This window comes from Tripterygium wilfordii, chromosome 6 (genome assembly GCF_013401445.1).
Source record: "Tripterygium wilfordii isolate XIE 37 chromosome 6, ASM1340144v1, whole genome shotgun sequence".
Classification (NCBI taxonomy): Eukaryota; Viridiplantae; Streptophyta; class Magnoliopsida; order Celastrales; family Celastraceae; genus Tripterygium; species Tripterygium wilfordii.
The window spans coordinates 6,595,186-6,736,438 of NC_052237.1; the positions used below are offsets into that span (position 1 = coordinate 6,595,186).

Below are 141,253 nucleotides of genomic sequence, written 5' to 3' on the forward strand. Positions count from 1 at the left end.
TTACCTGATGAGGCCCCTGAGTATCAAGCTCAACCCTAGCAAAGGAAACCACAGTGGTGAGATTATTTCTGAAAGTTCGATCCCCACTCCATATAGCACCTAGCAGAGGCAAAGGACCATCTGATCCAAGTACAACACGCCTAACAATCTCTGGACGACATAGATGTAGCCGCTCCCACTACCATGACTACAAAATGTATATAAAGTGTCACGCATTATTAAAAAAATAGCGTAAGACAAAATTCCGAACATAACATCGATCACAAAATAATTTATTCTAGCCTGTAGTAGCATTGCACATCCACCCATCCCTCTTGCTCCACTAAGACAAGCTCAACAAAGATTTCGATATAAAACAGCGAGAACAGCTCCTCCCCAGCTATACGTACTAGTCTCCTACAAATCCTCCAACAGCGGCAGATAGTGAAGTGAAACACTATCCCCATTGGTGTTTGTGAACAACAAACTCCCAAACATGGCCAAAATATAGGCTCGAGCATATTGCTGTAATACATCATCTCCAGCACCATCGAACGGTGGGCTGTGATGACCAAAATTGTTAGACAACCAAGACAATCGAACAGAGGCACCCTGCCACTCTCAACCCTAACAACATACCTGTATCCTGGAGAGTGATCGTCATCTCACCACAACGAAGATGAAATGTGTGCGTCTCGTGCCTCCATCTCTCAACTAAAGCGGTGAGTAGTCCATGGTCAAGCCTTACATGACCAATCTGGGTGATCCCATAAAAACCTGCGTCGATCACAAATGGCCTAACACGTGCGTCTAAATCCCAGAGCATATGGTGTCTAAACACGATAGCTCGTCGAGCACCATCCTAAATTTATATATATAATTTAAATAAATACCTTCATAAGTATATTAAAATAAAATTAACATTAAGCATGAAAACTCTGACTTGACAACTCCAAAAATCCTTTGATCTATGCTCAGCCTACTGGACCAGGATTCTGGACTCTCAAGACCCCAGATACGGATCGAGACGTAGAATGACCACCTCGTGTTCGTGCCATCACCAATCTGACAAACATTTCAGATATAAACTAATATAAGTCAAAACATTTAATTATAATTACCCAATGTGTCGGGCCCAACCCCATAAATGAAGCCCAGACCAACCAAAGGCGTCGGATTCTATTAATAGGAATGATGGAATACTTTTGCCAGGCCACAAATACCACAAGTGAACATGCATGTCCCCCACTATCAAAACCAACAAAAGGAAAACGAAGCAACCACCTTCGGATGCAAGAGGTTAGTGCCAACAATCATATTCGGATGCAACAATCAACACCATTCTTCCATCTAAACTAACCACCTTCACAAAACCCTCCCCATTTGAACCAACCCCAAATAGTTGCAAGTAAAGTTGTTAATGCAAGCAACTTCAACAACAACAACTATGGTGTATATCAAATATTATGTGGTGTTGGTGTGGAGTGCAATCAAAGAAAAAAATTAACATTAAACTAATCAATCAAATTTTCAATAACCAAATAAAAATTTGTGCAAAATCAAGGATGTCAACACATACCAGTCGAACTCCGGCGTAGGCGGCGATTGTGGCGCAGTGGATCTGTGTTGTCTGATCTCCTTATACCCTAACCTGTTTTCTTCCTCGCGTTGTGCGGATGCCGCTGCACTGGGCTGGATTATATTTAAGCTAATGCCGCTATTCCTAACAGCGACATTTGTTCTAGTGAATTGTAGTCGCTGTTCACAACCGAGGCTATGATTTGTTTGTAGTAAAATCGTTACTATAAACAATGGATTTACTTAAATTTTATTGAACCGTTATTTTCAACAACAACATCACTAAAGACAAAAGAGTGTCGCCGTTGAGAACAGCAACAAGGTGCTATATCGCTAAAAAATTTTAACTGGGCATTATATGCCTAATAAAAAAAACGTACGAAAGCTATTTTGAAAAAAAAACTCATATATATCTCAACTACCTTTAATAACTACTAATATTGTCTTATGTTTCTCTTCCCTCTCGTACTCCCACCACCCCAACGAATTTATCGTGATTTTTTTTTCTTCCTCGAGTGACTCAACGAATTTGCAAGAAACAAAATTATCGATTCCTGTTGATACATTGAGTCCGCACGGCTTTGTTCTTTCTTGGGCTATCTCACTTAATGGTACTTTGGCCCAAGGAAAAGGTCTTCTTGGTAGTGAGGGGTGGACTTGTCCTTATAAACCAAATGAAATCCTCACATCTCGTCAATGTGGGATTTCCAACACTCCCCCGCATTTGTGAGTGGGGGTTATGCCAGACTCAATAAGTGGAGTAAATGCTCTGTCCAACTAGACCGAATTGCTCTTATACCATGTTATAAATTTCCAATCCACTCACACCACCAGTATTGTTTGCTTTGAATTTATCAGTTTTTGTGGATACATTGGACCCGTATGGCTTTGTTCTTCCTTGAATATCTTAATTAATGATACTTAAGCCCTAGGAAAAGGCATTGTTGGTAATGAAGGGTGGGCTTATCCTTAGAAACCAAATGAGATCCTCACATCTTTTCAATGTGAAATTTCTAACAATACTAAAGAGCATCTACAATGGGATGATTTTGGAGTACTTGAGATGATACTTTTTCTATAAATAGGGTGCTAGATGCTCACAATGGGTACAATAGGAGGTATTTCAAGTTCTTGAAAAACGTTACTTTTTTTGATAAGTTAAGCACTACATGCACACAATGGGTGAAAAATGACACTTTTTTTGATAAAAATGAAGAGAGAGAAAATGGGGAAAATGAGTATGAAGTGTTGGAATGTATGGAGTGTTGATGAATAGTGCATGTTGTGGGATCCACTCATCCAATTAACTTGTGCCACCTAAGAGAGGAGAAGAGAAAAAAATTTATTTGGAGTGCTAGATTACATTTTCCCATTGTGGATGCTGAGAAGGACCCTCATCAAAGCAAGAAGAAATGAGAGACAGACAGTCCCACATCAAAATTATTTCATATTTATGTTACTTTATGCCTTTAATGGGCTAGCAATTTTTCCACTATATTTGGGTCATGATCAAAGTATGTTCCTTGCAGCTTTTCATTGTCTATGAATTACTTTTTCATGCAATATTTACAATCTATGTATGTCAGTTTTTCATTGAGAATCACGATGATTCACAGCTTCTATTCGAACCTGCACCAAAAAAGAATCATCTTTAAATAACTTTTTCTTGTCATCTTATTGTACTAGTTACAACCTTTTGATGAAAACATGCATTCATCGTCAAATACTGGAGATTTAATCAACATGCATAAAAAATTATTATGTCGACAAAATCAATTAATCATTGTCGCTATAATGTCAATTGATTCTCTTGTCGCCACATCGGAACCTTTAAGAATCATACAATATTTGATACGTGTAGTATATGCTTCTTCCCATCCATGTACACATGAATATCGAAATTTATACCATTTGTTTGTAATAGGTGATATTGGATGAGCTCGTTCCAAAAACACCTATGAAGAAAATATGAGTTGGAATTCTAATAAATAATTATTTAAATTTAAAACTAAGAGTCATTTTCTATTTAAATTTGAACAAACTAGTACAAAATGATTGTCATTTACGAAACCAATTGCTATCTCTATATAATTTGCTTTTGGCACTGAAGCTGATCTAGGAGGTAAAAAGGTAAGAATCTGGTGGAATAAAAAATGAAACAACACCAACGTTATAACAGGAAGCTATGATGTGTCTCATGTTAGGCATCGTCATCCAACGATCATACGGGGGACAATCATCAAATTAGTTTAAAGCAAAATGTGATTATGTGCACCGTACAACCCATCATCATAATGGTCACTATGTCATAATAGCTCAGCTAAGCATCCACAATGATGCCCATTTAGAATGCTCGAGATGACATTTTTGATAAATTCAGTGTTAGATGTTCACAGTGGATACATTTTCACGCTCCAAAACATATGAAAATTTGTTCCTACTCCATATTTAGAGTATTCCTTACTTCATGAATCATGAAGAGAGAGATGATGGAAAGAAAGAGAGAGAAGATGTAGAAAAAGAGTATAGAATGTTGGCTCAAGTGTGCCCACCGTGTGTGTATTGGAATGTAACACTTGTTAAATAGATAGTTGCACAAGAATTAAGATGTTTAGAATGTGAACACAAGTGTGCGCACTGTGGATGCTTTAATAAATCTTGTCTTATTCTACGCCAATCATCTTCAGAAAAAACCAAGAGTGGCTACAATCGTCCTGTACCCATAATTGCCATATGTAGTTACATCTCTAACCCTTATAAATTGATGCATTTCTTGACAAAATGTGTCCGTGAAAGAAACTGACTATAGTTTGCAAGTAATGTGAGCCTAAAAATAAAATCATGATGTTAATATTTATACAATATAGAAAAATGGATATGTGATTAATTTAATATTTTTTTGGACATCGTAACCTTCTTATGTTTCTTTCTTTTTGAGAGTTTTGTCACCCTATGTTTTGTTTTTGAAAACAATGTAATTATTTGTATAGTATGAGAAATCCCCTTGTTTATTTTAAAGTTATTGAAATTTGATAGTTTAACATATTGAAAATTTAAAATTATTGAAATTTCTTTATTATATTTACGTTGTTGAACATTACATGTTGGGGATAATTCACACTTGTTAAGAAATTTTATTGTGGAAAATTTTATGAGATTTATGCTTATTATTTTGTAGCCTCTCGACTTTGACCCACTCATTATCTCGAAGTTGATACCTCTGTATCCTCGATGTTGATCTTATCGAAACCCCAACCTTGACTCTCAATCCTTCATCGCTTCGGTCCTGAGACCTATTGTCAATCATTTTGGACTGATCCAACACTCAAACTACTTTGTATATCCCTGAAAGCAACTTCAATAATTGAGTCAATCCCGCTCCTGACAGCATAAACATTTATCTAGATATCTCTATGACAAACCCGATGTGGCAGACCTTACTTCTGACGCACGAAATCTGTTCTCATCCTATCTCTTCCATCAGACCAAGTGTTTAATCCTAGAATTGATATGGCCCCTGCTGCGAATGGCACCCTCTCTACAACGGTAACAAAAATGACTTATATCCCTAACATTTTCATCCATAAGTGGCCATAACAGTATTACGTTAGCTAATTACGTTGAATTTTGTTACTACGTTGTCTAATTACATTGACGTTCGTTATTACATTGACTTTCGTTATTACGTTGTCTAATTATATGTTATGGCTGAATTTGTTAAGGATACGTAACGCTTCCGTAACGATAATTTAGACCAAAGCTTTCTATAGTTCAAAGATATGCGTCCCCTCAAAGGGAACTATTCAAGCCAAAGCCCTTCACGGTGAAAGGGGATCTCTTCTTTTTGCCCCTTTCTCCTTCTCAATGCAATTTGTAGTAACTGGATTTCGTCCGATCCGAAAAAAGAAAAATAGAAAAAAAGAACACAAAAAAATGCAAAAGCTCATTTCTTTGACCTATAAGCCCATAGATATTCATAATCCCTTTCTTGGATCCTTAAATACTCAAATCTTGACCCAATAAGATCAAATCTTAGAAAATATCTAAAAATAAGAGAATTGTTTTAAAAAAATGTCACATCTTTTTATGATTTTTGCTAGAAGAATGGAAAAGTAAAAAATAAGAAAGAAAAAGCCAAGAATAAAAGAAGGAGACAAAGAGAGAAATGTGGCACAAATTGGGGAAAGAAAAAGAATAAAAAGAAGGAGACAAAGAGAGAAATGTGGCACAAATTGGGGAAAGAAAAAGAATGAAAAGAAGGAGACAAAGAGAGAAATGTGGCACAAATTGGGGAAAGAAAAAGAATAAGAAGAGGGGAGAAGAGACTTTGGTTTTGGGGGGAGGAGAGGAAACAAAACAAAAAAAAAAAGAAGAGAGGAAGAGAGGAGGCGTGAGAGAGAGGAAGAAAGGGAGAGGCTTTGGCTTTTGGTGAAGAAAAACAAAAAAGGGGAGGAAGAAAAAGAAAGGAGAAAAAGAAGAGAGGAAGAAGAGGTGTTCAACAATAAGAAGGAGAGGTCATGATTCTGTTTCCTGTTTATTCATTTATCTTCGTATTGGTACCTGGAATTTGTCTGTTCACTGTGTTAAAATCTGGATTTGTTTGTGCTATGTTGAACTCTGAATTTGTGCTATGTTGATGCCTCTGTTCATGCTCAGTTTATATCTAATTCATACCCGATTATTCTCCGTTTATATCCGATTTAGATCTCCCTGCTTATTCTTTGTTTACTTGGCCATTGTTGTCCCGGTTATTCTTTGGATCTGATATCAGCTTGTGTTGATTCATATCAGACTCTAAATCTGACTCTGTTCGTATAGCTTTTGTTAATTATTTGATATCATTGTGTATGTATATATATATATGTGGTGTGCGTATATATATCAGCGTGTGAGTATATATATATGTCTGTATGTGCGTGTCTGTATGTGTATATATATATATATATATGTAGTGTACGTGTATATATATCAGCGTGTGTATATATATATGTTTGTATGTGCTGTCTATATATATATGGTGTGTATATGCTGCATATATAGGTGATGTGCGTGTATATATATATACTCTGTGTGTGTTTATATATATTGTATATGTGTTTGCATATGAATATATACCAGTTTGTATATTTGTATGTGTGTGTTTATATGTTTATGATGTATATGTACTTAATTTGATATTGAATTTTTATGGCATTTGAGTACACTTTACCCCCTTATCTTGTTTGTTTTGGATGTTGGACCGGGTTGGATGTTATTCGGGCCGGAACATATATTTGGAGATTGGATTGGGCTTAAGCAATGGACCGGGCTTAGTGGCCATATTTGTATTTGTATTATTTATCATTTGTTATTTGTATATATTTTTATCTTATTTTTGTTTGACATATATATCCTTGTAAATGTAAGTTATGTAATAGGATAGTGGAAAAATAATGAAAATAGTGTAGAGTAGTGTAATTTATATTTATGCATATTTAAATTGATTAGTACGCATGATAGGGGTTGTTAGTTTAGAATGCATGTTTAGGATGTATATTAGAATTTTATGCATAGATCGTTTTCCACAAATCCGCCAATTCAACAACCACGTCTTTACCAAATTTCCACATAAACAATTAATAGATACTACATTAAAGTCAAATAGGAGGAGGACTTGATGACATTCAGCTCCTGCCTAGACTTTAATTGTGTTATCTTTATTTAAACGAAAAATAAATGATAAATAAATTTATTAGATACCTAAATTAAAGTTAATTAGGAGGAGGACTTGATGACATTCAGCTCCTGCCTAGACTTTAATTATGTTATCTCTTTAAATTAAAGTATCACTTGTACTCATAAAAATCATGGTAATTCAATACATAAATTAAAGTTAATTAGGAGGAGGACTTGATGACATTCAGCTCCTGCCTAGACTTTAATTATGTTATCTCTTTAAATTAAAGTATCACTTATATTCATTGAAATCATGGAAATTTAATACATAAATTAAAGTTAATTAGGAGGAGGACTTGATGACATTCAGCTCCTGCCTAGACTTTAATTATGTTATCTCTTTAAATTAAAGTATCACTTATATTCATTGAAATCATGGAAATTTAATACATAAATTAAAGTTAATTAGGAGGAGGACTTGATGACATTCAGCTCCTGCCTATGCTTTAATTATGTTCAAATTTAAGTATCATTTGTACTCGTAAAAATAATGGTAACTGAATTGAAGTTAATTAGGAGGAGGACTTGATGACATTCAGCTCCTGCCTAGGCTTTAATTGTGTTATCTCTACAAATTAAGATATCATTTGTACTCGAAAAATAATGGTAACTAAATTAAAGTTCATTAGGAGGAGGACTTGATGACATTCAGCTCCTGCCTATGCTTTAATTATGTTATCTTTTCAAATCAAAATATCATTTATATTGGCAAATAACTTTTCAAGAAAAAGCACATAGATCAATCTAGGTAACCTTTTAGGGAGTTGTGGGGTGCCTAACACCTTCCCCACACTCAATAGACCCCCTTACCTATTCTCTGGTTTGTAGACCATTTTTAGTGTCCAATTGCACTTAAATCAATTGGTGGCGACTCTAAACATTTTTTCATCCTTCCATCGCCGGTCCGCGTCGTGACCCTGGTTGCGACAACTGGCGACTCTGCTGGGGATATTGGTTTTTATACCAAAGGGGTTGAGCCTGTATGATTATTTTTGTGCTTTTCCTGTATAGTTGTTATGTTAGTTCCTATTTGTATTTGTATATTAAATTTGAAGAATTTGATGGATTTGTTCAATGTTGTAGATATCTTCATCAGAAATGGGCTTTATGGAATTTAAATGTTAGGGATATTGGTTTGTATGCCCCCACACACACATTCACTTATCACTTCACACACATAACCCTATACCCGGGTTACTTAGTGATTAGTGAAGGTTGACCTACCACTTTCATGGGATTCACTTCCCTGTATGGGTGGGGGAAGACACCTTCCTGGATTGACGTCCTCTTATGACATTAAGGGATGGGCTTTTGTGATCCAATGGAGCAAAAGCCACATGATCCAGAGACCTCGTGATTAGTTAGTTAAACCACCCATATGCACCATAGATAAACTGTAGCCATGGTTCTAGACCTTCAGAAATTTTTAGGCGGTATTACCCATTTTAGGAACAAAGGGGGCATTCCTATCCCTAACTATTTATTTCACATGCTTATATTATGTTATATTCTTGTACATTTATATGCCATGTATCTTTATCCCTTATTTACATATTCATATGTACTTAATGCATTAGTTAGCTTACACTTGTATATACACATTTATTGAACCACACATGTTTATACATTTGTCATGTATATGTTAGCCTAGGTTGTACCCATGTGCATGCCTGTTAATTATCCATACTTATCCATATATGCTTGCACACGCATTAATCATCCATACATATACATAACTATTGCACATATAATAGATCAATTTTTTAAATCATCTTGTTAATTGTAAGGAGTACTTAGGATTTGCACAAATAATACATACATGCATGCATGTTCTTAAAATAAAATAAATGAGGACTAATGTCATTGTTTTCAAAATGCACAGAAAAATCATAAATAATCATAGCGTCCAAAAAGCACTATCGACACCCCTATCAGACTCGCCTACAATCAAGAATTATTGAGAATATGGAGCAGGAAATGGGTGGGCATAGTCAGAATCAGGATATAGCTGAATTGAAAGAGCAAATGGCCCTATTAATGAAGAATATGGCGTTGCTGATGAAAGGAAAGGGAGCAGCTGAAAATTCTGAAACACTGGAGATTCCTGAAAATCATCTGCACCAGGAAATACCAACTTACCCACCCGGGATTACTCCTATTCGTAATTAGCCTTCGCCTGGTTTGCATCAGCATCAGTATGTTTCCCAACAGGCAACCACTCAGAATCCGACATATATTCATCCAGTTGAGACCCATGCGCATGATAATCCCTTCCCAGTCGATGCTAATGTTGCAGAAGCTGTAACCGCCAGAGTAGTGAATGAGGGAGTTCAGAATGAAGAAAATAACTCAATAGATGCCATTAAAAAGTTGGAAAAGAGATTAAGAGCCATGGAGGGTTTTAATGTTTCAGGGATGCTGAATCCGGCCAATTTGTGCCTTGTAAAGAATCTGAATATTCCGCATGATTTTGTACTACCAAAATTCAGTTTGTTTGATGGCACTGGAGCCCCTTTGGATCATTTAACGATGTATTGTCGGCGTATGCAGCCATATGCAAGTGATGAGAAGGTGTTGGTGCATTATTTTCAAGATAGTCTGACTGGGGCAGCTCAAAGGTGGTTCAATACCCTTAGTCCTTCATCAGTAGCTTCATGGGAGGATTTGGCTGAAATGTTTATGAAGCAGTATAAGCATAATGAAGAGAATATCCCTACTATTTACGATCTGCAAGACATAACAATGAAGAATGGGGAAAGCTTTAGGGAATTTGCCCATCGATGGAGGGATTTGGCAGCCCAGATAACTCCACCCCTTTCAGAAAAGGATCTGTTGAATGCTTTTATTGATGCCCTCCAAGAGCCTTATACTTCCAACTTGGCGGGCGGTGGCCATAATAATCTAGCGGAAATGATACAGGCAGGAGAACGGGTTGAACGATGTATGAAGAGAGGGACCCTGCATTATCCTACCTTTGATAAGCCAGACCCAATTAGAAGTAAAGGCAAGAAAACTGAAGTGCATTCAGTGAATTTTGATTCAAATCCAGCTGTTTATGTGCCTACTTCAGATTATCGCCCTAGAAGCAATGCCCCAAGGATGTCAAGCCCAGGAGCCTACTATAATCATACCCACACCCAAAATCCTTATCCACCCCGATTCAATACACCATCACCCAATCAATACTCGCAAAACCTAAACACTTACCAAAACTTCCAAAACCCAAACACTTACCAAAACTTCCAAAACCCAAACACTTACCAAAATTTTCAAAATCCAAACACTTACCAAAACCCTCGTCCAAATTTCCAAAACCAAAGACCCAGAAGGCCCGTTGAGCATTTCGATCCTTTGCCCATAACCTATGCTGAATGTTTCACAAAACTTCAAACGCAAGGAGCAGTAGCTCCTGTTCCGGGACGGGTCCACCAACCTCCATATCCTCATTGGTATGATCCTAATGCCACATGCTTATATCATGGAGGAACACCCGGGCACTCAACTGAAGGTTGTTTACAATTCAAAAGGATAGTCCAGGGGATGATTGAAGCGAAATGGCTGGATCTTAGTGCAATCAATAAACCAAATGTCAACAACAATCCATTGCCTAATCATGAGAAGGAGGGGGTGAATGCCATTGAAGAATTTTGTGCAACAAAAAGATGGGTATCAGAGATTGCAATGCCGTTGGGCCAGTTGTTTCTGGTGTTGAGGAAAGAAGGATTAGTTGAGGAGGTAGCAGTGGATATGCCCGTTCAACGTGGACTTTTTGATGCCATGAAGACTTGTGAGTTCCATAAAGGACAAAAGGGGCATGCTATTGAGAATTGTTGTGGCTTTCAGGAGAAGGTACAAGAGTTGATGGATTTGAAGATAATAAAGTTTGAGATGAAAGGCCAATTAAATGAAGTCAGTGTTATAGGAGGATATTATCAAGGGCCTAGGCCGAACCGTGCTCCGCGATTTGTCTTGCAGTATTATGTGGAAGATGCGCCACCAGTTGGGCCACTCAAACCAAGGATAGATCCTTTGTACAAGAATGACAAAGCTGTGCCATGGAATTATGAGGCTGAAGTTAGAAAAAAGCAAGGAGAAATGGTAGATAATATTTCTGGTGTTAGTGGAGTTACCCGGAGTGGGAGATGTTACACGAGAAATGAGCCAGAAAGGAATATGGTAGTGGATCTTGAAGCTGAACGCAAAAGAAAAGGGAAAGCAATACCTGAAGTTGAAGGATTTGGTTCTATTCCGGAAGAAGGTCTTTTTGTACGCCCAGAGGAGAAAAATAAAGTTGTAACTGATGTGGAAGTCCAGGAGTTCCTGAAAATTATTCGGCAGAGTGAGTACATGGTGGTGGATCAATTGAAGAAAACCCCTGCAAAGATTTCGATCTTGGAGTTGATAATGAGTTCTGAACCACATCGACAAGTCTTGATGAGAATGTTAAACCAGGCATATGTATCAGACAAAATTCCTACAGACTCTTTCAATGGCATTGTGGGAAATGTGTTGGCCACCCATTTGTTGTCCTTTACTGAAGATGATATTCCGCCTGAAGGGATGGGGCACAACAAAGCTTTGCATATTTCCGCCATGTGCCGTGGAAAGGAATTAGCAAGTATCCTGGTGGACAATGGGTCATCCCTCAATATTTTACCAAAGGAGACTTTTGAGAAGCTGCCAATTGACAGATCTTATTTAAGACAAGTACCAATGGTAGTGAGGGCATTCGACGGAACACGCAGAGAGATTATGGGAGAAATTGAAATACCTTTACAGGTTGCAAGCGTAACGTTCAACGTGCCGTTTGTGGTAATGGATATCTCACCAACCTATAGTTGCCTGTTGGGACGACCTTGGATTCACACTGCGGGAGCTGTTCCATCATCGTTACACCAGATGCTTAAATTTGTCTATGATGGAAGGGTTTACATAGTAAAGGGTCAGTCAGAATGGATGGTTGCCAGCTTGTCTAATAGTTCTCCTATTGATGCTCCGATGGAGGGGATTGAGAGCTCATTCCAATCTTTTGAAATTGCTAGTGCTAGCTATGTGAAGGAAGGACTTTCTCCCGTAATGCCACAAGTATCCAAGGTTACGAAGAATGTAGCAAAATTTATGTTGAAAAAGGGGTTTCGCCCGGGAGAAGGACTTGGCAGGAATCGACAAGGAATTAAGAAGCCAGTAGAAATGGTGAAACATCCAGAACGTTGGGGTTTGGGTTATAAGCCAACTAGGTTTGACAGGAATCGGGTGCAAGCAGAAAAACAGGCAAAGAGGTTTTGCCCTTCTGGAAGGAAAGGAATTGGGAGTTGAAAAGAAACCGATTCCCTGGCTTTATGACAGTTTTGTGTATGGAGGGATGCAAAACAAGATGAGTTTGACTGACACTGGGGCAGTTTTTGGAAAACTGTCATTTCAAAACTCGACTGATGTAACTGGGGCAATTTTGGCAAATATATGTGAGCAGTTTGAAGAGTTCCAAGTTGCAGTGGTGGAAGAGGAACATATTTCGGATGCTAGACGTTGCCTTGTCATCTCTCGTCCCTCAAATTTCAAACTTGGCAACTGGACTAGTCTGGAGCTCCCAGTATCTCTCAAGAACCTGCAAGAGTAATCCCGAGTGCACTACCATCGTGGGCCCAGCTCACGGCCTTCGTTTGGGTCTTTTGTAATGAGCACGCTTTACTTTGCTTTCAATAAATCGTATAGTATGGCGATTGCATGTTCAATCTTTGTACATATTCCCTTTTCCATGAAATGAAAGTCTTTTGACAGTCATCCATATTCATGTTTCTTCATTCCCATTTGAGTTTTTGTTCTCCATTCTCAAAACCATTTTTATTCATTTCTTTCACAGGATTGAAAATGATGATAACGAAGATGACGAACTTAATGAACCAGATTTTGATGCACCCATTAGCAATGTTGAATCTGACTATGAAATAGAGGAAGAAATTGAGATTTTACCCGAAATGTTAAGACAAGTCAATCAAGAAGAGAAACTAATAAAGTCGCACCAAGAGATAACTGAAGTTGTTAATTTGGGAAATGAAACGGAGAAAAAAGAGGTTAAGGTAGGAGCTGCCTTCGAAGGAGAAAGCAAGAAGAAGTTGATAGATTTATTGCATAATTACCAGGATGTCTTTGCATGGTCTTATCAGGACATGCCCGGTCTTGATACAAATATTGTTGTTCACAAGTTGCCATTGATTCCAGAATGTACCCCAGTGAAACAAAAGCTAAGGAGATTAAAAACAGATATGCTTTTGAAGATAAGAGATGAAGTGAAGAAGCAGTTCGATGCTGGTTTTGTAGCAGTGGCTAGATACCCTGAATGGGTGGCAAATATTGTACCTGTTCCCAAGAAGGATGGAAAAGTGCGGATGTGTGTCGATTATAGAGATCTCAATCGTGCAAGCCCGAAGGATAATTTTCCACTTCCCCATATTGATGTTTTAGTGGATAATACAGCTAGACATTCAACTTTCTCTTTTATGGATGGTTTTTCGGGTTACAATCAGATCAAGATGGCACCAGAGGATCGTGAGAAAACGACCTTTATTACCTTATGGGGAACTTTTTGTTATAAAGTCATGCCGTTTGGTCTAAAGAATGCTGGTGCTACTTATCAACGAGCCATGGTCACTTTGTTTCATGACATGATGCATAAAGAAGTTGAAGTATATGTCGATGATATGATAGTAAAATCCAAAGAAGGTGAAGATCATATTGTGAATCTCCAGAAGTTGTTTGATCGATTAAGGAAGCATCAATTGAAGTTGAATCCAGCTAAGTGCACATTTGGGGCAACCTCGGGGAAGTTGTTAGGTTTCATAGTAAGCAGGAAAGGGATTGAGGTAGATCCTGATAAAGTGAAGGCGATCTTGGAGATGCCACCCCCTCGGACAGAAAAAGAAGTTAGGGGTTTCTTGGGAAGGCTGAATTACATTGCCAGATTCATTTCACAGTTGACGGCTACTTGTGAACCTATCTTTAAATTATTGCGTAAGAGTAACTCTACTGAGTGGAACGAAGATTGTCAGATAGCATTCGAAAAGATCAAACAATACTTGAAAAGTCCTTCAGTGTTGATGCCTCCTGTGGCTGGCAGACCGCTTATCCTCTATTTGACTGTCTCAGATAGTTCGATGGGATGTGTGCTTGGACAACATGATTCATCGGGAAGAATAGAGCACGCCATTTATTACTTAAGCAAGAAGTTTACTAGTTGTGAAGCAAATTATTCGATGTTGGAGAAGACTTGTTGCTCTTTGGTTTGGGCTGCACATCGACTTAGACAGTACATGCTTTATCATACGACGTGGTTGATTTCCAGGATGGATCCTATCAAATACATTTTTGAGAAACCTTCTCTTTCAGGGAGGATAGCTAAATGGCAGATGTTATTATCAGAATATGATATTTTGTATGTCACACAGAAGGCAATCAAAGGGAGCGCAATAGCAGATTATTTGGCAGATGGAGCAATTGATGATACTCAGTCTATGGATTTGAAGTTTCCAGATATTGATGTCATGACTGTGTCGATAGAAGAGGGGAATCAGAAGGATTTGGCAAAATGGACTATGTTGTTCGATGGGGCTTCTAATATCATGGGATGTGGAATTGGTGCAGTGTTAATATCACCTGATGAGAATATTATCCCGTTTACAGCTAAGTTGTATTTCGAATGTACTAACAATGTGGCTGAGTATGAAGCATGTACGATGGGAATTCAAGCTGCTATTGATATGGGGATTAGGAGGCTACAGGTCTATGGTGACTCACAGTTGGTGATTAGGCAATTGAATGATGAGTGGGAAACTAAAAATGACAAGCTCATTCCATATTACCAACATATCAAAAAGTTAGTCAAGTTTTTTGATCGGGTTGAGTTTGATCATATCCCCAGGGAAGAAAATCAAATAGCAGATGCTTTGGCAACTTTGGCGGCAATGTTTAATGTAGACCCAAAAGGGGAAGTGCAGCTAATTAAAATTGAAAAACAAGAAGTTCGAGGTTACTGTTCAAATTTGGAGGGAGAGCCTGATGGTAAACCGTGGTATCATGATATCCAACAGTACATTGAAAAGAAAGAATATCCATCAGGGGCATCAGAGAATGATAAGCGTACCATCAGGAGATTGGCGGGATCTTTCTTCTTGAGTGGAAATGTTCTTTATAAAAGGAATGATGAGATAGTTTTCCTGCGTTGTGTTGATATGGCGGAGGCTGAACTAATTATGAAAGAAATTCATGAAGGAATATGTGGGACTCATTCCAGTGGATATGCAATGGCACGGAAGATTATACGTGCAGGGTATTATTGGTTAACCATGGAGAGGGATTGTATAAGGTATGCAAACAGATGCCACAAATGCCAGATTTATGCAGACATGACACATGTTCCGTTAATCCATTACATGTGTTGACATCACCATGGCCTTTCTCGATGTGGGGATTAGATGTCATCGGTCCGATTGAGCCGAAGGCTTCTAATGGGCATCATTTCATTTTGGTTGCTATTGATTATTTTACTAAATGGGTGGAGGCTGCTTCGTATTCTAATGTGACGAGTAGTGTGCTCGTTCGGTTCTTGAGAAAAGAGATTGTTTGTCGATATGGAGTCCCAGAAAGAATTATCACTGATAATGGCACGAATTTCAATAGCAAAATGGTGAAGGATTTTTGTGACCAATTCAAAATTTATCACCATAATTCGACTCCTTACCGTCCGAAGATGAATGGGGCTGTCGAAGCGGCGAATAAGAATATCAAGAAGATCATTGGGAAGATGACAGAGAATTACAAAGATTGGCATGAAAAGCTCCCTTTTGCTCTATATGGTTATCGGACATCAATACGTACATCTACCGGGGAAACTCCTTTCTCTTTGGTGTATGGCATGGAAGCGGTTTTGCCTATCGAAGTGGAGATTCCATCCCTTCGAGTAGTTCTGGAGGGAGGATTGGAAGAATCAGAATGGACTCGAATGCGATATGAACAGTTGAATTTGATTGAGGAACGAAGATTACGAGCAATTTGTAAAGGGCAATTGTATCAAAGAAGATTGATGAAAGCACATAATAAGAAAGTTCGAGCCCGCAGTTTTAGGGAAGGAGATTTAGTGTTGAAGATGATCTTGCCGCCTCAAAAGGATCACCGAGGGAAGTGGACACCGAATTATGAGGGACCATATGTGGTGAAGAAAGCCTTTGAAGGAGGGGCATTAATTTTGACAAGAATGGATGGAGAAGAATTGCCTAATCCGGTGAATGCAGACACTATCAAAAAGTATTACCCATAGCAAAAAAAAAAAAAAAAAAAAAAAAAAAAAAAACTCGCTAGATTGAAAACCCGAAAGGGCGATCTAGGCAAAAATTAGAGTTAAAAACTCGCTAGATTGAAAACCCGAAAGGGCAGTCTAGGCAAAAATTAGAGTTAAAAAAAAAAAAAAAAAAAAAACTCGCTAGATTGAAAACCCGAAAGGGCGATCTAGGCAAAAATTAGAGTTAAAAGCTCGCTAGATTGAAAACCCGACAGGGCGGTCTAGGCAAAAATTAGAGCAATAAAAATCCTGCTGAAGTGAAAACCCCTCGTGGGCGCTTCAGGCAAAGATTAGGGAAAATAGGAAAATCTCTACTAAAGTGAAAACCCTTCCTGGGAGCTTCAAAGAATATTGAGATCAGAAAGGTGTGGTGAAAACAACTAAGGGGAAGGAGGCAGAGGCCTTTCGAGGATTTGAGATGAATATAAGGAAATACAATGAATGACAGATAGCGAGGCTGTACAAAGGTGAATTGGTTATGCATGATGAGTCTATGAAGGAGAAGCTTCATATGGAAGTAGTCAGATTCAATAATTGCAAAATGGGGGCACACAAAACTGGGGCAGTTTTGTGCGGTATTAAAGTTATCTCATTTTATATCCTGTAAAAATTTCTGCTATTTCCTTTATTTCTAACTCTCTTGAATCATATATATACTCGATCAGTCTCTCCTGTTATCTATTTATTCTAAATAAAACTCTCTGAGGTTATTCAGTTCATTTCCAAATTCCTTATTCATTGCTCGTGTTCTTCACGATTTTATCGCTTATATATCTTGCCTTTAGAAATCTCGTGTAGTACAAGCATTGCCATACTATTGAATTTATTTGGAAGTTAAGTGAAGTAATAAAAGAATCATGACAAGTGTATTAGGACATTGTTCTTAGCAAGAACTTGAGAGATTTGGTGTTCTTGACTGTAAAGGAGCTAAAAGAAATTAAATGACGCTAAAAGGCATGGTGGAGCCGAAGAGATTTTGGTGTTCTTGACTGTAAAGGAGTTAAAAGAAATTAAATGGCGCTAACAAGCATGGTGGAGCCAAAGAGATTGTGATGTTCTTAATTCTAAGAGAGCTAAAAGAAATTAAATGACGTTAAAAGACATAGTGGGGCCCAAGAGATTTTGGAGCCGAAAAGCTTTTGTTTGGCGTTAAAGGTATGTCGGATTTGATGGAAATAAGATGGAAGCAGTAAATCGATGGGAAGATCAGACAAAAAGAGAATGAAAGATACAAGAATAAGGGTAACATGGCAGATTGAAGATAGGATGGAATCAAAAGATGCAGTCTTCTCATGAGGGATAATGGCAGGATGATAGGGGTGATGGTGCTGACGACAATTAACCGAAGTCGAATTTTCAAAATGAAAAAAATAAAATACAATTTTCTTCATGCATTCATACACTCATGGATACTTTCTTGCATAAATTCAAACAAACAGTTTTGGCCAAGCCGGGAATGGCCTTGTGATCCCGTGCCCTTTATTTTTCTTGCACAGACATTGGCCAAGCCGGGAATGGCCTTGTGATCCCGTGCCCTTTATTTTCCTGCACAAACATTGGCCAAGCCGGGAATGGCCTTGTGATCCCGTGCCCTTTATTTTCCTGCACAAACATTGGCCAAGCCGGGAATGGCCTTGTGATCCCGTGCCCTTTATTTTTCTTGCACAAACATTTGGCCAAGCCGGGAATGGCCTTGTGATCCCGTGCCCCTTTATTTTCTTGCACAAACAGTTGGCCAAGCCGGGAATGGCCTTGTGATCCCGTGCCCCTTATTTTTTTGCACAAACAGTTGGCCAAGCCGGGAATGGCCTTGTGATCCCGTGCCCTTTATTTTCTTGCACAAACAGTTGGCCAAGCCGGGAATGGCCTTGTGATCCCGTGCCCCTTTATTTTCTTGAACAAACAGTTGGCCAAGCCGGGAATGGCCCTGTGATCCCGTGCCCCTTTATTTTCTTGAACAAACATTTGGCCAAGCCGGGAATGACCACAATGATCCCGTGCATTTCAATTCTCGTACGAAACTCGGTTGACTACGCCTTTGTTCGCCTTTTATTTCATAAAGGACATACAAAGGGGGGCAGCTGTAGTAACCGGATTTCGTCCGATCCGAAAAAAGAAAAATAGAAAAAAGAACACAAAAAAATGCAAAAGCTCATTTCTTTGACCTATAAGCCCATAGATATTCATAATCCCTTTCTTGGATCCTTAAATACTCAAATCTTGACCCAATAAGATCAAATCTTAGAAAATATCTAAAAATAAGAGAATTGTTTTAAAAAAATGTCACATCTTTTTATGATTTTTGCTAGAAGAATGGAAAAGTAAAAAATAAGAAAGAAAAAGCCAAGAATAAAAGAAGGAGACAAAGAGAGAAATGTGGCACAAATTGGGGAAAGAAAAAGAATAAAAAGAAGGAGACAAAGAGAGAAATGTGGCACAAATTGGGGAAAGAAAAAGAATGAAAAGAAGGAGACAAAGAGAGAAATGTGGCACAAATTGGGGAAAGAAAAAGAATAAGAAGAGGGGAGAAGAGACTTTGGTTTTGGGGGGAGGAGAGGAAACAAAACAAAAAAAAAAAGAAGAGAGGAAGAGAGGAGGCTTGAGAGAGAGGAAGAAAGGGAGAGGCTTTGGCTTTTGGTGAAGAAAAACAAAAAAGGGGAGGAAGAAAAAGAAAGGAGAAAAAGAAGAGAGGAAGAAGAGGTGTTCAACAATAAGAAGGAGAGGTCATGATTCTGTTTCCTGTTTATTCATTTATCTTCGTATTGGTACCTGGAATTTGTCTGTTCACTGTGTTAAAATCTGGATTTGTTTGTGCTATGTTGAACTCTGAATTTGTGCTATGTTGATGCCTCTGTTCATGCTCAGTTTATATCTAATTCATACCCGATTATTCTCCGTTTATATCCGATTTAGATCTCCCTGCTTATTCTTTGTTTACTTGGCCATTGTTGTCCCGGTTATTCTTTGGATCTGATATCAGCTTGTGTTGATTCATATCAGACTCTAAATCTGACTCTGTTCGTATAGCTTTTGTTAATTATTTGATATCATTGTGTATGTATATATATATATGTGGTGTGCGTATATATATCAGCGTGTGAGTATATATATATGTCTGTATGTGCGTGTCTGTATGTGTATATATATATATATATGTAGTGTACGTGTATATATATCAGCGTGTGTATATATATATGTTTGTATGTGCTGTCTATATATATATGGTGTGTATATGCTGCATATATAGGTGGTGTGCGTGTATATATATATACTCTGTGTGTGTTTATATATATTGTATATGTGTTTGCATATGAATATATACCAGTTTGTATATTTGTATGTGTGTGTTTATATGTTTATGATGTATATGTACTTAATTTGATATTGAATTTTTATGGCATTTGAGTACACTTTACCCCCTTATCTTGTTTGTTTTGGATGTTGGACCGGGTTGGATGTTATTCGGGCCAGAACATATATTTGGAGATTGGATTGGGCTTAAGCAATGGACCGGGCTTAGTGGCCATATTTGTATTTGTATTATTTATCATTTGTTATTTGTATATATTTTTATCTTATTTTTGTTTGACATATATATCCTTGTAAATGTAAGTTATGTAATAGGATAGTGGAAAAATAATGAAAATAGTGTAGAGTAGTGTAATTTATATTTATGCATATTTAAATTGATTAGTACGCATGATAGGGGTTGTTAGTTTAGAATGCATGTTTAGGATGTATATTAGAATTTTATGCATAGATCGTTTTCCACAAATCCGCCAATTCAACAACCACGTCTTTACCAAATTTCCACATAAACAATTAATAGATACTACATTAAAGTCAAATAGGAGGAGGACTTGATGACATTCAGCTCCTGCCTAGACTTTAATTGTGTTATCTTTATTTAAACGAAAAATAAATGATAAATAAATTTATTAGATACCTAAATTAAAGTTAATTAGGAGGAGGACTTGATGACATTCAGCTCCTGCCTAGACTTTAATTATGTTATCTCTTTAAATTAAAGTATCACTTGTACTCATAAAAATCATGGTAATTCAATACATAAATTAAAGTTAATTAGGAGGAGGACTTGATGACATTCAGCTCCTGCCTAGACTTTAATTATGTTATCTCTTTAAATTAAAGTATCACTTATATTCATTGAAATCATGGAAATTTAATACATAAATTAAAGTTAATTAGGAGGAGGACTTGATGACATTCAGCTCCTGCCTAGACTTTAATTATGTTATCTCTTTAAATTAAAGTATCACTTATATTCATTGAAATCATGGAAATTTAATACATAAATTAAAGTTAATTAGGAGGAGGACTTGATGACATTCAGCTCCTGCCTATGCTTTAATTATGTTCAAATTTAAGTATCATTTGTACTCGTAAAAATAATGGTAACTGAATTGAAGTTAATTAGGAGGAGGACTTGATGACATTCAGCTCCTGCCTAGGCTTTAATTGTGTTATCTCTACAAATTAAGATATCATTTGTACTCGAAAAATAATGGTAACTAAATTAAAGTTCATTAGGAGGAGGACTTGATGACATTCAGCTCCTGCCTATGCTTTAATTATGTTATCTTTTCAAATCAAAATATCATTTATATTGGCAAATAACTTTTCAAGAAAAAGCACATAGATCAATCTAGGTAACCTTTTAGGGAGTTGTGGGGTGCCTAACACCTTCCCCACACTCAATAGACCCCCTTACCTATTCTCTGGTTTGTAGACCATTTTTAGTGTCCAATTGCACTTAAATCAATTGGTGGCGACTCTAAACATTTTTTCATCCTTCCATCGCCGGTCCGCGTCGTGACCCTGGTTGCGACACAATTGATCTCAAAAGCTTATAAGCGACGTTGATTAAATATAGACCTTTCGACATGGAATATTCATATATTAAACATACAATATATTCTTTAATTGTAGATTGAAACAACTATAATCTTGAAACAATTAACGTAGTGTGTGAAGAAACTAATTCTTAACTTAACGGTTAGCAGAGAGTATTCTCTCTTTGAAGGTTGTGCGGGCCTATGAATTTACTCAATACACATGGGAACAGGGGTGGAAGCACGCCCCCCCATTAAAATTTTTAATAGTAAATTTTTTTGATAATAAATTTGTATATATATACATAATCTAAATCTAGGACAATATATTAATAAACTGCGAGCTTAATTGAATAAATAATCTAAGCCCAAAAGATGAATGATCCAACTAATGACGATGAAGTGGGTTAATACAACTTTTGGTCACTGAAATATGTTGGATTTTCTAATTTGGTCACCCAAAGTTCAAATGTTTCAAGTCGGTAATCGAAATTCAAATTTGTTTCATTTTAGTAACTCGGGCAGAGTTTCCTAATTTCGGGTAGTCAATCCGCTTATGTGACATAAAAATTCAAATATTTGCTTATGTGTACTAACATTTGTTGACATGTAAAGTAAAATTTTTTAAAAGAATTGACAAATGGACAATTGTCTTTCTTTTAGGGCAATTGCAATGGTAAAGTGCTATTGGGCCAACAAGATGCTGTCTTTTGTTGATGTGGTTGTATTGTGAAACGTGTTTTGCTTATGTGACTGTATTGGAAGAAGTGTTTTGCTGATGTGGATGTATTGATATTTTGTGTTTTCGTGTAGTTTTGTTGTGGATAATATGGAGGAATGGAATGTTGTTGGCCTCCATATTGGATGAAAAGAGAGAGTGTCTAAAAATTTGTGTCTTGTTGATGTGGCTGTATTAGAAGATGTGTTTTGCTAATGTGACTGTATTAGAATACGTGTTTGATTGACTTTCTATGTAATAGAGGTGGGACGCAAGATTAATTTTTTAGGGACATTAGCACTTGTACCATTACAAGTGCCCTCAAATCTAGGTTCACAGTAGACCAAAAAATTGAAGCAAAAACCTGCAAATAATCCATCTACCAATGTCTCTGCGCCGCTTTATCCTTACTTGATCGCTGTTCAGATTCCTTTTTAGACCCCCATTCAGATGACTTCTGTCGATTCCTCCACTGATGGTTTCGATTTGTCTTGGATCTTACTCTTCCCATACAAGAAACGTTGGGCGAAGATGACTCGACTAGCGAAGAGTCCGATTCAACGACGGGATCTGGATCGCTTAGGGAACAATCAAGTGTTTCCTTGTTTGCAGTTCTTCGTATCGACAAGGACTTGAGATGGGAGGTGGTGGTGCTAGAATGGCAGAAAAGAGTGATATAGAACTGATTTGAGATGGGCGGTGGTGGTACTTGGAAGGTATCAAGATCTTGGTGCATTCTAGTCAGATCAGGAAGATATTGAGATTCACGATCCTAGTACCTTCTAGTCAGATCGAAAGGTGATTGGCAAAGAGGGAATTCCTATACGGCGTTGCTATTTACCCTCCCCTATATTACTTCTTACACCCCCTATAAAATCATCTCATGTGACATATTTTAAAGACAAGACGTTCTCGTGATGGCCTAAGTACTCGATCCCACGCGCCTGCGTCTCCATAATTGCCCCACTCTCCCTCTTGTCTCTATCTTTCTCTCTCAACTTTCTATCCCCTCCTTTTCTTCCTTATATCCGGCTTTCTCTCACCACAGGACTTTAGAACTAAATGTAAAAGATGGCTTTAGTAACAAAATGGTTTTTATCTTATGACTTATGATGGAAAGGAAAGAAGAAAAAGTGGTACTATTCTTCCCATTTGTGTGGACGGTGAAAATTATTTTGCGTTGTGAATTATTATGGGGAAAATTAATTGAAGAATAATTGACTATGAGGTGATAATTTTAACTTGGGTCATTCAAAAAATCGTTATTCACGAATTTTATATATATATATATATATATATATATATTAAGGATTATAGGTTGCAAACAGCATATCATTTCACATTTGTTATGGAGTGGTTTATAACCAAAAAGACGATTTTATGGACTGAATATTCTCTCTAATTAATTATTAGTTGTGTGCATGCTTAATATATATACACTGTATTATTTATGTAACCTTTATGAATTTTGGGCTCAGAATGCATGCAGCTCTCAATTGTCATTTCCATGTTATTTTTCAACATTGCCAATCGTACAACTCATCCATAACAGAGGGAGGGGCGTTTTTGTATTGATTTCTAGAAAATAGATGATACATGTGATGACTTAGATATTCAATGTAATCTCTCACCATTCTTACAATTATATAAATTATAATAAAATGGTTTCAGAAGGAAATATAGAATGTCTACACTTAATAAATTCTTCTAGTTGTTATGTGTACGACGTGACCCATGCAGCTGCGTAATCGTGTTCAAATTCTAACCAAATCAAATTCAACGCATCCATTGAGACAAAACCCTGTAATTCTCGGAGTAGACATGTTTTGAATCAATGTTGGATAATATTTTTGCTTTTCTCCAAACTAGCTTTTATTGTTGTGAATTGACCTTGGATACTATTGACTCCAAGTCTGATTAAGGGTGCCTTTCATATAGTGGTTAAATTAATTTTCAATGCTAATAAAAAGTTGTGGAGAAAAAAATTGAGCTCAAATTTGTGTAATATGTTGGGTCCATTTTGGTAGAGTGAAAAGATTTATTTTCAATGCTAGCAGAAAATATGTGAAAAAATTGAGCTTAATTTAATATTAAATTTAATCCAATAAATATAATTTTGATTTAAATTAATTTTTGGTATAAATTATTAAATATTTTTATTTAAAATTAAAACAATTATCTTAAAGTATTAATAATATGATTTATTAATAAAATATAAATTATTTTTTAAGTCAAATTATTAAAAAAATGTTAAAGTAAAATAATAATATATATTAAATTAATAAAATTGTTAAGTAAATAAATGCTAAAACCTATAATAAATAAAATAATAAAAAAGGTGAAAAATAATAATATAAACGTGGGTCCCATCGTTTTTATTAAAAAAATAATGAATTCATAATGTTGTAAACAGAGTCAAATCAGATTGATTTTAAAAAGAAACCATGAAGGCTTCAATCCCAAGAAAAGGGCCCGAGAGAAATAAAAAATGGGGGTCTATAAAGCATCACCCGGTGCTGTAAATATTTGATATAAAAAATTAATTTTATTTTCTAGGTTGGCTATTGTCAGACCATGTCAGTCCACATAAGCCAAAGATTGACTTTTATATAACATATAAGCACTTTGACTGCCTAAAAGTTAGAAAATATGACCGAATGATTATATTGAAACAAATTTTAATTTTTAGTGATAAGTTGAAACGTTTGAATAATCAAATTGGAATTTGGTCAATATTTCAATGACCAAAAGATATATTAACCCAATGACGATGATACATGTGTACCTTAACCCAATAGAAGATTGATCACAAAGAGATAATTATTTGATAAAGTATAACTTTGTGTATGGTGTTGCTGTTTATGTATAGACTAATAACACTAATATTAACTTTGCATGTGACAATTGAAAAAACTTGGACGCTTTCTACTATAAAGATTGTGAAGCAGCGATTTAAAAATCGAATGTTAACAAATGATATATAAAGAACAAAAAAAAATACAGGTGCGCTACCTCTGGATCCCCACATTAAACTTTGGCCCCCAATATGTAAAGCCGGTTTCGTCCCTACATGCGAAAAATCAAAAATACCCAATAATTTAGTTACTTAACTGCAAGTAATTATGTGGTTTGTGCCGCATATATGTCGAAAATTTAGTTTGAACTAAGGAAGTCACTATTGGCATCGACTCACTGCATAAAATTTTTTAAGTTTATAAAAATATTCTTATATGAAATTACCTCATAACATGTTTACTCTTTACATTCACATTTTATGCTCAATACAATTACAATGAAAATGGGAGGTAGCCTGGTTGGTTAGGTTGTCTGTCTAAGAACCTTGAGGTCCAGGGTTCCATTCTCACCAGGGGTTTGGGATTTGGATAGTTTTTCATCCGTTGTGATGGCCTTCATCCCCCTCGAGCATGGCTTAACATGTGTGTGGCCCGTGGGTCTTTCAAAAAAAATAAAAAAAATACAATTATAATAAATCAAACTCTCTTTTATAATAAATCAAACTCTCTAACCCTAACATAATCATCATGAGGAGGGATTTGGGAGGAAGATTTCATTAAATTTTTGATAAAATTCTTCCTCCCCAAAATAGAGTCATTTGGAGGGAAGTGATTACTAATTAAGTTATTTATAAGTTAGAAACCTATTTTACCCTTTATACATAATAGTTAAACATAAAAAGTAAGGATAAATTAATAAATTAAACCACTTCTCTTTCATTTATTTTTTTTATCTATCCAAACATGAGAGGGGGAAATTTATTCTCCCTTCCATTCTTTTCCTTCCATTTCCCTTCTCTTCCCTTCCCCCCAAATCCCTCAATCCAAACACACTTTTAGTCTCCCAATTTCTTCTAGTATAAGATATTTAATGGATAACAAGAATAAGACTAATATCGAGAAAATTCTGAAAGAAATATACTACAGAGAATCATTTAAAAAATAATGTAAAGGGCGATACTGCAGAAAATTTCCCCAATAAAATAAATATATAAATTTTCTTTATTTTAATTATGTGTTGAAAAAAGAAATTTAATATGAGCTGGTAGAGCGAGATGGAGGAAGTCAAATAAAATAGAATATTTTTGTCAGCACAGCATTAATGCGTTTGTATGTGAAGACGGAATACATTGATGTTGGACCACCTCAACCTTGAGGAAGCCCGGTACCTGCTGTAATTTTTATTACAGTAGGTCCCATTGTAATACTTGTTTTGAACATTAAAAATTTTTATTTTTATTTTTAAAAATTATAAATATGTAGTGTTCATCGCAACGAACACAACTATATATTTTTTGTTAGAAATAAAAATCAAATTCAACATGAAAAAGACACGACAATTTTAGACCATCTGATATAAACTCAAAATATTTGATGTTTTTGATCACAATGAATTTGATTTTTGTTTCAAACAAAAAATATACCGTTGGATTCGTTATGAAAAATACTATATATTTATGATTTTTAAAAATAAAAATAAAATTTTTTACTACCCATAAAGGGTATTACAGCGAGACCTGCTGTAATAAAATTACAGCAGGTCCCGGGCACCCCAACCTTGATTGGGGGGTTTCCAATTTCTCCCAAAAACTATGTTAAATTATGAATTAAAATGTATGATTAAGTATTTTTGTATTTATAATGTTAGAATATAATAGATTTTAGTGAAAAAGAATTCTAAATACTAAATTCTAAACTCTAAACTCTAAACATTAAAAAAAAAAACCCTAAATCTTAAATCCCAAACCATAAACACTAATTTTTAAGTTCTAAACTTCAATTTTTTATTTCCAAAAAAAATAATTCATGATTTAATATGATTTTTGAGGCCGGGAGAATTGGAGTCAAGAATTGAAGCCCCCATTCCATCTCAACCATGCAATTACATAATCATAGACAATGTAGTTAGTTGACAAACAAAATATTTTTGAGATTTTCTTATGGATTCTTTTTTTTTTTTTCTGTATAAATTATCATAAGCCAACTGGATGAAAACAATATATTGCGAGTGTTGGACACATATACCCCTTTGCAATAATTTTCTGGGTGTCATTGTTTGTTCAAGGACCACTATCAGTGTTTATCCACAAGAATTTGATGATATGATGTATCATAAATTTCTGGGCAAGGTCCTTGTTTCTTCATGAAGGACCACGCTTCGATACATTATTAGAAGTTGCTTTCAGGGATGCATGAAGTACTATTGAGTGTTGGATCAGTACGAAAGGGTTGACAATAGGTCCTAAGGCCGAAGCAATGAGGGACTGAGTCTAAGCGTCAAGTCGGGGTTACGATAAGATCGACGTCGAGATGATGAGTGGGTCGATGTCGAGGTGAGTCGAGAGGTTGCAACTGAGAAATATAATTAAGTCGTGGGCCTCAAAAATGGGGCAAATGATTTATGGCTACTACAAAGATAATCAGTTTTAATTTCAAGTTATTTGTGTTCAAGATAATTTGTTTTAAATTGAAGTTGTATAAAGTCTCTCAATTTTGATTTTATTGTATAAAAATGTACTCTCCATTGTTCATCCAGGATATAGACAGGGGAAAAGTCAGGATATAATATGAAGGGTTTGTCAGGAGCGAGCACAAGATTTTATCTCAGGATGACTAAAGCTAAGCGAAGGTGCAAGGGCAACGTCTCCCGAATTTTTTTTGGATTATATATTAATCATAACTTCGAAAGTATGAAAGATAATACTAAAAATAAAAAATTTATAAAATAGGATAAATAATACTCCCTCCGTCTCATTTTAATTGTCCACTATTCTTTTTTGGGATGTCCCAAAATGCATTGCCCATTTCAATTAATTAAAACTAATTTCATCCATTTTTCCCATCTTACCCTTATTTACCCTTAAATTGAAAAGCTGGAGGAGCTCAACAGCCAACTCAATAAATGAGGGTATAAATATCAAATTGTAGGGGAGTAATGCAATTTCTTAAATTGTGTGTAAAATTGAAGGGGATAATTAAAATTGAATGGAGGGAGTAATTGTCATATGTGTTTTATTTCAACTATTTAAACATGATTTTTTTGCAACATAAGGTTTAAATTGAAAATTCAGCATCTTTCTCTAATTTACTGTATACTTAAATCTATTTAAAATATTTTGAGGGATCAAGTCAACAAATAGAATATTTGGGTCAGCAGCAGCATTAATTTCTTGGTTGGTTCATTGTTTCTTCAAGGACCACTCTGAACAGTTTATCCACAACAAGAAGATGAGATGATATCTAATAAATTTCTGGGTCCTGGTCCTTGTTTCTTCAAGGACGACTCGGTTGATTCGTCTTTATGTCGTGAGATCGATCTGTTCATGTGAGCCACAGAAGCTAACGTTGATGTGTATTTAACGTGAAAAGGGGAAGGAAGAAGATATTTAACGTGAAATTAATACATGCAACAAGTAACCAGATATCAGGAAAGGAATCAATGTTGTTATTGATTAAAAAAAACCTACTGCAGGCGATCTACTTTCACAGACATGGATGCTGCTCTTCGCAAATCTGGGATACCCACATCGGAACAACTAACCACCACTCTCTCTATCAATCCAATTTTATCCACCGCCGCGTTCTCTACGCTCACCCAATTAACAGTCACAGCATCTGGGGTGCCATTAATTTCGAAGAAGAACAACTCTTCAGGCTTCGAATTATTATAAACGAACACCAGATCACCCATAATCGTTACACCCACCGATGAATTCGAAGCAGAAGAGAAATCGTCATCTGCAATCATCTTCTCAACCATCTCCTTTGGCATCTCTGTAATTTCTCTCTGTTTCTCCCAAGAATCACCGTACACCTCCCATAATTTCAATCTTTTGGAATTCTCATTTTCCTCTTCAATAATACCCACCAAGATCAATCGACCACTCGCGAATCCAATACAACAGCAGTACACGCTCTCACCATCATTCTGTCGTAGATTGCAAGGTCCGTGCCAAATCTTGGTACAAGGATCGAACCAGTACATTATGCCTTTAATTTTCTCTAACACATACATTCTCGACGAATCCACCGCTACAGATACCCAAATCGACGAAGCAGAGTACATGAATGTCTCCGGCATGGACTCACATGTCTCCCACGTGCGGCTCCTGGTGTCGTACATTTCGACCGCAAGCCGGTCGTCCTCGAACTCGTACGCACCGCCAGCGACGATGGCGTAGTAACCTACTACGGCAACGATCGGGTCGACCCGCCAGACAGTTGGGGGGTCCGCTTGATGCCAGGATAGGTGGAGGGGGTCTAGGGAGAAGGAGAAGTTGGAGGGAGAGAGCATGTAGAGGAGAGTGGAGTGCGAGGATCGGAGGGCTGAGAAGGAGTTGGATTTGATCGACGGCTGGTGTTCAATGTGGACCCACAACTTAGATCGTGGATCATAAGCGTAGGCAGAATTTACAGAGAGAGGTTCCCTCGTGCTCTGCGCGTGGAGGATGAGCCACGGCTTGAGTTTGTTATTGGGGCGGCGGAGAGATAAGGAAACGGCGCGTTTCCAGGAGTGTGACACTTGAGAGGCGGGAAGAAGATCGATGAGAGGCACGTGCGAGATAATGGAATCCAGTAGATCTCCAAATATTGGAGCTTCCTGCATTTCTTCTTCTACTCTCTTCTCCTCTTCGGACATCATTGAAGTATTTTTAATTAGTTAGTTGGAGTGTGTTTGTCTATCTATATAGGGGTAGGGGTGGGGGTGGGTAGTGAAAAGACGTCCTTTTTAGTCTATATAGGGGTGGGGGTGGGTAGTGAAAAGACATGTCCTTTTTAAAATGTGTATATTGACATGAAACAATGCAACTCTTCCCAAAAAAGAAAACAACTGAAGCCTTTTCAATTCTATTCTCTCTTCAAGATTTTGTTTGTTATTAGTCATTACAGTAAAACAAAATTTGAAATTTCCTGTGTACGAATTAGGAAGAAATGTTATAATAATAATAATAATAAGAGTAGAGTATATATCAAACAAAATAGAACACAGGGCATCAATGTGAATGGCTTAGGACAAGGGACATACATCGAAAAAACAAAGGAACAAGGACAATAACTAGAACCGTAGAAACATCTCAGTAATTGACAATAAAACCATACAACATAATCCGATGACTTCCTTTCTCCTCCTTTGCAAGGACATCTGCTATGTCGTTCCTTTCCCTCAAAATGTGATGCACCTTCAACCTTCGTATTTTAAGTTTTGATAGGCAAATGACATTATGTTGTTTTAATATAGATTTCATTATTTTTTAAAGCATAATTTAGAACTCATTGGTTTAGTTCTGAATCTATTTTTTTAAAATTCCAATGAAAAAAACAATTGAATTAAGATCCACACAATAAAACTCATCGACAATGAATCTTGTTAGAAAAAGTTTTTATGCGCTAATTCAAAATATGTAATTTTAAAAAAAATCTAACATGCATTTTGAGAGTTAAAACATTTTAAAAATTTGTTTAAGAGGCTTAAACTCTAATAGACTACCACTATATTAACTACCTAGCACTATTGATGAGATTATGTATTTGATTGAATGAATTGGAAAACTGAGAAGCCTGATTCGCCTTTTAGTTTGTATCTTGAAAACGTATTTTAGCCATGGACAACCAATCAAGTTTCCACGGTTTCCTGGAATTTGTTTCTCATGGAGTGCGAAAACTTGAGATAAAAGAAAGAAAACGGCGACTTCTGAATCCTACAAGGGGAAAAAATCTCTTAGCTTACTTGATTGATTTTTGCGTTAGACCATAAAATTCGTCTTCTCAATATGATGAATCCTGTTATTCTTGTTGCCGGAGAACCATGCAACAATGGGTTTCACTTGTGTGTGCATTGGAGACAAACTCACACCATCTGCAGTCCAGGACTCTAGTAGTCTAGTTTATAATTTATTGCATTCTACAAGCCGCTTTAAAGATGGTAGCATAATGGCAACATCGTTGCAAGAAACCCAGGAAAGAGACTAGATTGAATCAAATTTATTGCGCGGATAACGCCGCCACCAACAGCCAATTTGTAAAGCTAGGACGATTCCTCAGTTTGAAGAAAGAAAAAGGAAAAGGAAAAGGAAAAGGAAAAGGAAAAGATCAAATGCACACTTCCTAAATAGCAGAGAAGAAAGGAAAAGGAAGAGATTTGTCTCATTGAGTTGGTACTCTATGCAGCTGCAGTGATGCATTCTATTGCCTGTTTGCATATGCCAGTCATTGTAGCTTCTGGTCCATAAACCTACAAGATAAAAGAGAAAAAGATTTTCAGTATGAAGTTTTCCGGTGGCAGAACGGGGAAGTACTAGGAATGGCAAAACATTTTGCAAGTAAGGATTGACAAGTCAAGTTCTAGAGGTAATTCAGTACAATGAAGCACTACAAATTCAATATTCATAAATAAAATAAAAAACACTACATTTGAAGGTTGTTAAGTACCTCGATTGGGATGCCAATTTCATCTCCGAGTGCTCGCATCTTTGCAAGACCCTTTTGGTAGTTGGGTCCTCCTCTCCTCACATAAATGCTCATCCTTGCTGCTTTGAGCTTTGATTCCTGAGATATTGACTTCCATATTAGTTATTACAGTTGATAGTCTAAGCGCTAAAGATATTGAAAATAAGAAAAGTAAAGATATTAAGTTCACCTTCTCTTTTAAAGCTCGAATTATGCCATTGAATGTAGCAGCAACATCAGTGAAGTTGGCGATGCCGCCTCCAATTACAAGGGCTCTCTTATGGCCATCAGGATCAGAAGTTGCACACTGTAGATAAACAAAATATATTATTTGTTGGGCCAAGAGAAATATGGAAATACTATTCGAGGGTGCATAATTGAGAAGCTGAAGAAAAATAAGGCTGTGACATGTTTAGTGTAGCACGCACAGGTTCCGCAAGAAAATTTTTCAAGACAGATCGACCGATTGATTACTACGGTATATACCTCCGATTAAATGGAAAAAAAAATATAGCTAATGAAAAGAAAGAATACTTACATCAATTACAACTCTCGCATACTGCAATACCTCCTCTTCATTGGGTGCTCCACTATATTCGGCATAGTTACCGAGCTCAGAAGCATAACCAAGATCTCCAACCTGGTTCATATGGTAGGTGAAAGCCAGTGATTATAAGTACTTGAGAGGCAGTAAATAAGTAAAGAGGAATAAAATAAGTTATGGAATTTATACACAAGGAAACTCTAGTTACAAAGGAAAGCCTACCGTATCTGCATAGATGACACTTGCACCTCCTCCAGCAACCATAGTCCAAATCCTTCCCTTAGGGTTTAGCACTGTGAATTTCAAAGATGCACTTGTCTGCAAGCACATGAATATAAGACAAATATTAGCTAAAATAGATAAGCTTCAAACATTAGTCATAGATGAAGTCAACAGAAATGTAATTTGTGTTACAGTCTCCATGGGACAGGAGGTAAAAATGACGTGGTCAGTGACTAAAAGGTCAAATATCTAAGTTTTTGCATGAACAGGAAGGGGATGATATAACAGAAGGCTTCTGAAATTGACGAAGATAAACTTCAAACATTGCTCATTTAAAGAATATGTGAAAACTGAAAAATGTTATCACTCAAATAATTTGCAATTGTACTACCAACAAACCTAGCTTTTAGCATAAGATAAGACAATAGAAGAGATCAGGGATTGGGATGTATGAGATTAACATATAAAAAAGGTTCTCATATCAGGGAGCAAAATAATAGTTTCCCCTCTTCAAGTTCTCCAACGACTACCAGGTTAAAACCTAGAGGTCGGGGGGACTTGTTTTTTTCCCAGGTTATAATTATTAATGCATACCTTTTCATCTAGCCCATGGATAAAGCTTTCAGTAGAGCTCATAACTCTTCCAAATGGCATTGGGAATTCAATGTTGCCCCACCTGAAAAATGCAGAGTTGCAGAAATGGAATGTCATGCACGAAGTGCGTTGAATGAGTCATATCAGAGAGAATAGGATGAAATAATGGTAATAATCACTTAAGGAAATGGAATGTACTTCTTGAAGTTCTTGAAAGCAGCAGTGTCATCCAGCTCGCCTCTCATATCCAGAGGATAAGGTTTTCCGTCAACCAAAGTGAAAGGATTCATCTCAAGGAAAGTGAAGTCAATGTCTGGCGATTAAAAGGTATACGTTAAAGACAAATTCCGTCTTCTGTAAATGAAAACACTGCCCAAAGCACAACTGCAATACAGTATTTTTTGGGTGCTAAGTGCTAACATACCTTGAAACAGAGTAAAAACCACTTTGATGAACTCCTCAATTTCACTTTTGATCTGGAATGATGGAAATTTTTTATTTAAATCATTTAAGAATACACCACCAGCTTAAAACAAATCACCAAGGGTTAAAAAAAAAAAGCATTACAAGAGAAGTGGTACCTCTAAGGGAAGGGTTGCAACAAGGGGAGCAATTACTTCTGGTGTTAGCGACACCCCTGTTGGGACAAATATTGTTTTCACCTGAACAAAAAACAAAATTATACATAAATACTATTTTAGGGGAAGAAAAATTGGTGATAACAAAATTTACTATGACAAAGAACACCAGAATGACTAATCACAAAATTTCATCCAAGTACCTTATCCCAGTTTTCCTCAATTTCAATTCCTCCACACTCTGAGAAGCTGATGCTGCACCCAAGTCGATCTGAGACAATGTTGAGGTAGAACTCTTCATTGTGTGGGATGAAGGGTTCAACGATGAATGTCGTTATAGGTCCTTTGCATCCACCCATCTCCACCTGTAAACCAAGAGGTGTAAATACATGCTAAAACTCAAACTGTTTTCCAGGCAATGGTAATGGCGACTTATTGAACAAGATTGAATACCTCTTTGCCAAGGCGCTCTTTCACAAAAATAGCAACTTGGGCCAGATCCAAATTTAAGGCCACCAGACCACTCTTCCCACGCTTTCCAAACAACATGTCAGGCTTCACCACAAGTTTCCCGGTAGAAAGCCAGGGTTCTTTCACTGTTAGCTCGTTGAAATCCGTTGATTCCGTAACCTAAAGCATGAGGATGTTAGATAACTGAAATTCAAAAAATCCCATAATGAGCTTTCCTCAAAAACAAATCCCATAACGAGTTTACCTAAAAAAAATCCCATAATGTCAACACATTGAACATTTCATAATAAGAACAATGATCCTTATACCGAATTTATTATTCCATATGCATGTTGCAAGATCAAATAGATGTCTTTAACTAGAAAGATTCTATTTTCAGTTTAGTCATACTGGAATACTACTAACAGCTCTATACTTGTCCACTTCATGGCAAATCTTGATAAACAACTACATCGTTTCAGCAAACATCAAAATCCCAAATAGATCCACAGTAAACTTCAAATTGACATTAATAACAATAAAGGTGCTGATTCAAAATAGAAACTTTCAAAAGCCCAATGTTTCAGAAATTGCACTCACCTGTGCAGATTTGATAGGCAATTCGTAACCAGCGAGCCTCTTGAAGTGCTCCTTCAACAATCTCTTGGAGTCGTACTCTCTGATCTTCTTGCGTGCCATTTCGCTGATCACCTGATCTTCCCCAAAAAACACATAAAAATGAATAATTCAGATCCACATTAGGAGATAACGAAATCAAACATAAGCAGCCGAACAGGTGAATAGATTATTTTCTAATTCAAAAGAATCAACTTTCCATTACAGATCTGAAGACATTGATCGGATTAGGAAAGAACGAGAAGCGGAAATTACCGTTGAAAGAAATGCAGAGGCAGGTGTGCGGGTGGGTGGTAGTTAGGTACCTTAAGAAGACCACAACTAACACCAAACCTGAAATGGACCTCCTTCGCTCTTCTGGTTCTGCGATTTTATAGTCGCAAATTGGGATTTTTATATTTTTATTTCAAAAAAATTGAGACTGAAAAAAAGTGAAAATATAAAAATTGAGTAATGCTAGGATGCTCCAAAATATGACCACATTATAGTGTTTGCCGTCGGTTTCAATGTTTTTTGATTTTTTAATATAAATCGAACTGCTCAAATGATCGATCTTGTCGGTTCATTTTGATTTTTAGTAGAGAAATTTGTAAATTTATTTTCAAAACCAACCAATCAATTCGATTATGATCAGTCTCAAATCTATATTTTATGTGAAATAGTCATCGATTACAAATATATATATGTATGATCCATTAAATATCGAACACTTCATATGACATTAATGGAGGATAAAATGATAGTTATATTTAGAGATAAATAAAAAAAAAAAAGAACTTTTTGATTCGGATTTTTATCTACTGGTTTAGCGGGAACGTATGAATGTATGAGATATGTCCACGTGGGTACCTAATCTCATTTGTTTGTTTGGTAGAGAGGTAATTATAAGGTGAGGGTGTTACCAGAACGTTTCAAATAAGCTCATTTCTTTTCCCAAAACACCACATATTTTGTATATTAAAAAAGAGAGCAGAACGTGAGCAGTCATTACTTTCCTCGGTAGTATCTATTACGATCTTATTTTATATGGTACTGTACCTACTTATTTTTCCTATTAATAAAGAACAACAAATAAAATAAAATAAAAATTAAAGAATCACGAGTAGTTTAAATGATATTTATGTATATGATATTTCATAAAGATATCGAGTTCAAGTATCTCCATCCCCTTCTCCTGTAATTAAAAAGAGAATAAGAAACTTAAATCTCCAATCCATAAACATGCATGGCGGAAGCATTATATATCTATAATTTTGATGTTCATAAATGGTCCCTCACACTTCTCCTCATGTCACCTAGATTATGAACATAAAAATTATATACACATATCATTTTGATAGACACAGACCTATTTGGCCAATGTAACGTGAGTCATGATTTCAATACTGATGAAACCCATAAACTTTATTCAATTTCATGAATGTTAAAAATCCATTTTCAGTCAAAAGGTGTACTGTAATTTGGCCAATTTTTAGGCAAACTTTCCCATGCATGACTCCTAAACTGAAAGATTCTTCACCAAACCCCGACAAAATAAGCAAAGTTAGAAGACGGAAATGCCCTTAGAATTTTATATTTTTGGAGGAGAGATGCCCTTTTGGTCAAACACTGCACTGCACGCCTAGGCTGGCTCTCCTTGACTTATTCGAAGTCGTGCTCCTCGTGTAAGAAATAAACGACAACTTGGAAGGGACTCGTTTTCCACGATGTCTATTCCAATCTCCAAATGTTTTTTTTTTTAATACAAGTACAAATACAATATGACAACTCATCAGATCAAATCTATAAAAGTATAGGTGTCAACAGGTCCCACACAAGAGACACAAATCAAGCCCACGCAGGGGCAGACTAAGCCCACACACCTCGTTATAAATATTCGGAGGAGGTGAGACTAGAACCCATGACCTCAATCATGGGACATGCAAAGTCATTGTCACTATATATATATATATATATATATATATATATATATATATATATATATATAAAATAAATCCACATTTCAAATGTTAATAGTCTGTCAAGTTGACAGACTATATATATATATATATATATATCCACATTTCGAAGGAGTTGAAGTACTTATGAAGTAAATGACTGAATTAGTAATTAAATAATGCATTGCTTAGGCGTACAATTTTGAAGAATTGATTCTATGAGATTCAAAATTTGACTTGAAAACCGCCAGTTATTTTTTTTTCTTTCTAATAATTATATTATAATATATATCAGTAGATCCGGTGAAATGAGTGGACCACCTGAATATTTGAACAGAGAGTGTTGCTCTCAAAGTCTCAAGTCATCAGTATGGACTTGCTATTTTATTTTATTTCATCTAATAACAAGTCTTAGTCTGACAGTGTGTTGTTAGCAATAAGATGAGTTTTATTTTTGAGGCGGCTTTCGTGTATATATATATACACAGTAGTTAGCATACTTTTTAGTATAAAAACTAGTTTATAATTCATTCATCCAATCCTTTGCTTGTGAAATATTTGGCGTAATTCGAAGGTCGTGACTTTAACCATGTTAGGTCAAATTTCAAAATTTCTTAGTTTTAATTCCACTATGTAAGGCCAAATTTGACTTGTATTTTTTTTTGTTTGCAATTGTAATATTGAAAACAGTGGAATTTCCCTAAACTTTGAAACTAGTGAAATTCCACTCTTTTAGGCCAAATCTCACTGTTGAAATTTCACTGTTGTTCTTGTTCAATTTTTTTGCCAAAATCTCCGATTTCTGCCAATGACATCAATTTCATTGGATTTTTTATTCTCTACATGACTCTCACCCTTGTTGAGAGTCTCACTATATCCAAAAAACAACTCATTCCCCTTCAAATCACTTAAAAACTGCGATTTCGATTTTTTTTTTCTTCTTTGAAAACAGTGGAATTCAAATGTTTAGAGCAAATCTCAGTTTTGAAAAAAATTGAAATTTCTCTAAATTTTGAAAACATAGAATTTCAATGTCATTTCCCTACAATTTTTTTGTCACGATCTCTGATTAGCCTCATTGTTTTTTAACTCGAAAAACGACTCATTCCCCTTCAAATCACATAAAAACCGCGAATTTCATTTTTAGCCTGAAAAACGACTCTCACTATATAGATTCTCTTCTGACACCGATTGCAGCAAAGCATTTTGTACAAATATGATCTATATTTTACCTACTTTTACAGATATTGATGTGATCCATGCGGATGCTTTTATGATCTATCGTTAATGTGAAAAGCATGGACTATCAAAAAAATAATGTGAAAAGCATGGGAATCCGTCACCTACTGTTGAATGCCATGTGTGAACAAATTTTATTTTATTTTTTTTACTGGGACCATCGCCCTCACCATCTCAATGGTCGTGCCCACCATGTAGACGTCAAACCATTGGTTTTCCACTGTAAGGAGGATCAAGAATCAGACTCTATTTTAGTATTTTCCACATCAAGAAGAAACCATTAAAGAAGAAAACAATAAATGGAATTACAACCATAAACTACTTCCACCAATTCCTTTCTACATGACATACATACTGCATTCTGTATAAATCTATACCAAGTTAGTGGCACTTCAACAGAAAAGAAGCAATAACTGAACTTGCATGAGACCACCACCATCTCATGGAGACGAAGGGAAAAAAAATTGCTACATGTGATGATTTGTTTGTGCAAATTGATTTACAGAGAAGGTGATGATGCCCCTCTTTGAAGAACAGTAGCATTTATTATGTATCTTTCACAAGTAACTGCCTCACTAATTAGGCAGTGCTATGTCATGTGATATGCAGCTTCAAATTCAAATAAATTGTTCTCACTTTCAACTCTGATAGGACTCTCGAAATTTCCCCGACAACCAATAGTGCTTCCCCTTAACAATAAGAGCAAAAATGCCATAGCATGGAATATGAGTCAACCCTACTGCCAAATACCTGCAAAGCCAATCATGGTAACATATCAGTTAACTGTATAAACAGAGTAAGATAAATTTGTTTTTCATTTTCTTCCCATTAAAACACCGATGTCAATAACGACAATCTCACAATTGATGTACCATAAGGGAGCATACGGGGATGACAAGTCAAGAAACGGATATGGCCACCTGAAAAAAAGAGGTATCATCATTAATGAAGGCTATATATATGGATCGAATGTAAATGAACCAACATGATAGAGTGAGATGCAACTTTACCATAGGGAAACGCAAGCATGGATTATCCATTGAAAAATAACGAATATACCCGTCCATAACACAAAATATGCAATCCGAAACATAGGGAACCGCTGGAAGGAGAGAATTAATCCAAGTTTGTAATTAATCACAAAGGAATGAAAAATGAAGTATCCTCAACCATCAAGGAACCAAGATTACCATGCTATTCAGGATCGTGTCACCAATGACAAAGACAGCATTAACCGAGTGCATGCTAACCATCATCTGCAGAAGAAAGGATGACACAATTGGTCAGATAAAGCAGGTTTTTAGGTTATAACAGAACCAACTCAACCTGCTCTACAATATTGAAGGACAGAGAACCACGACTATATTTTATGCATAACCCTACTAGGTCTTTACCATGTGTTTGATTATGGGCTGACTTGCAAAATCGTGAAATCAACAACTTATAATAAAGGTGTGTTTATATTGCACAACAAAGATAGAGCTTGTACAGTGCACTAACAGCGTTCTTTCAAAAAGAATGAACAAGAAGAAAAAAAAAATGAAACAAAGATTCTGAGCAAAAGAAATGTTGACGTAAAAAGATTTGTTGGATCTTGTATCATCAACAGCAGCAAAATCTTGTTCAGAGATTTTATCCCTTTGTTTGACATTTGATTTGCTGTAAAGTGAGGAAATTTAGTTTCCACAAACTTCAACATTCACTGAAATTGCCAAAATCCTACTATGACTGATATCTGTATTAGGTAAAATCTTTCCCTCATTTCGCATTTGAGTACGGCTAGAGTCAAGAGGCAATAAGGGAGACGTATAATAGTCTATAATGATAAACATAAAGCTCCAAGGAAGGAAGCAAACAAAATAGAGAGAGAATATACATTATACTTACAAAACTGAGTGTGTAATCTTTAGATGAAAGTAAAGGATAAAGGAAGAGCCAAAACACGCCATCTGTGAGCAACACAGCACCTGCACATATCTATCAGAAAGAGGAAAAAAATGCAGTTTATTGATCTGACATGTCAATAAACATCACTGAAAAATGCACTCCATACATGTGGCCAATAAAAGCATGTAAGCTGGGAAGTACCATTCAATAAGTCAATATTATCAGCACACAGTAAATAACCAAGTAGCACTAAAAGTGTAATAGAAAGCAAACACAATAAGTAGACCAGTCTAGTAAACATTTCACATGAAGGATCCAATTATACTGTCCCTTGGTTCAAGAATGAAGAACAAGTCCCCTTCAATTACTTCAGACAAAATTAGTTCTCTGGAAATATTATAAATCACCATTTGGTTTTTCAAAATTTCTAGTGCAACTCCAACACAAATAGAGGAAGGGTAATCATCATCTCCTGCTATATACTGTGAATAGCATGTTGCTTTATGCCACAAACCTATCTTATAAGCTTAAGAAGATCTTCATTTCTATTTAGTGCAGTAACTTAGTAGGCTATAAATAGCCCAGGCATAAAAAGAAATGGTTCAAGACTGTGATCCTTTGGTTATATAGAGGTACTTTCAAGCGGCACCCCACCAACTGAATAGAAGGCATTCCAGACTTGAAACATGGTCAGTCTCCAAAACTCTCTCCCAAATGTTTTTCATATGAACAATATTTTAATTATTATCAAAACTCCATATGGACTTTTTAGCATCATTTATCTTTTCCCACTTCTGCTAATATATATGTTGTTTTAAATAATGGCATCTACGGTTCTTGATAAAAAAGTTACGAATGTGCCCAGTAAGAAATACCATAGAAAGTGTATTTCCACTCTCCCTCTTTAAGATTTTTGTAGTTCGCTAAGAAACGGAGTAAAATAAAAAAGAGAAGGAGAAAATAAAACGTTAATAAACAAGAGTACTTAAGCAATACATAAAAAGCGTATTTTGACTCTCCCTTTCAAGATTTTGTATTAAGGATTTAACTAAGAAACTGAGTGAAATAAATAAGAGAAGGATAAAATAAAAAAGTAAAGAAAACCAGAGTACCTAATACAGGTGGATCATGATTATAAGAATCTCTGGATTAAAAAAATTCAAGATAAGAATTTCAAGCCGCCACAAAAAGGCCAAAGATAGCAATAGTGGTTAGTCAACATACCTGAAATGTGATTTGAAATACATAACTCCACACACCAGCAGTTGGGCGAAAACGAGATTCTTCACGGGAATTTGAACTTTTAAACAAGTGGGATCTGTGTGTAGTTTCCTCGACTGCAGAAGCTACATAGGTACCTTGCTCTGTCTCCAGATTAGTGTGTTCAGCCTGATCATCCCTAGCTGCATCACGAGTCTTGCAACATCTATAAATGGAGATTGAAGATCCAAGCTACAAGTCGCAGGTGACAGCATGAGCAGTACATGCAAGATGAAACAATGAAATTCAATAAGACATACAAATTCATTTACAAGATAGAGGGATTCTAGGACGACAAACATATATTTCGCTGCCGAAGAACCAAATGGGAATTTGTTCCCAATAAAATATAGGGACAAAAAAAAATTGAACATGATGGTAGACTTTCTTATATTGAAAATATTATGATGCATATATAGAGCATGGAAGACATACCCCAAAATAGAATGTAACCAAAGTAAATGTCCACCTGCAGAGCAAGACAAAAGAAACAAGAAATCAGTTATTATGGAAAATTATTTTCAATCCTTTATTACGTGAAATTAGGATGAGCATTGGCCACACAGATGACACATTGTCATCATAGCCAATGACACGAACCATTCCAAACCACCCATCCTTTTGCATAATATAAATATGACTATATGAGATAGAATTAAAAGATTCCAACTTGCAATAGAAGTTAGATGTTGTTTCAACAAAGAAGTAATCAGAATAACATGCTGAAGTTTGCCTGCAGCGGGGGGGTATAAGATAAATAGAACACACGAAAACAACAAAGAAAAGTAGAAATTGAAGCTAGAGAATTTATGAACAGTGTTCTGTGTGCTCCTGCATCATTGCCTCTATGTGAAGACTGCAGCGTGAAATTGCACCTATATCTGTTTCTGAGAATGTCCATGGAGACTTTCAAACAATATTGGATACCGAATAAACACCCCCTGCAGGTATTAAATTTCACGCAGCGGAGTTCGATCCCTGCTTCCAGAGTGCTCAGGCGAAAAAGACAATATTGGTGCAGAATGTAGTATCTAATGAGGAAAACATTTGAGCATGAATGAAGAAAATATAGAGCTGAATAGAAAATTTTCTTGAGCTAGGCATCATCTTCAAGTACATCACCTTAAGCCTCACTTCGTCTACTTAATATCATCTATTAACAAGGAAGAACTTGGCACCAATAGAAAACACAACTTACTGAGTATAAAAGTAAAATATGCCCCCTCCATCAATGACAACATTGGCTGTTATTAATGACAGTAGAACAGTGAAAGCAACTATCCGAAAACAAAGCAGCCACACAGGATGGATATCTTTGAGGCAGGTCTTCCATGCTTCATCCTCGTACAAAGACCCTGATGCTGCACGTTGGTTCTCTCTCCTCACATGTTCTGATGTTCGATTCCCTTCAAATTTCCAAATCAGAAATGATGCACCAACCATGGAGGTGAAAACCCATAATGCACAGAGGAAGAATCTCCAGTTCAACCAATAACTCAAAGTATTTGTCTCGGCAGTCATGACAGGCTGCCAAGTATGCTTAGAGGATCCTGTTAAGAAACTCAATATATTACTTTTACTTGCTCCACCAAATATCATGTTTGTCAATTTCCTTCCCAGTCCTAGATTTGAATCAAAACAAGGAAGCCTATGCTGGAATATGTTCAAGAGTTACGGAGAAATAGCTGATAGAGGGTCTTAAAATGGATTACACAACTATAAGCAGCAAAAGTAAATGTTAGATAGGTATAAAATCAATGTTTCAGTATCCATAAGAAGGTAGGGCAGTCAAATTAGAAGCATATCTGAGTATTGAACATGAAGAAAACCCAAGAGAAGTTTTAATGGGCTAATTCTCACTCGTAAAAGTTCTCACCAAATCGGAAAGCGTTCTACAGTGGGTGGAATCTAAATGCTAAAGGATGTAACCCAGAAGAACGATTGTTTTGGAATTGAAAGGATTTCTCCCTAAGCAATCAAAAGAGTAGAAGGGTTTCGACAACAAAATAATCAAGTTAACCAAGAATATCTGAGCAATAACAGAATCTGACAGTAAAGCAAATGAAGAAACAATGACCCAGAGAAAATTACTATAAGAACAAGAGTACGAAAAATTTTATGCAGGCAAGAGTGCATCAGCTAAACAATACCACAACCCATATTCACTACCCCCATGACACATGCAATTAAGGTCCGCTGATGAACGATACTCACATTGCTCTTATTTGTGTAGTGAATATAATCAAAGATATAAAAGACAGATTCCTTACTTGATGGGTTTCACCCATAAAGCAGCCATCACATTTAAATTGAAAACAAAAATAACAAATGGGTTTTCCTTGAATGAAAAAGCATGGCGTGGTGCTTACAGTTAACGGGATGAACCGGGCCTCCACATAGAAGAGGAAGATGCTTTGCTTCCTCTATGAAATTCAAGAGAAAAAGATAAGAGGTTAAAGGGTCGCACTACGGTCGATCTTTTTCAAGGAAAAGTAGTTTACAGGGACGGATTTGATCGTCGCGATAGGACGAAATCAGCGAAGCTTCCATCGGAGAAATAAGAGACAAAAAGTTTTTCTCTTTTTCCGATTAAAGGTCCAGATTTGGATGCTTGGGTAGCTCCGATTGGGGGAGAGAAATATCGGCCATACAAAGAAAGCAGATTATACACGTTCCTTCGCCCCATATGAAGACATGGAAAATGGCTGGGAATTGACTCGATTATTGATTTTTAAGATGATAAAATATTTTCCAAATATTGATTCCTTTAAATTCAATATTATATAACGACAAATATTTTTTTTAAAAATAATTATATGTTACTTTAAAAGCGTGGAATCAGATGATTCAGATCAGTGGTGACACCTTATAAAATTCTTACAAGTTTCTGGTGTTGAGATCACTGCTTCCATCTCACACTTAGAATAATCATGCACAAAAATGTATGAAAACTGAGTCTGAGACAGAGTTGCAAGGGATAGGGGGCTGGAATCATTTTGATTCCATAAATATAAACCGATGAATGCATTTTCAGCCCCCAATGCATTGGATGTGACAACTATGCAAGGTTGTCACATCCAATGCATCCGACGGTTTGTGTCTATGAAATTAGTTGGAATGATTCCAGCAACTCTCATTCCTTTACAGAAATTTACATCGCCTTTCAATCATCCTAATCGTTCCCTTTAATATTACCAAACACCAATCCTTGTTTATATCCATCAACATCATTGATATCACATGATCCTGTCATCATTCCTTGTTAAGCTCCTTTGCCATCCGATCAATTAGTAATGACCCTAAAGGGAAAGGGACTGTTGAATCAAATATTCAAATGAGTTGTTGTCGTAACATTCATAATCATCGTCTTCTTCATTGTAGATGTAATCGTCACAGTAATCATTGGTAGGAGAATTACTGAAGAATGCTGCCATAGGATTACAGGTACCATCTTCATTTCTTGAAGAGATTAATGCTGGGTAAGAGTGCTCTGTGGTCTGTGAAACAGTGTCAAATTCCTCCACCACCTTCAAAAGTGCATGAGATCCAAGACCAATTTCATCCAGCAACAATGCATTGCTTGATTCAATTGCCTTCTTCCATAGGGACATCATTTTTGGTCTTCAGCTTTACTGCTTTCATCTCACACTTGGAATAATCACACCATCAGGCTTGCCTGAAAAAGAGCCACAATATTAAAACGCGGCACAGAATAAAGATGTACAAGTTAAGAACTGACAGTGGACAATAGTGGTTCCTAATGATTACAAAATGTTGTGAAGATGAAGTTTATCCAATTCCCAAATAGCCAATATGATTCAGTTCATAGAATACCGTTTTCTAGGAAACTGCATGTCCTATGACAACACATGCAGATACCTCCAACCTTTTTGCACTCATGCAAATGGACTACATTACTTTTTCAAAAACTCACTTGAATTTGGTACAAATAACTTTCTTCCCAAAAGGAAAACCCAAAGGCCACCAAAAGCTTTGTCGAACTGTCTGATAAGCACCATTAATTATTCTATCATTACAATCTGTAGGGGTCTACATATTTGGAATGAAGCAATCAGTATCATTGGTTGTGACTTCAGGACCTTCTAATATCAATTATATTGACCTAGTACACAGAGAAGGTACAAACCATTTTGATACATACCTGAAATATCTGAATCAGTTTCGGTGTCACCTTCAGCAGTAACTGAAATCGCAGGAGTCCCAGGGTACATCGATTTGACGATTTCCAATCTTTTCCGGTTTTCCCCTCCACATCAATATTTGCTCTTCGTCAAAAGACAATAGCACACAAGGCACTAGTTACTGCCAACAATATATCCGAAAAATGGCTATTCAGAAGAAAGAGAGTAGCACAGTCCCCAGAAGGATGGGTAGCCCTGTGCATCACATGCACAATAAAAGACTCAGAAAAATGGAGGATAGAATCATAATAAGCTAAAAAATACATACCAATTACATTTTGAATTCCTTTCAACATTTTGTTAGAGGTCCCTTTTCCAATGTAAGTTTCACCACCTTGCACAATCACTCATAGTACCATCCATGGGAATAGCCTTCAATTTCAATCATTCAAAGGATAAACCTAACATCTCTTGTTTTAGAGACTCAGGGTAAATATTTCCTTCTGATCTTATCTTTTCATCTACACTCTTTTAGGAATATATCCTAATCATAAACAACACTCTAACTGTGTCAAGGGATTTGCTGAGGACTTGGAAGAATAAAAATGAACAGATGTAACTGACCTTTAGCTTAGCTCCTATTTTCTTATAGTCACAGACATGCATCCCTTTGCAGTCAATCTTCACCAAGGAACTTTCTTCAAAAGCTTGTCTGACATTTCTCACCAGGGTAATGTATACCCCATTTTTAGGCTGCAATGTCAATAAAGAAGAAAATAATTCAATTATTACAGGAAAAAAGATAATTCTTGAGTAAAAATATCCATACTTATGATTTGTCCCATGTAGGAAGTGTGAAATATCTATAAAATTCCATGTTGCTAGGAAATTGAAAAACAATGCGAACATGTAAAACCATGTGGAAAAAGAAACAGTGATTAATGAGTTAAAGAGGATGACTTTACGAGAGATCAAAGATTGAATTAAGGACATAAGCCGCAAGTGGAACTAAGGTCACTTACATCAAGCAGAGTGACCATGAACTTTTGAAACATATAGAATGATTTCGACTTCTTTTACCTAATTTACAAAATGGTAAAAGATTTCCCCTTGTTCCGGAATTCAGTTGCTTGCTCCTTTGTCAATCCTTCAGGAGTCTCTTGGATAAGTTTAGGGTAGACTGGAGTAGCTGGTTTCCAGGTCATAAGTCCTTCTGCTGAAATGACCTGCCCCTCATTGACGGGCTTGTGGTACTTGGTTTGACGGTTGGGGAGTTTGAGTGAGTGAAATTTTGGGGTTTCTTGGATCTCCTGATAGGAGGGGGGGTACTTGGGGATCGGAATGGGAGGAGACGGAGTGTGAAGTGGACGGAGCACTATTATCATTCGGTGGTGGCGTTGGTGGGAGAGGAGAAGAGGTCGCGACTCGAGACCTGGCAGTGACGCCGGAATTGCCATTGAAAATCTCAGAACTCGAAGTGCACGGCACCGTTTGAAAAGAATGGTTGTGGAACATACTGCGGCGTCGTTTTGTGCATTTCGTGTTCGTGATAAGCGGTGCCGTTTTGTTTATTTAGAACATAGAAGTTATATCCTATCTATCTACAACTTGCCACACCAGATAACAATTCCAAAACCCTAAAAAAGTCACTACCATCATCGTATATAAACGCTTCTACAAACTCAATTTGTCGAAGGACAGTCAGGCGGAGCCCTATTTCTCTCAGAGACTGCAAACATGCAGATCTTTGTGAAAACCCTAACGGGTAAGACTATTACCCTAGAGGTCGAGTCGAGCGACACCATTGACAATGTGAAATCGAAGATCCAGGATAAGGAGGGGATCCCACCGGACCAGCAGCGCCTGATTTTCGCCGGGAAGCAGCTGGAGGACGGTCGTACACTCGCTGACTATAACATCCAGAAGGAGTCCACCCTCCACCTGGTGCTCCGTCTTCGCGGTGGTGCCAAGAAGCGTAAGAAGAAGACCTACACCAAGCCCAAGAAGATCAAGCATAAGCATAAGAAGGTCAAGCTCGCCGTCCTTCAGTTCTACAAGGTCGATGACTCCGGTAAGGTCCAGAGGCTCAGGAAGGAGTGCCCTAATGCAGAATGCGGTGCTGGTACCTTTATGGCCAACCACTTCGACAGGCACTACTGTGGCAAGTGCGGTTTGACCTACGTCTACCAGACTGCTGGCGGCGATTAGGTTTTTAATATTTTTATCGAGTTATGATTATGGATATTAGTACTTTCCTGTTGAGTTGTGGTACCTTTGTTCTGTTTTTGCTAGCACAGTATCAAATTGTTGTCTGGATAAGGATTATCTGTGAAATGGATTTTGTGGTTTATTTTGGATATTTGAGATGATTACTGATAGTTCATGTGGTTTCGTATTCTTTTGATTGTCTAATTTGTGTATTTGCGTCTTCCTGTTGTTATTGTTGTTTATTGCTTGTTTTTGTTATTAAATTATGTCATTTGAGGATGCTAGCGATACTAGATTGGTGTTTCGATGCAACAAAGAGGAGCTAGACATTTGAGGATGCTAGTGGGAGTTGATATTTCAAAGGTCTCTTTATATGCGTAGCATGCTCCCATCCCGCCATCTCTTCCGCTTAGATTCATCATACCTTACAACCAAAGTTGCTTTCCCTCTCTATTATTTTAATTTGTTGGTTATCCAATGTTTTTTTTTGCAATTTTAAAGCACCTGGATCTTATGCATTCCTTCTAAATGTAGGTGGCTAGTTATGTTGGTGCACTGAATATTACTTTCTAGACTACCGTGTGCTTCTTGTTGGCTGGGGCATGCTAATTATTTAGAGGGTCTGGCCTTCATATAAATTTCTGTTTTGAATATTTGATGTGCTTGTATAACAACATATTGGCTGTCTTGGTATGGTCGTTTTATTTCATTATAGCAGCAAAATCTTGGGGATAAAATAATCTTATGTTACATATGTCAGGCTTTTTGAACTGTTGCACCTAGTTGTTGGGCATGGCAAATATAGGTTCCTTTTCTTTGTGTGCCCATTGCCGAGTGTAGGCTCTCAAGTTGTGTTGTTGATAATGTCTTTAATTTAAACCTTGTTGCCTGTTTATTTTTTGTCAAATTATGGAATCGACAAAAATTGATCTACTTGTCGTAAAAATTATGGAAAAATGGGAGAAACAGACTTTTCTTTTACAAAAGTACACGGGTCATTTTGGTTGGGATGTGGTGTATTGAGATGTGTTTTCAATATCTTGTATCTGAGTGTGTTATTCAATGTCATCCGGAGGTTGGTGCTTGTTATTCATATCTGGATGGTGAGTCATACAACTCTGTTTCTAACAAAACTGTTCTCCCCAAAAAAATTTATCTTTAAGCGTAACCTTTTGAAGTAATTGTTGTTCAAATTCATCATAGCTTTGTAAGTTTAGTTTTATTGATAGATATGTTGTCTAAATATATAAATCTTTTGATCTTGAGTAAATGATTATGTGGTCCATTGTCTCATAGTGTACTTACGTACTACAAATCTTTTCAAGTGAGGCAACTTTGTTAATGTGTACCAGAATAAGGCAATAGTTAGATTGAGTTCAACCTGGCACAACTAACAACTTAGGCATTGATTTGTGCTGCTGGGTGTATCCTGTATAATCTATAGTTCTGAGTTACATTAGGGTTGGTTCTATGTTCTGTTTTTTTTTTTTTTTTTTTTTTTAGCTGGCATAGGATTTGATATTGATAGCCTGCTAAATTTTTCTATCTGTTATGATTTTCTTTTTATTTAGTCATCTTTTGTCATTAGCATTAATAAGCCTTTTGAACTTATTGGTCTTGAAGTGAGCATTTCTTTGTGGTTTCTAGGTGCATAGCTTGCAAACTATTTCATTCTATACCTTGCCAGTTCATGGTGGTGCAAGACTTAATTGGTTTGGAAAGGTTGGTTGTTTTATGATGTGATGGTGACTGTAAGAATCTGTGTGCATAATATATATTGTCTTTGGATATGACTTATGAGGAAATTCTTGCTGTGACCTAAAGGCATGATCCTGCCTGGTTTTGCTTAGCATTGAAAATATGAGGAGTGTGTGGAGGGACAATGATGGTAAAAATCTACTAGGTTCGATATAAAATGTGAGCCAGGTTGCCTTTGCTATTCGAGTCGAAGATGGGTAGTCTTTTTCTTCTTTTTTTTTTTCATGTTTTGAGTGATGTCGACCATTACCATACTTTCCCAGCTTGTGCTATGATACTCTATTCTATAGTTTTCCGGTGGTTATGGCATCAGCCATATTACTTCAACATTCCTTGAAATTCTCATGTATGCCCTGTTGTTATACACTCAGCTTATTGAAAAATCTTGCTCGTAGATGTAGAGAATCAAGCAGCCTATTGTAGGGATCATAATCTTGTCTTAACCTTATTTTAGCTTATCTAAGATCCGAAGGGGTTAATGGAACTAGTTAAAAGATTGAATCACGTAGTGTGACTGTGTAAGAGTGCATTCCCCTTCTCCTGGAATGTAGTATCAACATATTTCACGTTCTATTATCGATATACCCTTTGTACGTTGCATTTAATATATTTTGTAGATAAGCAACGTTGTTAAAAGCTAAAGGCAGAAAATAACAAAGAACATAAGCATACAGTACAGGCATTTATCTTTGTTTTGCTTTGTCTCTCTCTTTTATTCTTGGTATGTATGGAACCTGCAGCTACACCCTTTGGTTGTGCACCAGTCCACAAACTTGGCAGACGGGGCAAGTACAGGAAAAATTCATGTGTAAGCTCAGGCATATGATGATTTATCTGTATAGTTGCAGGAGCACATTGGATCTTAGAGGAGGTTGGCATACAATCAGTACAAACTTTAATTAGCATTCAACCCAAAAGAGTTTATGCCTTCAATTAGTATTCAACCCAAAATAGTCTATGAACCCAAAGAGGTAGGTTGGCATACAATCAATACAGACTTCAATTAGCATTTAACCCAAAATGGTTTAACAGTAAATAGTAATATACTTTGATTGTACCAGGAACTTAATATTGATTTTTATTAACGAAGTCATATCTATATCTATACTTTATATATAAAGCAGAGGCCCTAACAACTGCTCCTATTTTTTCGACACCTGGCCTGTTAAAACTCTTTGTTTCTTCATACGTGGACACTCTACAATTCTTTTGTTTCTTTTTCAGACGCTCTCAGCTCTCTCCCTATTTCTCCAATACACTCTCTCCAAACGTCTCCTGCGGCAATAAAAGAAACGAAAAAAAACGGATGATCTCAAAGCCCTTTTTTGTTCTACGTTTGCTGCTCCCCTTCTCTATTTCCATCTCCCAATTAAACATGCCCGTTTCCATATCCCACAAAATCGACAATCGATTCTGCGGAGCTGTTGTTCCTCTGGTGTTTACGTGCTTGATTGTCATAGCCCACAAAAGTTGCAACCAATTGATGCTCCCTTTGTTGCTTCCTTGCTTGGTTTCCATACCCTACAAAATCTACAATCGATTCTGCGGAGTGGAGCTGTTGTCCGTTTGGTGTTTCCGTGCTCGATTTCCATAGCCCACCGATTGAGTCGGCAAAAATCCTTGAATCTCTATTTCAGTTTCGTAAAGGGGAAAATATTCGAATTCATAGCCCATCGAATACCGTCTTCTCCATCAAATTAAAGGCAACCAAAGGAGACGACTAAAGCAGGTAATCCTTATTAGCAAGCTTTTTCTCCCGAATGGGAATTGGATCCGTCCAAAGGCAAACTTATTCTCAATTTCTTTGATAGACTGTAGAATTATTGGCAACTATGGTAAACATATGAGAAAACATAATTTAGATTAGTTCATTTTTTTTAAAAAAAATTAGTGTTTGTCATATGAGATGGTTTCTTGATTTTATTGCAGTAATAATATTTGACAACTCACCTATATTTCAATGAGAAGAACGTTTGGTAGCCATGCTTAGCTGCACTAATCATAATATTTATGATTAGGTCTTCAGGTAGTGAGTGGATACCATGTTTTCTTCGTTTTGTTGTTTTGTGCTCATACTTTTGTTCAAGTTTTTCTTAATATTCACATCTACTTTATCTCTTATATAGGATGTTATATATTTATTAATAATAATTTAATTATTACTAGGTGTGTGCATGTTTGGATATTATAATGTTTCCACTGTGTACCCAATCTGTTTGTTGCCCTGTGTTTTGATATTATAAACATTTCGTATCAAAGATTGTATGCATTCCTGATGTAATAATTCACCAGGTGGTGGTGGTTCTGGCCTTCTAGGTTTGTGATCTGGATCAAAATCAGAATAAAGGAGTGATTCCTTATAAAGGTATGTTTGTTATTGAATGTTAGAGCTTGCAAGGCCCTTTCTAAGTCATGTTTGTTTGATGAATTGCTACTGTAATGCATCAGTTATGTTTGTTTAGTTCATGTTAATATGTTAGTCTTGGTCAATGCTACTGTTGGGCTTTCACCTATCTTAATATATTTTGTTTTATCTATAATTCTTCTTCATTTTTCTGTAAGATCACCAAGTTTTTAGGTTCTTTCCATTGCTTTTATAAAAGGCAAAAGCAACTAAGGAAGCCTATATTTTGACAACCATAAATGATTAGATATAAAATAAAAACCTTAAACCAAAATTGTGGATAAAGGAAAAAAAAGAAAGATCTTGACAAGATATCCTCATGGTGAGCTTTTGATTTGTTTCAATCACAACTTGGTGGGGTGTTCTTTAATGGACAGAATTTATCTGAATTTGTTTGTATTTTGTCCCATACTTGGATTATGTTTTCTCACAATTTTGACTGTATTTGACGTTCTTGATAGTTGGTCCCGAAGTTAGCTTTTTGGAGGGAATCATTTGCATTATTTGTGAACTTCTCCCTTATTTTCTTGAGCACCCAGGTAACTCTAGATTTTGATTGCCAAGTTATAGTGAACTTGATAACTATGTGAATTTTATTTGTAAAATGGAACTGTGTTTTTGAACGTCTGACTGTTTTTGAGCTTTTGTTTGCATTTGTAATTTACATTTTTATCATGTAAAGAGCTTTTGTCCCTTTCATTTCCATTAGTGATCTTTTGCCTCTCCATTGGTTTTGCTATGCTTTTTCCCTCTGTTTCATTTAGGTGAAGATTGATCTTTTTTATTTGGTAGATGGTCGCACTAAATAATATATCTCAAGAGAAACTTATTGAATAGGAATATTTTTCTTTTTGAAAATGTATTACCAAATGTCTTATAAAGGTTTATTGCTCTTCTTATGTCACACAAACTAACAGTGCCATAATTCTGTACAATCAGCCCCCTAATTTTTTCCGTCCTGCTTCGCTTGAAGAAAAAAGAATAAGGTAAACCAATATTATTGTCTCCTATTTCTTAGTTCTGATACTTGAACGTGGAAAAGAATAATAAAATGAGGCTCAATTTGTCGCTGTTTTGCAGATTAGAGAAACATCTTACTTAGCCTACCTCATGTTCATGATTGTGTTAGCAATGGTAATCCTATTAATTAAATAGATTTGTAGTTTCTTTTTGGTTACAATTCATTTAGATCTTTCTGATAGTTTGTTGTGCATTCCATGCCCTTCTCCCGACATCTTTCACCCCGCAGGAACCATCGGATTGGACAACCATCTTTTTCATGGAACTTTATTTACCACCCAAGTTGGTGTTGATGTTCTATTAAAGTCAAATAGACCATCGCTTATTGTTAGCAGTGCAAGCTGGTGAGTTTCATCTGTTCATTGATTTGCTTTTCTTCAAAAATAAATGCTTTTCTTTGCTCCCACCATTTCCCTTTTTTAACATGATTTTCATTGCAGGTCCGGGATTGGTCTCTTCTCTAAGATCCCCATTTGGCACCTTTGATTTGATTTTTGTTTCTGCAATCGTTTCAATTAATATGGAGTTTCCTAATTTGGCCGTTGCTACAATGTATGTTTGGACTTGCTCCAACTCTCAAATGCGCAGGATTGAATTATTAATCTCCTCTGACCTTCTTTTGGCTTCTCCATCTCTGATATTTAGTCCAGGCATTCAATATTTGTGGGTGGCCGATTTCCCATGTTTGAATGGAATGATCCACAACAAAGATGTGAGGTTTATCTCATCTCATATCTTCTGCAACGTTGATAAAATAACTTTCTGGCTTTCTGCTTATTGAACACTTTATAAGGATTCTTTTTGGAAGAGAAGGTACATCAGTCAAGCATAAAGATTTACAATGATTTTCTTTTACCTATTTACGGTGTGGTAAACATTGGTACTTAGAAGGGTCTGTCATTGCACTGCTTCTTTTAGAAATTGATATTTTTCCTGACGTTGGAACCTATAGGCCATTGCAATTACTTGACACGAGAATCTCCATAAAGAGAATGCATGGTCCTTATAATATTTGAAGGTTTTGATGGTAGCCAGTGATTAGTGGGATATGTGTCAGAGAAGCACCAAAGGTTAGTGAACTGATATGTTGATTACTAATGCATGTAGTAACAAAAGACATTGGATGGCTCCATTTCTATGTTGGGCCCCCTTCTTTAGTAATCAGGAAAAGAGAAGGTCAAAACCTCATGTTTGTAGTATGCTATGATGTGTTCCTGGATTTTGCTCATTTCAGCCATTCAACTCAACATGCCTTGGATGCACTACTGCTTGATTTTTTGCTCTGTATGTAGCTAACAATATCTAAACAGCTATTTCATTGTTCATTTGTTTAATTCTTTATATTTTACAATGGTCAATTTGTTTTAAAGATGTAGTGGTGCTGTCAGCCTATCAATTCTTCTGCGCAAGTGAGGGCAGGAAAAAGACCTTCAAGGTATTCCATGGGAGAGATTGAACATAACGACACAAGTGTATGGGTTGACGAGGCTTGATCAGTAAAAGAATTGCAAGAACATTCCTTCATCAAAGTAAGTTGTGGACAAGACTCATATTTACTTTTCTTAATATCTGTTTTGGTCCTTATCTGATTTGCAGGCATGAAATAATGGTAAATATATGTAGTTAGCTAATTTGATTCAGGTGTATTACACTAACCATAGATATAACGGGTTGCAAATATGGCAGCACCAAATGTTTCTGGTCTTCATGAACTTGGTTGGCTCTCTAATTTTATCTCTAATTTTATGGTGTGCCACTACATATTAGGAGAAATTTTTGGACTTTTGTTAATGTGATTCTAGATAGATTCTTTCTAAATGGTAAACGTATGAATTTTGCTATTTCATAATCTGTTCATGTAAGAATGCATATTATTTGAAAAAAAAAATTCGATGAGCTACGAGTGTAGCATATCAGAAACCAGGGATGTAGATTGGACAAACATTCAGGGAGATAACGATTTGAATTAGTATGGTACTATTTTCAATAAATAATTATTAAAAATCAATTCGACAATCACAATAATTAATTTTTTTTTCCATATCACAACGTGTGAAACTTTAACAAAAAAATTAATTATAAAATATAACATCAAAAAGCTAACAAACAAAACTCAAAAAAAAAAAAAATCATACCCGCGCATCGCGCGGGATTTCGACTAGTTGATTATATAATACTGAGACTTAGTAGCTAATTTGATCCATAACTGATATTGTAAAAGCAACCTCAAAGGATTCATAGAATGGAGAGAGAGAAACTTGTGTACATGAACATGATTAGTTCAAACTCTTTTTCAAGAATAAAGTAGTCTGGCAAGAAGGTGTAGAAGTAAATACAAGGATGGGAAGTAACATAAAGAGAGAGCACAGAAAGTGAAGAAAGATGTCAATTATACTTACTCTCTTGCAAGAAAAACAAATTCCTAAAGATTCCTATTTTCCTTCTGCATATACCTTTCTAGAAACTTCCACTACTCCCAAACAGGTTAAAACTTACCCAACTTTCACTTTCATATCAGCTCAAAAGATGCAAGTAGAGTTAATAAAACAGAAAACAACACATGAAACAAAGAGGTACAAGTCATTGTTCAACCTTAATTTCCTTAGAACTTTGAACCCCCCCCCCGAAAAGCCTAAGACTTCATGAATGTTTTAAAACTATTTGGTTGGTTGGTTGGTTTGGTTCAGATAGCATTAATCATAAAACATTAAACTATGTGTTGAACATCTATTCAGAATACTTTCAAAAGTACTGAAATTAAGTACAAGGAAGTAATTAAGAATCTGGTCTTGGTTTCAGCTTAAAACATTCTGAATGCTTAATAATGACAAGTTTACATGTTTTAATGTTATGGTAATGATTGATGTACTCCAAACGTCTATAAAAACCCCTCCTCATTCCTTAGGAGTATACCTTCACATGGTCATTTGCTCTCTCTCTCTCTCTCTCTCTCATGTCAACATTTAACCATCTCTTTGATCTCCCAGAGCAGATATGTTATGTACATTGTGGCTTCTGCACAACCATTCTACTGGTAATGTAATGGATGCATTAGAGTTCTTCTTCCCTTTTTTTTTCCTTTCTATTTTCTACTCTTCTTATGTGTGTATGTTGAAGTGTATACACTAATATTATATGCAGGTAAGTGTCCCATGCAGCAACTTGTCAATGGTGGTGACAGTGAGATGTGGACACTGCACAAGCCTTCTAACTGTCAACATGATGAAAGCCTCTTTCGTCCCTCTACATGTTTTAGCTTCTCTTACACATGATGATCATGATGAGGTGCTAATTAGCTCCATTTCTATGTCTACTTGCATTTTTTTTTTTGTTAAATAACCAAAACAAGGAAGCCAAAAATGCTTAACTAGATACTTGTTACTTCCTTCTCTGTTTCTCTTTAAGCAGCCAAAAGAAGAAGAATCTGTGAAAGAAGTCGACACCCCAAAAGCGACGGACAGGCATAGCCCATTCATGGCAACCTCTTCTTCTGATAATGAAGTAGAAAACAAAATCCCTTTCAAGAATCCTGTGGTTAATAAACGTATGTTCACTATTAATTTACTTATTTTACTCTCTTTCTTGTAGTATAAGTTATTTCCATCTGTTTTTTTGTACAGCACCAGAAAAAAGACAGAGAGCACCATCAGCTTACAACCGTTTCATCAAGTAATTAAACGATTAAGTTCAGACTACATTATATACACAGCTAGAATAAATATGAATCCTTTATGAGTGTGTTTGTGTGCAAAATATATTGATGTTTTTGCAGGGAGGAGATAAGAAGGCTTAAGGCAGAAAACCCACAAATGGCTCACAAGGAAGCCTTCAGTACTGCTGCAAAAAATGTGAGTTATCTTAATCTGATTGCAGACTAGTCTAAATACTAATAGTGCTTACAAGGAACTAAAACAAGTGGTACATCTTCAGTGGGCGCATTTTCTGCCAACCCAGTACACTGATGAAGAGGAAGACCAGAGCTGTGGCCAGGGAGAAGGAAAGACAGCATGGAACTTCTGATATTGCTACTACCGGCACCAGCTATATTAACAACAATAATCAAATTATAGCAGCAGATATATTAATTTCAGTATTAATCCCTCTTTAAATGCTTGTCTTCTAGTTAGATATATCATATATATTATGACTTATGTTAAAGTTTGTTAATTATGGAGACAGTTCAGTTTTCTTCTCTGCTCACATTGAACTGCTTAATATATGCATGTTATTTGTCATCACTGTGAAGGGGAAACAACAGTCAAAATATTTTGTCTGTTATAGAATCATTTGGGTGTTAGCTAAAAACATTAATCAACTCTTTCATTTGACAGTAAATGAACATGACTTTTCAAAAAAAAAAAGAAAAAGAAACCCGGCCCCTTGAATGGACAGCTCCAGCACAAGAGATAAGAGCTACTAGTTATGATGATCTGTGAAGTAATTAATTTCTTGAGTATGACAAATCACTTTCTATTTTCTGGGTTCAACTACTACATGTTGAATTTATGAGTCAACCTTTTCAAGACATATGCAGACATATACAGGACCTCTTCAAACTCTACTGTGATTTTAGTAATTTATCACACTGAAGTGGGTGCATGACTATCTGCGGTAAACTTTCAGGTCATTGTACAAGGCAAAGGTTTCCATGAGCTGGTATATATACACAAACTAGTATATGCATATATAGGAAGCAAAAATAAGCTGTTTCTATTTTAGTGTCATGTACGGTGAGGTTGACATCCAAAGCCCTTTTTGGGGTATAGATGCTCTTGGAAATGAGATTTTCACTGCAAGTTGTCAAAGAACTCTCTCACTCTTTGACAGTCTGGCAGACATTTGTGTTTTCAAGGGGTGCTTGATGAACAATATTGATAACTAGATTGTCTGCAAGACAACTTATATATGATCATCTAAGTTATGGTTAATGTTGTTGGATCATGTACTTATTCACTTGATTAATAATGTAGCAAATGCAACTTTCATGCTAATGAATGGTTTCTCAACACAATATATTTGTATAATCAACGAGAATTCCTGATTTATTGTGTCATTTAACTTCAGAAAGCATGTTGGAAACCCTAATATATTATATATACATATATATATATATATATATATATATATGGGTTCCAACAGCTAGTCTTTTACTTCTCTTCATTCACCTCCATGTGTTCCTTCTTGTCAACCTGGGTTCCCTGACCACATATCTACCATTAAGAAGGAGATGAAATTAATTAGTTGGAACCTGCAAGTGTTATGAGTGGCCTAATGTTGGCATGTTTTGCCAGAGCCTCAAAGGTCTCTGCTTATGTGAAGAAGCAAGCACCTCTCTATAAGATGTTGAACCTGTGTGTGTGTGTATAACTCTATATATATAAATAATCATGAACTACCCACTACTAGTTGATAAGCTTCGATCAATTAATTTGCAGAAGGTATGTTCGAAGATGGTGGTCAACCTTCATCTTATTTGGTCCAAGTTAACGATAGTTGCGGTCAACATTTATCTTCAAGAAACGCACCGTTTCATTCAGGTATTTCAAAATTCAAATTACTTCATGCATTTTTTTTTAATTTCTCCAGTCATATCATTATTACCGTTGGATTCAAAACTCTGCAAACAGAGTCATGTGTATAGAAAGCAAAACAGACACAAATTAGTGCAAAACTTGGAAGATATTTGGAGAGTATATATAGCAAATAATCTTTTTTGAAAAAAAATTAGGTTAATTATGGTTTGTTTGTTTATCCATGGATATCTAATTGGATTGGATTCATCTCATCTTCTTGGAGATAATAAGAGAATAGATGTGGCTGTTTTCTTTGATGTGGCCAAGCTTATTGCCATTAAACCACACCTCTCATCCTGTACATGATCCATTAATGGGAGCTGCCCCTTTTGGGACTTGGTTCCTACTCTCTTCAAGTGACTTCAATGTGGTGCAAATTAAGTATAGCACTGTAAAGATACGGTTCATGAATCATATATGTGGTATTTTTTTTTTTATTAAAATGAATAATGCCTTTCATTCATGGAAAATCCCCTAGTGTACTAATATCCTCCACATTGAGGCTATAATTTGGTGGACATTGCAATTTAGGCCCCCACCCTTTAACCAACGGTGAGTTTAGGTTGGGTTTGGGCCTTGGTGTGAGTTTGGGTGTGGGCGGTGTGGATACTAAATTTGTAATATTTTTGTCCATATTATTAATAGTTGGTTGATCGGATAATTATCGGACAATCAAATTTTGAGTATTTTGACAGCCACCAATCAATCAATCTCTATATGGATCGGGTGAAATTATCGGCCTAACTTGGTGGATCGATTGCTTGTTGTTTATCGATCAAAAAAGATGAATTGGTAATGGGTCGGTTGGCAGGTAAAACCGACCCATGTCTAGCCCTACTAAAAAACAAATGTAGTCTTCTCCCCAACTCCAACACCTCTGAATTCTTTTGAACCGAACTTCCAAACAACATACCTCAATGGGACATTAATTATAAATAAACAACTATTTAATCATATATATAATAAAATTACAACCAATAAATTGAAAATTGAACATTAATAAAAAAAAAATATTGACATTCATGTAAACTCAAATCTTGAGCCAGGAAAAAAAAACTCAAATCTTGAGAGATTAGGTTAGCACCATGTAATTTTTCTTATGCTTGACCAATACCATATATCAACGAGAAACTTGTAATATTTTTGTCCATATTATTAATAGTTAGTTGGTCGGATAATTATCGGTCAATTGACTTTTGAATATTTTGACAACCACTAACTGACCCATTTCTACATAGGTCATGTGAAATTATTGGCTTAACTTTGTAAGTCGGTTGATTGTCATTTATTGGTCAGGAAAAGATGGATTGATAATGGATCGGTTAACAAGTAAAACTGACCCATTTCTAACCCTAATAAAAAACAAATGTACTCGTCAACCCAACTCCCCAAACACCCTCTGAATTCTTCTGAACCGAACTTGCAAACAACCTACATCAATGGGGCATTAATAAAATAAACAACCATTTAATCATATATATATATATATAAAATAAAATTACACCCAATAAATAGAAAATTGAACATTAATGAAAAAAAATATTGACATTCATGTAAACTCAAATCTTAAGAGATTAGACCAATACCAGATATTAACGAGAAATTAATCACAACTTAATTCCTATTGGGCCGCCTGTTTGACAGACTGGGCCAAGGCTTGCAGTAAGATCCAACTATTTTCTTTGACCCAAAAGTCCAAAACACTCAAAGCCCACTACACTATTATTTATTTTTTAACATTTTGTTTAGATTGCATCAACTTGGAATGAAATTATTACAGCAGGGCACGAGGTAATAGTGTTCTTGTCTGGCACCAGAATCGTGTTTTGCTTTGTCCAAGACAAATTTTCAATGAAAACAACTTAAACATGTCTGTATCTAATCAAGACCAAGTCTTATATCCCAACAAAAATCAATCAATTTATGCCTTCTTTGTTTTTTTGTCTCCTAATGGGATTTTTATTATCAAACTTCGTTCAGCACAACACGTTGGGGGGGAGAGTATTCAAAAATCTTCCATGTCCATAGATTTTTTCTATGTTCAATTTATGCCACATTTTATCTACGTTTACATTGAAACAATACTCATGTACAATGTTCGTGTCCCTCCGCATTAATAATATTTTGTCCATTTTGAACAAATCAATAATGACTTACATAACTTTGTCTTCCTAGACTTAGCACCAGCTCATACTAACCCAGAAAAAACGTTTGTTACTAGTTAGAAAGTTTTACCTATTATATTATGTATTTCACATTTTCCTCAAAGCGATGTAGGACAAGAGACTTAGCCTCATCGCTGCTCGGTGATTCGCCCAATACCACCAAGCTCGACACTATAGAGGCTCGTGGCATCGTCCACGCGAGTCGGGTGTTACAACTCCTGTAGAGGGCTAGATCGAGGACAAAAATGATATACACAAATATTACCTTGCATAATATGTGTAGAGACTGTTTTCAAGAATTGAACTTGTGACTTTAGGTCACCTTGCGATTGTGCGATTTTGCGAGTGAGGCACATATGCCCATATTTGGCAATAGCTAATATATGTAAAAAAGACATAATATAATTGATGGTCCAGAATTACGGGTAATTGGGTTGACTTGGAATGAATTATATGAATTGAATGATTCGTTTCATAGCAAATCTTTGAATTATTATTAGTTGGTTAGCACTTGGCAGGTTAGTGGGTGGTATATATGAACTAGCTTGGGATGGGTGATTGAGGAGGACCATGTCTTTGCCTTTCTTGTCGTTGGTGGTGTTTTGGTAAATTATTATGATGGTGATTTAGCGAACGGTAGTGCTAAATATCAACACAAAATTGTCCTAACCCATTCCAATCCAATGTGGCATGTCACATAAAATTCCACATCATCAATTGTCTCTATATAAACATCCACTCTCTCTCTTTACTCTCTTTTCCTCTTTCTCTCTCCTCTCTCCTTTTCTCCCTCCCACTCTCATGAGAACTACCGGAGCTCCTCCATCCGGCCATTCATTGAAGCAATCGACCCACCGAATGGAAGCGCTCGACCACCATGATCATTTTCCAACCCTCTACACCACCCATAGCCGCTCATATGGTCGGAAAAAAGCATCCAAAGGAGGAGGAAACCGTGACACAAATAGAGTTGATCCGGTAACCACAAGCGACGTATCCGGCAACCGACCACATATTTGGACTCTAGGCATCGATACATACCTTATCCATCCATTTTCTAGCCAGATAGCTACTAGATTTCGAATAACCAAGCAAATTGCATTGTTTTTAAAACAATGTAATTTGTCGACCCGGGCATTCAGTCACCTCCAACAACGTTCATAGTCACCTCCAACAACAATATAATTTTGTTCTCGTTTTTTGCATATATAAAAGCTACAATGTATTTGAAAACAGTGTAATATTGTGTTTACAACAATTTGAATGAATATGTTTTTAGAACAATGTATCTACTTTGTTATTATTGTTTGATTTGTGTACTATTTTTTTCCGCAGCTTATATTTGTCTATTATGAAAATTACATTTTTTGAAAACAATGTAATCGTAGGTATGTTTGACAAAAATAATGTACTATCATTTTTTTCAATGTAATTCGCGAATATAAATGATTTATTTTCTATTTGTGGTTAAATGAGATATGATGAAATAATGGAAGTGTGAGAGAAAATGAAAGTGAGAAATAAAAGAGAGAGTGTTTGATTTTCAAATTTTAAACAAAGGAGAATGGAGAGAGGAGAGAAATTTGATTTTCAAAGACATTGACCATGTCACTAAATATTCTATGTCAACATGACTATGTGGCAATGCCAACTAGACTTGGGACAATCTAAGTTGGGACATTTAACATTTTCCTTTAGCGAATAATAATCACAAAATTTACTTTTGAAATTCAATTATAATTAATTTAATATAATCCCAATTATGCTAAAGTAGACAACGTGGAAGTCCGGGAATCAAGGGGGGCTTCATTGCTCGTCACCCGCCAAAGTTTACCCGCCAAGCTGTTTCTGGACCCACTTCACATGACCAACCACTCTATTAAATTCTTCGTTCCGCTCGGGCGACGTACCGACCACCAGCCCAATCCACCGCTCGACATCTCCCGTGACCGATATTATTATTACACATTTCTTCCAAAACAAATAATTAAAATATACTTTATTAACTAATAATAATAAAAAAAAAGACGATCGTAACGTGTTGGAGAAGCGCGTAGCGATTTATTGATTCTGGTATATTTATTTATTTTAGTACAATTTATTGTCTGCCAAACAAAATTATCTGCCAAAGGTAGTAGGTGAGGGAGTGGGGGAGTGGTGAAGAGTGTCTGTCTGTCCGTCCGTTCGTGCAGTTGGTGGTGGATGATCAGTTTGCTTATTGCGGGATTCCGGAAGGAAAAAGGAAAAACAAAACCGTTCCCCTCGCTTGCAGATTTCTATGTGCCAGTGGGTTGTGGTGGGCTCCAGTTCCGGCTGCTATTTTTTTTTCATTATTTAAGAGGTTATATTTATTTATTTTTAAATATACTGATTTTTGTTTGGAAGAAAAAAGAAAAGCGAGTAGAAGGAAATGAAGGAAAATCAGTTAGCGTAAGCGGAATGGAATGGCAGTAGCGGATTCATTCAATTATTTTTGCCCCCACTCGCACCGCACTACACACCATCCTGTCTTCTTCTTCTCCTCCTCTTTCTACACCAATCTTCCGTTACCTTTCTCTCTCTCTTCCTCTATTTGTTTCTCTCTACCTTCTTCTTTTGCATTCCGGAGGCTGAGGTCTGTTAGATCCTGGACGATCGGTTCCACTCTTTGATTCCGGCTCCGTAAGAAAGGAGAAAAAAAAAAGGCATCATTTGAGGTTTGTTTCTCTTTGATCGGCATAGGTTTCTGTCTTTATTTTTGTGTTTTCTTAAATTCTTAATTTTCGTGTTTCTCGTGCTTTGATTGCATTGAAGCTGACTCGAAAATCGTTTAGATTGCAGTACAGGTGCAGAAGAGGAAGAAAACAAGGCGATCAGTTTACATATAGCGGTAACTGAAAATTCCTTCTTCTTTTTTCTTTTCTTTTTTTTAAATATGCTTTTGGTTGATTGATTATCTGCCTTGGGAGTTATATGAATTTATGAGGATCTAAGATGTTTGCTTTTCCATTTGCACTCTTACATCGTGATCATTACTAATTGTGAAAGGTCATATAGGAAAAAACTTCTCTTGTGATCTTTTAAGATTTCAATTCTTTTAACCTTTTGGGTATGAGGATCTCTTATGTTACATTTTGGGCTACTTAGCATACTTCATATTACTTCTCTCCCCTGAAAAATACTTCCATTGGTTTTGTCTTGAAACTTATAATTCATGTATTTGCTATTGCAAGTTGACTACGAGGCTAGGGAATGTACTATTTATGTTTGTTTAGTTTCCAATGTTGATGGTTAAATAGGGAGACAACTTATTGGTATTGCCTTTACACCCTCATGTCTTCCAAGTGCGGAGAGCACAGTTACTCAGTTAGGGTTGTACTTTTGAACGTTTGGCATGTAAATGAATGTGTTTGGATTTGTGTATGATTGTGGCATTGCAAATATATTGCATGCCCATATGCATGGGATAGTATTAACAAAAAAATCAGTGTGCACTGGTTCACATTATATTATAGAAGTCAAACTCTTATATTCATGGAATGAGCCATGAGGGTTAATGAATAAATGGTTGTTTCCCTGGTTAGACCATTAGATAAGCAGCCCCTTCCCATTATTATCTGTCTTTCTTTGGTGTGTTTTCTGACATTTTACATGCTATATTAGCTATGAAATTCACTACCGCTTTCTTAGTCTCCATACTAAGAATAGTTATTCCGCACGGAATTAAAATTTTGGTTAAGAAAATCGGCCAACAAGGCTCATACAGTAGTCTTGAGCAACTTGACTTCGCATAGACAAAAGTTTTCCTTCGTGCATTGCATTGAAGTGTATATGCATGTATTGGGTGGTGGTCAGTGTGGATGCGGGTGTTGATTATTATGTTCACGTGGTGTCATGGATGGCTTCATTGAGCTTTTTTCCATGTCGTTTTGTTTGGAGAGATGACTCGTGCCACTCTCAGCTTGGCGAAAAATCAGCAATTAAATTGAGCTTCAATACACTCCTAATCCTCTGAAGATTCTGTATGATCTTGTATTTAGACTTTAGAGTATAGGCTGAAACCTACTTCGTAATCGTCAGTCAAATAAATGAATGGTTATTCAGCTATTCAGTTAAATTTTCAAATCAAGAACTCTGCCAACCTGGCTCATACAATGTCCTGAGCAACAAGACTTTCCATGCTCAGAAGTTTTTCCTCGCATCAGAGTCAGAAGTTTTTCCTCGCACGTCTGATGGCTGCATGTTCATATGTGTATATGGGTATCCGGGGTAACTTACCTAATGTCAACATTATTATTTTAGAAATTGAATTTTCATTAACTATTCTTCTATGCTCGTCATTCTCAACTTCAAGAAACCTCAACCATTAAACTACCTACCTGAAACTCTTAATACTTTGTAAATTCTTCATTGGCTTTACTTTTTGGATGAACGTACGGAGCTTTGGCATAATATAAGACCGTTAGCTTGAAGAAGAATCTATAAGGTATTGGATGATGGGGATAGTGCTGGGGGTAGGAATGTATCTTTTTGCATGACTAAGATGCGAAAAAACAAAGAGACAAGGCCGTGTTGCGCTGGGCAGTTTGTCTCTGTGAAAGGGGTAAGGCCTCCCATCATGACATACGCATGAGTGGTGTCGGATTTTTTTTGTCACGGTGCATAATGTATTGTTATAAACTTCATTTTGGAAGTTTTTAAAATATAATGGCGTTTTAGATTGTGGAAGTTCCCTAGGGACGTGGTTCTTGTGTAGAAAATGTCGGCCCTATATATTTTGAGTCATTGTACTTTCCAATGTGCTTGGTTAAAATACTAGTAGCTCAGCTTGGCTTGGATAAATTCCCCATTCTATTACATAGTACTAGTTTGTTGTGCTGTCCAGACCTCATTGTTTGTAAGGTGTATTAATGCTACTAAACTAATGCACGACAAAAGTGAATCCATAATGTATCGAAATATAGGTTTCGGATCACTGTCATTATTGTCATTCTGCTGTTGAAAATGTAGTATTTTTTCCCTATTATTATTTTCTGCGGCTACCAACAATGTACGGAAATACAGCTTGATTTTAGCAAGAAATAAGTTTTTTCAACTTTTCAAACGTTTTAACATGATGTAGCCTATTCATAAGTTCCCTACGCTCCCACATCCTAATAACATAATAAGGACCATTTTTTAAGGTAGTTGTTATAATTCATCCAATTAGGGAACATTCTAACCCAATTCTATTTTCAATGTAATATTCTAATAAATTGACGCAGAATGTAAGTCGAAGGATGTCCAAAGCCAATCTGAATTTCCTTGTGTTTTCAACATTATTGTAATTAGGTAATCATATTCTTATACAAGTCTTTTAATTTTTCCATATAGAATTAGGATATGGTTCATTGTATTAAGGACCCTGTCATACTAAGTAACAGAGTGAATAATGAAATTTCCGATTTCAGATTTTGAATCAATTCTCTGGTGAGAGTTTCTTTTTGGTGGTGAGCCTCCATCAAGTTTTCGTCTAGGAGAGATTTCTAGGAGGCCCAAGTGAGACTCTGAGGATATCGTTCTTTGTATTTTAATTAATTCTTTAACAAAGTATCCAAAATCCCTAAAATTTCGGCCTTGTCACTGTTCCAGTCATTGTTCACTGTGGCAGAACGACAACTATTCTGATTGCACACCATTACCAATGTCAAAAGTTCTTGTACATCATAAATACTTTTGATTTTGGACTGAATGTTTTTCAGGTTGTTTTATTATTACCAGCCTCAAGGAGAATCCTATTTGATTTTAGCAAGACAAACTTTCTTAATTTTTACATTTTTATGGGGAATTATTCCCTTTGAGCCCATTACCTGCATAAGGACCTCTTTTTTCGCGTTGGTTTTAATCTTGAATTTAGGTTGTGTGTTGCAACCTTTCTATAAATTCTTTTTGAACCATGACTATAATGCTTCTTGCAAGAACATAGTTTTCTGTTAAATTGATTCCTTGTTTAATGCTCTTGTTTATAGACTAATCTCAAACTTGCAATTGTTATAGCAGTAGCTGCTGGATGTATCATCAATCCTGTAAATTATTTTGGAAGTGAGCATGCAACTCCAATGCTTCGGTCCAATAAACGCATAGGGGACACAGAAGATGTCTACAGGCAGCACAATCTACAGATTTCATTAAATTATAACATTCATCCAGATGAAGCTGATCGATTGGCAAGCATTCCAATTACCAATCCTGTATCAACTGGATTAAGGCTGTCCTATGATGATGATGAACGTAACTCATCTGTAACTTCTGCAAGTGGAAGTATGACAGCAACACCTTCAATGATCTCGTCCCTTGATGACAACATCCGGACTGAACTTGGCCGACAGAGAGAAGAATTTGATCAGTATATCAAAATTCAGGTACCATGTCTCTCCAATATTATATAAAACATAGCTATTGTAGATATAGAAAAAACATATCTATGTGAGCCTTGTGGTTGCATTTGGTCATGTGAATTTGTGGAAGGGAATTGGATTAACCAATGAAAACTGCTTGAATGAAATTTGATTTGGTTCTTGTTAAGTTTGGTGCAGGAAATGTTTCGTCATTTTAGATTTTGTCTAGAGTTGTAGCTACCATCTAGTCTTTTTGTCTATCATACTTTACTGCACTCCAGTTCTGGGATTTTGTCTATCATCATACGTAATTAATTGGATTGGAACCAAAGTCAACTTAAATTTAAGAGTCGCTTGCTAAAATTTTTTGGCTCCAAGCCTAAGCTTGATTGGATTTTCAATCTTGGCTTTATTTTTCCCCCTCTCCAGTACTTAACTATTATTTAATTATTTTAGCCATGGACAAAGGGTCGTGATTGGCCTGGAGTCTTGGAGACCTTTATAGTGATTATAGTTGGACATGAACATCATATTTTTGGACCTTATTATAATAGTTGAAATTCAGAGATGAAGCTATCTCCACCTTATAGGTTATGTGATGGTCTTGATTGCTCTTCAAACAGGAAGAACATTTGTCTAAGGGGGTGAGGGATTTGAAGCAAAGACATATGGCTTCTTTCCTTTGTGCTGTAGAGAAAGGTGTGACCAAGAAGCTTCAGGAGAAGGATATAGAGATTGAGAACATGAATCGCAAGAACAGGGAATTAATCGAGAAAATAAAACAGGTGGCTGCTGAAGCTCAGAGCTGGCACTATAGGGCGAAGTACAATGAATCAGTGGTTAATGTCCTGAAGAGCAACCTCCAGCAGGCAATATCACAGGGTGCTGACCAAGGGAAGGAAGGATTTGGGGACAGTGAAATTGATGATGCTGCGTCGTACATTGACCCAAACAACTACCTGAACATCCCAGGACCTTCGAAACCTGGCTCATGCAAGGAGCGTATGACTTGTAGATGGTGCAAGGTGAGGGAGGTTTCCATGTTGTTGATGCCATGCAGGCACCTTTGTTTGTGTAAGGACTGCGACCTTTCGATCAGTGTTTGTCCTGTATGCCAATTGATGAAAACCGCCAGCGTCGGGGTATACTTGTCCTAGATTATGAAGCAAAATACTCAAAATGAGTTGAAAAGTTATTTACCCTCTGTGAAATATGTCATACTTCTACCCTGGATATTATGAAATGTATGTGGAGTAATCACCAACTTAATTTCCCAGAAAGCATCTTGGCCATTGTCGTATGGATATTTCCCCTTGTTGTCATGTTGTTGCATACGTTAAGTTATTCAAGGAACATGCTCTAATCAGACCGAAATGCAATGGTATGAAACTATTGTGATGACGAGTAGAAACGGACTTGCTTTGTGATTGCTCGGTAAGCTGTTGCACGGTTCTACAATTGTCTCAGTTGATCAGATTGGGAACTGTCTGATTGTTGTTCTTCTCTGTATAGGTATAGATAATGAATATATTTAACTGAAGCTATACTTCCATGGGAAACAATCATTAGATCATTCGCAAAATTCAAATGGGTAAGACAGCTTATCACATCTCCAGTGGAATCTAAAGAGGTTGTGGGTTCGAGTGGGGATGCAGAATATTTTCATGAAATAAATTTGTGAGGGGAGGATATGAATGTCTATAGTGGGGTAAATCTCATTCATATAAAAGGCGCTATTTTTTGTATTTAAGGGATTGTCTGCTCTCGGGTATCATTCTTACCCTCTTCTCAGGGATTTATTTCAGGAAAATATTCCACCTCCTTACTCGAACCCACAACCTCTTTAGTTTGGAAAAGTGATTATCCAAATTACCAACTAATATCAGCCACAAAATGAACCAAAGGTAAATTAAAATTCAAAAAATTTTAAATGCAGGCAACTGGATTTTATCCTGAAACACCACAAATTGATGATTTTATCTTAATGAAGATATTCAAAAAGTAAAGTTGCAGAGAATAGAAGAAGAAGAAGGTGGAGCAAATGAACACAAAGATTCACATTCCTTAACAAACGGCTAGAAGTCTTGTATGTCTGATATGACAAAAGAATAAAATAAATATTACAATATGTTGAGATGTTAATACTTTATAGTTAAAGAATGATAGGTCTTTAACTTGGAATACATGCAGATCAAGCCCAAAGGGATAACAGGCCCAAGAGACTGAAATGATCCAATTGACTAAAATAGCCCAAGCCCAACTCTTCTAGGACGAGACATCTCAAGCTAGGTATCACCATCTTCATCATCTTCGTCCTTGTATTCATCAACGTCAGGACCATCCCAATTCCCATACCACCTACAAAAAATAAAAATAAAAAACATCAAAATATATTAGGAGTCAGGACCACACCCACATAACCTTTTTTTTTTTTTAACAAACGCCATATATCCATACAATAAATATCTTGAAAAAACTTTAGAAAAAAAATCTTGATAAAAGAAAATTATTATTTGTTTAAATTAATAAAAAGTTAAACAAATCCCGTCAATATGTGACCTCTAGATTGTATCCCTGCAACTCTAATACTGGATCAGATCTTCGCTTGTATTTGCTTAAATTAATGCATGAATAAAATGAGTGGATATGCATACTAGCAGCAACCTTTCCAGGTTTATTGGTTCTGACATCAATTCCCCAAATTCCATTGGTTACCTGACTCACTTTTTGGGATTCAAGACCCCCCCAATCTTCCATGGATCTGCATTAAAAGAAATAGTATACTTCATTAGCCCTAATGTTTCTTACAGAAATTATATAAATCTAATCAGATTGAGCAAAAAGTTAATTATTGCAACAACATGAATGAGAGAGGGATAGAGATTTACGACAGAGAAAATAATTGTTTGGTAAATCACTGATCCAATATGAGACTTTTTGCTAAAAACTTGCTCCAAGGACGCACATGATTCAAGAGAAGTTTTACGCGGTGACCGAAAAACAACATATGATGGAGTATACTCATCCAAAAACATCACTCCATACAAAATATAGGGCAAGTGGTGTGAGAAACTAAACTCTCTTATTTATAGCTGTCTAAATACAAAACGCATTAGTAGAAATTACGGAATAAGGAAAATTATCGAATTCTTTTGTGTTATTATTTTCAAGATAAGAAAGAAGGATTAGGTGGTGTCAATATGCTTCCTATATATTACAAGATTCCTTCAGAAGAATTGTCATCTATAGTTATTTTCGTATTTTACGGATTTGGAGATGAAAATGAAAAGAGGATGTCATACTATTTTCTTTACATCATTTTTCCTTGGGGGATTCTTGGTTAGATAAAAAAAAAATTACAATCATTTCACATGGTATGTCATATTTAAATTAAAAAACACTTTAAGTTGAATATCAAAATTAAATTCCGAAAAAATAAAAAATATATATTTTCTTATTTTTAGTTGATCATATTTGATCAATGAGCAATAAAATAATACAAAGTGATGTATATACAATAAGTAATTGTGAGATATTGTCGAAATTATGAATTTTCAAAAGGACATTATAAATATTTAATTAAAAATAAGTGAGGATTTAAAATCGTTAAGGAGTATTCTCTCTTTTTTAAGAGGAGAGGAGAATTACTCCTTTGGGAGGAACCTAATTTTCCTTGTAATTGTAGATTCCAAGGATTATACTAACCAAACATAGGAATCATTAGTAAAAGGAAAACTCTTATTCCTGGAAAGTTGGATTCCGCGAACCAAAAGACACCTAAATTGAAACCGAATGTTGAAATTTGAAACAATAAATCGATATCCTCCCTCCTGTTAAATCTTTCCATTTTTTTGATATCATTTCCTATTGAAGCACAATCACAAAAACTGATTAAATATTACCTTGAATTTTGCAAATAAGAAAAATCGAACCAAGTTTGAGATGATGGTTGATTCACGAACTAGGTCACTCTCTTTAAGACGATTTCGTGGCTCTACCTCTGAATTTGTACTAGCAATATACAACAACGTCGCTCTCCCAGGATAAAACAACATAGTATCTCTATAAGTGATCTCTACATACAAAAACACCAAAAAATTACAAGTAATTTTTTTATGTCTTTCTCAATTCGTGTTTCTCATAGAGACTCGTCCTTCCTTTTATAACACTCAAGAACGAACGTGTTTTTTTCTAAAATTCAGAATGTCGTGATTCCTCATATCAATGCGACGTACACTTTTAATAAGTATAAAAAATATATTTTACAATTTTAACAAAATAAAAACTGTTATTTAAAAGGAGAGAAAAAAAATAATAAGTAGTTTAGAAATCAAAGCCCCAAAGGTCCATATTTTGATATATATACAAACATAAACAATCCCCCACTTATATTTACAATAACATATAGGACATCTATGAGAAAGACAGTCAAGAATCAAACATAAGCAAATGTGTTTTCAACTTGAACCTTTACATAGTAATAGTGCTATCAAGGTAAAGGAATTGATAGTGAATAAATCTTGATCGAACTATCATTCTAGGATATACAAAGAAGTCACATCACACACAATCCTTAAAGTACATAATTCAAAAGGCAACATTTTTCGACCATGCGTTTTTATCCCAGTTTAGTGTATGCTCTAAAGAATTTGTCAAATTCTTATAAAATGCAGCCCCGCATTTACACACATAGGTGAGGCTATCAAGAGTGTTCCTATAATAAAACACCCCACAACTTGTGTTTGCTGGCCGGCCTACCCAATGGGGATTGGACTAACCGGTGCACAGGTGGCCGGAGCAGACAATTCTCGAATGAATCACACACCACCATGAGCTCTTATTTAAGTTATAAATATAAGTTAATAAATTAGTATATTCTGAAAATTTGAACAATATGCATTTTATTTATTAGTAACTTTTTTCATCTTATGCGTCCTGAAGACTTGTTGCCCGGTCAACGCAATCGTGAAATTCTTGAAGAAGGGTCATGGCGTATCAATATCCAATGACGTAGGGTGTTTTATATGCAATTATGTCTACCATCATTCACTGAGGTTTGCAGAAGAAAAGGGTCATAAATCTCTGTTTGTACATGTTCCTCTCTTCTCAAGAATTGATGAAGAAACCCAGATGCAATTTTATAGCTTTACTTTTGGAGGCTATTACTAATATGCCTAATCCTTGTGGTTAAGTCGATTTCGTGTTGTGCTGTTGCTTGTTTACTTCATCAATACCCGTATGGCAGTATAGGTATCTGTTGTGAAATTATTCGCAAGCGGACAAATCGCACAAGTAATATAAAGATGAATAAATTATCGTTCCCACGAGGATATTTTGGCAAATTCAAATTCAAAGTCAATTCAAACAACTATTACACTAATTGGCAATGCGAATTGTTGATTATAGTTTATGTAATGCTAACAAGTACTTAAAAGATGACTAAGTAAGTAACAATTTTAACAATTAACCAACCACAAATAACAGATTAATTTCCAAGAAGGTTAAGCACTAGGGTTCCTAATTTCACCACCTCTCATCCAATTGAACTCCATTGATTCATTAACTCTCAATTCTCAAATTAGTTGTTGACAATCAATTTCCCACTCTATTCAATGTTCTATTCCTAGATACATCGAATGTGTTTTCAACATAAATCCGGGTTATTCCTAACACTCGGATTAGTACATTGTAAACCCATTAAGATCAATGGAAATCACTTAACAATTGCATAAGTCATAAACCTATATTTCTATGGTTCATTCAACTTATGTTTTCTATGGATTCTTGCAACCTTAGGCCTATCCTTCCGGTCTCAACCCAAGCTAAAAATCATTCAAATGGTGATCAAGCATTTGAAAGCAATAAGTGTATCCATAGAAAATCAACAACAATAAGAGAGATTAAAGACTAACAATCAAGTTCATTCAACATTCAAGAAGGGGTTCCATTAGGACCCCTAGTTAGAGGATTAGTTCCTCATAATCACGAAATACAACTTGAAATCCATACTAGCAGTCATTTAATACAAGAAATGAGAAGAATTTAGATGAAACCCCTGAATTTCGAGCTTGAGCTTCCAAGGGCTGCCGTCTAAGCTTGAGAGAATTCTCCAAAGTTCCAACCCCCCAAAACCTACAAATTTTATGCTTTTATACTCCCAATTAACCCCAGAGTCGTTTATCTCACACTTCTCTGTCGTTTTGAGTTGGTCTTTTTTGACTTTAGGTTAATTTCGGACAATTAAAGGCCCCAAAATTTGCGAGGTTACTCTGGCCGATCGATCGGAAGAATTCCCGATCGATAGGATTTTTTCTCTGACTCATTTCTGATTCAGCAGGGTCCGATCGATCGGGCCTTCTTCCGATCGATCGGATTTCTTCAGTGTCCCTTCTTCCTGGTTCTTTCTCCCCAATTTGCTCATTTTCTTCCATGATTGCCCTTACACCTGAATTACAAAATTAAACACTCTTTAGGCAGAATTAATCCAAGACAACTCTAAAACAATGCAAGATTTCATGTAAAATGATGCACAATTATATGAATATAATTGGCATATCAAACACTCCCACACTTAATCTTTGCTCGTCCTCGAGTAACTCTAGAGTCAAGTAGCTCAAAGACACAGGAGAATTATCAACAAAATTGTAGCTCAATAATCTTTATAAAATGTCAAGCAGCCTTAGGATCACAGATCAAACTCCAGCAGAAAACACAGCACATTACAAAGTTCTTAGCTTCAACTTCAAGCCTCACAGATATTCACTCGCAAGCAAAATCGCACTGAAGTGGCTAAGTGTTTCTCTCAAGTGCATGTGGGCAGAATATTGTAAACAAGAAATCAGAATTCCCACATGCGATGATGCAATGAAAGCTTAAGAAACAATTGAAATGATCTCATGAATAGATGTCACTTAACCAAGCAATTGACCAACATCCTTATTCACCAACTTGTGTTCAAACCCAAAGCATTCTCAAAATCAAGTGGGACTTTTAAAGCTTGTAATGTAGGGTAAAGGCTAGATGAGAAGGGCAAAGGGTATAGAATTTTGAATTAGTGGAGGATCACTATACAAAGAAATGTCATTCAAATTTTTCTCCATACTTCACTATCTTTCCATTCTTCCATCATTCCCTTTCCTTCACAATCAATTCACATTCACAATCAATTCACAAATATAGAGTCACATGCAATTGCAATTGGTTTTTTTTTTTTTTTTTTAACAATAAAATTGGGTGCTCCTGTTTCTTCTTTTCTATCAGTCAATACCCCCCACACTTCTTCCAAAAGAAACTACAACATCCATCCACACTCCCTTGATGACCAAAATAAATTCAGCATATATCATCCCAATTTTTCATTTAACATAAATAATTCTTTCTCCACAATAAGAAGCAGGGAAATTGGTTATGAATAAAAGGTCGGTGTTTGGCTTCAAAAAGGGTGCAATGGATAACATGTATAAAATATGATGAAAGGAAAAAAAAGTATTTATAGATCCAAAAATGGCCTTACTCTCATCTTTCAAGAACACTATTGAATTTCCCACATGAAAGTGATTTGGATGTAATGTCATGTAATGAGTACTTAGCAAGCAACCGAGATGAAGAATAATGAGATCAAGCAAATATTATAGTGAGCGGAATAAAAACAATAGAGTTGATTTATATCACTCATTGAGAAACGAATGGCTCAAAAACTCACATTGGTTCAAGTCTCCACAATTTGCTAAATAATGGATGTGCACTACCAAAAAGTTTTCAATTTGATCCTTTGGCCACAAGTTTTTGAAAAGCAACAATATCAACTTTCTAAGCCACAATTCATCAATTCATCTCCAATGCAATGAACACATCAATAGTAAGCATCATAGAGGGGAAAAGCAACACTAAAAGTTTCCAAAGAAAAAGTTACACTACCATAAAATTCAAAGGTTCTAAAAGAGAAGAAAAACACAATAAAAGGACTAACATAATCTAATAAAAGTTTTCCCTTCCCACCCCTACACTGGATGTGAACACTGTCCTCAGTGTTTCAAACTATGACTACACAGTAGAGAAGAGAGGAACAAAACAACCTGGGCGATCTCAGAAGGAACGACGCCTGGATGGAAAAGAAACAGTGGATGGCCCAGCAGAAGCAGGTGCAGGATCAGCTGGCGCGGAAGAAGACTGCATGGACAGCTGGCGTAAAAGAGCAACCATCTCCGACTGCTGAGCACGAATAGCAGCCAGCTGGTCACGTGTCTCTATCTGAAACATCTCAATGGCCTCTAACCGCTCCTCAGTAGAGCGAACATGTGATGGATCAGCCGGACTGGACGGGGGACTGGAATCAGCCGGCTCAGCAGCCGGATCAACAGCTGGAGGGAGATGACCAGTACGCAGATTCCAGTCGGCTGGGGAGAGCTCAGAAAGAAAAGGAGCAGCATCGCCGGTGGCTGGTAGCTGGTGGCCCAAATGGCCGAGCAAACGAGTGATCAACCGGGGAAAGAACAACTGCATCTTCTTCCCCTCACGCACCTCCATGGTGCATTGCAGCATGGCGCGCGCAAAATAATAGCCAATATCAAACCAGCACTCCTGATGGAAGAAATAAAGTAACTCCAAGGCTGGGCCGCGTCTCTCAGATTTATGGCCATGGGGCCATAAATTTTTCTTCATCATACTGTCAATAACCCGTAGGCGGGAGGGGATGGAGCCTCTCGTGGAAGCATGCCTATTTCGCTGACGTACCGCCGGATCGGGAACTAAAGTGTGGAACATGGTAGTGTGATCCACCTCTACCGGAGGGCCGACTGGAAGATCCTCTGAATAAGAAGCAGGATAGCCAAGAGCAGCACAAATATCAGCAGTAGTGAACGTATAAGAAACCGTTCCTCTGTCTATCTTGGGTATTCTCACAGTGTAATGCTCGGGGCCGTCGTCGCCCTCGCGGGAATCAACCGTGCGCAAAGTACGGTAAAATGCCCGGATCAAGGTGGGATAAACAACAATCGCGGTCGGAGCATAGTCCCATAAGAAATCTAACCGGGCGCGATGTAAATAATTCCTGGCCCATAATTTCAGCTGCTACATCATGATAGCAATATCAATCCTCCAATCTGGCTCAATACGGGCAGAAGCAAAGTTATCCTCCGATGGCCGCGGACGCGGAGGTGCCAAAGTTTTCTTCTTAGTGCCCCGCGCCCTCTTGGGGGAGGGTGGTGGTGTGGTGGAACCGGACGCCTCAACTGCCTTGCGTCGTCCCATTCTGCAAAAGACGAAAACAAATGAGAGCACAATGCAAAAATATGGAAAACACAAGGACAACAAGGTCGGATACATCTAACAAGCTCAAGTTCCCACAGGCATCCATTTCAAAATAGTAATATCATTCAAACAAACCCCACACTTCAAATGTGGAAGACCTAATCTCACCCAATACCACACGCATTAGAAACTTTGCGCAAAAATCAATAATGGGCAAATAAACACCAGAATTCCTCAATGCACGACCCAACATGATATATATGTATATAATGGAACACTGGACGTGAGCAGACAAAGAAACGTGTGTGAATTTGCAATTTCAAACAAAGAAAAGTTGGTGAGACATTTTACTAAACACGTCATGCATGAAAATGAGAACTTGAGCGCGGGCATATTGCAATAGTGAAGAACAGTTCAAATTGGCAAGAAAACACTCATACAGGTCGCTAGAGCATATCAAAAGTGGAACGTGATAATTGCAAGCACTCAAACATGGTTGAGACATTTCATCGAACACGTTGTGTGCATAATGAATACAAGTCAAGAACAAAGTGCAAAATAGTCATGGCTTCCCTTGTATTCTAGAAAGAATGATGGAATAAGAGCAAACAAAACATTCATACACTTCGAATCCATGCTCAATTAATCCACACAGCCAACCTCCAACAAATCTCCAATTATCAAGAAATATCAACATATGGCAGCACACAATCTCAAAATCTAAAATGCTAGGGGGTGAAAAGGAGTCATACCTGAGATGTAGATTAACCCAAGTCAGAGAAAGGAATGAATGCAAGAGGATGTGAAAGAAAAGTGATGAAGAAGGGGGAAGGACCGGGCTCGAGTGAGAGAACAAGAGAGAAAAGAGAGAAGAGGTGAAAGGGGAAGGGGCGCGGCGCGGCGCGGGCTGGGGTCTTTAAAAACCCTGGCCCGCGCGTCCGATCGATCGGATTTTCCAACGGGTCCTTTTCTCACTTACCCGCTCCGATCGATCGGATATCTATTCCGATCGATCGGATTTTGCCTCTGTCCATCTTTTCACAATTCTGCATATCCTGCACCAAAACACTTCCAATCCAACCCAGGCAGTTTTCAAAACAAGCAAAACAAATATGTACATGAAAATAAAGCAATGCAAAAGAAATTAGGGAACGAAAGTACCCCGGTTGGGTTGCCTCCCAACAAGCGCCTAGTTTATAGTCGATGGCCCGACTATGGCTTGCTCATTGGTGTGGAGTTTGGAGAGGAAGAGTGACCTTCCCTCCAGAAAATTCAGCTTCATAATAAGGCTTCAATCTCTGCCCATTCACCTTGAATGAAGTTCCCATTGTTTCATGCTTTATCTCAACGGCGCCATGAGGAAACACCGCGGTAACTAGAAAAGGTCCGGACCATCTCGATTTGAGCTTGCCCGGAAATAGACGAAGTCTTGAATTGAATAACAGCACTTGTTGCCCCACCTTGAACTCCTTCCGAACAATATGATTATCATGCCATTTCTTGGTCCGCTTCTTATAGATTTTTGCATTCTCATAAGCATCAAGGCGAATTTCATCAAGCTCATTCAATTGCAATAACCGTTGTTCTCCCGCACTAGCCATGTCAAAATTCAGAAATTTAATAGCCCAAAAGGCTTTGTGCTCCAATTCAACCGGGAGATGACAAGCTTTCCCAAATACCAAGCGGAAGGGAGACATGCCAATAGGAGTTTTGAAAGCCGTACGGTAAGCCCACAAGGCATCATCTAGCTTTAAAGACCAATCCTTCCTTGAGGCATTGACCGTTTTTTCAAGAATTTTCTTCAACTCTCTATTAGAAATCTCCACTTGGCCACTTGTTTGAGGATGGTAAGGAGTAGCTACCTTGTGAGTAATGCTATATTTGGCAAGCAGGGAATTGAATTGCCGGTTGCAAAAGTGGGTACCCCCATCACTAATAATCGCCCTCGGGGTACCAAATCTTGTTAAAATGTTCTTCTTCAAAAACTTCAACACCCCTTTTGAATCATTGGTGGGTAACGCCATGGCCTCCACCCATTTAGAAACATAGTCAACCGCCACAAGGATATAGTAATTTCCCAAAGAATTAGGGAATGGCCCCATAAAATCTATGCCCCACACATCAAAAAGCTCCACCTCGAGAATATTGGTTAAAGGCATTTGATTTCGATTTGAAATATTCCCAGTACGTTGACATTCATCACAAGCAATAACAAATGAGTGGGCGTCTTTAAACAAAGTAGGCCAATAAAAACCGGATTGCAAGACTTTAGCTGCCGTTTTGTTACCGCCACAATGATCACCACATGGAAATGAGTGGCAATGCTTCAAGATACTAATCATTTCTTCCTCCGGAACACACCGACGAATAATTTGATCCACACATTGCTTCCATAAGAAAGGCTCCTCCCAATAATAAAACCGAACAAGATGGAGGAATCTCTTCCTTTGAGAGTGAGATAAATCCGGGGGAAGGATCTCCTTGGCCAAATAATTTACAAAATCAGCATACCAAGGAGTTGTAGAAGAGTGAATAGCAAACAATTGTTCATCTGGAAATGTTTCTTTGATAGGAATGGTGGCTTCTTCACGCCCCTCCAATATTCTAGACAAGTGATCCGCCACCACATTCTCAGATCCCTTTTTATCTCGAATTTCCAAGTCAAATTCTTGTAATAGAAGAATCCATCGAATCAACCTTGGCTTGGCTTCCTTCTTCATTAATAAATAGCGCAAGGCTGCATGATCAGTGTATACAATGACTTTAGAGCCAATCAAGTATGATCGGAACTTGTCAAGAGCAAAAACAACCGCCAAAAGTTCTTTCTCCGTTGTTGTGTAATTGAGTTGAGCATCATTTAGAGTACAGCTAGCATAGTAAATAACATACATAATTTTATTCTTCCTTTGACCGAGAACCGCTCCCATAGCATAGTCACTAGCATCACACATGAGCTCAAATGGAATGTGCCAATCCGGAGAAGTGATAATAGGGGTTGTAGTAAGCCTTTCCTTGAGAGTGGTATAGGCTTCCAAGCACTCCTTTGTAAAATGAAACTTAACATCTTTCAACAATAATTCACACAAAGGCTTTGTGATTTTTGAAAAATCCTTGATGAAACGCCTATAGAAGCCCGCATGCCCCAAGAAACTTCTCACCTCTTTGACCGAAGTTGGTGGAGGGAGTTTCTCAATAAGTTCAATCTTAGCTCTATCCACTTCAATGCCCTTTTGAGAAATTCGATGCCCTAAGACTATCCCTTCTTGCACCATGAAATGGCATTTCTCCCAATTGAGCACTAAATTAGTCTCTTCACATCTTTGGAGCACCATAGATAAATTTTTCAAACAAGAGTCAAATGATGAGCCAAAAACAGAAAAATCATCCATGAATACCTCAATTGTGTGCTCCACCATATCACTGAAAATACTCATCATACACCGTTGAAAGGTGGCCGGCGCATTGCATAAGCCGAAGGGCATCCTTTTATAAGCAAAAGTGCCAAAAGGACAAGTGAAAATAGTCTTTTCTTGGTCTTCCGGAGCAATGGGGATTTGATTGTACCCCGAATAACCATCCAAGAAGCAATAATAAGAATATCCCGCAAGCCTCTCTAGCATTTGATCAATAAAGGGCAAAGGAAAGTGATCCTTCCTAGTGGCATTGTTGAGCTTCCTGTAATCAATGCAAACTCGCCAACCGGTAGTAGTCCGGGTGGGAATCAATTCATTCTTCTCATTCTTCACCACCGTGATTCCACCCTTTTTGGGAACTACTTGCACCGGACTTACCCAAGAACTATCTGAAATAGGGTAAATAATTCCTGCATCAAGAAGTTTTAAAATTTCAGCTTTTACTACATCTTTCATATTGGGATTTAGTCGGCGTTGATGTTCCACCGAAGACTTGTAATCCTCCTCCATTAGAATGCGATGCATACACATAGTGGGGCTGATTCCCCGAATATCTGCTATTGTCCACCCCAAAGCCATTTTGTGCTCCCTCAATACTCTTAAAAGTTTGTCCTCTTCTTCCGTATTCAAATTCGAAGAGATAATAACCGGCAAGGTAGTAGAATTTCCCAAGTAAGCATACCGAAGATGAGACGGAAAAGGTTTCAAAGTGAGTGTTGGAGCTTCTACAATACTTGGTTGTGGTCTTGAAGGCAAGACACCAAGCGGTTCAAATCTCTGGAATCTTCTTGGTTTAGCCTCTTGCATCGATTCTAACCAATTCATAAACTCCACCATTTCATGATCGCCATATTCGAGAGCATCTCTATTCACCAAACAAGACTCAAGAGGGTCCTGGCAAGAATTTATGGAATAGGTGTGAGCCAAGATATGATCCACCGAGTCTATGCAAAGACAAGATTCCTCGTCGTCCGGGTACTTGGTAGTGTCAAACACTTTGAACGTGACTTCTTCATCAGCAATTCTCAATACCAAAGTACCTTTTTCCACATCAATAAGAGTCCTCCCTGTACGCAAGAAAGGTCTCCCCAAAATAATTGGAGTATTAGAATCCTCCTCCATATCAAGAATTACAAAATCCACCGGAAAAACCAATTTATCTACTTTGACAAGAACATCCTCAATGATACCACGAGGATGTTTAATAGATCGATCCGCCATGATAAGAGACATTGTAGTGGGGCTGATTTCATGCAAGCCAATGAGCTTGGCTATCGATAGTGGCATTAAATTGATACTAGCTCCCAAATCACATAGTGCCCTTTCAATCACTGTACTGCCAATAGTGCAAGGAATGGTGAAACTTCCTGGATCTTTCTTCTTAATTGGAAGCTTTTGCTGCACTATTGCACTACACTCCTCCGTCAACTGGACACTCTCATAATCCCTCAACCTCCGCTTCTTAGAAAGAATCTCCTTCATAAACTTGGCATAGCTGGGCATCTGCTCCAAATCCTCTGCAAAAGGTATGTTTATCTGTAATTTCTTGAACACATCAAGGAATTTTGAGAATTGAGAATCCTTCTTGGTGTTTTTCAACCTTTGTGGGAAGGGAATTGGAGGTACATATGCTTTAACTGGAGGTGCTGGCAATGAACTATCAGGCCAATCCAATTCGACTGCATACCGGGATTGCACGTCCTTGCTTTTCTGCATTTTTTCAACACTTTCATTTTGGTCTGCAGTGGTCCGATCGATCGGAATTGTGGCCGATCGATCGGAATTGTGTCCTGTCTCATTTTCAACATCAGCTCGAATAGAGCTCCGATCGATCGGGTATGAGGTCCGATCGATCGGATTTGAACTCTGTTCTTCCTCAACTGCATTTTTCTGCAATTCTGCATCTTTCAATTTTTCCGCTTTTTCAGCATCTAGATCAGCAGCAGTTTTCACTAGATTTCCATTCCGTAAGGTAATAGCGTAAGAATGATCTTTACCTTTCGGATTCACTTCCGTTTGGCTAGGGAGTCCCCCTTTTTCTCTTGGCGATAGAGCATTAGCTAGTTGCCCCACTTGTATCTCAAGATTTCTAATGGATGCCCCTTGATTCTGAATCAGTGATGCTTGAGTTTGTAGTGCAGAATCAGTTTTGCTAATGAAATTGTTGGTGTTGTTGGCTAATGCCTCCATACTTCCGGCCATTTTTGCAAACATTTCATCAATGTCCCTCTTTTTCTCTTGTGGCTGAATTTGTTGAGGGGGAGGGTTTTGTACATTTTGATTGTTGCTCCAAGAGAAGTTTGGATGATTCCGAAACCCCGGATTATAGAAATTTGAGTATGGATCATTTCTTGGCCGATTGTAATATCCACCTCCAATAGCATTAGCTTGCTCACTTTGAGAAGAAGATGCATTAGTAATCAAGCATTCTCCGGTTTTATGGTTAGCACCACAATACTCACAAGATACAAATGGCATTCCTTGAACTGCATGAACTCCTTGGCGTGAATTCACTGCTAAAGCATCAATCTTTTTAGCCATAGTGGCCAAAGCGGTCATCACATCAGCATCTCTCAAATTTCCTTGCCTTTGTGGTAGCCTCTCCGTAGGCCAAGAAGTATTTGTCCTGGCAACTTTCTCCAGCAAATCTCGAGCCTCGTCCTGAGATTTAGTCATAAAAGAACCACCTGCAGCTGCATCTAATATTTGCCTCGTTGACATGCTTAATCCAGAATAAAAAGCTTGATAAACAATCCACTCCGCAAGTCCATGATTAGGACAACTCCTCAAGATAGCTTTGAACCTCTCCCAAGCTTCATGGAAAGATTCAAGATCAAATTGGGAAAAGGTCATGATATCATTCCGGATTTGAACAGCTTTCGTTGGAGGGAAAAATTTTGATAAGAATTGCTCCGAAAGCTCATCCCATGTAGTAATGGAATTGGGGGGAAGGGACATCAACCATGTCTTAGCTTTATCCCTCAATGAAAATGGGAATAATCTCAAAAGAATTGCATCACGAGAAACACCTTGAATATCAAATGTAGCACAAATATGCAAGAATGAAGCCATATGCACATTTGGCTCTTCATGAGGAAAACCATGGAACACGACGGAATTGGAGATCATGGTGATAATAGCCGGTTTGATCTCAAAGTGAGTGGAGTTGATAGGTGGATACCGGATACTAGAGGGAGTGGTATCCCAAGTTGGTCGAGCACATTCCTCCAAAGAACGAGGATCAATTTGTCTTTGAGGTCCATCCGCCTCATTGACTCCGTTTCCACCATTGGCTCCCACACCATTCCTTCCTTCTAAATTGTCTCCCATGCCTTCAACTTGATTATTATATTGCTCCCGTATACGCCTACGAAACGTTCTCTCAATCTCCGGATCCAAACCAATCACACTCGAGCGAAGAGCACGTCTTCCTAAGCTCATACAAGAGAAAGAATTTCTCTGCAGAAAATTAAAAACCAAATTAGCACAAAAATTACTTAAATTGACACAAAAATGAAAATTTTGCCTCAATCCCCGGCAACGGCGCCAAAAACTTGTTGTGAAATTATTCGCAAGCGGACAAATCGCACAAGTAATATAAAGATGAGTAAATTATCGTTCCCACGAGGATATTTTGGCAAATTCAAATTCAAAGTCAATTCAAACAACTATTACACTAATTGGCAATGCGAATTGTTGATTATAGTTTATGTAATGCTAACAAGTACTTAAAAGATGACTAAGTAAGTAACAATTTTAACAATTAACCAACCACAAATAACAGTTTAATTTCCAAGAAGGTTAAGCACTAGGGTTCCTAATTTCACCACCTCTCATCCAATTGAACTCCATTGATTCATTAACTCTCAATTCTCAAATTAGTTGTTGACAATCAATTTCCCACTCTATTCAATGTTCTATTCCTAGATACATCGAATGTGTTTTCAACATAAATCCGGGTTATTCCTAACACTCGGATTAGTACATTGTAAACCCATTAAGATCAATGGAAATCACTTAACAATTGCATAAGTCATAAACCTATATTTCTATGGTTCATTCAACTTATGTTTTCTATGGATTCTTGCAACCTTAGGCCTATTCTTCCGGTCTCAACCCAAGCTAAAAATCATTCAAATGGTGATCAAGCATTTGAAAGCAATAAGTGTATCCATAGAAAATCAACAACAATAAGAGAGATTAAAGACTAACAATCAAGTTCATTCAACATTCAAGGAGGGGTTCCATTAGGACCCCTAGTTAGAGGATTAGTTCCTCATAATCACGAAATACAACTTGAAATCCATATTAGCAGTCATTTAATACAAGAAATGAGAAGAATTTAGATGAAACCCCTGAATTTCGAGCTTGAGCTTCCAAGGGCTGCCGTCCAAGCTTGAGAGAATTCTCCAAAGTTCCAACCCCCCAAAACCTACAGATTTTATGCTTTTATACTCCCAATTAACCCAGAGTCGTTTATCTCACAGTTCTCTGTCGTTTTGAGTTGGTCTTTTTTGACTTTAGGTTAATTTCAGACAATTAAAGGCCCCAAAATTCGCGAGGTTACTCTGGCCGATCGATCGGAAGAATTCCCGATCGATCGGATTTTTTCTCTGACTCATTTCTGATTCAGCAGGGTCCGATCGATCGGGCCTTCTTCCGATCGATCGGATTTCTTCAGTGTCCCTTCTTCCTGGTTCTTTCTCCCCTATTTGCTCATTTTCTTCCATGATTGCCCTTACACCTGAATTACAAAATTAAACACTCTTTAGGCAGAATTAATCCAAGACAACTCTAAAACAATGCAAGATTTCATGTAAAATGATGCACAATTATATGAATATAATTGGCATATCAGTATCAACTCAAATGAACTTGTATAATAAGGTTCTTGTGCTCTTGCGTCAAATGGTCGCTGTCTGTAGCGGTGCAGATGTATTGGTCGGCTGCATCTTGTAAATTGTTATGGTGCAGTGGTAATGCTAGTTTCTTCAAGTAACCGCAATAGAACGTCACTATTCACTAAAGTCGGTGGCACGGTGCATGCCTGTTGCGTAAATTTTTTTCGGACTAATTGAAGGTCCAATTGAACGGAGAACTACCTAATCGATATCAATTTTGCAGTGCATCACCTTTTCAACTTCAGCCGGTCCCGAATTTGAAACAGACGCGGTGATGTCCTGATGTGCGTGTTTGGTATTTAAGTTTGTCCAAAACCCAGATGCCAAATTTTCTAAAAAATGGCAGCAAACTATTCTCCCATGTCCGAACCATTACGACAGAGCACAGAGCGGTACCTTCACCGGTCCCTTTTATGCAATTGGACTCTTACTGTGAAGTCAATCGTGACGAGGATGTTTACTCTAAAAATCGTGTAATTGGCAACTTAGTTAAATGTGGGTCGTTAAAACATGCTCTGAACGTATTCGATGAAATGCCTGTTTGTGATGTCGTCACCTACAACTTGCTAATCTCTGGGCACGGCCGATACGGGCAGCCCAAAGCGGCATTTAACCTTTATGCTGATATGGTTTCACTGGGGATCAGAGAAAGTGCGACGACGTTTTCTTCTGTTTTAAGTATCTGTAGCGATGCAGGGCTCTTTAGAGAAGGAATTCCAGTTCATTGCAGGGTGTTAAAACTTGGGTTCAGTTTGAATTTGTTCATTGGGAGTTCACTAATTGATCTTTATTTGCATAAAGGCCTTGATAAGGTGGCGTTGAGGTTGTTTGACGAAGTTCCAGAGCGGAGTTTGGCTTTATGGAATTTGTTTTTACGCGAATTTTGTGAACTGGGTAAATCCGAAGAGGTATTAAGGTTTTATAACAAAATGAAGCAGGATAATGTAAGGCCGAATGGGCTTTCATTTTGCTATTTGATTCGTGGATGCTGTAACGAGAGCTTTTTGCATGATGGGAAGAAGTTGCATTGCCATATAATTAAGATTGGATTGGTAAAATCAAATATTTTTCTATCTAATGCTTTGGTGGATTTTTACTCTGCTTGTGGGAATTTAATTGATGCAATGAAATCATTCGAAGTTCTTGAAAGGGAGGATGTGCTATCATGGAATTCAATTGTTTCAATTTGTGCTTATAAGGGCTTATTAGTTGATGCTCTTGAGTGGTTTAGTTGCATGCAGTTCCATGGAAAGAGGCCATCCATACGTTCGTTTGTCGGATTACTTAATGCATCTAGTGGGACTAGGAATATTCTCTTGGGGAAGCAAATTCACTGTTTAATCCTGAAAATGGGTTTTGATCCTGGCAGCATTCATGTGCAATCAGCTTTGATTGATATGTACGGGAAATGCGGCAACATTGAAAGTTCAGTATTGATGTATCAAAGTGCTCCAGAAAGGACTTTGGAATGCTGTAATTCATTGATGACCTCCTTGATGCACTGTGGCATTGTGGAGGATGTGATTGAGCTATTTGGATTGATGGTTGATGAAGGAATTGGGCTTAGTGAGGTCACATTTTCCACGACACTGAAAGCATTGTCCATGTGTGCTTCACCAAGCTTACACAGCTGCCAATTGCTACATTCTTGTGCAATAAAATTTGGTTTTGAATCAGATGTTGCAGTTTCATGTTCTTTAATTGATGCTTACTCAAGATGCGGTCATGTTGAACTTTCTCTAGAGATTTTTGAAAGACTTCCTTCACCTAATGTCTTTTGCTTTACATCAATCATCAATGGATGCGCCTGGAATGGAATGGGAAGAGAAGGCCTCGGGATGCTGGAAATGATGATCCAAAAGGGTTTGAAACCTGATTGGGTGACATTCTTGTGCGTCTTAACTGGGTGCAACCATGCTGGACTGGTTGAAGAAGGACGATCTGTTTTTAACTCTATGAGATCTCTTTATGACATCCACCCAGATAGACAACATTATGCATGCATGGTAGATCTTTTAGGCCGTGCAGGTTTGCTGGATGAAGCTGTAGAACTGCTGCAGCAGGCAGCAGGAAAGGGTGATTCTGTGATGTGGAGTTCATTGCTGCGAAGCTGTAGGGTCCATGGGAATGAGAGGGTAGGAAAAATAGCTGCAAAAACCTTGATGGAGCTTGAGCTGGATGACTTTTCAATTTATTTGCAGGTCTCAAACTTCTATTCTGGCATTGGGGAGTTTGAAGCCTCAGAGCAAGTTACAGAGAATTGTACGGCAAGGAAGGTGACAAAGCAGATTGGTCAAAGTTTAATTGAGGTGACCGTTTGTGTGTAGCAGTGTTAACAGAATCAAGCAAAAAATTCACTTACCATAAAGAAGCCTCCAGAGTATCATGCAGAATTTAGCTTTGATTTCATGAAGCTAGTTCCTGCATAGATCTACTATGGGAAGTTTTCAGTTGGCTGAATTGTTTGGCATGCATTTAATGAACCAACAGGTCCTCATTTTAAGTTTCTTTGTTTGTTTAAACAAATCATTTGCCTTCTTCATACTTTTTAATACTACACGTCTCATAATGAGACTCTCATTTTTGGTGGGGTACAAGCTGCATATTTTAAACATTTTAAATGTACAGTATTGGGAATGGGATTTCCTAAAAAGCACCTTTTATTGCAGCTTATGATTTTAGAACAAGCCAAAGACAGAACCCAAGAGCACTTAAACTGGTGGAATTTTTTTTACTTGTTGAAGAGTAAAGCAAAGAACTTGAAATATTATTCCCTTGTACTTTAAGTGTGGGCAATGGGCATGTAGAAAATGTATCACATTCATGTGCTTTTAAGCCAAGCCATATAGCCACAAAATCCTTCATTTCCAACTCTAATCTGCAAATATAAATTAAAATCCACTGTCTTTGTGGGATTTATAGAGATCAATCACTATTTTCAAAACAACACTAGCAGACAAAACCATGGATAACTTTTCCTTAGTTTCCTTTCTTGGTTTGCTGATAGTGGCTTGTGGAGTTACAGGAAGCTTGGAGTATTACAATGCAGGAAAAGTGGTATATGAAAATGTTGGCATCCTGGAAGAGCTTGAGAGCTTTGAAATAGATGATGCATATGAAGTGGAAACTGTTGATGTCCCGTCTTGGGGAAGCCAGCATAGTGGCAAGGTACTCGTGAACGTGGATAGCTTTGGGGCAATTGGAGATGGGGTTTCTGATGACACTAAGGTGCGTATTGTAGTACTAGTTTGAAAGACGTTAACACAAAGCACACAAGTCATTGAATTCTTGTCTGCTGTTCATATCTTTAAAGGCAATTTTACCAAATTTAAGAATGATGTAAAGAAAAACTATTAAATAATATGGATCTGATACAATGCCTTTGGCCTCCGGACATTGTTTTATTGGATTCCTGGAGTTGACTCTTTGGGAGTGAGTTTGATCTGGCCAACAATGGAACTTTTCTAGAAATTATTATAAACTACTGTTAGCTGCCATTTTTGTGTCTGTTCTTTCTTTTATAGGATAACTTTTTGTTGATGTTATACAGGCCTTCGTAAGTGCGTGGCAAACAGCTTGTTCTACTCCAAGAGCAGTTTTCTTGGTTCCTCCACAACGCCGCTATTTAGTTAATGCAACAAGATTCAATGGGCCTTGTGCGGATAACTTAGTGATACAGGTAATAAACATTACTCAAACACATAAAACTGTATTCTAATACAAAATCGACTGTACCTACAATACATTATTGTCGGTATTGTCATGATATGCACACAAGCTATTTAGTCCCATCAGTTTTATTTTATGTAAAATATGACCCTCATATCATATGCAGATTGATGGAACAATAGTAGCTCCTGATGAACCGAAGAACTGGGATCCGGACATGCCACGACTCTGGCTTGATTTCTCTAAACTTAATGGGGTGCTCTTCCAAGGGAGTGGAGTTATTGATGGCTCGGGCAGCAAATGGTGGGCATCTTCTTGCAAGAAGAACAAGACAAATGTAATTTTTCATTATCTTTTCCTGTAATTAGTTTTGCGTTTGAAGTGCTTTGAAGTTTGATCCATCGAATATAATCTCACATCTTTCTTTCTCCTGTTTCATTCTTTTACAGCCTTGCAGAGGGGCACCAACTGTAAGGATTTATACTCATCATTATAATTTTTTTAGATTCGTGGCAAGGATCTAGGACTAGAACTTCCAATTTTATATATTATTGATTTCTAATATGACTTTGTTGTTTCAGGCGTTGACTATAGATTCATCCTCAGCCATAAAGGTGAAGGGACTTACTATCCAAAATAGCCAGCAAATGCATTTTGTCATTTCCCGGTCTGCATCTGTAAGAGTATCAAATGTGCAAGTCTCAGCCCCAGGAGATAGTCCCAACACTGATGGTATCCACATCACTGCATCAACCAATGTTGTTCTTCAAGACTGCAAAATTGGAACAGGTTCTCAAACTTACTCCAAAATTTTCTCTCCCTGCACTTCTATAGTACAAAAGGTAAAATGTATAATAGAAACTAAACCAATTCACAATTAAGTTTTGAGGATTTAGTTCTCTTGTAACAAAAGAATCACATAAAATCGTGAAAAATGGCTGGAAAAAAAACCCGGAAGGCTGCTTTCTGTTAAATCTGAATACAGAATCACAGGAAATATGATCAAGTTTCTGGAATTTTGTTCAATACAGCCTCAATATGGATACAATAATGAAGCAAACTGACATCTTGTGTTTGACGGTACTACTTCCTGTCATTTTCAGGTGATGATTGCATCTCAATTGTCAATGATACCTCCGGTATCAAGATGAAGAGAATCTACTGTGGACCGGGACATGGCATCAGGTACCATCTAACTTGACATCAGATGCTATAATCCACTTCAGAGAGTGACCTAATCAAATTGATGACTATTATATCACGTCGAGTAAACTAACACTGAAATCAGAACTGTTATTTTTATCATTCTCCCTTTTTTCCTCCCTGTTCTAAGAAATTCTCCAATTTAGCATTGGGAGCCTTGGGAAGGACAACTCCACTGGCATAGTCACGAAAGTGATCCTGGACACGGCATTCCTCAGTGAAACTACCAACGGCATCAGGATCAAGACTTGGCAGGTAATATTATACATTTGAGAGGAACACTCTGTAAACTCTGGCATTCAACCATTTTAGACAGATTAGGCTCTGCTAATACAATTACTCAAGAAAAGTATAAGTATAAAACTTACTTTGAGACTTCAGTAGTCCATGTATAGACTAGAGAACACTACACCCTTAAGTCACACATACTGTTTAAATGTTTTTGAAACAATGTCCAGACCATTTGTTTCACTAGTACTAAGCAATTGACAAAGAAGGCTGCCGTATCTAATAGAGCATACTATTTGGAAAAGAAGCTTCAAAGCATATTCAGCTGCACCTATCAGTAAACTTTTTCTTGTAGCAACAAATTGAACTGTACCTCAAGAAAGAAAAAAAGTAAGAACTGTAAGAAGACCAGTTCCTTTCTTTGGAGATGACATAGATCCCTTATCTGGTTATTTGGCTCAGGGAGGTTCTGGTTATGTTCGTGGGGTACGTTTTGAAAATGTGCGGATGGACAATGTTGCAAATCCTATCATTATTGATCAATTCTACTGCGATTCTCCGAAATCCTGTCAAAACCAGGTGACGTCTCCAGGATCTTTTTCACCATTTTTGGATGACTACTTGGTTTTACTCTTGATCATAGAAATACATACAATGAATATTCATCATCTTATTATAATGTTAACAACTGAATTCTTGATTTCTTGTTTGTTAGACCTCAGCAGTACAAATAAGTGAGATAATGTATCGGAACATCAGCGGGTCCACAAAAAGTGCAAAAGCCATGAAATTTGCCTGCAGTGATACTGTTCCTTGCAGCAATATAGTCCTGAGCAACATCAACTTAGAGAGGGAGGATGGCACAGCAGAGACATACTGCAACTCCGCCCAAGGCTTCGGATACGGTTTTGTGCATCCCTCGGCAGACTGTCTTTCTTCTCATGACAAAAGCTGTACTTTTTCGGATCAGAATGAACATGTTGCGAGCCCGAAAACCAGGAACGAGGATATTGTTCACACTGAGCTTTGATGGATACTTTCTATATATACTCTTTAGTAACTCTGATAGTAATACAAAACTCACTAGATATGGAATGTAGTTTACTTGCTGATATTTCTTGAAGGGGTGTGTGAGGTCCCCTGTTAAATTTTATGAAATATAAAAGGTTGTGATATAGTTATACACATTGCAGTGAAACAAAATAATTCTCAGACCTAATATAAAGTATTGTTGAGAAATAGAGCTGGTACTTTGGTTCTCTTCTTCTTCTTCTTCTTCTTAGGGAATTAAAAATTCAGGGAGTTTTGATGTAATCTTCATTACTGCAACCAGATGCTCCTCTAATTAGTTATGTTCAAAGAGATATAACAAGAAAAACTACTAATTAACTGTGACCTACCAGAATAGCAATAAACCAAAAAGTTTGGCTGCATTTGAGTTTGGAGCAATAAATATACTCTAAGCATAAATAAAATCAACTAACTAATTTGGTCTTTAGTGTCAACAATTTCATGCAAAGTTACAAGGACCACACCAATGCCATGTGGTATATAAAGAAACTCATGTCCCTGTCACACTGAGAGCCATTTTAGACTCTTGGTCATGCAAACCCAATATATTCACGGGAATCGTTAAAGTCAAAGCCGACAATATATGTGGTAAACTGAAAGCAGGGCTGTGATTCTCAACACTGGTTCTTTATTCATGGATGTGATGGTAGGTCAAAGAGAAGCATGACTTGCATTCTAGGCGAAGCTAAGTAAAAAGAAAGAGAAACCCAATATATTGGGAGGGACCCTAGATCACCGTCGCTGGCTACAAGACACGACACCCCCATCAAGTCTCGATTGGCTTGGTCCAGCACCTTATCCTATCCAATGACGAATGAAACCTCACGATATCTAAGCAATCGACACCTTATCCTATCCAATGACGAATGAAACCTCACGATATTCATATTCTACCCAATCTACAATCAATCATCTTAACGGTCTCATCAGTCTCAACAGCAGCCTATAGTCAAATACTCAAATGGCGCAACTTTCAGAGAAGGATGTCAACACCATGAGGAGGAGGGTGGCCTCCGTCGCAAACCATCTCATTCCGGTCACTTCAGGCTCCGATTACGGTTTGTCCCTGCTACCTAATCCCTCGACAAGCGACAGCTATCACAGAATCCACGGCGAGGTTCCCACCCATGAAGTTGTTTGGAGGAGTGCGATTGACGAACACGGCAAGGAGTTCTCCGATATTTTATACCAAAAAGCCGTCGGTGAAGGGATTGCGAAAGTAAGAATTTAGTGGAACTGTGTAATTGTAGAATTTATCCATCTTATTTACTTTTTTTAATTAATTTTTCTCTGGAAGATTACGATTAATAGGCCAGAGAGACGAAATGCATTCCGTCCAAAGACAATTAAGGAGATTATGTGCGCACTCGAGGATGCCAGAGATGATAGTACAATTGGGGTCGTTATCCTTACTGGGAAGGTACTCTCAAGGTGCTTAGTTGAAAGTTCTAGACTCCAAATTGAATTTGTTTGTAGGAAAGAGTTTATCATTGCCTTGTTTGTCTCAATACTGAAACTGTTTGTATATCATCTTTTTGAAATTTATGCTGTTTGTAGATGCTCTTGTGATAATTAACATCAATGTAGATTTCTGCATCGAAGTTTTGTATATTTTCAGTGATGTCAGTCTTGTTTGGTTTTAGACTGCACTGTTATGTTGTTTCTGATGGAAATGTTGCTTCAGGGAGCCGAGGCATTTTGCAGTGGAGGTGACCAGAAGTTAAGGACTGCTGATGGTTATGCAGATTCTGAAAATTCTGCCCGTCTTAATGTTTTAGACTTGCAGGTAGAGAATCTGTATAGTATTATATGTTTGATTGACCTGGAGGACTAACCCCGTTATGGAATTTGACTAGGAGTCTATTAGATGATCCTAAAATTTTCATGTAGTCCCCTCAATGTTCTTTAATCTTTTATCAATATGCAGGTACAGATTCGGCGTCTTCCCAAACCTGTTATAGCAATGGTATACTCTTCTTAATCATAATTGTTTGGACTCTGCCTTTGGTAACAACTAACAAGTTGTGAATGCTCAAAATGCTTTGCACAATTTATTCCTGCATCTTTATTACTTCCAAGACAGAATGTGTGTCCATCAGAATTGGTCTTTGTTTCTTATATTCATTTTTATCTATTCTAAACCAGGTTGCAGGTTATGCAGTCGGAGGAGGGCATGTGTTGCACATGGTTTGTGATCTAACCATCGCAGCCGATAATGCTATTTTCGGCCAAACTGGTCCCAAGGTAATTATGCAAAATATATTTTCTCTATGCTTCTTAAAATCTCAACTGGCGTGGTACAACTGATAATTTCTTTCAAAATTCATGAGAGATATTAACGATGGCCTTCTGTTATCTTAATGTCATTTGGTAGTAGTTGCTAGTGTGAAGGCTTATAGTTCTCTGCCTAGTGTCAATCTATATACTAATATATCCTATTTTGGTCAATCCTGATTGGTGCTGTTTCCTGCTGATGCAACCACTAATATTTCTTTGAACATCTCAGGTTGGAAGCTTTGATGCTGGCTATGGAAGTTCAATCATGTCTCGTCTGGTAAGATTCGAATGTGGAAAGAGTCTCTCATTTGGCATGATCATTGTATTGCATTTGCGTCTGTGGCTAATTGCTTATGAGGGTGTATAATTTAGGAATAAAATGATGCATTTTCTATTATTACAGGTCAATTATGTATTTTTATTTTGTAACAGTATTTTCTTGAACAGAATTTTCATTCACATCATTGTATACCAAGCAACTTCTATATGAACTTGAGTTCAACAGGTTGGACCTAAAAAAGCTCGTGAAATGTGGTTTCTCGCAAGGTTTTATACTGCTTTTGAAGCTGAAAAAATGGGACTTGTTAACACCGTTGTCCCGGTGAGTTCATCTATGGTGTAAGAAAATTTGTTTCTTCTTGCCCACCAGCACATTACCCTGTTCTCTTGTCCAAAGTTACCTATATTGCTTGTAAGAACAGCTAATATTATGTATTATTCTTGTCAAGCTGGAGAATTTAGAACGAGAAACTATTAAATGGTGTCGGGAGATTCTAAGAAATAGTCCAACTGCAGTTCGGGTGCTGAAATCTGCTCTCAATGCAGTTGATGATGGCCATGCTGGACTCCAGGTATTTTAGCTGGTGCATATAATCTCATAACCAATAGTTTAATCAATTAAATTGCTGCCAGCAATTTATTCCTATTTGGGTGCTGACAACAGCCTTATAGCTGATCTTTTTTTTCGTCTTCTCGACAGGAACTTGCTGGAAATGCCACGCTCATATTCTATGGAACCGAGGAAGGTAATGAGGGGAAGACCGCGTACATGCAGCACAGACGCCCGGATTTTTCAAGATTCCCCCATCGGCCTTAATGATGTCTCTATTCTTGTTCATTTCTTAATCAACAATGGCAATTATTTGACCAATTGTGCGGTATAGTGTTGAGCACTTGGTTGGAAGAAAATAAATTGCTCTTTTAGCTCTATTTCTGTCCTGCTGTTTTGGTCTCAGTGTAGTATGTTGTGTTTCTGCTAATTTAAGGATAAGTTCAAATAGAGAATGGGAGGTAGCCTGGTTGGTCAGGTTTCCTGTCCAGGACCTTGAGGTCCAGGGTTCCATTCTCACCAGGGGGTTTGGGATTTGGGTAGTTATTCATGCGTTGTGGTGGCCTTCATGCCCTTCGGGTATGGCTTAGTGCGTGTATGGCCTGTAGGCCTTTCAAAAAAAAAAGAAAAAAAAAGGGACAAGTTCAAATATTGATAGCATATTATTGGAACTTATCAAATTTTTATTGATTGAAATTGGTAAAAATCTCGTAAAAGAAATTACAAATATGGAGCATGATATTTAAAAAGCATTGAAAGATCCAATTACAAGAATTTAATTTTACATTTCTTTTTTTTTTTTTTTTTTGAAAGGCCCACAGGCCACATACACGCTAAGCCACGCTCATGCCAGCCACATACACGCTAAGCCATGCTCATGCCCGAGGGGCATGAAGGCCACTACAACGGATGGAAAACTACCCAAATCCCAAACCCCCCTGGTGAGAATAGAACCCTGGATCTCAAAGTCCTGGGCAGATAACCAGAGCAACCAGGCTATCTCCCATTCTCTAATTTTACATTTCTTGTTATATTACTCATAAGCTAAAAACACATAATTATCTCAATAAAAATGTATCATTCATAAAATATAAATATTCTATATACAATAGTATCTCTATTCCGATTCTCATTTTTATTCCTACAATGGGAATACTAGGATGTAGAAGATCAGGACATTAACATTTCGGCAAATTTGGATTCCTATATATCCACTCACATGATACTTCATTATACGATGTGTACATAAATTATACTATATAAATAAGATTCATTTGTATAAATATTATCATCTACATCCAAAAAATCGTATACTTTCGAAGAAACTTGTACAAAAGGTTTTGATCGATCAAAAAGAATAATCTACTTCGACCGATATGTCCTTAGGCACGTTCATACATAACATAAAAATCACACTTGAAAAGGTCGACAATTAATTAGAGGAGCAGACGCCGTAGCTAAAGTGATTACTTCCACCGCAACCAAACCGCTGGGGTCCCACTAACTACTGTGTACCGTGACGTGGCACCATTCTCCCCCTGACGGGGTGACTTTGCAATTTATTCAAAGTTTGGGGATCAGTATTAGTATTATTATTATTTTTCCCTTGAAGAAACGGTTGCCCCGAACCCGTGATTTCCTTAATTTCCAAAAACAGTATCGCAGAATCAGTTTGCAATTGTATCTCTTGATTGATTTTGCGTCCATGTCTGCAACTACAAGTGTTTCAATTCCAAACTTGACAGCTGTTGTTGGTAAGCTTTAGCAGATATGAGTAGCAACGAGTTTCGCTTCTTCTTGTCGTGCGACATCAATCTCCCGGTGACTTTTCGCGTCGAAAGATTGGAAGGAACTTTGCCCTCTGCTAAATCTCCCGATTCAGGTGTGCCTTTCTGAATTTTCCGTTTGGTTTCCCAGAATTTGTGTTTAGAATTTTCTATGTTCTCAATGAAAAGGAGCTAAGAAAAACCTTTTCCCGCGGAACAGTGCCTATTCTTATTCACAAGTTTGTTTATCTGGATTCTTTGGTAGGAGTTGATTCCATTGCAGAGGAGAGAAGAGCAGAGCTGTATGTTGAGTGTGCTCTGTACATTGATGGTGCTCCATTTGGCCTTCCCATGAGAACAAGGTTCCGCCACTTAATTTTTTTACTTTATTGTTTTAGAAATTTTAGACATGTTTACTACTGAGCCACTTTGGTTGGTGTAATGATATTTGTTCCATCTTCTATATAATACTTTTCTTTTTCTCATACTCCCTTTTTTGTGCCAGATTGGAATCTACTGGACCATCATATTGCTGGAATGAACTCATTACCTTGAGCACAAAATATAGAGATTTGACTGCGCACTCCCAGCTTGCTTTAACAGTGATGGCCTATTTCTCATCCCATTCCTGCTTTACGGTTGCCTTTAAATCTTGCTATGGACCTTGTGGAGTTAATATGGTTTCACTGAAAGCATGAATATGTTAATTGTTCTTTTTTTAATAATGCAAAAGGAGTTTGTTTATGTGGGAGCCTAGGAGATTACACACAATGAGTTTATAAGAACCCTATTTTGTTTTATGAGATACAAGAACCCTACGGAATACACCTAATGAGTTTACTGCATGAACTGCCTCTATGAACAATGTAATCATTCCTTAAAAAGTACGGAAATATTATATGATTTTGCATTTGAAAAGATTTATATGATTGCTGTATTGTTCTGCATTTCATTTGAAAATGCTCCCGGAGATATCATTCCAAGTTTCGATCAATCTCTCCTTCTCTGCTAAGAGATAAAAGATAAGTGCTTGTGGTTGCTTTGGGCCAAATATTGTTAGATGTATTACTGATTATTTTTTAGATAACCAGCAAATGTATATTCCGAAAGTTTTTTCAAAGAAATCCCAACGCAACCTCGACAAAACCAAATAATTTTCTGTTGACATTTGTTTTCTTCTCTCTTCAAATAAGATTTATGTGTCCATTGACATTTTTTTTTGTTAATAGACGCATGCTAGATTTCAAATAAATGTCCTTTCGGGAAAAAAAAAAAGATTTGATCTATGAGGAACTATTAGTTTGTACATTGTTTCCGAATTTTGTCTTTCATAAATATTGTGCATGATGTCAATATTGTTGTTCAATTATGTCTGGAAGATAGTTAAAAAAAAATATAAACAACTCCTGTGCAGAAAGCTCCCGCAATGGGCAGGGTTGGGGACTGACAGGATGTACGCAAACTTTACTCCCCACATAATATGTGCGGAGACTTTTCAGGAATTGTAATTGTGACCTCTAGGTTGCACTCTTGCAACTCCAACACTAGGCCACATGTTCGCTTATTTTGTTTGCAAGATGATTTCAATTATTGTTCGTTGTTACTAACGTGGTGAAAGAACCCTCACTTTTCTCTTGATGATGATTGATGAAACCAAAACTCTAGGAGTTTCTGTTCTGCCATTGCTAACTGCTTAAAACATCCCTCTTTCAACCTCACCGCAAACAACCCTTGGATCCCCTTCTCTTCTCTCTTGTTTAATAAGAAAACGTAGTATATTGTTGCATGCATGGGTGAAAGTGCTACATATATTTTTGTTTGTTGCATTAGAATTTGGTAGTTTTCCCTCAAGTTTTGTGTCTCAGCTGTCATTACATTCTCATTTTACTGGGACATTTAGGTTAGGGATGTTTCGCAAGGGAATGATGACGGGCTGATTGGCGGGGCCACCATTCTTCTATTTAACAGTAAAATGCAGCTTAAAACGGGGAAGCAAAAGCTTAGGCTTTGGCTAGGAAAAGAAGCTGATGGATCACATCCTACAAGTACTCCGGGAAAGGTTTTTATTAGGACTTTAATCGTAACTTGGATCTGATATATCATATATGTAGTTTCTGATATGGTAGTAGAGCGATAACTAGATTTTCTTACCCCTATGTTGTGGTTTACTGCAGGTTCCCAAGAATGAGCGTGGGGAGTTGGAACGTGTAGAAAAGCTTGTGAACAAGTATGAAAGAGGACAGATACAACGCGTCGATTGGTTGGATCGGCTTACATTTAGAGCTATGGAGAAAATTAAGGAGCGAGAAAACTGTAGGAATGGAAGTTCGTATCTATACTTGGTTGTTGATTTCTGCAGTTTTGAACATCGGGTTGTTTTTCAGGTTGTGCATGTCTGGTCTCTTTGTAGTAAATCTTAATGTTTTGTTGAATCTGGATGAATGCCTTTCTTTTGAGTGAAATAATGGAAGCATGAGTGTGGTCTTCTGTTCTTGTCATTTGCTATACAGTTAATGTTGACTTTTTAATAAGATCATCTGGTTGTTAAATTGGTTATGAAATCAGCTAATTTCCCCACCTGTTTTGGATTGGTATTTGATGATTATGTACCTTTTAATCCCATCATTATTACCATCCTTTTTGCATGTAAGTTCCTTGGGCAATGTTGTACTTCCATATGCTTGAATAGCACTTAGGTTCTTGCAAAATTCTCCTGTATAGAATAGAGTCATCTATCTTTACAAGGTATAAGCCATTAAATTCACGCCTGAGTAATTTTCTCCTGATTGTTGTCTTTCTCTTTTGCATTTGATGACTCATTCATTTGTGTTTTGGAGCTTTCAAAGTTCAAGTAGCATATTCAAATTTCCACTATTGTTCTCGTTGGGAGAGGGGGGATATTTAAGTACTCGGGAATTTATGCATTTGTTGAGCAACAGGAGAAAATGTGTATAAAAACGGTGATGTCTTCAAAGTATGATTAGCATGTGCACAATTTAATAGCAACTGTCTCAATAATGCTGATGAAAGTGTTGTAGCGATATTAACCTTATTTTTTCCCAATGCAGGAGTCGGGAGCAAATTTCTTACTACCATCGCCTATTACTTCAACAAATGAACTCGTTATTGTGTGGGACCCAGAATTGGGAAAGATAAACCCCTCTGAACACAAGCAACTGAAACTAGCAAGGAGCTTAACCCGTGGCATCATTGACAGGGATCTGAAGCCAAGTTCAAATGAAAGAAAGTAAGATCAAATTTATATCATCAAAGATACAGAATAAAATATTATCCAAACCTAATTAGAAAAATGCAAAAAAATTTCTGTACCTCATTTTCACTCGGCAAGCTTCCGTAATCAATATTTTGATTGTGTTAAATCTAGAAGCTTTTACAGTGAATTTTTGAATCTATTCAAAGTTTGTGCAATTTTTTGATACATATGCAATAGAATGGCTAATTCTAGGATCTCTTAACAGTTAACAATGGCACAAACACTGCTCATTTTAATTTTCATCATTCATCCTGTTGTAGGATTGACAATGATTTTTCAAAATTTCAGCTATATTTTTCATTACTTTCAAGAGTTTTAGTTGATTGGCATGTATTGAGTGGGAGGTATTATTGTTTTACCTGCATAATGATTGCCAGGTCCATACAAAGAATTCTAAAGTACCCACCAACTAGAACCTTGAGTGGAGATGAGAGGCAGCTCCTCTGGAAGTTCCGGTTTTCCTTGATGTCTGAGAAGAGGGCTCTCACTAAGTTCTTACGATGTGTTGAATGGAGTGATGTTCAGGTCAGCCATTATTTGTCATCCTTGAAATTCCTTGTAGCTGAATGAACGATTCAATAACTTTAATGCCACTCCTTGTCTTTTTCTCTTTGATTTATTTCCATTTCCTTTTTTAAGAGCGTTCCTTCTATGTAAATCTTTGGGTTGTGCCTTGATTTCCCTCCCCCTTGGTAGACACTCTCTTATCATATCGATTGAGTGTGTACTGCTCCCTTCAGTTTTTTTGTCCGTGTTTGACAGATGAGTAATGGCATTAGGCGAGTAATCCTGAATTTTGAATAAGTAAGGTTAAATTTTTGGGTCATATTGTTCAGAGCCTTTAACATTATTGTTGTGATCGTCTTCAAAATTTAGAATCATGAGAATACTTTTTTATAATTTCCCATATGGATTCATCTAGCTGACCTCAACATTATTTCAAATAAAGACTTCAATGATGATGATGAAAATACTTTATGAGATTATTTGACACATTAGACCACATATCTAAAATTCGTCAAATGAGTTTTAAAATTTTAGGTACCATCATCACTGGGTTTCACGAGGTCTTCTTGTGAGCATCTCCCCAAAATTTCATCTTGGAGGTATGTGACAAAATTGAGTGGCCCTATCACACTATCACATCATGATAATAGGATCAAAAAAATATCTTAGCTTTACTATTGTCGTAGGCATGTTTATTTTCAGCTTCTATGTTAAGTCTAGCATATGTGTTCTTACTAGGTAGTTAAAATCGCGATTTTGATCATACCTATAGAAACCTAGTTAAATAGCAGTGAGCAAGGGTTGTAAAATCGCACAAAATAAAATAAAATCGTGAGTAAAATAGGTAAAATCGCGAGTAAAATCGTTAAAATCTGTTGCAATTGTTTGTATTTCTTTTTTCCTTTTTTTAATTTTAATGTAGTTTTAGATACGTATTTGGGTGTAAAGGGACCCTGTCGAACCAAAATAAAACAAAAATATGGTTCAAAAATATATCCAATAAATTTTATGTTATTTTTTGAACAATATTGAGAATTATTCTTAATTTTACATGTTATGTAAAATCGTTCGAGTTTACGATTCCGATTTTACACCCCTTCTCCGATTCCGATTCGATTTAACGATTTAACTACTATCATAAGTGAAATAGCCTTTGGTTCTTTGAGGAGAAACTGACCTCTTTCATTCTTTTGGTACTTTATAGGAAGAATTCCTGAAATAACTTCTAGTCCCAAGACATTTTATATGTTCCCTCTGGAACATTGAAAATACTCACCGCCAATCAACTCTCTAAATTAAAGTTGTCTGTGGCATGGAGCACTAAGATAAGATGAAGTGCTGAAAAGTCTTGCTGTCAAAAGAGGGTTACATGCTAACTTTGCTCTGTGGCAAGAAACTTTCTCTTAAAATCAAGATCACTGTACAGCTTAAAATGAATCTTCAAATTATACCCTTATGCACTTTCCCCTTTTATTGAGGAAAGTTCTCGCCTTTAAGGATGCTCTTGCATGCATTACTTGATAGAGATTACCCTGTGATCACAAAGTGTTCCTTGAGCGGGTCGCCCAAATACAACTTCTGATGTAATTTGCTAAGAGTTAGGTGGATTTATAATTGTTTTCTTTTGGAAACAGGGGGCCAGCCTGAACTCTCTAATTGCACGTCACTTTCTCATCCCCACTGTTGTTTATGTTCTGTTCCAATATATATGTTATCTTTTTCTCCTTTAGGATTGCCATGTTCTGGAAAGCTATGTTATTGTATTATACGCTTGAATTTAATAATATATGTTCAAATATATTCAAAATAAATAAATTTTCTTAGGTTAACATCAGGTAATTAGATTTTCATTTTGGTAATGATAGATGTTTTGATTGAATCTGCTTGATCTTTCATCCGTGCTATATCATGTTTTCTTCTAAATTGTTTATGGGTTATTCTAATGGCAATGCATCTTCAGGAAGCAAAGCAGGCATTAGAACTTATGGGTAGGTGGGAAATGATTGATGTTTGTGATGCATTGGAGCTTTTATCACCAGTATTTGAAAGTGAAGAGGTTGGACTTTCTCTCTATGTCTATTCACCACTTGTTTTGCAGTGTTTCATCTCCTATGGCAAAAGTGTTAACCTAATGGAAGTTTTATAAGTTTTAAGTGCATTTGCCTCCATTATTTTTCATTTTGAATTTTTTGTACTTCACATAACTATTGGATGAAATATTAAGGTAGAGAGCATCTTATTCCCAACTGTAAATATGAGGCAAGAGAGGTCCTAACACCTTTTTTCCTTAGACATTGGCTTTACAATATAATTTTGTTTTCCCGGGGTCTTTTAAGGCCTTAAATGGTGAATGCAGCTGATGCAATTAAAGTGATTGGCTTACAATTCTGTAGGGAAGTAACGAATTAAATCAAAGCTAGAAATTGATGGGATTTGCAATCTGCAGAGTAGAAGTTATGTTCCATGCATGCATCTTACAAACCCCAAAGTAGCTTGTCCTCAATATACAGAAATGGTCAAGGTTGTGCTTGAAAATTATCATATTTTTTGCACTTGTCTGTCCACTGTCATTATCCTTTTAGTGTTTACATTTCTGATTTGCGTTGAATTCTAGATGACATCATATTCTGGATTAATTCATGCCTGATTGTAATCCTTTTTAACAGGTTCGAGCTTATGCTGTTAGTGTTCTTGGAAGAGCCGATGATGAAGAGCTCCAGTGTTACTTGCTTCAACTGGTTCAGGCTCTTCGATTTGAACGCTCAGATAAATCTCACCTCTGTCAATTCCTCGTGCAACGATGTATGAACCATTTACTTGCATGCATATATCTATGTTTGTGCTCTTATGCTGTTAATTTTTTGTGCTCTCTGCAGCATTGAGCAATATTGAGCTGGCTAGCCTTTTCCGATGGTATGTTGCTGTGGAACTTAATGATCCAATGTATGCCAGACGTTTTTATGTTACCCATGAATTTCTGGAAGAAAGTATATCAAAGGTTTGAACTGTTGATTTCTTCAGCCTCTTTGTTTGTAGTATCTGTTCAGATATTGGTTCCAAAGAATTTGAAATCTCTCTCTTGTGTCGTGATAGATGTTGTGGAACCTCATAGATCCATCTTAATGATGAAATGTAATTGATCAGAAAATCTTTAACAATGGAATTTACCTGTAACTTTCGACGGCTTCTAAGTAAAATATTTTTTTATTATTCTGTAATTTGAATTTGCAATTGGTGTAGCAGTTTGTGAAACTGAGGAATGAAATTGTTTGGTCATTAACTAATTATACACACTTCTTACCATCGATGAGGAGGCGACATTTATAAAAGTAAATAAAATAAATAAAAAGGAAGAAAAAGTAGCAAGTTCATTTTCTTAGACACTACACACTACATTCTCTATAAGGGCTGTTATGCTAAAATATATATTGATAATAATATGAGCCAGTAATTGTATGTACTGGTCTGGCAATATGGATCAGATATATGTTTTACATACATACATACATATATGGATGTTGTTACAATTACATAAATACATTGTATGTATATTTATGTATGTATGTAAGGTGCTGGATGACTGTTGAAATGGAACTTCCCAAACTATTCTGAAATATTAATAATGTTTATGATTACACAGACGACTTCTATCATGATAGTACAATTGATTCAAGATTGCAGTTATGTGATTGTGTTTGCGAGGTTAACATATTGTGATTATATAAACTTTTTTGGCAGTTGGCAGCTGGCATGAACGGGGATGATGATGGAAAAAAGATTTGGCAGAGTTTGGTGCATCAAACGGAATTGACTGCCCAGCTGTGTTCTATAACTAGAGATGTAAGAAATGTAAGGGGCAACACCCAGAAGAAAATAGAAAAACTTAGACAGCTACTCTCTGGTCTTCTTAGTGAACTTACATACTTTGAGGAGGTAAATCTTCATTCTGAATCTTCTTTTCTGCTCTGGTGATTGTTTTATTTCCTTCTTCTGTGTTGTTGGCTTTTCTTAAATAGTGTATCTTGTTTTATTCTGGATGGTTACTGCAGTATGAGCTATTTTCAAGTTTTTTGTTGCTTTTGTTGTGTTTTCAGCCAATACGATATCCACTAGCTCCAAGTGTGCTTATCACTGGGATTGTTCCATCAGAATCATCTATATTTAAAAGTGCTCTGCACCCTTTGCGTCTGACTTTCCGCACGGCAAGTAATGAAACTTGCAAGGTCATGTTTAAGAAGGGTGATGATATTCGACAAGATCAATTGGTAAATGCGTAAAGTTTGATGTCACGAACTTCACTAGGCTCATAAACTTCTTTCTTTCTCATCCTCTCTCTCTCTCACACCCTCTGTGAGATAGGGTTTAGGAAGAAAGAAATCAACCTTTGACATTGTTCATATGTTGTTATGTGGTTTCTGTAGGTTGTTCAAATGGTTTCACTTATGGATCGATTGCTTAAGGCAGAAAATCTTGATCTGCACTTAACTCCATATAAGGTGCTTGCTACTGGACAGGATGAGGGCATGCTTGAATTCATACCATCGCATTCTTTGGCACAGGTATTGTAACCTCTGAAAGATCTCCCTTGATTGGAAAACTACTTAGGTGGATCTAGCTACTAATCACTTTCCGAAGCATCAGTTTTGTCTTTATAGATTAAGTAGTTACAAGTAGCTTTGTTGTGTTGGTCATAGTTTCTGTAAGGAAAGGAACTTTTCATCTTCTATAAGCATATGAACTTAAATGTTTGGGAGAGGAATAAAACGAAAGAAATGCCTGACTATATATGAATGTGCTAGGAATAAACACATCCTTCTTTACAATTTATTTTCAGAGACTCAAACTGAAGTTTTGAAATTTTCACCATCATCTAGTGTCGAGTAGTAATTGAAAGAAATTTTAATTTAAGGGAGATCTATCTTATCTGTTACGTATTTGTTATTACAATTTTGACATTGATTTTAGCTGTGTATCTATCTGAAAACAGATTCTCTCGGAGCATCGAAGCATCATGAGCTATCTGCAAAAGTTCCATTCTGATGAGCATGGGCCATTTGGGATTACAGCTACATGTCTTGAGACATTCATAAAAAGCTGTGCGGGCTATTCTGTTATCACATACATACTTGGTATCGGAGACAGGTAATGTCTGCATCAGGAGTATCTAGTCATGCATCTGCAGTCTTGTCTTTTCAGGGTACTCTTGTGAAGAAAAGGGGGTTGGATGGGGAGGTCCCTAGAAATGAACCACATAGGTTTATCTGTATCTAGATATGGAAGAGTACAAACGAATTAAAATCATTGGCTTCAATTCTTGTGTGAAAATTGTGTATCAAGCGTTCGAAACTTGGATGTGCCTTACTTTCTGTAATACATGAATGACAAATGTAAGATGCTTTTTTAGATACATGTGAGCTTGTTTAATCATGTGATAAGTTAATTTAATTATTTTTGATGATATTAGGTAGAGGAGTCTTTCCCAGTAGTTGCCCGCCACACTTAAATGCTCCCCAAAAAATAAGGAAAAAATGGATGGGAAATGGAATCAATGCCTCTGATTGATTTTCCTGGTGTCATAATTTGTGATTTTTTGTTCCTTTCAATATTGCGTAATGGATGTTTGGTCCACCATGTAATATTAGTGTGCCACTATACAGTCAGAACTTCATGCTGTGGATGGCTTTCTATTTCGGTCTCTGTAATTGGAATGTGTTTTATTTTTCAACTCTATATGCACCCTTCAAAATACTTCGCCACGTTTAAGTTTCTCAGTTTTGGAGTTGATGAGCTTAATTATCTTATGAGAACTTAATATTTTGGCAGGCATCTTGACAACCTTCTCCTTAGGGATGATGGGCGTCTTTTCCATGTTGATTTTGGCTTTATTCTGGGACGAGATCCTAAACCATTTCCACCTCCAATGAAGCTTTGCAAAGAAATGGTTGAGGCTATGGGTGGTGCAGAAAGGTGTAGTAACTGCCTGTCACAAAATTTTGTTGTACTTTTGCACTTCTGTCCATGTTCTGTTTGCTGCATAGTAGTTGAACTCATGCATGTGACTGTAACTATTTTGAACCGTATTTTCCACTGATTATAAGCAAGAAAGCAAATGGTTGATAACTTGCTTGCCTTGCAGCCAATACTATACTAGGTTCAAGTCCTATTGTTGTGAGGCATACAATATCCTCCGGAAATCTAGTAACCTAATTTTAAATCTGTTCCATCTCATGGCCGGGTCAAATATTCCCGACATCGCTTCTGATCCTGAAAAAGGAATTCTTAAGGTAACTTTCTTGGTCTTTGTACTTATCTGTAAATCATATTAGGTTTCTTGTTATAACCAAGACTCTTGTGATGTTTACAGCTTCAGGAAAAGTTTAGGTTGGATTTGGATGATGAGGCCTGTATACATTTCTTCCAGGATCTTATAAATGAAAGCGTTAGTGCATTGTTTCCCCAAATGGTTGAGACCATTCATCGGTGGGCTCAGTATTGGCGCTAAGACAGGAAATGAATGAGGGTGATTCTGCAATCAAGTAATATGAACCCAATCTATTTTGTTTTTAACACTTTGCATATTTTACACAACCTGATAGCTCAACTTAAGCCTCACTGTTTTCAGCAAAAACACTAAATTTTATTTGGGGATGACTTTGTGCCTCTTTTTTTTAGTTTATTCTTGAATATTGCGTTTTCCTGCAACCCTACCACTGTTGGCATAGCCTAAGGCTTGTTCATATTACTGCATCTCCTTTGCCATCTTCGTCTATAATATATGGCAACTTTCAAATTTTCATGCTGGAATAGGGCTGTCGAACAAAGATGCCACCTAGTTCTTATGGATGTTCTTACTAGTTCCAAAAGAGTGGTTCTATGAATTTATCATTTTCTCCTCTGTTTGAACATTTTCCAGTTCGTATTTGGCAGCCCGTTTCAACAAAGGAAGTCACATTTGCCAATGACGTCTTATCAACTAATTCTAATTGGGAGCAAACGGAAGTTTTATGTAAATTAGCTACATTTTTATCTTCTCAAGGTTTGCAATGTATATATGTTGCTTACTCTTTTTTTTTATTTGTGTTTTTCCCCTTTATGGGCATCAAATTGTAGCCGGTCATATTTTACGACTAGCAAATATTAAAGCATAGAATTATATCACATGAGATGTATAATATTGCCAGCAATAGCTTTCCACATAACCCTGCAAGAAGAATGTGTGGTGTGGAGTGATGTAAAATTGCCCGTTTGAATGGTGGAGTGATTCTATAAATTACTGCAGGCATTTTTTTTTTTAAGGCATTGGACTCTTGCCATTACCATTCTGATGTTCAGGATTGATTGGAACAATTTACGGCAAGCATTTTTCTTTTAACATATATGACCTGCATTACTATCATTTGGGTGTTTATTAGATAGATTCATGGATTCACATAATATTGCGCAAAACCACCTATTCCTAATACACATACTGCAAGTAGCATTTCGTGGACAATTTGAGGACAATTTCAATTAGCATTCTCAAATGTCACATCTCATTTAAGGCCATGGGCATTTCTGTTAATTCCTCAAAAATGCTGCCCCTGTTCCCCGTTTTATAAATTGCCAAGTTTTACGATTCTTATCCCCGTGTAACTTATAACGCGTTGGTGCTAAGCTTCCTCTCTTTTGCGCTTCTTCTCTGTCGCAAATTCTCTGAGAAGCTCTTGAAAGGTAAATCTACGCTTTCAATTCCTTCTCTCTTTTTCGATGATCTATTGAGCGTTAAGGCTAGATCCATGGATACGAATTCGTAGGGTTATGCCGAACGATTGGTTTGTGTTTGAATCTTGCTTTTTTTAACGATGAATTTGGCTCGATTTTAAGAATTGTGATCATATCCACTTGATAGACCTTGTGATCCCGATATGTTGCATCAAAATTTTCGACGTTCTCCCGGAATTTTTTTTTATGATGGTTGTGAACTGGTTTCGATGCGTTTTGTAGGGAATGGTTTTTTGAATTGTTGATATGTTTCTCTTCTGATCTATAAATCGAGGCTAAAAAATGTACGGATCTGTTATGTATTTGATTCGATGAGTGGAATTGGTCACGATTCGTGTGTGATTGTGGTAATCGTTAACGGAACTTAATCATCTTAAATTATTTTAAAGTGGAGATCAGGATCTTATGTTTAATGTTATTTCTTTTGCCTCGAGATCTCTACGACCTGATGAGCTCTTTTGAGTTTACCTTGTATTGTATGATTGACTGCCACTGTGATCTGGCTTTGAATGATTCAGTTTGACGTCAATTAGCTATCAAGTTTAAATAACACTATTTTGTGATAATTCAGGGGCGCCAATAGTGGTTTGGAGAAATGGGGCTGACATTTACTAAGCTCTTCAGCCGGCTTTTTGCCAAGAAAGAGATGCGTATTCTGATGGTGGGTCTTGATGCTGCTGGTAAGACAACCATATTGTACAAGCTAAAGCTTGGTGAGATCGTCACCACTATCCCAACTATTGGTAAGTAACTATTTCGAATTGATTATTCAATGTTTGCTGCAACTGATTAATTTATAGTTTTTATATTCCTTTATTTATTGTTCAGAATTTCTGTTGAATAGTTGGGACTTTCGTCATAGAGTGTGTGATCTGTTTGGAATTCCAACAGATACCATGAAAGTAAACTAAATTGAGAACCATAGACATAAGGCCGTTAGAAATTCAGTTTTCTATTACTGCCTTTATTATTTGTACATGTTGGTATGTGTTACAAGTTGCAGAAATTGGTGGCTATTAGTTTTTAGTTGTATTGCACTATTGCTCCTATGTAAATGGCGCAAGTCGTATACAGGGAAGTTGGCACATTAGTTATAATGGGTGGGCCAGAACCTAATTGAAGTTGCAGTTGATTTTGCTGATATTGTATGACATATATAGATCATCGTGGTTCCTAACATTTAAACGCAGAATGAGGGTGGTAAATGTTGGCTTATACTTCTTTCAAAGGGTTATTGACTTATTGTCTTATGTTGTTGTGGTGGTCTGTGAAAAGGTTAATGAAAATTGTAATAAATTCAGTATCCATTTTTTATATTGTATGACATATATTGATTGTTGTGGTTCCTAATATTTAAACCCAGAATCGGGTTGGAAAATGTGGGCTTATACTTTCAAAGGGTTATTGTCTTGTGTCGTTGTGGTGGTATGTGAAAAGGTTAATAAAAATTGTAATAAATTCAATATCCATCTTTTATATATAAATGCATGTTTTTTATTTTCCCACTTAAAGCGGAACAAGTTAATTTTAAAATCGTAGTTGATCATTTATCCTTAATTTGCAGGGTTCAATGTGGAAACGGTGGAATACAAAAACATCAGTTTCACTGTGTGGGATGTTGGCGGTCAGGACAAGGTATCCTCTGCGGCTCTGCCGACATATTTGTAGATTATAATTGGCGATCAACTGATGCCTTGTGCGTCTATAATTTAGATATTCTGTTCCTTTTTTTCCTTTAAATAAACAAATGTGGGCTAAGCTATTTTGCTTTATCAAACTAAATATATTTTAAGATGTGGCTAATCATTCTCTGGTCACTGATTTCTGCCATGATAAGTAACTCATTTAACTCTTACAGATCCGTCCCTTGTGGAGGCACTACTTCCAAAACACACAGGGTCTCATTTTTGTCGTAGACAGCAATGACAGAGACCGAGTTGTTGAGGCTAGGGATGAATTGCACAGGATGTTGAATGAGGTATGCTGTTTTCTATTCATGTGCCACATCAGTCTAATTGTAGTTCTTTAATTGTGCATATTTTGTAGTCAGTTGTTTAGAACTCAGTGCTTAGCACTATCATATGGAATGAAATCTGACAGTGATAGAAAAACATACTTAACTTTCAATCGTTTGGAAGCAAATGCGTATTGTGGATGGGCCTGAATCAGCATTTATTCCAAGGAAATCTTGATTATCCGCAGGACTTAAGAAGTGTTTTAATTTGGAATTGATGCAACTTAACTAAGGGAATATAGTTGTTAACATTGGAAAAAGTAGATGATGTAAAGCTGTGTTCTGTTCTATTATTAACAAAATGGAATCTTGTGTTTGCGCTTTCTGAGACGCCCGATCCTGATGCATAGAAATTTAGTAGGAATGAATTATCAGACTTCCAAAATTGTTACGGCTAAAACACTATTTTGTGGCTTTGCTTTCTAAATTAGCACTACATTAATAATTTGCTATTATTCTTAGCTAAAATTTGTGTTTTATAATTTAAGGGACCTCCATTTAGCTGAAGTTTCATCATTTTGTTATCCTTGTTGATAGGCCAAGGATGCTATTTTGTTTCTATTTTGAGTGTTAACTTTAAGGGTAACTAAAGGTTGACTGCTTATTGGTTTCAGGATGAGCTGCGAGATGCAGTTTTGCTCGTATTTGCCAACAAACAGGATCTTCCTAATGCAATGAATGCTGCTGAGATCACTGATAAGCTTGGTCTCCACTCCCTCCGTCAGCGTCACTGGTGAGCTTATAAGATTATGATGTTCATTGTACTAAATAGTTTTTATTCTTAACATGCTTGTAACTGTATTATCTAATATGCCTTTAATATCTCAGGTACATCCAGAGCACTTGTGCAACCTCTGGGGAGGGGCTTTACGAGGGTTTGGATTGGCTCTCCAATAACATTGCTAACAAGGTGAGAATAGATGGCTGTCACACCTTAAGAACACTAATTAGAAGAGCATATTGGTTGAGGCTCGTAAGTCGTAACAGCTCGTGTGTGTACTGCTGCTGTTCATTTTTTATTATTTTCAGAGCAATTATTTTCTCATTTTGACTGGAGATGGTAATACTTGTGTGCATCAATAATTTACTTACTATTTTTGCAGTTATGGCTCTGTTTTGTTTCCTTTTTTAAACATTTGTTCATCTTCATCATTAATTGCAGGCGTAAATCTATTGGAGAGAGAATTCTGGATGGCAATTCTGGATGCAGGGGTGAATATTATCTAGTGTTTTCTCTCTCTTACATTTTTTTATCTCGTTTCTCATTTTGACACGGTTGGATTTTGTTATGTGCTATTTTTTCGATCCTTTATTTAGAAGATGGATTTAATGTGTTTTTGTGCTTATATTTGGTTTTTGAATGCGAAATTGCTAGCTTAATCAACACCTTTGGTGCGTCAATCCTTCTTGGACTGATGGATTTTCTGTGTTTTTTGGCATTGAACAAGTTTTTACACCTTTGGTATTTACTGGGAAACATTCTGTGTTGATTTCCGTTGTGTAATTTTACTGTACTGTAAATAATGCTTGAAGGGTTGGTGTGTGGGCGGAGTTTTAAGTCTTTCATGCATAGTATCTCTCTCGCCCATTGTGGCACATTTTAGACCGAAAGAGGGAGCCTGAGCAAAATTGCTGCATCTTTTATTAGCATACCAACTACCAAGGCTGGCAGTCTTAAGAGTGTGTTTGGATTGAGGGATTTGGAGGGAAGAGATGAGAAGGGAAGGGAAATGGAGTTTCTTTCAATTCATTTGTTTGAATGGTAGTCTTCGAAGACTAAGAGTGTTTGGATTGAGGGATTTGGAAGGAAGGGAAGAGAAGGGAAACGAAGTTTTTTTTCAATTCTTTTGTTTGGATAGTTTATAAAAAAATTAAAGTGAGGGATTTGGGAGGAAGATTTTATTAAATTTTTGTTATAATTTTTTCCTATCAAAATGGAGTTAGATTATTAATTAAGTTATTTATAAGTTAAAATGTTATTTTATCCGACATAATATTTAAACATAAAAAACAAAGATAAATTAATAAATTAATTTTTTTTTTATTCATCCAATCATGGAAGAGGGAAATATATTTTCCCTTCCATTCTCTTTCATTTTCCTCAAATCTCTCAATCCAAACAGCCTTTGTTAGATTGTTGGAATGGCTGAGGCCGTTTGATGATGTGCCTTTTATCGCATGTGAATGGATCTCTGTGTAATGTTTGATCTTTGTTTTTCTGCGGAGTGGTTGCGATGTAAAAAAAAGAAAAAAAAAAACACAAGCCACCCGTCATTGTTCCCAATTTTGCCCATGCTGCACGACTGAATAGACATGCCTTGTGTCATTTCCAGTACGGAACCTGACATCCATTTAAAACAAATTGTATAAGGGTAAATGCAATGGTAAAGTATTATTGGGTCAATAAAGATGTTTTTTTGTTGATGTGACTGTATTATAAAATGTGTTTTGTTTATGTGGTTATATTGGGATAAGTGTTTTGTTGATGTGGATGTATTGATATTTGATGTTTTGGTATAGTTTTGTTGTGGATAATATGGAGGAATGGTTGGGTGGGAAGAGAAATTATATAAAAATTTGTGTTTTGTTGATGTGGTTGTATTGAAAGATGTATTTTGTTGATGTGGTTGTATTAAAATACGTGTTTGACTTGATTTTTTGTATAATAGAGTGGAATCGGGTCAACATTTTTGTTGACACTAAAAGAAAAGAGAAGGACAAAAAGAAATGAAATCGTCACTTGCCTTCGAGACAAGACCTCTCTAGGCCACCGCCATACAGTCCCATGCAATATACGGTCCAGGCAAATTTGGACACACAGCATCCTTATCGACTATGAAGTCATGTTTTGCTGGCAAGTTCAACACAACAATTTGGAGAGAGAGAGAGTGTGTCCTAGGGACCAAACAAAAGAAGAGTCGGTGACTTGAGTAAAAATTTGCCACCTCCCTCGGATGAGAAGATGAGCCTGAGTTTGGTTGTCTGGTGTACATGCATGGTATCTGTAAGTTTTTTGTTTGTTATTGGATTTCTCCTAGCAATGCCCAAGGCATCTACGAAAAGGGGAGGTATCTTCAACCCTCGAGTAGTCAAGTGCCTCCCCTACTACTATTATTATTATTATTTTTATTTTTCTAGGTCATTTTCACTATCGCCGTCTTCCATTTCCCTTCTTTGGGACCCTCGCAATATAAAGGGGCCTAACAAGACGACGACGTTTGTCCAGACGGGGGAAGGGGAAGGGGAAAGGGAATATATTATAATATCCTCACATCACAACAATTCCTGGAGAGGCCCATGGGGTTTATTCAATTATCATATCAATCGTGTCCGTCCAAATGACCAGCCACTTGTTTTTTTTTAAAGTACAGGAGAAAGGGATAGAAGGGGATATGGGATGTTCGAACTCGAGATCAATATGAGATATCACATACATGAGTGTCATATGAGCTACTCGGGTTTCAATCAATCACTTGTATTTGGATTTGGGTGTAGTAGCTACACGTATAGTCACTGCAGTCAAAATATATGTATGTGTGGTCAAATTAAGAAGGTAATAGTGCGTGGTTATATATAAGGATCCCTTACTGGTTTAGACAGTATGCATAGACCGATTTTTTTTTTTTTTTTATAATTTATGGATTTAAATTGTAGAGGAATTCTCTCATGAGCTCTTAAAATGAAATCCTAAAATGAAATCCTAATTTTTAGGATTCACTTTTAAGGTTCAAAATATTTTTCAAAAATCTGAAAAAAAATATATATTTGTGTTTTGATAGGTTTTACGAACCCAACGATATATTTTTTTGTTTGAAACGAAAATCAAATGTAACATGAAAAGTGTATGAAATGTCTTTTGTTTTATATCCAACGGTCCAGAATTGTCATGCACTTTTCATGTTGAATTTGATTTTTGTTTTGAACAAAAAATATGTCGTTGGGTTCGTAAGACCGATCAAAATACAAATATATTTTTTCAAAATTTTAAAAAAATGTTTTGATCCCTAAAAGTTAAGACCTCACTTTAGGATCTCAAGAGAGAATTCCTCTTAAATTGTATAACTTATATTTAATATATATTTAATATTTAGAGTAATATAACTCTGGTTCTATTATTATGTGCAAATTTCAAACTATAATTAATGTAATTAACAAAAAGCTAGAAAAATGATAAAATAGTTTATAAATATTAAGTATTAGAAATTGTGTTTTGATTAAATTAAGATTCTAAAAATTTTTATATATTAATTTTCCTCTATTTAAGTAATTATCTTTAGAAGAATTCTCTCATGTGAACTTAGAATAAAAATCTAGAATACAAACTTATGTTTTCACTATTGATTTGAAACATGTAGACCTTTATAAAGTAATGAACTACACTTGTCATTTCATTCATCCACTTTTTTTAAAGTGATCCGCATTTTAAATATTTACGCATAAGACCATTGTTGTTATCTTTAATTCGTTTAGAACATGTGTCAATTGTCAAAACATGAATATGTCATAATAATAGACACCTAAAAAAACACTTGTCACATAATTATTCCTCTAAATTCTTAAGATTTTCTCAAGAGTGACTCTCCTTTTTTATACGCTTAGAATGACACCTAAAAAACACTTGTCACATAATTATTCACTTGAAGGAGACTTTTAATTTGTAAATCTACATATATTTCTTAGAGGTCAAGCACATCCACACAAATCATGACCACCCCACAACTTGCATGTGAAAAGCTCCTCATTTGTTTTTTTTTGGGTTGCTGATCTAGACAGTTTTTTTTGGGTTGTTGATCAAAAGACAGTGATGTACCTGAGTTTTTCGGGGTTTTAGGCAAACTCTGAAAAAATAGATCCTCTTAAAAAAATAAATATCATATGTTATTTAAATGAGTTTGGGGTTACCATAACACTAATATTTTTTTCAAAAATATGGGGTCCCAACAATTCAAGGACCTTGAGCGATGGTTCATGTCATCCGCCCTCAGGGATGCCCCTGAATAAGGATCCTTATATAATTGACATCTTGTTGTTTTGTTCAGGGTTTCACTTGGATTTTACCAAATTAAAGTAGTTTTCGGATTCTCATATAACTTCTTTAAAGGAAGATATAAAACAACAGCTTTTCAGATGTCCAATCCTGGCAAGTTGTGTTCATTAATGCAGCAACACATTGTCTGGCAAAGGTGGTCGAGTTTGTGGAGGTACCGAACATTTGGGTGGGGGTGACCCCCGAGTTTTTAATAGATGTGGTTGTGCGGGATAAAGAGTCTAGTGTTTCTGTCTAGATATTTTTTTCTTTGCTCTTTTGTTTGTCTTTTTTCGAAGACTTAGTCTTCGTATTGTATGGTGCACTCTATTTTTATCATGTGTAAGTTCTTGTGGCTTGCTACTTTTCTTAATGAAAGTTTCGAGGATTATTCAATATGTCCTTGGGACAAAATTAATATTTTTTTTTCTTACTTTAATTTCAGATTTTTCATGGTAGGTAAGTTCAATACTATTTGCTTACTTAAATTTATTTGTTTCCGTCTTTACAATTTTTCATAAAATTGATAGTTCAACATATGCACACACGTGATAAACAATTCGCTCTTTTCCAAGCATTTTATTCCCTTTTTAGGTATTCAAATCGAATTTGGGGCTCAGCAATTCCTTAGAGTTCATAATTTGAATATAATGATGGAAAAAATCAGAAAATATTTAAAAATGGAAAAACAAAAATGTGATGTAATGCGGTACACATTCCCAATAATCATTGTATTAAAAGTATAGACTTTACAATCCAAATATATAAAGATTCACGCAAAAATAAAATGATATAATTTTCTCGGGTAGTAAAAAAATTGTTGAGGACTAGCTAATCCCAATACTAATTTTATGCAATGTCTTCTTAGGGAGAATTCCTTTATTACAAACTTAATTGTACATTTTTTCAAAGTAATCTTAAATTAATTGTGAACCACTATAGAAATAGATTATGTCCATCCCATCATGTGCAATGATGACATCATTTATTATATATTCTTATGGATAACTAACTACCTCTTTCAAAGAAAAAAGATGCAACAAATAAAACACAAACATGTTTTATTATTGAAATAGGTTAATAATACATTTGGTCACTGAAAGATTTTCAATGTTTCAATTTGCACACCAAAAGATTTTTTGTGTCAATTCGATACATCAAATATTCAAATTGTATCAAATTACACAATCAGGCATGGAAAATCTTTCAGTGACCAAAAGTGTTATTACCCCTTATTGAAATATATTGAAAGATATGAAAAAACTTAGGAAATTATGTATATGCTTTATTTGCAAATTTTATATGTTGGTTCATTTTTGGAATTCTAAATTGTTTTTATTCCCTTGGCTTATGATTTATTTGTCAGCAAAAATATTATTAATTTTTAAAACATAAAGCAGGAATGATAATCCATGCATGATTCATGGTGTGTTTCATAAATCAGGAACATTAGTAACCTTTACAAAACCAATTAAAGAGCCTATAGGGAATATTTAATTGCCCAAGATTTGTAGCTCTTTCTTCAAGATCACGATTAATTGATCCTTCCTTTTCACTTTGAATCAATTTTTCTTTCACATATTTGGATTGTCCCACCTTGTTCAAGATTTAAAAAAAAAGAAAAGAAAAGAAGTAAAAAGTGTATGATAGCATTGTGAATCTAATTTGAGTCTTCTGAAAAAAAGAAGATGTAATCCCTAGGAGAAAGATTTCTCTCTTTGGATATTATGAATTTGATTCCTACTGATTTCGTTCACAGAATTTTTTTCTATGATTGTCTGAGACGCATAGCATTCAAGTTATTGACTTATTGTACAAAATTCAAGAATTTATATAATGCAGAATGGGAGGGGCTCCAGTTCTTGACTTCAATTTTAACTCTATTTCTCTATCAAAAATAATGTTAAATCATGATTTTTTTGAAAATTACTTATTAGAGTTTAAGAGTTAAGAATTACTGTTTAGGGTTTAGAGTTTAGGTTTAGGATATAGAATATCAAAATACTCAATCACATATTTTAATTCACGATTTAACATGATTTTGGTAAAGAATTTGAGTTAAAATTGGAGTCAAGAATTGAAGCCCCCTATCCCATACAATGCACATCCGAAGCGTAGTGCATGCGAATTTCCTATTTAAAAAGAAAAAACTCATATCATTAAGAATAATGTTTGAGACCTCCAAAAAGTGATCCCCAAAAGACCTTCATTTAATATGGAGTGTTGGATGTGAAGTGGGCCCTACATGTGTGTTTTTAATCAATGACTATTTTAATGCCACATAGATTTGAGGGACTTTTGGGATCAAATTTTGAGGGTGTCTAGCATTGTCCATCAACGTAGATAAGGAATACAAATGTGCATTTATTTAGAGAAATTATTGATATTAATTGTCATTAATTAATTACTCCGACCATTCTATTGTCCCATCTCAAACAAGGGAATCTTTTTTATCTTAGCCAAAACTCTATCTCTCTCTTTCACTATCTCGCTCTCGCTTTTTCCTTTTTTTTTTTTTTTTCCTTTTTCTTTATGTTCATCTTTATTTCTGATATCGAAAATTAGAGGAATATATCTCTTGATGATCACCACATGATCTCCCCAATCTTGATTATTAATATTGTCTTTACTAAATAATGGTACATACACGTGTGTGTGCGCAAACATACAGAGCAGGATTCTGATAACGCTCATGTCTGTTTAAAATCCACTTCTAAAAAAGTGATTGTCAATGACCCATTGTTACTAATAAAAAGGTGACACCCATAACTTATATATATATATATATATATAAATTCTTTCATAAAGATATTAAGGATATAAAATAATGATAATTTTATATCCTTAATGTCAAAATATTATCCTTACTTCATGTCCTTGTGGGAGAATATGTATATATATATATATATCAAAAATTATCTGGATCAAAAAGTATGAACTAACTTTGTGGACCAAAAATCTAATGGTTTAAATAAAACACAATATAAGTGAGGGCCACACATGTATTATGGGACCCATCACATCTATGATTGAAAAACAAGTCCACAAACTTGATCCATACTTTTGATCCACATAAGATAAATACTTCTATGCACACTTAAAGTGCGAGCTCATTTTTTTTAATAAAAACAGAACTTGTATAGCTAAGAATGAAGAGAAACAATATCAGAGTTAATAGATTTCTTAGCAAGAATATGTGCCACTATATTACTGCTCCGACAAGTGAAAAGAAAACTCACAGAAGCTCGGGACTACATCAACAGTTTGATATCTTCCAAATGTAAGTATTTGGTAGTATCAATAAAGACGATGCTACATCCGAAAATATACCCAAAAAACCCTTAAATCTATATAACATTAAATTAATGATTTATTAGAAACACGTAAATAGGATCCATCTAACATCTAACCTCCACATTAATTAAAGATATTTTTGGAATCGTTTTTTGGGTACCAAGCATTTTCCAATATAACTTCAAAAGGACGACGTCAGCCTACTAACATTATTCCATTTGTAAACTACAACATGGTGCCTTCATTGCTTGTGTTTTCCACCGTGCATAATGACTTCGACTTCGAGGTACCTTCCTACTTATTTATTTTATAGAAATCAACTACATTTATTTGAACGATATATTATATAGCGTGTTTTCTCCTCCAATAAATATCTGGATACTTGGATATATGTTGATTCTAACTTAATATTAGATATATTTAAATTACAAAATATTAAAGTGGCATGTCCCACTTGAGTCCTTTAATTAAAAGTTTAGAAGTATTCATTTTCAATCAACTCAATTATAAAAAGATAAATACTACAAACCCTCAATTTACCTCTGACTATAGTGTAGTCATCAAATTGAAGATCTCCTGCATTTTTCTTATAAGAATATATTTGACCATAGACTATGACAACCAATCTCAGCCCTTCAATTTGATGATAAGGCTAAAGATGGGATGTACTATTTTATAATAACCATGTTCATTCATTATTTATTTTACTATTTTGAAAGAAAAAAAAGAAAGAACATTTTTTTTAACACTCTACCAAAAAGAAAAGAAAGCCTACTTGGCTAGATGCATTTCAATTTCATTTAGAATTCATTTAGCATGCATTTACAACACATTTGAGGCCTATATGAAGAACCAATGACTTCCTCTCAAGAATTCAGGAACAAAAGGTTAATAGGCAGCAGCATCCTTAGAGTTTGCTTAGCTTACTTTCCAAACACTTCCTCAACACAACCAAATCACATATTTCTTCTTCTTGATCATCACCATGGCCCCTGAAGTACCCGCCGGAGTCTTTTCCTGTACAGGAAAGGTTGCTACACTAAACACCGGCTACTCAAAGAGGGCCTTTGTGACATTTTTAGCTGGTACTGGTGATTATGTCAAAGGGGTTGTTGGATTGGCTAAGGGGTTGAGAAAGGCCAAGAGTGCATACCCTCTGGTGGTTGCAATCTTGCCTGACGTCCCCGAAGAGCACCGCGAGATCTTGAGGTCTCAAGGCTGCATCGTTCGTGAGATTGAGCCAATCTATCCACCTGCAAACCAGATTGAATTCGCTTTGGCTTACTATGTCATCAACTACTCCAAGCTTCGCATTTGGAATGTAAGTGTATATATATATATATATCTTTGCATCTTAGGTCCTTATTTTAAGTCCGCATAAGAGAATTCTTATATATGTGTGTGTGGTTTCAGTTTGAGGAGTACAGCAAGATGGTGTATCTGGATGCAGACATCCTAGTGTTCGATAACATAGACCACCTCTTCGACACACCGGACGGCTACTTCTACGCCGTGATGGACTGCTTCTGCGAGAAGACATGGAACCACTCGAGACAGTTCTCCATCGGATACTGCCAGCAATGTCCCGATAAGGTCACCTGGCCCGCCGAGATGGGGTCTCCTCCTCCCTTGTACTTCAACGCTGGCATGTTCGTTTTCGAGCCTAGTCCTTTGACCTTCGAAAGCCTTCTCCAAACTCTCCAGATCACCCCACCAACCCCCTTCGCTGAGCAAGTAAGTAATTACCATCTTCAAGTATTTATGCAGACATGATATCTAATATCAAAGAAATTTAAAGTATTTGAAAAAGATAAGGTTTAATATCAGCCTTTATTATGTCCACTCAAGATCTTGTCATTTTCTAAGACAAGAAAGATTATAGTAATGATTGCTTGTAACTTTGGTATATGCATATGTATGTATTATGCAATACGATCATCATCATAGATTTATAACTGTCTCCATCAATTTAGGAGACAAAAATAACATAAAACAAAGAAGAATATAAAAGAACAATATTCCATAAATCAAATATTATGGAAGGACCAAATTTAATTTAATTTTTTTAATTTGTTGGACAGGATTTCTTGAATATGTTCTTTGAGAAGACCTACAAACCAATCCCTCTTTCATATAACCTTGTTCTAGCAAATTTATGGCGCCACCCAGAGAACGTGGACCTCGACCAAGTTAAGGTTGTCCACTATTGTGCTGATGTAAGTATATATATATGCTCTTCTTCCTTCAAAATTATTTAATTGATCAATTAAGTTCATATTTTAATCAGTTTTGTTTATTTTATTTATAAAAAAAGGGATCAAAACCATGGAGGTTCACAGGCAAAGAAGCTAACATGGAGAGAGAGGACATAAAGATGTTAGTGCAAAAATGGTGGGATGTCTACAACGATGAGTCACTGGATTTCAATGCCGAGAACTCATCGGCTACAGAGGCAGCAGAGACGTTCTCAAAACCTTCGATCATGGCGTCCATGCCCGAGCCTGTCATCTCCTTCATTCCTGCACCCTCTGCTGCTTAATTATTTAAAGGGTCTACCAAGAGAAGATAAAGTTGGGCGTGAGATATCTAATAGTGTGTCTGTGTATGTGTATCTTTTTAGGCTAATAAAAGGGCCATAATATTGTTTGTTATGGGGAAGAATTAATAGATACTGCATATAAAAGTTTTGCTGATGTTAACCCAAGAAACACCTTGAAGGAGCAAAATGTAAATCTTCTGCTTTGGAGATTATATATACGTACATACATATATATATGAACAATGGAAAATTATGTATTTCTGTTGTGAGAAATCTATACGTCCTCTTCTTCATTTTGCTGCGCAATTTGTAGAGAAACCGACTTAAACAAGTTGAAATAGAGCTCAACTCAATCGATGAGATTTGAGATTTCATTTTCAACGAAGCTAGGGATCCCAATAATAACTATCCCAGAAATATCCCAATAGTATGTGGCATGCATTCATGGGCTGTGGTGACATCATAGCGATGGGTCCATTGAAAATCACATCCAATGAATACATGCCATACACTATTAGGATATTTATGAGATGATTATCACTGAGATTTTTATCATTTTTGTTTCACTTAACATTTGGGGTGGGGTTGATTACCAATTTATCCTTGAAAAAGAAAGAAAATGGTGGCTTTGACTTTGACCTTGAAATATATATCCTTTGGCTAAAAAATCCAACTGGTAGGCTCCTGAGTTTTGCTTTGCATCCATACAAGTGGGACCCGCCATCGAGCTTTCTACAGTGAAAAGGAGCTGAAAGGTCGTCCACAACACAAGTATGGAATATGATGTGGACAATTATAAGAGAGTTGCAACGAAAAAGGCCTAGTATGAGTATCCGGATCAAATGACACACATTGACGGGCTAATGGGCCTATACGCTAGTTTCACCCATTATATTGGGCCTGCATGCCCCCGGCCTATGTATTCCATTTGTTCCAGGTAGGCTGTGATGTTTTTGAACTTTTGCAGAAAAGCAGAGAAGATGTACTCCAGCCGTACAAATATTCCCGTTCGCAGAATCCATTCTCAACCATAAGAGTGTTCACTCGCTCACCTTTCTTTGTTGTTACCGCGCAATATAAACATATTATGTTCAAGATAAATGAGCCTTATTTTAAAGGTAGAGAGTGAGAGTTGGACAACCACCTCGGAGATAGTAAGAGTGGTAAAAAAATCGATTTCGGGTAGAACAATAACACATGTTTATGAAATATTTATATATCCAGATTGGATTTCAAACGTACTTAATTGACTAATCCGGATTGATTTAAATCTGGATAAGTAAATTAGATAATAACCTAATCCGAATTAGGGTCCAAAAAGGTAAATCAGACAAAGATTTTTGTGTTTAGACTCCAACGTAGACTCGGTTTTAAAACGGACCAAAATCTATGTTTGAACCCAGATTTTCGACATATAACTTATTTCAAAACTCGGATTAATCCGGATCGAACAAATTCGGTCATGCAGACCAGATAAAGTTTTGTCACCGCTAGGTGATAGCCTAGTTGATGAATTTCTCTAGGGGCAAATCAGAAGAATTGGGAGGTTCTAAGTTTGATTCTCATTTGGAGCAACACCCTTATGGTCATGCATTTGATTTTTGGCTCAACTTACCTTGTCGTCATATGATAAATTTCTATGCACTCGGGCCTAACGACTCGAGTTTAGGGCCATGTAATAAACTCCGGTGCTCGCGGACCTTACGACTCGAGTTTAGGCTCATATTGGATGTCCAAAGTGCGAGGTGAGAAACTTTTGTGCACGCAGATCCAATGACTCGAGTTTAGACCTATATGATAAACTTCTGTGCACTCGGGTCTAACGGCCCCAATTTAGGCCCATGTGAGAAACTTCTGTGCACAAAGACCTAACAGCACGAGTTTAAGTTCATATCAAATATCTAAAGTGCGAACTTGTATGAAGTCTCTCTCTTTTATAAAAAAAAAAAAATAGAAAGTGTGTTGGACCTCTTTAAGGGAGAGTGACAACTGAGAAAGAAGATTAAGGCATATATATATACACACACATAACTAAACATAAGATGGTTAAGAAGCAGTTACGGGTAGCTTTCGCTGGAGCTTTTAAACAATCATTGATTCTCTCTAATGATCACTTCTGGTGTATCATCAGTCAAAACCGCCTCTCTCTCTCTCCGCAGCTGCAGGTATAAAATTCCAGTCTGTCAGAGATATGCTACTGACTAAGATGACAACAACACTTATGGCCTTATCTGGCGATGCTCTCAAGCATTGAACATATACTATGATGAACCTCAATTCCAATATCAAGTAGTCTAATCTCTGTATGGTTGCTGAGAAAATGGCACAATGGAAAAAGAGCCACAACTGGAGTCTATGAAGGAAAGGCTTCCTCTCAACCAAGAAGGAAAGGCACCCACTACAAATTAATCTGGTGACATTCCCATTCTCTGCAGGAAGTAAATTATTGAACTACAACTTGTATGTATCTAAATATTTATGTTCCTCCTATTTCCCATTTCCTCAACCCATTTGAATGCCAAAAAGTTTCCTTCTAAAAAATAACAAAGAGAGATGAGAAATGAAGAGAGATTGAAATGCCTACATTTGAAGGTTGAGAATCCAAAGCATGCGCCAAGTTAAGCCACCTTGTTTGACCTGATATCACCACCTCTCATGAATCCTATTATCGTTTCCACATTCATGTCAGATTTCTTAAAGTTTGTGGGCAGAGAGAAAGAGACATAGAGTATACCGAGAATAGAGAGACATGAAAGAAGGAAAATGGTCAAGAGCCTCACAAGCTCTTGTCCTTATAGGGTGCTGAATGAAGGCATCCCTGCAAACTGGAACCCAATGCTGCTCTTCCTTTTTTTCCTGTTTGACATTAACACAAACACCTCCACAGCAACAATCCATCCATTCAATAAAACTACAAAACAATCAAATAATTGTCAGCATAAACACAATTAACAAGAGCCCTATTGAACTACATTGAATATCAATTTTTCATAATGAAGACCTTGAAGGGTCATCACCTAGTTTCCAGACAACAATGTACTCCCAAGCATTGGTGTCAACAAATGGTCTAAGCCACTCTACTGCTCTCTCCAATCCCCTCATGTTCCCCCCTTCTACAAACGCTCTCTCTCTTGATCGACAATGTGGGTATTTTTGATTTTATGTTAATAAAGACCCCTTCAGTATTTATTTGTTACTATAGATATATTCTGTTTTGCACCTAATTGCTCACGCATGATTCTGTCAATATTTTCTTCTGTTTCTCGCTGGTCATTGAAAGACTTTACATTGATCAGTTATGAGAACAAGAATCAAACACATTGCTGTCAATGTTTGTCTATAGACTATAGCAGAATGTCAACATAACCCAGTTGCATATAGTCAAGAGCAATGACAACTTGCAGTAGCACCTATGAACAACCCAACCGAAACTGCCTTGCTTCCAGCTTCCGCGTCAATAAAATATGATTGTTGATATTAAGGTCACAAGAAACTATAACGATAAAAATAAAATTGTTGTGTAAAACTCTCACTTTACAAGTTTCTTCGGTAGTCAGAGTTGCTCATTTGAGGGAAAAAGAATGCACCTTTATATCAAAAAGAAGGAAAAAAGAATGATTCACAGGATATTATGCTAGAGAAAGTTGAGGCATTTCTTCATATATGGTCTTCTGCTATTCTGCAGCCTTCCTTGTGCAAGAAAAGATGAAAACAAATCTATCCAGAGAGCATCCTATGAGTATCACTTTTAGCCAAATTGACGGCTGCCATAGTTTCTTTGGGACCCACTATATCTCTGAGCACCCCTGTCAGAGTTTATCAGTCGAGTTTCTGACCCGTTTGTATACTCACCAGAAGTATTCTCAGACTTCCATGACATTGGGGGTCCATGAGATACTTCTTTAGATGTATAGTCTCCACTGTATGTGCTATAATCTGTGCTGTCATCACTGCCAAGTGCCATCATTCTGAATTTCATGATATCTTGACTGTACTGCCCAGAATCATACACCGTGCTCTGACCATATTTCACCCCATTAGTGAGATCGGACATTTCTCCTTCGCTGTCCAACGCCCTAACAACCTAGGAGAAGAAGGAGATAATAGAAGTCAGTTCAAAGTTCATACTCCCACAAAACAAATATAGTTTTGATGATTCATTGACATTCTGTTTGCTTTGATTCTCGCATAGTTAAGCAAACAAGACTTGTTCAAAAAAAAGATGAATAACTGCAGTTTACGAATATCACCTGCACCATGCGGGGCCTCTTCGGAGCAGAATGGCGAACACAGGCAGCTGCAGTCTCGATCATTGTTAACATTTCACGCTCAACATAATGTTTTTCAAGCCGTGGATCAACAAGCTCACTGGGATTACCAGTTTCAAGGGCACGTATGAGAATCGGACGAGCCTACCAAAAAAATGACAAACATCATTAAGATGGGACCAGGTACCTCATAAAAAATAGAGAGACAGACATGGTTTCCATGCGCTAAATATAAGATTATGACTGGTAAAATATAAGATACATTTCATCTTGGCAAAAGCAACTACCATGATGATGGTCATGGACGGACAAAAGTTGCCACCACCAACACCATGGGCCCATGGCACATGGTTAATGATTACAACAATTGATTTGTGCATGATCTTGAAATTCCATCTTGCAGGCTTTCCAGAAATTACATTTGGCATGGACTTGATATCTCAAGACGATTTTGATTCTTCAGCTGACTTCTACTTATGTGGTGGACGCAATTAATGTTAAAAGAATTTGAATCTTCTCCAGATTGTGAATATAATTGAAGTTGAAGAATAAAATCAACAAACACAGTTATGTAAATGTCGAGATAGAGATGGAAGGAGGAATTGTTTTATTAGTCATAGTGTCATACCCATTCAACTAAACTCTCATCTCCAAAAGGCTGAGACGGATCAACTGGCTTCCGCCCTGTTATAAGCTCTAGAAGCACAACTCCAAAAGAAAAGACATCAGATCTATCTGTTAATTTTCCACTTGATGCATATTCTGGTGCCAGGTACCTGAAAGCAAATGAAACACTACTATGAATGAAATGTTATGAAAATATTTTCAGTGTCAAAGAGCCCACATGGGAATCTTGAATTTAGCATTGAGCAGTTAGTGAAATAAGATATTAAACTGTATAGGTTAGATGACACCAATTATATGACCCAAGTTGCAAATGTCCTCTGCATTGCCATAAATATAGTCTCATCGGTATTCACCATTTACATGACTTTTTCTTTCCAACCACCAAAGAGAAAACAAATGGAAACATAATAGAAGCATCAAAGCAGCAATTAAGCTCAGCTATGAAAATCAAACATACCCAAATGTTCCCATCACCCGGGTTGATACATGGGTCTGAGTAGTATCATTTAGTCGGGCAAGTCCAAAGTCTGCAACCTGTATTAGAAGCAATCCAAAATTAAAATGCATGACTTCACAATTAAGGTCCATATCTTGAGAATCTGGAAAGGGGATAAATCAAATAGTAGTAACTTGCCAGTGCTTCAAAATCATCATCCAACAAAATGTTTGCCGACTTAATGTCTCTGTGAATGATTTTTGGGTGACCTACAAAGTTTCAAATAAGTATTAGTTATCAAACAAGCATATTAGAAGGGGGGAAAAAAGGGAGAGGAGTAATGCCTATACTTTATTTGCTATATTATGCATCACCAATATAGTCAAGAATATCCTATCATAGTTCTTGTTACTTTCTGAACAGCTTAGTAGTTGAATTTAGATTGAATTCCATCCAGTTATACAGTTTCCAAATCCTGGAACTATCCTAGAGTAATGACATATAACCACTATTTTTCGCTTCTAACAGGGCAATATGCACCAAGAATGAAAGCTTAACAGTTTAAAATGACCACACGCACGACAGCTACAGCTGACTTCTTCTTCCAAGAAAATGAAAGGTCAACAGCATATATCTAAGGAGAATGTTGGAATAGAAACATACAATCTTCATGAAGATATGCCAAGCCCTTTGCAGATCCTAGAGCAATCTTGACTCTTTTAGGCCAATCCAACACTGGGAGTCCTTTAGCTGTTGAAAGCTTCAGCATTAGAAAGAGTTCATTATATGGAAACTAAAAATTTTGAAGAGGGAGTAAATCCATCATACCATGCAAATGATGCTCAAGAGTGTTATTTGGAACGAATTCATAGATAAGCAAGCGATTGTTCTCAGCGATGCAATATCCCACCAAAGAGACTAAATGTCGATGATGCACACGACTAATTATGTCTACTTCAGCCCGGAACTCTCGCTCACCCTGTCCACTACCTGCCTTGAGCTGCTTCACAGCAACCACTTTCCCACCTGACATCCTCCCCTTAAAAACACATCCAAACCCACCCTCACCGATAATGTTTTGACGAGAAAATCCATTAGTTATTTCCATCACCTCTTCATAGCTGAAATTTGCTTTATTACTGAAAACACCACCTGAGTCTGCTATTTCTCCTTGATACGTGCTGTTTCTTTGACTCCCAAAGCTATTTCCTGTAGTAGAAGGTGGCCCTTGTGAATAATAGTAGGGATCTGTAAGTCCAGAATGCCCCATGGTGTGAGGAGGTACATGGTAGGATCCACCTGCATTAGGAAAATAAAAAGACTCAGCACAATTGCTAAAACACAAGTGATAAGAATCTCATAACAGTCAAAACTTTAACCTGCTTTCCCAGTAAAGTTAGGGGGTGGCATGTAAGGGGGAGCATAGGCCTTCCATTTATTCTTTCGCCTTGACACAACAAAGAAGATGGCAATTAATGCAATGACAAAGACACTTGCCACTGTAGCACCAACCACAATACTTTCATGCTTGCCCCCATTGGAATCTTGCGTTGGGCTCGAGCCACGTGAATCAGAGTTGCCTGTTTTTGAGCTGGAGGAAGCAGGGGAAGAAGAATTGGATGATCCTTGAGAACTGCTTCGTCCAGATTCTGTTGGAGGGGAGTTTGTAGTCAATGTAGTAACATTTGACCCAGGTGACGTGGGTGTTGAGTTTTCAACTACAGGAGATGGAGGAGATGTGGAGCCTGACGATGGAGGTGGTTGTAGGTTTCCAGAACTAGGTAAGGTACCACCTCCAACCGAGGGTGCTGGGGCCGATGATGATCCCTCTGAAGGAGTCGGTGGTGGAATAAATTGGCCAGATGGAGGTGGTGGTGACTTGTTTGTAGGGGTTTGAGGAGGAGGAGAAGGAGTGAGGGAAGTTGATGATGTAGGCGGTGGAGTTGCTGTAGAAGGATTCAAATTTAATGAAGAAGGTGATGGTGGTGGTGGTGAGGCAATAAGGGGCGGTGAATGAGGAGGAGGAGAGGAGGTTGTGGAGTTTGAGCTGGAGGATCCAGAAGGTGGAGGAGACTGAGAATTCGAAGGAGGAGGCGATGTTGGTGGCGAAGGAGGAGGGGAAGAGTCTGGTGGTGGTGAAGACGATGCACCAGATGGTGCAGGGGGTGACTTTGATGGAGATTCTGCTTGTTTCTGACCTAGGCCATCCGATGAAGGTGGAGATGGAGGTGAGTTTGAGCCATCCAATACAGGAGGGGACTGATCTGATGAAGAACTCGGCGATTCCGCCGAGCTTGACATCCTTCTTCCCTTTTAAAAAAAATCCTCCTCCTATATTCTTCCTCTCAGAATTCTCTCTTTCATAAAAATTTTAATTGCTTCCTCTTCTATGCTTTTCATTCACAATTACCCAGAAATTCAATCTACTAACACAAAACTATCAATTCAAATGTCCAAAAATACAAAACAAAGAAAACCCCAATCCAAATTCTTCCTCGCATAACCTCAATGATACAAAATCAACAATGTAGCCAAACGCTAGGGAACAATATTGGTACACAGAAGCAATTAAATGGAGTTCTTATAAGCAGAAAATAAAATACTATACAAATTCGAATCAAAATATACTCAATCTGCGGGTACAGATCCAAGAAGAAAAGATACACAAAAAATGGAAACCTGATTGTGTGAAATTGTAAATGGAGCTATAATGGCGGAAGAAATGGTTTCACAAGAGAAGACCTAAAGAAACGCATGTAAGGCAGTCAATATGTGTGTTGTATGAATCTGGGTGTAGTCTTACTTGTACCCACGATTTCCGTTAACAACCGCTCTCTTATGCCTTCTTTAATATTCTCTGTCTCCTTCAGTTTCGGGTTGCCGCGCAAACTCAAACAAGATCTTGTTCATAGCAAACCCAAATCAAATGGTAGGTTGGTCTCTAATCTGCATCTTGGGCCCAATGCTATTTAAAAATATATATTGGGCCCAATGAGTTATGGTAAACTACTAGGCGGCCTAGGGCTAGTAGTACTAGCCTTGACCAACCAAAAGGCAGAAGAGGCCCAAGGGAGGGACAACCCGAAGCTAGTGGCCCAAATGCGAAAAGAACCTCCTACTGAAAAGAAAGATGTGGGGGTTTGAAGTACGGCCCAAGAGCCGGGTCCAGACCAACTGTTAGAATTAAAACTGCTTTTCTTTTCTTTTTCTCTCTTAGCTGTCTTTTTTCTTCTCTGTTTTTTTTCCCAATTTTTTCGTTTTTGCTTTTCTTTTCCCATAGCCCCTAAAGGCTAAAACTCTCTTTTTTGAGCCAAGCGAGGGGGCCTGAGGCAATATAAGGCTTAGACCGCTAAAGGCTAAAACTCTCTTTTCTGAACCAAGTGAGGGGGCCTGAAGCAAGATAAGGCTTAGCCCAAATGATGAGGCCCAAGGTATTAAAATTCTAAACTCTAAATCTAAAATCCTAAACACTACCCTAATTCTAAATCCTAAACCCTAAATTTTAAACTTTAAATTCAATATATTCCCATTTTTATCAAATTAGGAACAAAAAACAGTAAAAAAGCCACAAAACTTTTAAGGTCCATTTGAATAAGAGGATAAGACTTCGTATAGTATAACTTTATACAAAATGTGACTTTTATATGATGCAGGTCGTATAATATTAAAACACATTCAACTCGTTTTAATTTTATACGGAGCAATTAGGATAAGAGATAACCTGACAAATGACAAAAACACCCTTTTAAAAAAATAAACCCTAGCCACATACCACTTTATACACTGCATATACTCCTTAAAAATAATTTAGCCACTAATCACAAAAATCTAATGATTTTTTATCTTTAATTTTTCATAAATATGATAAAAGTAACAAATATTAAAAAATTATTATTATTTTAGTTGGGGTAGTTCAGACATATTACCACATATCTTATACTATCATTTTGTCTAACAATAAACAAAACATTGTATTGTATAAGAATTATACTATACAAAGTTAATACCAATTTTTTTTCAAACACTAGATATGATTAAATTATACATCCACTTATCCAATGATTAACTTATACATTGGATAGCAAAATTATATTATCCTATACAAAGTTCCATACGGAGCCTACTAGTGTTTATTGTTTAAATATAAAGTAGATATAATAAATATATAAAATTATAATAAACCTTAACAAATGTGTTATTTTTATTGATATGAAACATATTTCTTACATACAAAAACTTATGTTTACCTATTAATAAAATGGAGGTGATGTCAATTTTAGGCTAACACCTTACATTCATATTGTAGATTACATAGCAACAAAAAAGGTGTATACTATTAACACTTTCATGGTATTTTAGCTTACGAAGTGTGACTGCTATTATACGTAGAAGTAGGAAGATGTATCAGTATTTGATGTGTCTCTATAGAGAATAGAACGAGCTTCGGTTACTGAGCAAGGTGGCTCAACATCTTTGTCTTGCAATGAGTTTCCTTGCAATCTCTACATCTGGGATGCAAAGGTGTCATCAAATATCTGTCAAAAAAAAAAAATCATTTACAGGACTACTAAGGTTTAACCTATCAACAAATATGATGTAATTCAACTACACTACACATAAGGCTATGCCTGGCATGAGAGGGTTTGTAAGGGTTGAGGAGGCAAGTGTTCGGAATGATTTCAATACTAAATTATGTATTTTTCCTCCCCTCTCAAACTCCACAAACCCTCCTGCCAATGATAGCTGTTAGTTGAGATGGGTTTGGGGTACACATAATGGGTGGTCAACCCAAATCATCTCCTAACTCAACTATCATGGGGAGTTACAACCCCTGAAAGATTGTCATTCCTCTATAATTGCCATAATCACAAAAGACGAAGATGAAGATCTCTCTCAAGAAGGCTATCTCTCTCAAATTCGTGTAAGGACCGCATTTACTCTATGGCTTAAATCATCATACATGAGATTTTTGGCAAACTTGCATGGAGTGGTGCCCACTCCATATATATGATGTATTTTAGACCATTATACATGAGATTTTTGGCAAACTTGCATGCAATTTCGTTTTATGCATGTTGAGTATGATCATATGATCCAAAAATAGCCTATGAGTTTTTGTGGATAGATAAGAGGACCAGATACAATCATTAAGACATAAGCTATTGTTAAGGTAAAAAAAATCAAAAGACAAGACGTAGTCTACTTACCCCTAGATCTGCTGTCAACTCTGGTTTGATTTCCCTTCTTCTTAATTTGTGCTTTGGTTTTTTCCTATAGTGTGAAGGAACAATTATCTAGGGTTAGGCTACATGATTTTTTTTAATCTCAACGAAGGTTTTAGTGTATTATGTGCTACTCTATATTATGTTTTGGCTTTTTTTTGTGAGTGATAAATTGACCATTGATTTTCTATATGTGCATGATAATGGCTTCTAATTCTAATTTGGAGTATTAAAATATGAATTGCAATTCTTAACTGAACTACAAAATTCCATCCACAAAGGCTAAGCACTTTCATAAAGTCATTCAAAGAGGAGAAAAAAATCAGTTGAATAAAGTTGAAATGAAACTATGGATGTTCCTTCCTGTCAACTTCTATGAATCATTTTCTGTAAGGTCCAATTTATTGCTTATAAGTGAAAATTTTGCTAGGAGGAATCATTTAGGCACTTTTAACTAGTATGGTTTTTGATTCTAACTGCTTTCCTGCTTTGTTGCTTGATGTCTTGGTTGGTTTAGTCGTTTACTGCCTAGTGCCTACTGTGATCTTAATAATGCAAATGACAAGAACTAAAAGGAGAAATCCTCCTCTACCACCAACATTACCTACACCTATGGGTCCACCTCCACCACCAGTACCTCTAGCTCCTACACCTTTTCAAATTGAAGAGGAAATTAGGGCTTCAACATAGACTGATATTGTCACATCTGAATCTGCTAAACCTAAAAAAAAAGAAAAGAGAGATCAGAAGCTTGGGATCATTTCAAGAGAGTGGCAGTAGAAGGGAAAGATACACAAGCTATATGCCATCATTGTGGGGCTAAATACATGGTTGATAACAATAAACATGGCACGAATAATTTTATAGCCCGCATCAAAAGTTTTAAAGTTTTGCAGACAAATAAAGGTCCCATGGACAACTACACAATATCTTATGATAGGGATAGGGATGGGGATGGGGATAGGGATAGGGATAAGGATAAGGATAGTACAAGCCTAATCAATGAAATTAGGCTTCACAAATTTGATGCCAGTGCAATTCGTGACAGTCTAATTGAGCGGATAATTTGTGATGAACTCCCATTCAGCATTGTTAAAAGCCCCAAATTTAAATAGTCTTGTAAGATTATGGAGCCTCAGTTTAATGTATCATCACGACAAACAATTGCTAGACATGTTTTCAAATTGTACAATACTCAGAAGCTGAAGTTGAAAGAGTCTTTAAGTGGTTCCATCGGTCGAGTTAGTCTCACCACTGATATGTGAACATCTTTCAACAATACAAGTTATATGTGTATAACGGCGCATTTTATTGACAAAAGTTGAATATTGCACAAGAGGATTATCAATTTTAGTATGGTTGAGGATCATAGAGGTGAGGGCATTGGTAAGCAATCAGAGAGGGTTACTAAAGAGTGGGGGATAGAAAAAATTATGTGCATCACAGTTGATAATGCAGCTGCAAATAATGGTGCAGTAGATTAAATGAAGAAATATGGGTCTAAACATATGTTGGGTGGCAATTATCTCCATGTTAGGTGCTTTGCTCATATGTTGAATCTGATTGTGAAGCACGGCTTACAAAAGTGTGTTGAATCAATTGAAAAAATTAGGAATGCGGTGAAATATGTGAGATCGTCTCCTAAGAGACAATCCAAGTTCTTGGATTGTGCAAAACAAGTTGGAGTTGCGATTACTAAATCTTTGTGTCTTGATATGGTGACATGATGAAACTCCACTTATTTGATGTTGGAAGTTGCTGTGGAGTATGAGCTAGTATTTGATCGCCTATACCATTAAGATTTAGGTTATCATGCATGTGTTCTCACTACAAATGTTATTGGTATTCCTAGTTTCAATGATTGCGAGAATGCTAGGAAGCTTATCCCTTTTTTGAAGCCTTTCTATGATGTCACTATAGCATTATCTGACAGTAGTTATGTCACAATAAATAACTACTTCTTTCGGTTTCAAGCTATCTGAGATAATTTGAAAGAAGCTTGGATGAGCAATTACAAAGTAGTTTCTGAAGTGTCAATTGATATGATGAACAAATATGATCAATATTTTGGAAATACTTCAAAGGTTAATATGCTAGTTTTTGTTGCTCTAGTTCTTAATCCAAGGAGTAAGTTAGATGTTTTCAAAAGAGGCTTAGAGCTATCCTTTGATAGAACAACTAGTACCAAAATATTTGAAGGGACAAAAATGTTATTGGAGGAGTTATATGAGCAATACCGTTCATCTTTAGAAACTCCACAATCACAGTCACATGTTGCACATTCATCTCAGAGAAGTAATACAAATTCATTTTTATCATCATTAGTCTATAAGCCTAAGGTCACCAATATGTGAGATATAATTTGTGATCGAGCTGAATATGCCACTTCTATATCCATATCGGAGTTAGATAAGTATTTGGTAGATGATCGCGAGAATCCAACGGATGAGTTTTGATTTATTAAACTTTTGGAAAGTGATGGAGGGCAGATTTCCAATTCTTACATCCATTGCTATGGATATATTTTCTATCCCTGCTTCGACTGTTACTTTGGAATCTACATTTAGTACCGGTGGTCGTGTGATAACAGATCGTCATAATTTCTTGTTGCCAAGAACCGTTGAAGCACTCTTATGCACACAAAGTCTGTTGAAAAATGTGATTTCAATTGAGGCTGATGAGATGATTCTTAATGATATTGCTGTTGAAGTAGTGGAGAGGATTGTTAAAGAAGGTACTTACTAATTAGTTAACATATAAAAATTTTATATGCACTTATTTCAGTTATTTACTTATCATTAAGTTGTTTTGAATACTAAAGTAACTGAACAATTTTTTTTCAAAATTAGACTGTGGATCTGATCCATGTGGACCTCTTAGTGCCATGACTATGATAGACTCCTTAAGTGCAAGTGTATGTAATGTTGGGGAAGGTTGAAGACTTGAAGTCGAGACATGGTATGTTTGTAGTTAGTTAAAGCATGATGCTACTGTTTGTAGGTCTTGAAATTGGCTTGTATTCTATTCACATTCTTGGCTCTCAGTTTGCTTGCAGGTTTTGAAACTGACTTGTTATTCAATATTCACTATCTTGGCTCTCTGTTTGGACTTTGGCGTATTGTTTGCAGATCTTGAAGCATGGTGCTACTGTTTGCATGTCTTCATTTATCATTATTGGCTTATGTTATTGGACTATCGTTAAAGTATTATCAATTTAATGTGTATGATACTATGTCACTATCTTTATTGTGTATGAGTGTCTTCAAGTCTTCATTTGTATACCGAAAATCCAAAGGGAGGAGGTATGCCTGGTCTGATAGATGTGGCTGTTAACTCATTTTTATATTTCCTTGTCGATTAATCTTGTTCTGGATATATTTGATCACAATCCATGGTTCATTTGATGGCAATGAATGCTTGGCACCATTCTATAGAGATGGTCTGCAACTCTGCATATTTTAGTCTCATTTTTTTTATGCAGGTTGATTACATGGTATATATGTATTGAAAATGTATAGAAAATGAATGCAGGTTGATCACTTGGTGTACCAAGGGGAGGATCTGTCAAGGATAATATATAGATTTAATGAATCAGATTTTACATTTTCTCAACTTATTGAGCCCATAAATGTTTAGAATGGGCTCATTTTGAATCAGATATGCAGGTGGGCTTATTTGTTTTGGGCCTGTTTAGGGTTACTGGGTAACCCGGTGACCCGAAACCCAGTACCCTATGACTCCTTAACAGGATTATCGGGCGAGTCCAATCCGGAACCCAACCCAATGGACACCCCTACAATACTTGACTCCATCAGTCCAACACGCACTAGACAATTATAAGATCTTTGTCCCATGTATAGGGTTGTGCTTATTCTTTAGTTTTACTTTTGCTGCCTAACTATTCTTCGATCTTGATGATGTGTCAAGCGGTAAGACTGATGTCATAAGTTATATGTCTAATCAATCTCGAATCACTTGGTATCAATTTACTATAGTTTTCAACCCTTAGTTTGACTATTCAAACTTGTTTACCCAACTCAAATCAAATGGATATACATTCAACATGCATCAGACCATAAAAGTACGTAGCTTTGTAATAGTACAATGTCATATGTTTATAATTTGTCACTAAATTTTTTTAATAATTCAAAATTATACCCGATACTTGGAAAGCTAACATCAGTTGATTCAAATTCATAATTTTGTAATCTTTTATAATTAAATTTTAATTGTTTTTCTAATGGAAAAGAAGGAATCTCACTCAAGTGTACTAATAATATTTTTTTTAAATCATACCGTGTATCAAACTACGTAGACGGAAGGTTCAACTATTGATTTATAATACAATTACTCTCCATTCTTTCCAGCACACAATGCCCCAAAGAATCTATGGTCTCAATTAAGATTTCCTCACAGAGGAACTCTTCAATACATACCTTCTCAACTACCCCACCAAAATCGTGCACAAACACTTGCGTCGTGTTGTGCCCACCCTTCTTGCTCCTTGCCAGGATTCTCGTCATGAATATCGCTGATATACTCCATCGCCATTTACCAATCTTCATAGCCGCGCACAATGTCTCCATCACGTGTCCACTAGTGTCTCCATCGTCGATCTACGTGCCCACTAGTGTCTCAATCACAAATCTGTAACACGAACTCATGGTCTGTCATAATTTGCTCCAAAAGTGTCGGGGTCGCCATCAATTCACGATTTTCGAGGTAGCATCGGCAGCACAAGCTTGAATTAAAAATTATGGTGCTAATGCATTGGTAATCAATCAATTGTGTTTTCAACCCTGAGATTAAGATAAATAGATTGGACAGTGAAACAAAACTCTGTTTTGCTAGAAGTAATGAATTAAAAAAAAAATTTAATAAGTTCTTCCAAAAATATTTCTTTTTTTTCTGACTTTTGAAAATTATTATTATTTGAAATTAGTTTTTGAAAATTGTTGTGGAAAATCAAAAATTGAAATCATTAACAAAACATGCATGCAATGTACTTTCCAGGAATAAAAAAGACTCAAAACTAATAAACTGTCCAGATGCGTAGCCAATCTTAGTGAATTAGTGATATAATCAACAACAATGTACCCAAACCCTAGGGAAGAAAATTGACACATAGAAATAATTTATTAGCATACATCAAAATAATATACAAAATTCAAACCCAGGTATACTCAATCTGCAGGTACAAATCAACGTACATCCTTGAAGACCCTGCCAATCATATTAATTAGGAATCCCTTGATGCTTTATAAATAAGTCATTAGGGCAAAAACAGTTGAGCTTATCTGCATCAAGTTGGTAGGTTCTTGCTTACAAGTACATCGTTTCTTTATTATTCCTAAATTTGCCTAATTATGAGCTCATTGGAAAGGGGATAAAGAAAAAGAAGTAGCTTAATTTGTTCACAAATGGTGATGCCAAAGCTTCAAATTACTTTACTTAGAAGACAAATATTGTAATAGTAAACAACGTTCGCTAAGCCATGATCAGTGAACAAAAGAAGCAAATTATCTGGAGTTACACAAGGAATATTATTATAAAGTGGTAAAGCATATACCACTCACCAGCCACCACACCAGAAAAACAACACAAAAGAGATACAAATAATGCACTCTCCTACGTACTATAATAGCTTTGATACACGTACACTTTCACAATTTCACCTTCGTCTCTTTTCTCATTCATGAATAAGATGAATGTGAATTTGGAAGGGGAGAGAATGTGAACTTGATGGATGTGATTTTTATTTTTGATCATGCATGCATGAGTGTAGGGCAAGGGCAAGGGCAAGCTTAAGCTTGTTTAGTTAAGCGTACGAGTTAAAAATGTATGTTTTATTTAAAATTTCATACGTTATTTTGTAATCATCGAAAAGGGAGATTGTTGAGTATCATGTGTTGATTGATACAAAATGCATTTGCTTGAACTTTGATGATCTGTGAGTTCAATTATATTTAATTGGTATTGATTATTGATCTAACATGGATTAATATAACTAGAAGGGCTTATAAAGCTTATCTTTGAGTTTCAATTGTGTGTAGGTTTGACTGAATTAACCAAGAGTTAAAGTTTGACCAAATCACTAACAGACCATTAATCATGGTCAAATATAGTTAATTAAGTTTTATTTCGTGTAAAGTATGCTTACAATTAGTTGAAGATCAATGGGAGCACAAATGAAGACACTTGATGAAGAGTTTAATTTGTGGTCAAAGTCAACGTGTTGGCATGGCAGAATGAGCTGGACCTGTGACATGGCGTGTGGGACCAATAAACCATTGTACCAACTACCAAGTCAAGTTTGAAGTCTTGGAGCCAAAGGATACAGGAAAGAGGAGAGAAACATGTGAACCTTTGAAAATCAAATGAGGAAAAGAGACATGGAGGCAAGGTGTTTAGCTTTTTCTTGGCAAAACCCTCAAATGTTCATTGCAAATATATGGACACGACCAAAATGACGCAAATTTATTTCAAAAGCAAACTCTCCTTCTTGCAATCCCCCCCCCCCTCCAACGACCCCCCAACGACTAGGACACATCAATAGGGCATCACTGCGACTCTAACATTGACCACACATTGGCGCATACAACAATCACAACAACAATAAGAGACCAAAAATATTCACATATCGTCCCTACGTGAATAGTTTTCAAACAAGGATTTAAAATATTCATGCGCGTGCAAACTCCCAGAAAATAAGGAAGAGAGATGATCTTCAGATATACTCATTATAAATATTAAGAATAAATTTATTAAAAACCAAGTCAGACGCGTGCTCATACACGCACCCAACATGCTCATACCTTCCTCAACCAACCACACAAGTCCAACCACTACCCATACATGGATGGACCACCCACAAGTAATGATAATCTGTACAGTCCACTTATTGGATTTTGTATATTTAACACATAAGTGCGGGGGAGCGTAAACATATATAGAGAAATTCAGTCCCTTATTCCTTACTAACAACAATGTTAAATGTGCTTCAACGAGAGCACTATTGAGATGAGTGACCTCTTGGGAAGGTAAAGTTGTGCGAATCCGATATATTCATATGAACCGAACAACTCAAAATAGACAATATTATTGATGTGTAATGAGTTGGAACTTGGAAATATTATTATACACATGACATCACCTCGAAGATGAATGGAATTTGCACATTGAAATGGATAACTTTGTTTTTGTGATTCCAAAGTGCATTAATTTAGTTTGCCGTCAGCAGTTTGTTTCTAGAAACTAAGAAATGGCACTTGGACAATTTTATTAAATTTAAACTGTCATTCGTTCTAATGTGAAGATCCTTTCCGCTACTCAATGTTTCTCTCAAGTCATGCAAATTTTTTGCTTGGATAATAAGTTTAAGCTATCTAGAATGTGTTGATTAGAGTGAGCTTATTCTATTGTATTAGATAGATGTTGATAGTATGAGATTGATTAATTAAATGCGTATCGATAACGTGTGCTCTAAGGCACTGGTTAAACTCAAAATAAATTATTTTTTTTTCATATTTCAATACATATTTTTTATCATTATCTAATGTCTCAGAACACACATTATCATTTTCCTAATTTACAGTATAGTTTTGACCTTCACATCTAGTGATTAAATTGATTTGTCAAATCCAACTAGGATTTACTTCTACATACATTTATTTTTTTTAAAAAAAAATTCCCATTTAATGTCCTAAGCAAACAAACTATCCCAGATTTTCTTTTGTAGGTTAATAGGAAAATTTTATTTTTGATTTATTTATTTTTTTGGTAAAGGATAGGTGAAGAGGAACAATTGCTATCATTGATTTGTTATCCGTTATTGTCAAACCATTACGTTATTGAAAATGAACCTAAAAAAATAATATTAAATTTGGTCACCCAAACCCAACATATCTTATTATGTGATTGAGTAGGAAAAGGATTTGCTGGAATTATTCCAGCAATTCCACCTCATCTCCACCATTGAATGCATTAAGTGTAGTGTTGTCAAATCAATGTATTGTTGCATTGGATGGTGGAGATGGGGTGAAATTGCTGGAATAATTCCAGCCCCCTATCCCATTGAGTAAGCCCTTAAAACCATTTAATCACGGATGACTCAATATCTGATACTTAAGAACCATTCAGAGGATGCCACCTGTAGGTCCACTTTGGAGCTTCTAGATTTACCCCATTCAGATCAACGTGTGACGCCTTGAAGAAGAAGACCGCGTGTATATGAACACGTGTTACTTGTCAACGAAGAGTTCCATTTCTATTCTATCTGGTCCGTGACTTCGAACCTAAAAATATCGCCGATACTTCCAACATCTCGGCCCGAAACGCGGCTTCCCTTCTTCTCTCTCCGCCGCCAACTTGAACCGTTGGCTTTTCTTGGGGAAGAAGCATTACTACTTTTCACCATAAATAGTATTTCAACGGTCTCAGTTCATACACTAAAGCACTTCTTTACTCGTCTCCTCCAACCAACCAATCCAATTAAAGTCAAACCAGACGATTCGCGTATCTATAAATACATTTATAGTTCGCTCGCTTTAATTCCATTTCCATCAAACCCCAGGAGAGACATTTAAATTTTGGTGTACAAGAAATGCAGGGGACTCCGATCTCCATGAACGATCTTGCTGAAATGATCAATGGCAAATTCAGCGATGATTTTGAAGCGAATTTGAGATTACAGAGAGGAGGAGAAGATAAAGAGGAGGAGGAACAAGAGCAAGAACAAGAAGAAGAGGAGGAAGATGAAGATGAAGATGAAGATGAAGATGAATTCAGTTTCGTTGTCATAAATCCCGATGGATCTCCGGTTTCTGCGGATCAGGCCTTCCAGAACGGTCTGATCAGGCCGATGTACCCGTTGTTTAACCAAGATCTGCTCTACGAGTCCGATACTCGGACTCTGCGGCCTCCGCTGAAGAAGCTGTTCATCGAGGAACGCGATTCCGACAAATCGTCGGATGCGAAGGAGGAGGCGGTGGGGCCCTACTGCGCGTGGTCGGGGAAGGCGGTGGACGCGTCCCCTGAGCATTGCAAGAAGAGTAATTCTACGGGGCTTTCGAAGTTGAGGAGGTTTCGAGAATTGGTCCTTCGGAGCAACAGCGACGGGAAGGACGCGTTCGTGTTCTTCCATAACAACAATCCTTCGTCAACAACAACCACCACCACGAGAACGATGAGAACGAAGAACATTGAAAAGAGCGAAAAGAAAGAGAACGTTGAGAAGAAGACGACGGTGAAGGTAAACGTGAAAGTGGAAGGGAAAGGCAAAAAAGCACCATCTGCGCACGAGCAGCATTACGTGAAGAAGAAGGCAATGACGGAAGGAGAGAAGCACAGGTCGTATTTGCCATACAGAGTTGGGTTTTTCACCAGCGTCAACGGGATGAGTCGGAATGTTCATCCTTTCTAGGGCTCCCTCGTTTTGATGATATTTTTTTTTTTTTATATTTTTGTATATTTTGTTGGGTTAATTACTTAATTTCATTCCATTTATTATTTAATTTGGTGTAAGAACTGAGAATGTATAATACATAACTAGGTATTTTTCTGTAAATGAAGTAATTTGACATAGCCAAGACTATACAATACATTAGCTTGATTTGTGTTTCTTTCAGTTCTTTATCCTTCATAAAAAAACTTGGCACAAACTATAAATTCCCAGGTTTGGTAGCCCTAACACCCTGCTCTGCTCTGCTCTGTCTTACAAGTTTGCCGAGACCCCATTCGTGCCATTTACTAATAGTATGGTAAAAGCCACCAGAAGTTGCATCTTGATTTCCGTCTCCTTTCCCACAGCTTTCTTGGAAAGGAAAGGGGCTCTCAACAAATATTTGGAAGAATCTCGAAATGCTTTCAAATTTCAATTAAAGAAAAAGTAGATAGTCATGGATGGTCGGAACAAACCAAAATTCTTCATCAAAGTATCAATGGAAGTTCAAGGCACATAACGGCATCTACAACCGTCCAAACTTTTCACACTAGGGACCATCCAGCTCAAAATCCAGAAAATTATTCACATATACCTTTCGCTGCTTTAATATACATCAACAGGTCATACGCATTTTATTCCGACACATAAACGAGGTCAGATACATGTCCGGGTATACTTGCCAATCCACTTAATACAGCTTATAAGATAGACACTTGCATTTGTGGAATCAAAGGATGAATCAGCGTAAATCAAAGATTTCAAACCTCAGATTTGAATTTTTGTAAACATTACTGCACTGCTCATACATAGGGGTACCATCTTCCGGTTCTTTGTGAGGATAAAAACCTCTCTCTTGGCATTCCTTCAGGACACACATTCCACCAGGGTCAGTAAGCCGAAATATCCCATAGGTCCTGAGAGGCATACCACAAAAACCTAATCATAAGGAGCTCAATCAGATTCTTGTGCATATCTGCAACTATTCATGTTGTTTTACTTATATTTGTAGCACTTTGGAAGTTCTAAAGCTATAATTTATCGTTTCAACTGCTTCAATAACTGAGTGAATTATAGTCTTTTACGGACGATATTTGGTTAGATACATTGAAACTGATGAATATGATCGAGTATGCATAATTCATCTTTCCTACCAGTTTCATCCCTGGAAAGTCGGTCTATAGATAATCCAGTAACATCTCTGTTACATACCAAGTTTCAAATGAACAGAAGATAACTTGGTTGGATCACCAAAGAATGTTATAATTGTGTCTCCCAATGGAAAATAAGCTCATATAGAACTTAACAAATAATATGCAAAGTCATAAACAAGTTCACAAAAGTAATTACAAGTAGATGAGGATGCTGGGTGATGCAACGACAAGAGATGAAGAGTAAATTGGACTTTGAACACAAACCCATCATCAAAATTATGTAGAGAATACGCAACCAAGGCTGGTTCTCCAGACTGGTATGGGCTAAAAACGGAAGTTGTTGTTGAAAGTATTACGAGCAGAAGGGCGGGCCAAAGAACCATGGTTAGATAATTTGACTGTCAATTGGACTTAAGTTTCACAGTGGACAAACATACAATTTAAGAGTCAAGCACCTTGAGGTATCAGTTGGAGCCAT

At 36.7% G+C, this 141,253-nt stretch overlaps 15 protein-coding genes, 1 non-coding gene and 1 pseudogene across 47 annotated transcripts in view; 11 read left to right on the forward strand and 6 right to left on the reverse strand.

Annotated features, from left to right (window-relative positions):
- Positions 1–28,477: 28,477 nt before the first annotated feature.
- Positions 28,478–29,888, reverse strand: LOC120000927 (F-box/kelch-repeat protein At1g23390-like). The gene has a single exon (XM_038849095.1). The coding sequence runs from the start codon at positions 29,828–29,830 to the stop codon at positions 28,652–28,654; it is 1,179 nt and encodes a 392-aa protein (XP_038705023.1). The 5' UTR covers positions 29,831–29,888; the 3' UTR covers positions 28,478–28,651.
- A 1,158-nt stretch (positions 29,889–31,046) lies between these two features.
- LOC119999364 (ATP-citrate synthase alpha chain protein 1-like) lies at positions 31,047–35,071 on the reverse strand. Its single transcript, XM_038846870.1, has 13 exons — positions 34,915–35,071; positions 34,624–34,734; positions 34,027–34,203; positions 33,777–33,938; positions 33,577–33,657; positions 33,420–33,471; positions 33,194–33,308; positions 32,996–33,077; positions 32,402–32,497; positions 32,174–32,275; positions 31,826–31,942; positions 31,618–31,734; positions 31,047–31,420 (listed from the first exon to the last, which is right to left on the reverse strand). Exons 2-13 carry the CDS (start codon positions 34,720–34,722, stop codon positions 31,349–31,351), a joined length of 1,272 nt encoding a protein of 423 aa, XP_038702798.1. The 5' UTR covers positions 34,723–34,734; positions 34,915–35,071; the 3' UTR covers positions 31,047–31,348.
- Positions 35,072–38,115: 3,044 nt separating this feature from the next.
- On the reverse strand, positions 38,116–43,684 carry LOC120001000. Of its 2 annotated transcripts, none has more exons than XM_038849209.1 (9): positions 43,352–43,684; positions 42,181–42,532; positions 41,418–41,451; positions 40,947–41,174; positions 39,723–39,812; positions 39,026–39,091; positions 38,846–38,937; positions 38,697–38,755; positions 38,116–38,585 (listed from the first exon to the last, which is right to left on the reverse strand). In XM_038849209.1, the coding sequence occupies exons 2-9, from the start codon at positions 42,501–42,503 to the stop codon at positions 38,572–38,574; spliced, it is 906 nt and encodes a 301-aa protein (XP_038705137.1). In that variant the 5' UTR covers positions 42,504–42,532; positions 43,352–43,684; the 3' UTR covers positions 38,116–38,571. The 2 variants fall into 2 exon arrangements, with proteins under 2 accessions (XP_038705137.1, XP_038705136.1); XM_038849208.1 differs by having other exon boundaries at positions 38,708–38,755; positions 43,352–43,682.
- A 223-nt stretch (positions 43,685–43,907) lies between these two features.
- On the reverse strand, positions 43,908–46,716 carry LOC120000634 (annotated as a pseudogene).
- An 84-nt stretch (positions 46,717–46,800) lies between these two features.
- On the forward strand, positions 46,801–47,521 carry LOC120000491 (ubiquitin-40S ribosomal protein S27a-like). The gene has a single exon (XM_038848587.1). The coding sequence runs from the start codon at positions 46,862–46,864 to the stop codon at positions 47,330–47,332; it is 471 nt and encodes a 156-aa protein (XP_038704515.1). The 5' UTR covers positions 46,801–46,861; the 3' UTR covers positions 47,333–47,521.
- Positions 47,522–50,262: 2,741 nt separating this feature from the next.
- LOC119999495 (axial regulator YABBY 4) lies at positions 50,263–56,703 on the forward strand. Of its 25 annotated transcripts, XM_038847096.1 has the most exons (11): positions 52,412–52,480; positions 52,575–52,628; positions 52,744–52,858; positions 52,955–53,798; positions 53,885–54,043; positions 55,507–55,548; positions 55,656–55,799; positions 55,923–56,058; positions 56,135–56,183; positions 56,287–56,362; positions 56,445–56,703. In XM_038847096.1, the coding sequence occupies exons 7-11, from the start codon at positions 55,683–55,685 to the stop codon at positions 56,532–56,534; spliced, it is 468 nt and encodes a 155-aa protein (XP_038703024.1). In that variant the 5' UTR covers positions 52,412–52,480; positions 52,575–52,628; positions 52,744–52,858; positions 52,955–53,798; positions 53,885–54,043; positions 55,507–55,548; positions 55,656–55,682; the 3' UTR covers positions 56,535–56,703. The 25 variants fall into 25 exon arrangements, 2 of the variants coding, with proteins under 2 accessions (XP_038703024.1, XP_038703023.1); XR_005468451.1 differs by lacking the exons at positions 55,507–55,548; positions 55,656–55,799; positions 55,923–56,058; ... (1 more) ...; positions 56,287–56,362; positions 56,445–56,703 and adding exons at positions 50,263–50,819; positions 51,383–51,455; positions 51,956–52,033 and having other exon boundaries at positions 52,955–53,226; positions 53,467–53,584; positions 53,749–53,798; positions 53,885–54,588; XR_005468446.1 differs by lacking the exons at positions 55,507–55,548; positions 55,656–55,799; positions 55,923–56,058; ... (1 more) ...; positions 56,287–56,362; positions 56,445–56,703 and adding exons at positions 50,263–50,819; positions 51,383–51,455; positions 51,956–52,033 and having other exon boundaries at positions 52,955–53,066; positions 53,160–53,226; positions 53,467–53,798; positions 53,885–54,588.
- A 4,350-nt stretch (positions 56,704–61,053) lies between these two features.
- LOC120000635 (probable BOI-related E3 ubiquitin-protein ligase 3) lies at positions 61,054–67,930 on the forward strand. The gene is made up of 5 exons (XM_038848759.1): positions 61,054–61,369; positions 62,876–62,948; positions 63,066–63,121; positions 66,271–66,632; positions 67,232–67,930. Exons 1-5 carry the CDS (start codon positions 61,054–61,056, stop codon positions 67,763–67,765), a joined length of 1,341 nt encoding a protein of 446 aa, XP_038704687.1. The 3' UTR covers positions 67,766–67,930.
- A 14,104-nt stretch (positions 67,931–82,034) lies between these two features.
- LOC120001162 lies at positions 82,035–82,139 on the forward strand. The gene has a single exon (XR_005468764.1). It is a non-coding gene; the product is annotated as a small nucleolar RNA R71 (small nucleolar RNA).
- A 1,966-nt stretch (positions 82,140–84,105) lies between these two features.
- LOC119999340 (pentatricopeptide repeat-containing protein At1g74600, chloroplastic) lies at positions 84,106–87,329 on the forward strand. Its single transcript, XM_038846844.1, has 2 exons — positions 84,106–86,661; positions 87,197–87,329. The coding sequence occupies exon 1, from the start codon at positions 84,492–84,494 to the stop codon at positions 86,496–86,498; it is 2,007 nt and encodes a 668-aa protein (XP_038702772.1). The 5' UTR covers positions 84,106–84,491; the 3' UTR covers positions 86,499–86,661; positions 87,197–87,329.
- LOC119999341 (probable polygalacturonase At1g80170) lies at positions 86,682–90,512 on the forward strand. The gene is made up of 9 exons (XM_038846845.1): positions 86,682–87,399; positions 87,722–87,850; positions 88,007–88,177; positions 88,290–88,310; positions 88,422–88,629; positions 88,944–89,025; positions 89,190–89,298; positions 89,734–89,850; positions 89,987–90,512. Exons 1-9 carry the CDS (start codon positions 87,136–87,138, stop codon positions 90,299–90,301), a joined length of 1,416 nt encoding a protein of 471 aa, XP_038702773.1. The 5' UTR covers positions 86,682–87,135; the 3' UTR covers positions 90,302–90,512.
- A 601-nt stretch (positions 90,513–91,113) lies between these two features.
- On the forward strand, positions 91,114–93,828 carry LOC120000538 (1,4-dihydroxy-2-naphthoyl-CoA synthase, peroxisomal). 2 transcript variants are annotated; one of them, XM_038848652.1, is made up of 9 exons: positions 91,116–91,561; positions 91,640–91,762; positions 92,027–92,128; positions 92,270–92,308; positions 92,488–92,586; positions 92,849–92,896; positions 93,125–93,220; positions 93,348–93,470; positions 93,599–93,828. In XM_038848652.1, exons 1-9 carry the CDS (start codon positions 91,304–91,306, stop codon positions 93,713–93,715), a joined length of 1,005 nt encoding a protein of 334 aa, XP_038704580.1. In that variant the 5' UTR covers positions 91,116–91,303; the 3' UTR covers positions 93,716–93,828. The 2 variants fall into 2 exon arrangements, with proteins under 2 accessions (XP_038704581.1, XP_038704580.1); XM_038848653.1 differs by lacking the exon at positions 92,270–92,308 and having other exon boundaries at positions 91,114–91,561; positions 93,599–93,786.
- A 1,226-nt stretch (positions 93,829–95,054) lies between these two features.
- On the forward strand, positions 95,055–106,194 carry LOC119999998 (phosphatidylinositol 3-kinase, root isoform). Of its 2 annotated transcripts, none has more exons than XM_038847863.1 (18): positions 95,055–95,330; positions 95,480–95,576; positions 95,720–95,852; positions 97,115–97,273; positions 97,389–97,598; positions 98,283–98,461; positions 98,866–99,013; positions 100,956–101,051; positions 101,662–101,797; positions 101,872–101,993; positions 102,734–102,928; positions 103,090–103,260; positions 103,417–103,554; positions 103,983–104,137; positions 104,819–104,962; positions 105,132–105,279; positions 105,360–105,531; positions 105,909–106,194. In XM_038847863.1, exons 1-17 carry the CDS (start codon positions 95,219–95,221, stop codon positions 105,495–105,497), a joined length of 2,481 nt encoding a protein of 826 aa, XP_038703791.1. In that variant the 5' UTR covers positions 95,055–95,218; the 3' UTR covers positions 105,498–105,531; positions 105,909–106,194. The 2 variants fall into 2 exon arrangements, with proteins under 2 accessions (XP_038703791.1, XP_038703792.1); XM_038847864.1 differs by having other exon boundaries at positions 95,720–95,816.
- Positions 106,195–106,549: 355 nt separating this feature from the next.
- LOC119999999 (ADP-ribosylation factor 2) lies at positions 106,550–110,260 on the forward strand. The gene is made up of 7 exons (XM_038847865.1): positions 106,550–106,705; positions 107,328–107,499; positions 108,321–108,391; positions 108,615–108,734; positions 109,385–109,503; positions 109,599–109,680; positions 109,933–110,260. Exons 2-7 carry the CDS (start codon positions 107,352–107,354, stop codon positions 109,936–109,938), a joined length of 546 nt encoding a protein of 181 aa, XP_038703793.1. The 5' UTR covers positions 106,550–106,705; positions 107,328–107,351; the 3' UTR covers positions 109,939–110,260.
- A 7,702-nt stretch (positions 110,261–117,962) lies between these two features.
- Positions 117,963–119,886, forward strand: LOC119999746 (galactinol synthase 1-like). Its single transcript, XM_038847476.1, has 4 exons — positions 117,963–118,411; positions 118,504–118,824; positions 119,172–119,306; positions 119,405–119,886. Exons 1-4 carry the CDS (start codon positions 118,076–118,078, stop codon positions 119,627–119,629), a joined length of 1,017 nt encoding a protein of 338 aa, XP_038703404.1. The 5' UTR covers positions 117,963–118,075; the 3' UTR covers positions 119,630–119,886.
- Positions 119,887–123,066: 3,180 nt separating this feature from the next.
- LOC120000808 (proline-rich receptor-like protein kinase PERK13) lies at positions 123,067–127,708 on the reverse strand. The gene is made up of 8 exons (XM_038848947.1): positions 126,340–127,708; positions 125,789–126,259; positions 125,624–125,710; positions 125,159–125,229; positions 124,982–125,058; positions 124,526–124,673; positions 123,880–124,041; positions 123,067–123,713 (listed from the first exon to the last, which is right to left on the reverse strand). Exons 1-8 carry the CDS (start codon positions 127,259–127,261, stop codon positions 123,378–123,380), a joined length of 2,274 nt encoding a protein of 757 aa, XP_038704875.1. The 5' UTR covers positions 127,262–127,708; the 3' UTR covers positions 123,067–123,377.
- Positions 127,709–138,615: 10,907 nt separating this feature from the next.
- Positions 138,616–139,800, forward strand: LOC119999560 (nucleolin-like). Its single transcript, XM_038847190.1, has one exon. It carries the CDS (start codon positions 138,785–138,787, stop codon positions 139,601–139,603), a length of 819 nt encoding a protein of 272 aa, XP_038703118.1. The 5' UTR covers positions 138,616–138,784; the 3' UTR covers positions 139,604–139,800.
- A 283-nt stretch (positions 139,801–140,083) lies between these two features.
- LOC119999529 (AMSH-like ubiquitin thioesterase 2) overlaps positions 140,084–141,253 on the reverse strand; it is a 4,375-nt gene continuing 3,205 nt past the window's right edge. For 2 of the 5 annotated variants that reach the window (XM_038847142.1, XM_038847141.1), the window contains exons 8-9: positions 141,213–141,253; positions 140,084–140,538 (exon numbers count right to left, since the gene is read on the reverse strand). The exon at positions 141,213–141,253 is cut by the window's right edge and continues 30 nt beyond it. In XM_038847142.1, coding sequence (XP_038703070.1) covers positions 140,364–140,538; positions 141,213–141,253 — 216 coding nt within the window. In that variant the 3' untranslated portion in view covers positions 140,084–140,363. Of the gene's footprint in view, positions 140,561–141,212 lie in introns of all 5 variants that reach the window. The other 3 variants (XM_038847143.1, XM_038847144.1, XM_038847145.1) reach the window with 3 other exon arrangements.

Bases quoted from the DNA above. Each gene is read 5' to 3' on its own strand.
- LOC119999746 (XM_038847476.1), top strand. From the start codon at position 118,076: ATGGCCCCTGAAGTACCCGCCGGAGTCTTTTCCTGTACAGGAAAGGTT. The intron at 118,412-118,503 runs GTAAGTGTATAT...GTGTGGTTTCAG, and splicing joins CCAAGCTTCGCATTTGGAAT to TTTGAGGAGTACAGCAAGAT. The intron at 119,307-119,404 runs GTAAGTATATAT...TTATAAAAAAAG, and splicing joins TTGTCCACTATTGTGCTGAT to GGATCAAAACCATGGAGGTT.
- LOC120000538 (XM_038848652.1), top strand. From the start codon at position 91,304: ATGGCGCAACTTTCAGAGAAGGATGTCAACACCATGAGGAGGAGGGTG. The intron at 92,587-92,848 runs GTAATTATGCAA...TGAACATCTCAG, and splicing joins TCGGCCAAACTGGTCCCAAG to GTTGGAAGCTTTGATGCTGG. The intron at 92,897-93,124 runs GTAAGATTCGAA...TGAGTTCAACAG, and splicing joins GTTCAATCATGTCTCGTCTG to GTTGGACCTAAAAAAGCTCG.
- LOC119999495 (XM_038847095.1), top strand. From the start codon at position 55,468: ATGTCAACATTTAACCATCTCTTTGATCTCCCAGAGCAGATATGTTAT. The intron at 56,059-56,134 runs GTATGTTCACTA...TTTTTTGTACAG, and splicing joins GAATCCTGTGGTTAATAAAC to CACCAGAAAAAAGACAGAGA. The intron at 56,184-56,286 runs GTAATTAAACGA...ATGTTTTTGCAG, and splicing joins GCTTACAACCGTTTCATCAA to GGAGGAGATAAGAAGGCTTA.
- LOC120000635 (XM_038848759.1), top strand. From the start codon at position 61,054: ATGAGAACTACCGGAGCTCCTCCATCCGGCCATTCATTGAAGCAATCG. The intron at 62,949-63,065 runs GTTTGTTTCTCT...AAAATCGTTTAG, and splicing joins AAAAAAAGGCATCATTTGAG to ATTGCAGTACAGGTGCAGAA. The intron at 66,633-67,231 runs GTACCATGTCTC...CTCTTCAAACAG, and splicing joins ATCAGTATATCAAAATTCAG to GAAGAACATTTGTCTAAGGG.
- LOC119999998 (XM_038847863.1), top strand. From the start codon at position 95,219: ATGAGTAGCAACGAGTTTCGCTTCTTCTTGTCGTGCGACATCAATCTC. The intron at 101,052-101,661 runs GTTGGACTTTCT...CCTTTTTAACAG, and splicing joins CAGTATTTGAAAGTGAAGAG to GTTCGAGCTTATGCTGTTAG. The intron at 104,963-105,131 runs GTGTAGTAACTG...CTTGCCTTGCAG, and splicing joins GCTATGGGTGGTGCAGAAAG to CCAATACTATACTAGGTTCA.
- LOC119999560 (XM_038847190.1), top strand. From the start codon at position 138,785: ATGCAGGGGACTCCGATCTCCATGAACGATCTTGCTGAAATGATCAAT.
- LOC120001000 (XM_038849208.1), bottom strand. From the start codon at position 42,503: ATGACTGCCGAGACAAATACTTTGAGTTATTGGTTGAACTGGAGATTC. The intron at 41,452-42,180 runs GTAAGTTGTGTT...CTTGCTCTGCAG, and splicing joins ATATTTTACTTTTATACTCA to GTGGACATTTACTTTGGTTA. The intron at 39,092-39,722 runs GTAAGTATAATG...TTTCTTCTGCAG, and splicing joins AAGATTACACACTCAGTTTT to ATGATGGTTAGCATGCACTC.
- LOC120000927 (XM_038849095.1), bottom strand. From the start codon at position 29,830: ATGATGTCCGAAGAGGAGAAGAGAGTAGAAGAAGAAATGCAGGAAGCT.
- LOC119999341 (XM_038846845.1), top strand. From the start codon at position 87,136: ATGGATAACTTTTCCTTAGTTTCCTTTCTTGGTTTGCTGATAGTGGCT. The intron at 88,630-88,943 runs GTTCTCAAACTT...TGTCATTTTCAG, and splicing joins AGACTGCAAAATTGGAACAG to GTGATGATTGCATCTCAATT. The intron at 89,851-89,986 runs GTGACGTCTCCA...CTTGTTTGTTAG, and splicing joins CGAAATCCTGTCAAAACCAG to ACCTCAGCAGTACAAATAAG.
- LOC119999364 (XM_038846870.1), bottom strand. From the start codon at position 34,722: ATGGCACGCAAGAAGATCAGAGAGTACGACTCCAAGAGATTGTTGAAG. The intron at 33,472-33,576 runs GTACCACTTCTC...CCATCATTCCAG, and splicing joins TTGCAACCCTTCCCTTAGAG to ATCAAAAGTGAAATTGAGGA. The intron at 31,421-31,617 runs GTACTTAACAAC...TTTATCTTGTAG, and splicing joins AAATTGGCATCCCAATCGAG to GTTTATGGACCAGAAGCTAC.
- LOC119999999 (XM_038847865.1), top strand. From the start codon at position 107,352: ATGGGGCTGACATTTACTAAGCTCTTCAGCCGGCTTTTTGCCAAGAAA. The intron at 107,500-108,320 runs GTAAGTAACTAT...CTTAATTTGCAG, and splicing joins CACCACTATCCCAACTATTG to GGTTCAATGTGGAAACGGTG. The intron at 108,735-109,384 runs GTATGCTGTTTT...TATTGGTTTCAG, and splicing joins TGCACAGGATGTTGAATGAG to GATGAGCTGCGAGATGCAGT.
- LOC120000491 (XM_038848587.1), top strand. From the start codon at position 46,862: ATGCAGATCTTTGTGAAAACCCTAACGGGTAAGACTATTACCCTAGAG.
- LOC120000808 (XM_038848947.1), bottom strand. From the start codon at position 127,261: ATGTCAAGCTCGGCGGAATCGCCGAGTTCTTCATCAGATCAGTCCCCT. The intron at 125,230-125,623 runs GTATGTTTCTAT...GAAACTTTGTAG, and splicing joins GGCATATCTTCATGAAGATT to GTCACCCAAAAATCATTCAC. The intron at 123,714-123,879 runs GTGATATTCGTA...TTCTTCTCCTAG, and splicing joins AGAGGCCCCGCATGGTGCAG to GTTGTTAGGGCGTTGGACAG.
- LOC119999340 (XM_038846844.1), top strand. From the start codon at position 84,492: ATGCCAAATTTTCTAAAAAATGGCAGCAAACTATTCTCCCATGTCCGA.